A 144,179-nucleotide genomic window follows, 5' to 3' on the forward strand; every position below is an offset into this window, starting at 1 on the left:
TGCAGTAATTCTACTATTGAATCTACTGATAGCAATCTACAGGTAAGATCGAAAACAGTTGATACTGATATTCATCGGTCTCCTTGTATTTTTTAGTCTGGAATAGTTTCGACAGTATTGTTTTATATTTGTTTTGAACTAATGTTAAACATGCTTATTCACGATATCATATTAACTAACTTGACAATCAAATAAAACCAAACAATCTATATAACTCTTTTTTCAATATGCAATAAATTAATGTATGTTAACAACCTTTTGTAAACCAGGTGTATATAGTAAGATGTTTATACTGAACATATTATTTTAGTGATACATATCAGAAAGTGAATGATGAATGTAAGTTCCATTGGGCGCAGCTTCAGTCTGATTTCCTCGAAGAGTATAGCTTAGAGACAATTTTCCCGATACATTTACAGCTTCTAGTGCTACCGTTTTGTCTTGTTCACTTCATTATTTGGTGTGCCAAGTATTGTTGCTTCAAAATAAGAGATCCAAGAATGAATAAAATCCGAAATGGAGACCACCATGATAGTTCAAGTTCTAACAAGAGCGAAAGGAACAAGTTGAAGAAAAATCCAATGTTTGTACGAGGTAAAACGTAAATGAAGTCAAATATTATTATGATCCTATATCGACATGCTGTTAAAATGTGTTTAAAAGGAACAAATAGTGTCTTAATGATAATTTTTAAATCCGACCGTATGAACACATAACGTACATCAATTCTATAAAGACATATGGCAAATGGAAGTAGAATAGAAACAAAATTAAAATGGCAATTGGTGTTCACATAAGACATGTGTGATGACAATGTATGGACCGATTGCAGAACTTAATTAGATTGTTTTTACGTTTTGTTTTGGAATTATTAAAGAGAAATGCATTTGTTTTATTTTAAGTATTTGTTAGATATTCCTATACGTGTTATATAAAGATTACAACAGTTTACCGCTGTTCAATAATTCGATTAAGGCAAAAAAGAAAAGAAAAGAAAAAAAGAATGTTTAGTTTTAATTAGACTGCGTTATAGCCACATGTCTGAAAGTATTGAACATTACAAAAAATAAAAGATTTGTATACGTTGATTCACATGATTGTCCATAAGATGATATTTATTTCTCTAGACTGTTTCTTTTTTTATTAGATTATTTTCTCGATATATAATACATTATGATAAATACAAGGAGTAATAATATTTCTTTAACAACAACAGTTTCCTCTATGTTTTAGTATAGGAAAGGCAAATATGTCATGGTGCATACATATTTAGATCCAACATATAAAGTAAAACCATGTCATTTTTTAATTGCACAACCTTCAATTATGACAACACCATACAGTAAAGTCGACTTTAACAGGTCCTGAAATAAAAAAAAACATGAAACATTCAAATTGAGAAAACTAACGACATAATTTATGAAAAAAATACGAGAAATACCAATGACATACATAAACAAACAGCAAACACTGAACTACTGGCTCCTCAATTTGGACTAACACATAAAGAATGTCGCGAGGATAACATGTTTATGTGTACTCAACCCTAGCAATAAACTAATAGTATATAGCACAACAGAAGTACATACTATAAAAAAAAACACCAGTCGACAAGGGATTATTTCATTAGATCGACACAAAGCAGAATAACATCGAACACAAACAAAGAGCGGGTGCAGAAGTGTACTTATGCATCCATAACAACAACAATAAACACACAGATCTGCGAGTTATCAGAGTTACTGACAGCTATTTCAAATCTAACGCAAATGCCTCTATTTAAGCTAGTGACCAATATTAGAAATCTGACCTACTATAAACTAGTTTACTCTAATCACAAAGTTATACGTTTTTCTCTTTTCAGTTATTTTAGAGGTTGTTATTAGATGAAGATATTGTTAATTGTCAAGTTGTTTTGTTACCAATATGTTTTTGATTAGTTACTCATTGTCATTTACCCAAAAAACTCTTTCGATATGCCAGGAATATGTGTTAACGTCTATGACCTTTGTTAAACATACAGTCAAACCTTAAACTCAAAACCATTTCATACAACAAGTAATGTAAAAACGTTTTTTTTTTTACCCTAGTGTTTCTGTACAACGCAGACTATGATCTGAAACTAAAATCAACAGAAGAAGCGGAGAGAACTGGAGCAGTAAGATCAAAAGGGTAATAAACTTATAATTTTATAAATCTGTTTGTACAGCAAAAGCAATCACTTTTAATACGACCGCAAAAACTGAAAAATTTTTGGTCGTATATTAGTATCACGTTGACGTCGTCGTCGTCCGGCGTCGTCGTTGTCGTTCGACGACATTTAGTTTTCGCACTCTAACTTAAGTAAAAGTTAATAGAAATTTATGAAATTTAAACACAAGGTTTATGATCATAAAAGGAAGGTTGGGATTGATTTTGTGTGTTTTGGTTCCAACATTTTAGGAATTAAGGGACAAAAAGGGCCCAAATAAGCATTTTTATTGGTTTTCGCACAATAACTTTAGTATAAGTTAATAGAAATCAATAGAATTTTAACACAAGGTTTATGACCACAAAAGGAAGGTTTAGATTGATTTTGGGAGTTTTGGTCCCAACGAATTAGGGGCCAAAAGGGTCCAAAATTAACCTTTGTTTGATTTCATCAAAAAATGAATTATTGGGGTTCTTTGATATGCCAAATCTAACCGTGTATTCAGAATCTTGATTTTTGGTCCTGTTTTCAAATTGATCTGCATTAAGGTTCAAAGGATCCAAAATTAAACTTAGCTTGATTTTAATAAAAATTCAATTCTTGGGCTTCTTTGATATGCTGAATTTAAACATGTACTTAGATTTTTGATTATTGGCCCAGTTTTCAAGTTGGTCCAAATTGGGGTTCAAAATTATTATATTAAGTATTGTGCAATAGCAAGAGATTTTCAATTGCACAGTATTCCGCAATAGCAAGAAATTTTGAATTGCACAGTATTGCGCAATAGCAAGAAATCTTCAATTGCACAGTATTGCTCAATAGCAAGAAATATTTAATTGCACAATATTACGCAACAGCAAGAAATGTTCAATTGCACAGTTTTTCGCAATAGCAAGAAATAATTAATTGCACAGTATTGTCCAGTTTTCAAATTGGTCTACATTGTACATTAAGGTCCAAAGGGTTAAAAATTAAGCTTTGTTTGATTTCAACAAAAATTGAAAATATGGGGTTCTACAATATACTGAATCTAACCATGTATTTAGATTTTTAATATTTGGGCCCGGTTATCAAATTGGTCCACATTGCGGTCTAAAGGGTCCAAAATTGAACTTTATTTGATTTCATCACAAATTTAATTCTTGGGGTGCTATGATATGATGAATCTAGCCATGTATTTAGATTTTGGATATTTGACCATAAAAGGTAAATGTCGAATTAACATTTTTTTGAAGTTTAAGTTCTTGGACCACATTCATTCTGTGTCAGAAACCTATATTGTGTCAACTATTTAATCACAAACCAAATTCAGAGCTGTATCAAGCTTAAATGTTGTGTCCATACTTGCCCCAACTGTTCAGGGTTCGAACTCTGTGGTCGTATAAAGCTGCGCCCTGCGGAACATCTGGTTATTACTTTATTTATTTCGCTTAACTGGGCGGAGTTTAACCCGTTCACTCATCATTGACCAGTCCATATATAGATAGGTGTTTTGGGATAACTCATCAATGAAGTGTCAAATTATGGTCATTGATTCAGTTACATATGTAAACACTATGTGTGTATTCGCAAAATAAGTAATTAGACACAGCTGTTTATTATCTTGTTAAGCGGAATTTAAAAACATGTAAATATTGTCACAGTTTTAAAGTTGTGGATATGAAAGAAAACAATGACAACTGCAGTTTCAAAATATGCATATTTCGTTATTTTATGAAGATTCCAAATACTTTTATCTTTTTTTCAGATGTGGATTTTTTAGGGGACGACCCTACCCCTTTTGTTTATGTATTTTGTTTGTTGATTATTCAGGGAATCACAGAAACATGACTTGTGCGGTGCCCTCTTAGGCAATTAATGCCCCTATCTATAAAGATTTCAGGATCTGGCACTAGTTATATTTCAAATGCTTCAAGGAATTTTTTGTTTGGGGAGAGGGCGCTTGGATAAGTTGCAGACAGAATTGATCATAATAAATGAAGGAATAATTGGGTTAAAATATAAAAAACATATATATTCACGTCTGAAATTAATGAATCTCACATTCAGAAAGGTTGGAAACAGAATAAAACAATAACCGATACTTAAAAATATCGTCTACCTTTGCACAAACAAACGGTATAAATCTATAAAAAAAAGTTTTCGGGGGTTCACACTTCGTTAACTTATTTGTTTATCTGTTTGGTGACACTGATAGGTGATAAGAAATCAATTATTATAATTATAAGGGCAATCGTCTTTATCACATTCCTCTTCAAATAACCTGTCCTTATGCAAATTTAATCGTTAGCTCTGCTCGATCAGTTGAAATCACATTGGTAATATGAAAAATATATTTATCTATAACATGTATAACATGTATCATAACACAATGTTGACTGCTGTACCATTGTAATTGACATACTGTTTTGCGACTGTCATACGATTTGTTTAGCAAGCGTTTAAACCAGGTTTAGTAAACTTTTTCATAATTAAGAAAATGCCTGTACCAAGTCAAGACTATGATAGTTGTCCATTTGTTTGATGTGTTTGAGCTTTGGGTTTTGCCATTTGGTTACGGACTTTTTTTTGTGATTTTCTTTTTAATGTAGCATATTTTTTAAAACCTCTTTTACTGTAAGCCTATACCGAAATAAAGGCAGGCTTCTAAGCATCATTATGGTTTTTTTTTGCAATAATTGAAAGATCAGTATTTTCTGTAAGACGTGTGATTGACAATTGTTTTTATATATGTTACGTCTTACGATCTTAGTTAGCAGATTTATTTTTGGACTCAAGAAATATGAAAGAAAGTATGACATTTCAAGAAAAATATTTTTCTAATTTTTACCAGATGTTATTTAGTCAGATATCAGTTTTATTCTATCATTATTTCGTTAAATCGTTACTTTACGCCTTTATCCATTTTGTATGTACGAAAACTCTTAAAACCTGCCAAACCATCGTTTTTGAAATCATGGCATTTATAGTTCGACATGAATATTTATCCTTTCCTGACCACATTATCTTCAGTGTAATTTGGTTTATCAAATTTTGCAGACGAATATCAGCAGTCCCAGTTGGAAACAGTTCATATTGTAAATTAATAAAATCCTTTCAATACACGTCAATGTAATAGTTTATTAAATCTAAATGTGATTTTTTACATTATGTAAATACTAGCATAATCATTTTTACGATAATTATTGTTACCATTATCATTTGGTTTATTAATCAGTCAATTTGTTAATATCGTAATGGCTAGTCGTATGTAGTCGAAGAAATGAACGAGTAACAGCTTTACCTTTGTTTTATTATAATAGGAAAATTGAAATCACAGAAGAAGATAAAATTACGGTATTTAATATTATATGGAATATTACTGATATAAGTGTGTACTTAGTGTAAAATAACAGTGCCGAGCAAAATTTGTTCTTAAACATACAAATAGTTATCAAGGTACCAGGATTATGATTTAATACGCCAGACGCGCGTGTCGTCTACACAAGCATAATTGGTGACATTCATATCAAAATAGTTATAAAGCCAAACAAGGACAAAGTTGAAGAGCATTGAGGATCCAAAATTCCGAAAAAGTTGTGCCAAATACGGCTTAATAGGTAATTTATGACTGGGATAAGAAAATCCCTAGTTTTACGAAAAAAATCAAAGTTTTGTAAACAGGCGGCAAATTATGAAAATAACCACATAATTGATATTCATGTCAACACTACTGGGCTGCAAAGCTAGGCAAAGATTTTTCTTTAAAAACAACATTAAATAAACACACAGTGACATCAATGATTAAATAGAAAATGTTGCACTGAAAAATCCCATAAGACGGAAAACAAGTAATTGTAATTTAAAAACAAATTAAGCCATCAGCATGGTTATTTTTAACAATAATAATTACAATTCATAGTTAAGTATAGCTATATCAAGAAATTATTCTACCTTTTGTGTCTCCAACTTAGAAACTTCAAAATCAAATGGACAGAAAATTTGAAGACCAGCAAACAAGAAATGACGAGGTAACAGTTAGATTTCATTAAATATTCAAACGAAAATACGGTAATGGGTGGCTTAATTTGAAATCTCATATTCAAAAAACTGTTTTAAATTCAATTTTCTTACGTGACATTGTATGTTTAATTTTACGTTTGTTTCATTCAGTTTTGAAAATTGATAACTTTATTTGATTTTTTTTTAACTTTCTGTCGAAGATGTTATAGCTTTTTGCATGATATTCAAATATTTACAGAAATATTACAATATGATGATAACGGTCGTTTATAAGTTGAACTATTTTGACAAATGTCCGTATTTTGTCGAGAACTCTCCGGACTTGTTGATAAGCGTCTAGACTAAATCCAATAGATAAATGGAACATACCAGAATTGGATATTTCTGAAAGTTTTTTTCTAAGATATGCGCAATAAACGATGCGCCTAAACGCCAATAAAACAACGGACACTATGACTGTCGAACAATGTCTAAAGCTTGATTTAAAATTAAATCTAAGAAAAATATGCAAAAAATATGCTCAAAGCTTAACAAATTTCGAAAGTATTTGATTAAACTTAAATTCTTGGGATATGAGAGTCATTCGATTTGTTGATATGCAATTTTTCTCGAAAAAACAAACCGGTGTTCATTCGAAAAATGCACACGATACACTATAACATACTCAATTGCAACCGCACATTTTACCTACCTTGTTAAATATGCGACCATTCCATCGATAGACTGATGAAGCGATTGCCACAATTATAATACCTAAAACACAGGCCGTTATATGGTAATGCCCAGCATTTCAAGTATCATATAATTTGATTTTATGTTCATAAAAATGATATTAAAAATTCTCAACACCAAGTTTCAAAAAAACGAAAAAAGAAAATATTACATTGGAGGTATTTTGAGGCATAAATATAATACAAATGTTATTACGTTTCATGTATAAGATGTTGAAGATGATCAAAGAAATTATGAAGATAAACCACAAAAATTTGAAGGAGACAAGATCTATGGTTTGTAATATTCTAGATCTTGTTTGAGCAAACACGCATACAAAAAGTAACACTACCTAACCATTTGTTTCTTATGTAGCTGGAATATTGTTTCAAAATTCCTTTATAAGATATGTATGTTCATAACGCAGTCGTTTAGAATAAGGACTATGGTCAACAATAATTGATGGCCACAATACCTGAACTTCTTATAATTATCACATGTTTCAATCAACGTTACGTTACAACAAACTAGACGTTTTTCGTTTAAAACATCAAATCAATACAATAACAACAAATGAACAAGAAAACCATGACAAAGCCACTACTTATTCCTTCAATAAAAATCCAAACAAAGTGTAATCAATCAACAAAATAATGTCTAAAACATTTGCTCGAGACGTTCAGTTCAATATTGGAAAATATAGCTGTAAACAAAATACGCCCTTTGTGGAGATATACTTAATTTTTATCAGTGTTTTTGGTTATCTGTAAACTACTGGCTTCCTGATATGACTCCTATATTTATTGCATAGATGTTTTTCAAATTTCATTTTACTTATATATTGATGTCACGTACGTTCAATTTTAACAAATTTCTTATATCACTCTGATATAAGCAATGCCTTTCTGTTCTAAAATGACAACAACAGTTATACTGATATTCACTTGTTAAATTTCGTTGAATATTATGATAATAAAATTACCAAACATTATGAAGTAAATATAAAGTAAAGTTGGTAAACAAACAAAAATAAATATAAAACAAAGTGTGAGTATTGTCATAGACTTTATCGAATTCGGCTTGTCTTTGGTAACAACAGTCTTTTCGTCAAAACAGGTAAAAGTTGCTTTAATGATTTAGAGACTGTGGTAACGTTCGCAAAAAAAAAAAACACTCTCTATATTCAGAAAAATGGAATAAAATGTCTAAATGGTTATCATATTAATAACAATTATGTTCATGGTTATGAGATAATTATCGCAAATGCATTTTTTTCTGTAGAATACGAAGCTGTTCGATAGATTGTAATATGACGAAAAGACACACAACTTATTCTATAAATTGTTTAAAGGTATTTCATTAGAGGTCAACCTATATGTGTAGTATGTATCTTGATTTGTTTTCTTTTTTTGACAATTTTTAAAGTATTTTGAAATCGTCTTTTTAACACCTCAAGGCACTTATTTGTAGTTTTTTATTTATTTATTTATTTATTTATTTATTTATTTATTTATTTATTTATTTATTTATTCATTTCTTTCTTTATTTATTTATCTCTTTGTTTATTTGTTTATTTATTCATTTATTTTTATTTTGATGTGATTGGATACTGGTTGTTTATTTCACGGGTTGTGGCGGTTTATTAATCATTAATTAGTTTTTATTTAATTTTTATATGTCTTATAAAGTGATATCAAATGTCTATTTTTGCAATGTATTTATGAACATGATTTGTTTTGTTCTTATGTTTTAGTTGTGTGTGTATATAGTAAAGTTCGTTAAGTATTTGTTTTGCTACCTAGTAGAGTGTCAATTTCTTTTTTCCCTCCTTTGAACAATTTATAAAGTGTCATTAACACACAAAATAATTTGACTGTTTGATGCTTTATCTGTAGGAACAACTGTCCATGTTCATGTGGTATTTCATTTAGGAATTATTTTAGTGTTTTGATAATGTGTGATTCAGAATGTTTCCTACCTGTATCTTAACAAAGACGTTCTTGGCAAGTCTATAAGTTTAAATACAGTCTAATAATAATATTACAACGTTGAGGTGACAAGTTTTGGGTTTAATCGAACACTTAATATAGTTATAGGGCCAGCTGAAGGACGCCTCCGCGTGCGGGAGTTTCTCGCTACATTGAAGACCCATTGATGGCCTTCAGCTGTTGTCTGCTCTATGGTCGGGTTGTTGTCGCTTTGACAAATTCTCCATTTCCATTCTCAATTTTATTATAGTTTTGTTGTTTAGTTCTTTACTGGAATAATATGTCCTAGTTTGACAATATGAAAAAAAACTATGACTGGAATGTCAGGTTTTTATAAATTATAATAGACCATCCAATCCACACAGCATTATTGAAAATGAAATTTAGTGTAGAATTGTTAAAGTGTATCAAATCAGAATTATGAGAGTTGTTATCAATTCGTTTGATTTTTTGAGCTTTTGAGTTTCAAACTTTCCGTTTTAAGTTCGTTTTTTTGTTATTTTTCTATTTTTATTTAAGTTATAATTGTACATGTATATATTATGTTTATATCAGTAATAAGTGCATTTTTTCTTTACAATAGGATTTTGTTAGATAGTTGAGTACGTGTTGTATCATAGAAATTATTTCATATAATAAGTATGTTAACGTACATTTGTAGATGTTAATTATGTACAATGTACAACATGTATAAAGCTGTGGATTCATTTTAGAGTTTTATTCTTGAAATATTGTGATACCATGTGTCTAAAGCCTCGGTCACACCTTAACGGATAGCTCGAACGGATAACTTTTTTTCAATCCGTTCATGTTCGTTAGACGTCCGTTCTTATCCGTTAGACGTCCGTCCATATCCGTTGCATGTCCGTTTAGCGTTCATTTTATCCGTCGACGTCCGTTCTGTCCGGTGGAATTGTTTTAGCATGTTCAAAACTTTAAACGTCCGTTGAACGTCCGGTAGGCGTCCGTTTTGTACGGTAATCGTCCGTTTCGTTTCCGGTTTGTATCCGTGACGTGTTCGTTATACATCCGTTGGAGGTCTTGACGATAAATTCACCAATGGACTTCTACCGGACGTTTAACGAATAAAACGGATGTTGAACGAATGAGAAACGGACTTCTACCGGACGTTTAACGGATAAAACGGATGATGAACGGATCTGAAACGGATAAATGCCAATTGAAAATTTCGCATCAGGAATGCCAATTATTGGTATGTCAGATTTTTTAAGGTTCTTCAATTCTTATTATTCATAATCGATCTTAGAGTAAGGGTACGTCTTCACAATCAAGCGGCTCTTATTCAGACCAGACACTGCTCTTTGGCGGCATTTTGAAGAACAAACCAAAACCAGTTACACAGGAACATTTTGAATAGTTTTGCAATTTACATGTATTATTATTGTCGCCTTTAATTTTTTGTATATTTTGTTCATCCGTTTTATCCGGTACGTTTCCGTTGGGTGTTTGTTTTATGAGGTACTCGTCCGTTGGCTGTACGTTTGCCATCCGTTCTGTCCGGTACGTTTCCGTTTCTCGTACGTTGCGTATCCGGTGTGCGTCCGTTATGCATTCGATACACGTCCGTCAGTACATCAACGGACTCCCAACGGATAACAAGTTTGTCAACGGACAACTTTTATTTTCATCCGTTAGGCGTCCGTTCGTGCTAAGATGTAAGATGTAAGATGTGACCGATGCTTAACACTTGAACTTTTTTGGTTTGCTATACATTTTTCTTTACTTTTCATAGATCGAATATCTACTAAAGTCTATTTTGGCTTAAGTTTAATAAATTTAATTAATATCGAACAAATTTTTATATGCAATTGAATTAACACTGAAAAAAAGGGTTTATTTGAAACGTGAATGATAACAGTTTATATGCATGAGTTCTAAACGTTCAGAGATCATTGCATTCTAACTATACGATGCAATGATGTTTTACTCATATTCTGAATATGTACAGTGAAACCGGCGGCGGAATACCTATAAATTGATATATCTCATTCTATCCTTGGGTGATCATTCTTGTTAAAAATATTACTTGAAAATAAATTTGAATCAGCAGCGTATCAAATGTGATTCAAAACTGAGGATATCGCATGAACCCCAAAAGGGGAATTACCGTATGAATCGAAGGGCTTAGCGTCTCATGCTATGCATGCATAACTCGACATGCAAATTTACACTCAGTTAAAGTGTCACAATCAGTAAAACCGATATTAGATGACTGTTCTAGTATCGACAGATCTCAAACAGCAAACAAAAACAACATTTCGCTAGTAAGCTAAGACAAAGACATTACATATCGGTCAACCAATTCGTAATGATGATCGTAAAACTTATATAACTGCGTTTTAAGTCTTGTCCTGCCGCAAACAGCATAACATTTATCATATTTTTAAGAAATAATTGATGCAAGCTATACTTTATTGTAGTTTTAACATAGGTAATCATTATATTCGTGATAATTTTTGCCCGAGCGATAGTGAGGGCTAAAATAACACGAACATAATGCCTATCCATATTAAGGTAATTTCTATGTCCGATGTGTATAAGTGTAGAGCGTTTGTGTAGGCTCTTTCATGAACCTCCCTTTTTTGCTTGTAAACAAGCAAACGATTTGCAATGGGATTTTTCAGAGTAAGGAGTTTTGAACAGCCAGCATGAACGATTGACGTATCTAGGTAAGATATGTCAATTTTAAACTGCAAAACATTACAGTCATAATAAATGAATTAGTAACAACATGTGCATCATTTAAGAGTTTTGATGTGTTTTAAGTTAATGAAATATATCAAATGCACTACAATTTGATAAAATTCATTATTCTGCAGTAGTAAATATACGCATGTGAAACACACATTTCATTGAATTAAGAGCATGGGTTTATTCACAAAGCGAAAGAAGCAGGTCTTATTATAATCTAATTTTTAAGTTTTCCATTCTCGTTAATATCAAGAAAAGATCGAAATAGGTAGCTGATAATCTATATTAGGTTTAATCCTCAATGTCTGGCATATATGATATGCAAACAATCACTTGAATATTGTTTTGGCAGACCAGGTATGATCACTTAATCTGAAAATGATGTCTCAAGAAAGGGTTGCATCATGAATACTAATAAACCACCAACGGTCAGTAGCAATCCACCAAATTCGATAAATATTGTGTGAATCAGAAAGTCCAATATTTTAACGATATGCATTAGATAATAACTGTTGTGCCGTTTTGCTCATGCTCGACCTTTCGGCCGATTTTGATACCATCGACCATCAGTTTCTTTTTGATCGTTTGGAATATTCTTTTGGCGTTACCGGAGATGCTTTGCTATGGTTACAATCGTATCTTATAAACAGGACTCAACGTGTTGCTAAAGGATCAGTACAATCTGACGATATCAAACATGATTTTGGTGTACCGCAGGGCTCGGTCTTGGGGCCGAAACTATATTGTATTTTTGCAAAACCAGTAGGCGAAATTTGTAGGCGCCACGGAATGTCATACCATTCGTACGCAGCCGGTACTCAGGTTTATCAAATCAAAAGACCGAAAGGAGACTGGTGCGATCTGTCCAAACGCCTAGAAAAATGTTTGTCTGATATTGGTGATTGGATGAGTGCCAACATGCTGAAACTTAATGAAGACAAGATAGAATTAATAATTTTTGCACCAAAACATCAATTAAAGCATCTTTCAGATTTTCGTCTGACATTTGATGGAACACTGTTAAGCGACGTTGTGTGAAAAATCTGGGAATGTACTTTGATAAAATCATCAGTATGGAACATCAAGCCAGTGCGATCACTAAGGCTTGTTTTTACCAAATATTGGTAGAATTCGAGCTTAAATTTCAGTTGAAGCCTGTAAAACACTAGTGTGCTCCCTAGTTACATCAAGGCTGGACTATGGCAATGCATTGTTGTACGGTACTAACACCAACATTATCAGTAAATTGCAGCGGGTCCAAAACACAGCAGCGCGTTTGATAACACGAAAAAGGAAATTTGACTCAATTACGCCTGTTTTAATATCGTTACACTGACTACCCATACATTACCGTTGCCAATATAAACTTCTTTTATATACTAACAAAGCACAGCATGACAAGGCTCCTAGCTACCTTCAAAATTTAATTACGCCATACAAGCCAAGTAGATCCCTCAGGTCGGAAAATAGTATGCTTCTACATCCTCCAAATGACGTTCGAACAAAAAGCTACGGTGAGAGGCGTTTTGACAAGGCTGCGTCTACACTCTGGAACAATTTGTCATCGTCTTTACGGAGTGTAAATTCTTTAGATGGTTTTAAAAAGCAACTCAAGACTCATTTATTTCGGACTGCTTTTAAGGATTTCTTGTAGATTTTATATACTTTTAATTGACTGCATTAGTTTTAGACAGTTTTGTATATTTTAGGGTACATGCATTTTTCATTTCTTTTATTTCTGTTTTTTCTTCTTTTTTTTTAAGTATCTTATAAATTTTTATATGCTTGTTTGATTCTTTTAAGATAGTGCTTTGTAATCTATGATTTATGTATTTTTGTATTTATATATTTCTAAATGTGAAGCGCTTAGAGTAATTTTTGTTATTATATAATGCGCCCTATAAATACTGTATTTATTATTTATTATTATCATTTTGGATGGATTTGTCATAAGCGGTTCTTCAAATTAATATTATAAGTTTTGCTAAAGATGTTGTCAAGTCATTTCAGAGCAAGGGACAGAAATAGGTTGAAATGAGGTAATTTATAGAAATATGTTCACTTCTTCATTGTATGATAATCAAATTCAAGTCAAACAATCTATCTATATTTAGAAATTAAATCTATTATAGATATGGAAGTAATGTGTGATAAATACTGTGAAACTGCTTATTCGTTGGAAGTGTAAACTTTATATATGTGGATTCTAAAATAAAGAAAGTTAATTTCAAAACTCGATTTTTCTTTATAATACCATTTTTCCTGTATGATATTGAAAGAGTGTCTTGAAGAAATAGTTGTCAATGCCTTTCAATATAAAAAGGCAAAGCATGCTACACTTAGGAACAAGTAGTCAGTATGCAGAAATTTCACTTGTGTATTGAGACACATTTTCAGACTCATTTCGTTTTCAAGAGCTTGCAGCTGCTACTCAGACGTTATTAAACGTCGCCCTTTGCTGAGGCAGAAAGTTGAGGAACCACTGATATGTGAAAAAAAGTCTCGACCTTAAAAAAACCCACAGCATTTGTGTGCACCTGTCCTAAGTCAGGAACCTGATGTTCAGTGGTTTTCGTTGGTTAATGTGGTTCATAAGTGTTTCTGATTCTCCTTTTTGATGTAGATTGTATCGTTAGTTTTCCCGTCTGCATGTACTTTTCTACATTGGTTAGAAGGTATAGGGGGAGGGCTGAAATCTCACAAACATGTTTAATCCCGCCGCATTTTTGCGCCTGTCCTAAGTCAGGAGCCTCTGGCCTTTGCTAGTCTTGTATTATTTTAATTTTAGTTTCTTGTGTACAATTTGGAAATTAGTATGGCGTTCATTATCACTGAACTAGTATATATCTGTTTAGGGGCCAGTTGAAGGACGCCTCCGGGTGCGGGAATTTTTCGCTACATTAAAGACCTGTTGGTGACCTTCTGCTGTTGTTTTTTTCTATGGTCGGGTTGTTGTCTCTTTGGCACATTCCCCATTTCCATTCTCAATTTTATGAATGGTGTCACAATAGACATTTGTGGGGTGCTTCATATCTTGCTGTACGGTAAGATTCAAGGCTCTGTGTTGAAATCCTTAACCATTATTTCCTATATGAAATTGAAAGAGCGTCTTAAAGAAATAATAATCAATGCCTTTCAATATAAAAAAGTATTTCACACCGTAGTGTGAACTGTAATAACATAATGTTGACTGCTGTACCCCAATGTATTAATTAAGTAACCTCTTACGTCTGTTTGGTTTTCTCACACTATCTTGACGATACGAATTGTATATACGAATGCCGTACAATTGATCGATTAAGCTAGCAATAAAACCATGTTTGGTACTTTTGCTATATTACTATTAACCATCATTTACTTATGATATATACCTTAAACAAATAATTCCTACGACAAAAACTCAAAGCCCTCAACACAAGACAGGAACCTATACATTTGTCTTTTAGATTTCACTCCTCTCTTGTAATGTGAATTCAATATACAAAAAAAACTAACATATTGTTCAAATTCTTCAAAACATTAACCAATTTTAGTTCCATCGACAAAATAGTTTTTTCATGTATACATGCTTTTGATGGATTATCGTCCCTGATACCTTTCTGTGGTGAGAACTCTAATATAAAATATAAATATTTGTGTAAAAAAACCCAACAAAATATATAAAGACTGGGAAAATGAATGGAAAAGTGACATATGCAGTAGACAATCATTGCAAACCAACCCATATTACGATGATAAACACTTAAAACCGAGTCAAAATATATCTGCTCAACAGACAATGTAAACAATATGGCGCCAATGTATGCAAAGGTATTTGCTGGCAACCTAACAATTTATACAGATGCAAATGGAACAAACGAAACAAACGGTGTCAAACCGATATTTATTAAAGAAACAAACGTTTTTGGAGCCTCAAACCCAAACAAAGAACTCTGGCTCACCCACTTAAAAATATACAAAAGAATTGCAATGTCAATAGAAAGAGAACATATAAAAGGAATTCAGAGAATAGGCAAAATGTGGAGATAATAAGAAGTAGTTCTCTGAGAAAAAAAAACTATCCCTCTCCTACCATACTACCCAAACAATCCTAACTTCAAAAGTAACCTAAGAAAAATAAGAGTAAAGACCATGCCATTGTCTGCAGCTGATGGTTAGATACAAAGATAATTAGAGATAAGAAACTTAAAAGTTATATTCTTATAAGGAGAAAGATCGAGAGAAGACAATCAAATGACAGACTGCCAAACAGGAGACAGAGTATTCATTTGTGAGAAATTTAAAAAAAAACAACCACCCAAAACAATCAATTCGGGAAATATCTAGCTACAATATAACATTTCGGACAGATAGATATAAACACCCATTTTATTTGTAGTAAATGCCTCAAGAATGGCCATAATACAAGTGACTGTTCCAATGAATGGACGTGTACTGCAGGCTGCAACTAGTCACGTCACACATTAATAGAATGTCTCTCATTTTTTAAAAGAATGAAGCAAAAAAAAAAAAAAAAAGACCAACGAGATTAGGAAAACAAAATAACTGAACATGTCACCACAATACAAGAAACAGAACAAAATGAACACAAAGAAGAAATTAGATATCAAAACAACCAAGAAGATGTCACAACAGATGAACACACAGACCCTTCTTAACAACCAAGTACAATTTTGGAAAATAACATACCAGAAAAAAGCCTTTCACACAGTGTAAACTAAAAAACCAACAATACTGATAAACAAACAAAGGAAACAAAAGCCAGATACAATTGGACATTAACAGATTTACTACTCCATATAGAAGACGAGAAACTATGAAAGGAAGAACCCCACCGTCTCCACCAGACCAAGATAGAGAAAACAAGGCTTCAAAAACTTAATCGAAAAATTAAAACATATCTTAATGAGGGGTTCACACATTGCCGATTATTGCTCCCGTTTGAGATCAGACAGCGATACGACACGAACAGTGAAAAAGTCCGTTTAGTATCCTCAATTATCTGGAATGTCCTATTATTGTCTGAACGCAGTCGTTTAAGTTCGTAACAGATTCCTACTGGTCGGAAAGCACCCCGACAGTTAGGTGCGTCCCGTAACATTCGGGGAAACTCAGCCGATTTTGTGTAGTCGGATTACATTCGTGCCTATGTCGTGACCGATTCTGCTGTATTGGATCGAATTCCTAACAATGTTCTGTGTATTCGGGACGGTGTCCTGTGGGACGTGAATGATCGGGAGGAATTTTTCATTGCTGTTTTTCTGCCGATTGAGTCCAGATTGCATCCAGATCTTGTCGATTGCGAACCGTTTTTGTCGAAACCGTTCCGAAACAGTCCCGTTATTAATTTTGAATTCGTCTATGATACCCACGTCAGAGTCCCGACAATTACAGAATACAATACGACTGAGACCAGACAAAGCCGTTTGCAATGCGATAGAGCGGACCGTGATAGGATTACGTTCCGACAGTACCTGATCATCCCGAGTATGCCGACAGTTTTCGAACGGATAACTTCCGTTAGCGTCGGTTCACTGTCTTGTCACTATCTGATCTCTGTCGGATTACATTCGGTAGAATCGGGACGCAGTCGTGACAGACCTGTTCGAAATTTACCTGGCGAAAGATACAAATCGGATTAGAAGCGGCTTTAGAACGGGATTATCGGGATAAATTCGCTTGGAAACGGTTGAATATCGACGCTTCCTGAACAATATCGGATTGTTGTCGTGATTAATTTTTTTTTTTTACAAATTTTAATTAAAGTTTGAATTTCCATCCACGATTCATAGGATCTTGATCAGACTTTTAATAAATTTTAATCAGGAATGGTCCTGACAAGGACGGCAGTAAAAATCGTTAATGTGTGACCCCCAGCATAACAGAAAAAATGAAGAAAAAAAATAATGTTATTGTATATAATGTATATATTCTTTTTGATTCTCATTTATCATTTATTACAAAAGAGTAATAATACAAATTAATTCTATATGTCATACACTCAGTATCAACATAAAAGCAAATGCTATCTCAAGTATTTAACATTGATGATACAAGCACGTCTGTGTTTTATCAACATATTTACTTTCAATAAACGTATAAACTCTGATACATTTTCAGAAATGAGTTTTCCAACAACTATTTTGTTAAGTAACAAATCAAACACTATTAACAACAGGTACAATGCAATGTTTTTTTATCATGCATGTGTTACAGTTTTTATGATACCATCATTGTACGCGCATGGGTTGCATTCTTGCTCTACTGCTATTTACTCGTATTTCTATATTATATACATCGTATAATAGGCTAAACTCTTATAACATGTATAAGGTCAGAAAACAACATAAAGTTTATATTTAAAGTAAGAAAAACATGTTAAACTACCATACATGACAACCGAGAACTTCAACTAAACTAGTCCCATTAAAAACAAAGCTAATTAAATAAAAAAAATCTTAATTAAAACTCCCAGAAAAATATATTTTTATAAACAACAAGTGTGTATGTGTGAGAAAAAAAAACCCCGCTTATTTGTTTCTTTATTCTTTAAATGTAAAACCGTGTTTAGGACGGAAACAACACTTAAACCCCCTAAGATTAAAATCAAAATTATAAACAACTTTGAAATGTTAATGAAGGGCATTATAAGTAACCCGACAGCTTTAAGATTTATGACCCCTTCTCTGCCCTGTGAATTTCGAAATTTTCAAACTGCAATAGTATTAAAACAGCAAAGATAATAAACAAAAGAGATGGGCCATTTTGTACATATACCAAGGGAAAACTTCGTGCAAAGCATTATTATTTATAGTTTAATTGCATTTATCAGAAAAAAATTATTTGGTGAAAATATAACCAATATTTTTGTAGAAAATCCACAGACTTTAATACAGAGATTTATGATATAAGATTGTAAACATAGATTACTCACTTGTTTTTCTGTGATGTGCTAGCGTGTATTGTTTACAAAAAGTCTAAAACCTTTAAATTCCAAAACACCTCGTGCTGAATCACTAAGGTCGAGCGCAGCCTAGAAAATGTACTTGAATTGGTTCATATTTATATTTGTTTTAACCAATATCTAAATTGATAAACATATTTTAAGAAAATCATTGCTAGCTCTGCATGCAATCATCCTCTATCTATCAAGCATCATATTGTCAAATATGAGAGTACAAGGGGGGGGGGGGGGGGGGGGGAAGGCTGTGGATTTTCTATAAAATTTCCATATGTTTAGCGTTGAAGCAACACAAGGGTACATAATCTTTAAACAACTTTATCATCAGGTTGTCACGTGTTACACTTTTCGAATTTATCAACAAAGAAAGTAATTACAAGCCAGTCAAGCGTACTTTAAATAAAGTAAATAACAAATTCAAGAACAATCAAAACAATACTCAATATGATAAAAGACATCCATATATGTATGCTTAGTATTAAAGGACTAAGTGATAAAGAGAAAAGAAAAAGATTCTATCAGTGGATAAACATTTTTTTTAAATCTTATAACTTTTAAACAAGAAAGTCATTTTGATGAAAATCTAGAACAAAAAGTAATATACTGAAACTAGTAACTATTTCTTTTTGGTGCATGGTACAATCTAAAGTAAAGGTGTAGCCATTATAATTGATAATATGTTAGAATGCAAAGTAATCAGTGAAAACAAAGACAAAGATAGCAGAATACTAATGTTGAACATAGAAATAGAAAATATAATTTATTCGCTCATGAAGATATATGCAACAAACACAGAAACTGAAAAAAGCAAGTTCAATAAAAACCTGTCTTATTGCATAAGTAATTAGGCAATTGGAACTGTAATAATAGGAGGTGATATGAATGATGCACTGTCTAACTTACTAGTGATAAACGCAAAAATATAAATCCAGTAAATAGTTTAAAATCATTAATTAAAACACACAATCTTGTAGATATATCATGTATTTTGTTAGAGCAGTTTCTGCGCAAGGAACACACTCATATATATTAAGTCCGTATAATATGAATATGCACGATCATAACGTATCAACTGAGATATGTAAACACCATACAGAGTGTATGTTGAAATACACTGAATGAAAAAGGATAATTTGAAAGTTGAAATCGTCCTGTTTGTCACAGATTTTAGTGTGAAATCGTCCATCTGTTAAAGTATTAAGGAAAATATGAAGCAGTCCTTTTAGTATCAGTAGTCTTAAATTCAAAGTTTACTGGGATAGATGAGTTTTAAGTATTGGCTGAGATATAGGTTGTTCAGCGATAGAACATTATCAGTATATCTGAACGTACAATTAAAGAATTTCGCAAGTCCTTTTTCTGTTTTGTTTTTTAGAAGGTTCTGAATGTTTTTTTCGTCATACAAAAACAAAAACAAATCGGCAAAATAGGTGTACAGTTAGTTCCCATTGGAATACCGACAAAACGTGCAAAACTTCCGTTAATAAAATTTAAAAATACTAAAAAGCTATGGTTTTAACTTCTTTTGGAAACGTTGATCCTAGATGATTTTTTTTAATGTCTTTTTGGTAATCTAACTGTTTAGGTTCTTGAGCATCCTTGGCTTTCAATTATTCGGCTTTAAGCATGCCTAATCAATATGAATAATGAAAAGCACTTCATAACGTCTATTTTTTTACTTTTCATACCAGAGCACACTGCTAAAATATGTGTGGTTTGGGTAATTGTGTATACATAATTTGTACATAAATGGCTGAAGAATAATGTGTACATTAATGAGGTCAATAATAAGTTTATTCATGAAGTTTTTAAATTAGAAAATTTGCAATGATAAACTCACAACTTATTTCCTTAAAATAATATAAGATATTTGTTGGTATTTTTTGAAATTTGCTTATACAGAAATATCAATTTCGAAAACAGAAAGTGAATATCATCGTTATCTTTAGCTATATTTTAAGAGTGACTTTTAATTTTAAGGGCATTTAAATTGTTAACATAAGGTTGAAAAATACAGATTGTAAAAATTAAGTAATAAGTGACACCGCCTTCTTGTTAAAATAAATTTACCCAAAAGACTAAATGAGTCAATTTCATTTACAATCTCAATTAGATATTATGTAAATCTTTTATAAATATACAATTTGTTTAGGAGTATATTTCGGTCATCTGTTGATAATGATGTCTATCTAAATATAGATTCTGATTTAGATCGATAATTATCTATTCAATTCTTGAGTTGCAAGTATTTTCAATTATTGTTCTCTAGTACTTATATATGACATGTATAAAGGTAGCACCGAAAGTTAAATCATAGTTGACATCGCCTTGTTGTTAAAAGAAAATTATCCAAAGGAATGCATCAGTTGATTAAATTTACAATCGTAAATTAAATTTAAATTTGTTTTTTTAATATACAATTTGTATGTGAGTATTTTTCGGTCATCTGTTTATAATGATGTCAATATAAATATAGATATTGTTTTAGATCGACAGTTATCTGTTTATAAAAAAAAAAAACTCCGAGAAAAATTCAAAACGGAAAGTCCCTAATCAAATGTCAAAATAAAAAGCTCAATTATTGAGTTGCTAGTATTTTCAAATATTGTTCTGTAATACTTATATATAAAGATAGTACTGATGTTAGATACAAAGGTTATGCTTACATTAACATAGACAATTATAGAAGTAAAACAAACAGAAACATTGGTTGGATGAATTGGGTGGTTTAGTGTATTGACATATTTAATGTGACCTCAAATAAAGGCAACCTCAGTATATCGCTGTTCAAAAGTCATATATCGATTGAGAGAAAACTAATCTTGGTTACAAACTTCAGATGAGAAAAACACATTCATTATAAGAGGAAAACAACGAAATAACAGAACACAGAAGTGTAATAAAAACAAACAACAAATCAACATACGTAGAAACGATCTACTGTATATCAACTGCCACATCCTGACCTGGTACGGGACATTTTAAAGAAACAATGGTGGGTTGAATCCTAGTTTTGTGGCTCGCTAAACCTCCTCGCGTTATGACAATGTTAAATATACCGTTAAAATGACAAAATTACATGACGAAAATACTGTAAACATGCATGTAGGAAAAGATACATGTACCTACTCAAAACTAAAATTACTTAGAAAAGTACACAAAAAAAGAGCTTATTAGAATTATGAAGTATGTGTCCGTAACATGGATCAACGCCACAAAAAGTAACGTCACACTGACAGGTAAATTTTTAAAAATTGGATATAAACCAAGATTACGTTTTTCATATGTAGACATCATGTATAATTGTGTTTTTTTAGTGAAAGTGCAACTAAATATGTAGGCCTTTCTTCTAAATCAAACTGTTAAAAATAAATAGATCATGTGCACATGATTTTTTTAACCGAAAATCACACACATAAACTAGGTGATAAATTGTGTTTACTTTGAAATACGAATAGAAATAACAAACGATAAGACACAAAAAATATCCGATCAGAGTTACAAATAAAACTTCGTAAATAAGTACATGAACGCTGGATAAACAATTACCAATACTCGTATTTATAGCAATGCGAATTCACACTTATTCAATCTGTCGGGTACAGGTCAGGTTCAGTACTTAAAAGACCAGACGACGTTAATGATACACATGTCCTTGGTTAGTTTTGACCAATACAAAATACTCTCGCTTTTGGTTTTAAGCTTGAAACAACACAAGACAAAGACGAACTTTATTTCGCGTTTCACTTTTTCTTAACCCCTTTAATGCTATTGAATTTCGTGATGTTCTTATTATCCTCATGTAGTTCCATTAAGACATATTTTACACATTTGATACGATTTAAATTCGCGTTATTTTTCTTCGATCGAAAGTCGCAAATTTAAATATTTTTGTGTCTCTCTCTTAAATTACTAAACATGCTAAATATCTGAAACAAAAGTGTTTATCCCACATTTATATGAATGTCTTTCATAAAAACGTAGTTTAACCGCTTTTGTTCTTTATTATAACTATTACAATTTCGATGACAGCTCCTGTCTTTATACAGGATACATATACTTCAGAACAAAACTTCTTATAACTAACTATACATGTTCGTACTCGAGTCACAAAGATACTCGATTTGATTTCGTTCTAAAGTTCATACCACCATTTTTCCTAAATAATATATCGTGACATTTAACCAGTGGTGTTACCCAGGTGTGAATTTTTTTAAACATTATTTCGATAAACTGCAAAGAATTCAATTACAATCTTTATAATTTGCAGCCATATCAAAACTTTTAATTTTTCTACGCGTTAAAATATTTAAAACTTACATTATCAAGATGTACAATTTCTTGATTGACAACATTTTTGATATATTAGGAGGACGTGTTTTACAGCAAACAATCGGCATTCTCATGGGAACCAATTGTGGTCATCTTCTTAATAACTTGTTCCTTTATTCGTATGAGGCTGAATTTTAATCAGTAAAAAAGTAAATAGTAACCTTCAACTTTACGGTCCGCTTTGTAAATGATGTTCTCTTACTAACTAATATAAAATTTAATGACTATTTTGCACGCATCTATCCCATCGAGCTTGAGATAGAAATTACAACAGATACATATTTTGACATACACCAAGAATTTAACAAAGTGAATAGGTTAAAAATAAAACTGAACGACAACGAATAAGGGGGACGTCGAAAATGCAAAATGTTGTTTTTGGTCATGTCAAATATTATTTTATGATAAACCACATTGATTTCGAAAACAAATACACCGAAGAAAATATCATCTAAGCTGGACATTTCGATGGAAACCATGTTAGCTTGATTTGGAGATTTGATATTTCAATAGTTAATAGTCAGTATTGTAATTGGTACTTAATCTTTACCTCGACTGGCCAACTTGAATGTGTTTTTTTTTACTGTTATGAAATTCATTTAGCACAAATTCTTTCAAACAAACAAAGGGGAAAATATTTTTTTTTAACATGCTTATTTTCGCTTTTAATTTTGTACCATAATTGCCAATTTTGTCTAAATAAATCATATCGACCATTCATTGTTTTCGTTTGAATCATGATATTTGTTTGCCGCCTGTACAGTATTATCAATAAGGTTGAATACCGGTCAAATAAGATTCTAATAGTCTTTTTCAGAGTGAAAAGTGGCCGTTATGAACCTTAATTGAACAGTTTTTTTTTCATTTTCTTGAAAAGTAACTGAATAAATTTGCGTTTACTACAAGAAAGTTAGTTAACATTACTGAATTGGCGCAAAACATATCTGACAAAATTGTTAGTTATCGTTTTCCTTATTTCATGTTACAAACACTATTGTGACTCTACCATATCTTTCGATTGTTTACCTTTATCTTTGTCATAAAGATTTGAATACAGATTTGGTCGAGTGCACCCCGTTTATACTATATGTTAATTTAGTCTAACCCGATGTGATTCATTGCCGGTTTTTTACAACTAATTCGTGGAATTGGTGAATTTGACCTAAAACTATCTTTAATAGCGTCTTAACATACAAATGTGTCAAGGTTTTGAAGTATTCTAAATCAAAACCATTCCAGTATACAAAATCACAAATAAAAGGGATAACTAGGTTGTTATTTGAGGAATATCAAAATATATATGTAAAGGAACATTAATACCATATTAAGTCTTTGTCAATGAATCCATCTGTCTACAATAATGTTTAAATGGATGTCCATACAAATTGATATCATATCTGATTGTGTATTCAACATTCCAGTTTAAACTGATTAGTCTCATTAAATAAGCATGGAGTAAAAGAAAGTGCGTATTATATTTTTACCCATACATTAAGGTTTAAATTATCACATGTTTCCGAGAAAACATTGGATCGATTCATTACTTTAATTGACGATATTAACGAGGAATTGTTTACATGTTACTGAATTGGGTAATAGACAACGTCAATTTCACCATACGTCGGATTGGGATACTTGCTTTTTTAACAGTAAGTGCATATTCAGAACGTTCATAATACATATTATTATATACACAAAGTAAATAACTAATACATTTTGTAAAATACAGCGCTAAATATGATAAAGGACATAATTTTCTATATCAACTTGAGAAAATGCACATTTTAATAACGATTTAGATCAATTGTTATTAGCGTGCTTTAAATCCAAGATGGAGGAAGTTTCCCTAGCCACCTAAAATTGACGTGAATTCCACATGTTCCTAAATTGTGGTTACCAGGCTGATATTAAAACATTATTACTAGTAAATGCTTCCGGTCATTACCACATTGCTTTCGTAACGTTAATGCATGGCATTACTCCGATAATTCAGGAATATAGACATCAATGGTGCGTTTGCAGTAAAAAACAAACATAACAATAAACTTGATAAAGTAGGGTACAACACGAATATTGGGCAACAGGGAAGTATATTATGTAAAATACAAAACACTGATACAATAAATGCATTTTTCATAGTTTTAAAAACATTCATTTTTCATATGAGGTATATAATTAAAAAATGGTAGCATGTCATTTTTTTTATTAAATGTTGATGACTTTTTATCCGTCAATATAAAACAATTTATGTACTGTTGTTTTTCCTTTCTGTGAAGGAATATGATAGAACATTCCATATCTGATGGGTTTTGTTTTCATTTAGGGTGTGTCGTCTGCAAACCACTTACGTTATGAACCTCTACTTGAACTAATTCAATATTTTTAGAATAGGTGTTTAGCGGACTGAAAAGGAAAAAAAAATGTCACATGCTTCCAGTTATTATCACATGTTTTTCATCAACGTTGTTGCATGGCAGTAAAAAAATTAACAAAGTACATGTAGGATACAATCTATTAGGAAGAAAAAAAGTGTATTATGTAAAACTGAAAAAAATATTCAAAAATTGCGTTTTATCAAAGTTTCCAGCATTATTTAGAAACTTTAAGATACTTTACTTTACTTTAAGACCTCTTAACTGTGCTCATTTTGTTTTTTTAATTTGTTTTCTAGTCAAATATATGTTTAATTGTTGTTTCCACCTCTTTTGAGAAAAATGATTTTTTTTTTGATTGGATGCATTAAATTTTGCCGCCCGACGTCTGTTCAGTTTAAAGGATAAATATATCAAACTGCTATTGTTTTGGCATTGTTGAAGTATATGATAAAAAGATCATAGCATGTCATTTTTCATATCAAATATATTATCGGCTCCCGGTCAATACCAGCCCTCGAGCCTTCAGTTCTGAGGCTATTCGATATTACATCTGATATGAAAAATGCCATTCACTCATATAATATCATTTATAGATGAAAATTTCCCCTTTTACAAATAAACCAGAATGTCCAATAATGATGACGTCGCTCTGTTGGTGTGAATCATAAGTTATTATTTATTTTTGGTATGGTCCATAAAAAAGTCATATTTGCGCGGGTGCATTGGCTTATACGGAGTTTTCACTTTGAGTTTGACATTATTTACACTTAACCTATTTTGTTATGAACATAACACAAATAGGACATATTTTTCTATTACAAATGACGAAAACAATTTCAAATGATCCTTTTTTTTTTCTTACGGTTTGAAGGGAAAATATTGAAATACATTTCCGAATAGAATTTTCAATTTTTCTTTATTGTTTAATTTCCATTTTTCGTTACAAAAACACAAAATCGCGTACATTACGAATAAGACTTTATTCCTCATACATGAAGGTACTTAATGCGTGCTCGATAAAAATGAATTGCATTAGTATAATTTAGGTACAAAGACTGGAAATTTAAAGACAAACATTATAAAAATAAAAAGTTATTTCCTGTAACAACAATGTATATAACGGTAAAATTTCTAGTGAGTACAGATGTTTAGAATCATTATACAAGTGTTTCGAACAGACTGTTGCTGTACTTTCCCTAGAATATTTTCTCTATTATCTGTTTTTGACGTCATCTCTTTGAGCCTTGAGCAATAACAGCCAGTTAATAACATTATAACATATCTTAGTTATCTTCAATTTACATATAGAAATTGACAATGATGGTCGGTTGAAAACAAAACTTTACGACAAAAGAGACGATTTCAGCTTCCCAATTATGAACTTTTTATTTCCATGTAGCAACATTCCAGCAGCACCTGTATACTACGCATTACTTCCAATTGATACGATATTCCGGGCTTGTATTCCCTTACATGATTTCCTTGATAGAGGGTTGTCGTTCACAATTGGTGAAGTTGGAGACATCCCTTCGTAAATGTGATGGACTCTCTCACAAGTTGGTTGAGCGTTATGGAATATTCGTTTCAAAGTTGGTATCAGATGTGTTCCTTATGTCGTAACAACAATCCTTTTCCGTTTTCACAAATGTGACCTACCGAAAAAGACTATTAGGTTTGTCATAACAAAAGCAACACGATGGGTGCCACATATGGAGCAGATCTGCGTAACCTTCCGGAGCACCTGAGATAACCTCCAGATTGTGGTGGAGTTCGTGTTGCTTAGTCTTTAGTGTTCTATGTTGGGTCTTGGTTACCGAACTGAACTCATTACCGAACTGAACAAAGAAATAACGGGACGGGTGCCGTATACGGTGCAGGAAATGCTTAACCGTCCGGAGCAACTGATTGTACTCCCGGTTTTTAGTGGAGTTCGTGTTATTTCTTATTTCTTATTTGTAACTGTTGATGTAAATCTCTTTTGGTTTTATGAGTCTTTGTTTACTACCTGGATTTGATTGTTATTGTCTTACTATTATTTTTCTTTTTTCTTTTTTTTTAGCCATATATTTGTCAGTTTATTTTCGATCTATGAGTTTGACTATCCCTCTGGTATATTTAGCCCCTCTCTTATCAATTCAATCATTCAAGTTAAATCTTTACCAACATGACTTAAACAGTCAGCTTAATAAAAAAAAAGGGACAGTCTTGCCTAGCGAACAGAACAAAAACGAACGAACACAACGGAAGTTATATAGTTGTTCTTGTCTGTGTCATTTTGGTTTCTTGTGGACAGTTGTCTCATTGGCAATCATACCACATCTTCTTTTTTTTTATATTATATAGGTATATGTATGTAGTAATAATCAAAGGTAAATACACAATTCTTAAATGTATAAAAGATCCCCAAGGCCTTTCCAATAAAGAGAAAATCTGAGGCAGTTTACACACAACAAATAAACGAAGATGTATTTTTCCTTAATCCTTAATGGATGAAGTTGTCTCATTGGTAATCATAACCATTTTCCTATCTATAGAAGATATAATTATTAGTATTCAATCTGTCGATACCTGTATCTTGGCATTGCAAAAGGTCATTTTTTTTTCTCATACTGTTTATGACGTCTTAACACTAAATCCATTTGATATTGGATGTGGAATGATTGATAACTTAGTGTTAGATACGCAATGTTTTTTTTTCATATAAGTTGTTATTGGCTTTGAACTAGCTGTTAATAACTGCGATTATTTTCAGATCTGTACTTAGTTTCCTTTTGTTGTTGGGATGCACAAGTTCCCGGTCACGTCCTCTCTGTTATTAATATATGTATTTATATTTGTATCAATCTAATCAGTTACGCCTTGTTCCGCTGATTTTCTTAGTACTGTTAAAGCACTATCCCAGGTTAAGGAGATGGTTTGGATGGCTGAAATGTTAAAATCATTTAACAAGTGTCTCTCCCAAGTCAGGAACCCGTAATTGAGTTGTTGTCGTTTGTTGGTCTATTACATGTTTGTTTTACCTTCATGTGTCTGGTACGTGAGTTATGCCGTTTGATTTCTTGTAAAATATATTTCACATTTTTCTTCTTGTTGCTTTTTATAGATGACTGTGCAGTTTTGACTTTATTCATTTTCGAAGGCCGTACACGGACCTTAAGTTGTTTTCTCCTTTGTCATTTTGTCATCTTATGAAGAGTTGGCGCATTGGCAATCAAATCACATCTTCTTTTCCATAATTAGTCTACTTTGACTTAAATCGTGACTAAAATGGCTTAAATTTATGTTATGTTATCTCAGATGGACAGTTTTGACATTAACATACATACCTCTCTTTTATTTCTTTATAAAACCATAAAGTCAAAAAGGATGATTCTGAACAACCTTTGACTACCACGAGTGTCTTAAATCCATTAATTAATGGAAATACATAGAAATTAACGTTCTATAATGTATCTTCTCGGATTAAGCTAATCTGAGAAACATTTGTCAAATATGTTTATTTCTCGTTTGGTTATTTAATTCATATCATGTTCAGATATCTGTTTTTTCCGAGCTTTCACATGTTTTGTTAGAGTTTTAATGATAGTGAATACAGAAAGAGCTTTATAAAATGTTATTTGAATTCAAAATAATTTGTGTTTGCTTTATCATTTTGTTTATCAAAGCAATGTCTTTGACATACATTTAGTTGGAATGCATTTGCTCGAGGCACTCAAGGAGCCACACTTTTATTTTCATACCGGTTTTTTAGATTATTATAAATGGTTGACACAAGTTGTTCTCTCATTTTGTTCAAATGATATTCTATTTACTTTCAACTTTGTATTTTCATTTAAAATTTCTCCGTTTAATACAAATATAAAAATAAACATCAAGGTTATTTCGTTTTGTTTTGCTCTTTTTATTCATGTCCACTCTTGAAAGTTTAAATCTTATCTTTTAAAGGAAAAATACAAAAGTTATGAAAGCCATTCTTATTAAAATTATGTAATTCGTAAATGAATGATTAATATTGACACGACAAGTGATTCAACACTTTATTTGTGAAATTAATTATGAAATATAAAACTTCGTGCACTTATAGCATATATAAATAAACCCAATTCATTGTGAGCAAAAACTTTTCCATTACTTTATTATAAAATGTAATATGAGTTTCTATATAAGAGCTGCATTAGAGAGAAATCGACCATATGCAAATTAATACCAACAATATCATGAATATGTTAACCTATTTGAAAAATCTCTATGCAAAATCTGTAACAATTTGAAAATTGAGCCGTTATACGAACATTTACAGAACAGACAATAAATCAGCTTTTATATTGTATTTAAATGCTATTAAATCAACGTACGTGTTATTATTTGATAAGGTATATTAGACGCAGCTCAAATCAAAATCAATCAATTTAAAGTCATATGATACGAGTTTTTGTAATGCTATTTTTTTTATCAAATAAATGCATAAAGTTTTATGCTGAACTAGGTCATGCATTCACGTTATTTTTTAATTCATTACAATAATTTATAGTCCATTCAGTGATTATTGGTAAAATAACCATTTAAATGTAACAGGAATGTCTATGTATCCTAATCTATAAATTTGATATGGAACGAGTTCCTGTAGTTAAAATGTTTATTAAATTACAAAACATTTGCATAAAAGAGTCATTTGTTCATGTTGTTTTACAATTAGCATGATTCTGTTACGTGTTATCGACAAATAACACATATTTCTTTCAGTAATTGTTGATCGAACGCTAATTTATTAATAAACATTCGAGTTTCTTCTGTAATCAAACGGATCATAATAGTTATCAAAAGTACCAGGATTATAATTTTGTACGCCAGACGCGCGTTTCGTCTACATAAGACTCATCAGTGACGCTCAGATCAAAATAGTTAAAAAGCCAAATAAATACAAAGTTGAAGAGCATTGAGGATCAAAAATTCCTAAAAGTTGTGCCAAATATGGCTAAGGTAATCTACTCCTGGGGTAAGAAAATCCTTAGTTCTTCGAAAAGTTTAAAGTTTTGTAAACAGAAAATTTATAAAAATGACCATATAATTGATATTCATGCCAACACCGAAGTGCTGACTACTGCATGTACTGGGCTGGTGATACCCTCGGGGACGAAACGTCCACCAGCAGTGGCATCGACCCAGTGGTGTAAATAGTTATCAAAAGTACCAGGATTATAATTTTATACGCCAGACGCGCGTTTCGTCTACATAAGACTCATCAGTGGCGCTCAGATCAAAATAGTTAAAAAGCCAAATAAATACAAAGTTGAAGAGCATTGAGGATCAAAAATCCCTAAAAGTTGTGCCAAATATGGCTAAGGTAATCTACTCCTGGGGTAAGAAAATCCTTAGTTTTTCGAAAAATTTAAAGTTTTATAAACAGAAAATTTATAAAAATGACCATATAATTGCTATTCATGTCAACACCGAAGTGCTGACTACTGGGCTGGTGATACCCTCGGGGACGAAACGTCCACCAGCAGTGGCATCGACCCAGTGGTGTAAATAGTTATCAAAAGTACCAGGATTATAATTTTGTACGCCAGACGCGCGTTTCGTCTACATAAGACTCATCAGTGACGCTCAGATCAAATAGTTAAAAAGCCAAATACATACAAAATTGAAGAGCATTGAGGATCAAAAATTCCTAAAAGTTGTGCCAAATATGGCTAAGGTAATCTACTCCTGGGGTAAGAAAATCCTTAGTTTTTCGAAAAATTCAAAGTTTTGTAGAGAGAAAATTTATAAAAATGACCATATAATTGCTATTCATGTCAACACCGAAGTGCTGACTACTGGGCTGGTGATACCCTCGGGGACGAAACGTCCACCAGCAGTGGCATCGGCCCAGTGGTGTAAATAAATATCAAAAGTACCAGGATTATAATTTTATACGCCAGACGCGCCTTTCGTCATAACATTGACGAGAAATAATTCCAAACAGGTTGAACACATGAAAACTAAGTAAACGGATAGCGATTAAATATTATATTTCGGTTTTGCATGTGTTCCTATTTGAAACATGCTTCTTCGCCCTACTTGTCATAATTTAAAGTATTTCTTTTCTATTTGAAAATTGAGCCGTTATACGAACATTTACAGAACAGACCATCAATCAGCGTTTATTTTGTATTTAAATGCTATTAAATCAATGTACGTCTTATTATTGAATAAGGTCTATTAGACGCAGCTAAAATAAAAATAAATCAATTTAAAGTCATATGATACGAGTTTTTCTAATCCTATTTTTTTTAACAAATGAATGCATAAAGTTTTATACTGAACTAGGTCATGCATTCACGGTTTTTTTTTAAATTCATTACAACAATTTATATTTCATACAGTGATTATTGGTAAAATAACCATTTAAATGTAAAAGGAATGTCTATGTATCCTAATCTATAAATTTGATATGGAACGAGTTCCTGTAGTTATAATGTTTATTAAATTACAAAACATTTGCATAAAAAAGTCATTTGTTCATGTTGTTTTACAATTAGCATGATTCTGTTACGTGTTATCGACAAATAACTACGAAAACAGAGAAGGCTCATCTACAACTCAGAATTCAGCATTCAGAATTCGGCATTCAGAATTCAGAATTCGGAATATAGAATTGGGAAATCATTTTTAACAAATGTTTTAACATACATATTGTAATAATTGATATATGTTTTAGTTGTGATATGAAAATTGTATGCCTGTCTTTATGTTAACTACTCCATCTTATATAGATAGTTTATATCTATTTTGTTGTCCATAATATAATCTATAGTGGGGATTGCTTTTCGTCATATCTTTGTGCTTTTGCCTTTTTGGAATCTACCCCTGTAAGTCTCTGGTTCAAAATGTTCCCCTCATCACCGTCCTAACATACACCCCTACGTTGTTTTTCATTTCTAGTTTCATAGTCTATTAACTCCCTCAATATATGTTCATTACACGATAATACAAATACTACCTATCCCCACCCCCGAATGTATCATGTTCGAAAAAAAGAAGAAGCAAACAACCCTTTAACGTCATATTAATCAGTTCTACTTCACTATACGTGCGAACCCAGGTGGATATCTTCACTGTAAAACAAAAAAGATGCGAATCAGATAAAGATATTTTTTACAGTACTGACCTTAAATCAAGCATCACTTTATCGGACTCGTATCTAAAACTATCCATCTGTATTTGGTTGCAGATTTCATACTCCCCAAGTAATTAACCCTTTTCAAAAGTAAACACATTGATGTTGACTCGAGTTCATCCGACAAAATTTCCAGCAATTGTTTATAAGTCTTAGGTAGCTGTGTTAATAACAATTGGATCTACTGAACATATGAAAAGAAGAGATGACAAAACAAAACATGAGGCTTTTGTGTTGCTTACCTTGGTCTATGTGCTGCAGTACATATTAAACAAAGGACACTCAAAAACTATATAGGCAAGAATATAAAGAATAAAACTGCCAAATGTCCTACAAATTACCAATTCAGGGAAGTAATCAAACAGCAGGTTGTCCGATGCGTGTGAAAATTTCAACGGTAGATAGATCTTGATGATTAAGTTTCAGAGATACAAGCTTAACTGTTTTTTATCCCCTTTTCTATTGTTAGCCATGGCGGCCATCTTGGTTGATGGGCGAGGTTTTCAGATACATTTTGCTAAACAACATTCCCTGAGGATGGTTCAGGCTAAGTTTGGTTTAATTTGGCCCTGAAGTTTCTGAGGATAAGAAGTTTGTAAAAGATTGCAAAAGTGTTAAAAAAAATTGCAAAAAAATGACTTCAAATGGCAATAATCCTTATGGGGTCAATTACTTATACTGTATATCTCCAAGGAACTGAGACAAATATCCAGCAAATATCCAACATGAGGCGAATAATGGGGATAAAAACGGACAAATACAAATATTATGGAAAATGGAGTTAGTCATTTTAGAGAAACTTAACCCATAAAGTTATGACAGATGCATTTTCGGTAAAATGAGCTGTCGGTATAATGAGCTGTCGGAGTAATGGGTTGTCGGAATAATTGGATGTCGGAATAATAGTTGTAGGACTAACGCGACGTCACCTTGCCGGCTCCTATCAAGCAAAATATAATGCATAATATAGTTATGTTGTCCGAAGTGCGGACGACGGACAGACGGACAACGGTTAAACAACAATACCGTATTAGGTTGTTTTTTAAACGCACATATACAAATATTTGATCCTTTAAAATCTAATTTCTTCAATTTCTTCAGCTATTTCAATTTCAACTATTGAAATCTATCATCGTTTTTGTGGAATCTAAATTTTACATTTTTGAAGATATTTTTAAGAAATTCTGATACATGTATAAAATACCTATTTGGTATTGATACTCATATGGTCCAGCTGGTAAATGTCCTACCGTTCGTGTATGACCCGGCTTTAATTGATATACAGACCGACTATGACATCATACAACTGTGTAAAGTCGGAAGTAATAAAACAATGCATTGTCAAGAGGCATTGCGACATGTGAAATAATAAAATTTCCCCCAAAGGCTGCAGACCTTAATGTTACAATAACAACTGTGTAAAGTGTTAAGCCAATTATAAAAGGCATTTTCAAAATACAGCGCGACATGTGCGAAATATTTTCCCCCTTTAAACATTTTTATTTAAAGAAGTCCTTACCTCTTGTAACTAAATACCTTAATAAAAATGTCATAAAAAATTGACCAGACCTTAAGACTATATATAATAACAAAGAATTGTGTAAAGTTTAAAGCCAATCAGATATGGCATTTTAAAGATATGTGAAAAATACCTTCCCTTTTTTTAACTATTAAAAAAAATCCCATAGTTCTGGAACGAACATTCATAATTTTACCAAAACGTATACAAATCGTTTAGACCGTGCCCTGATCACTGTACCGGATAACGGATGAGTAACGGATAGCATCTCAATTTGTTACTTTAAACAATTTGTTCGTGTCCGTTCATATCCGTTAAACTCCGTTACCCATCTGGTGTACCCCTTAAGTATATGTTGAAGGCCGGTGGAGTCCGTCCTGTCAGGTGGACAATTTGGTGCATGTTCAAAGCAAAATTATTCATTACTAAACTTGGCCAACTTTTTCTACATGTCTCTTTTTTTATTAAGTTAAATACAGTCAAGTCAAAATTCAAGATACGTGATGTGGAAAATGAAAATTATCATCGCATGTGTTAATGTATGTCAATCAACTGTTACAAATAAACATTTCCCGCGCGTGCCTCCCTACACACTCGTCATTAACTGCAGTATCATAAATTAAAGTACTAGAACAAATAATAATGGTTATATTTAAAAAAAAAGATATTAACTATTTATTATCAATTATGAGTTCCAAAAAAAAGACATCTTTTCTGAGCAATAAATTGAATGCATAATTTGTTTTTATTTTTCCTTTTCTACAGACAATCATTCATGATATGTTCAAAGACTGTAATATCTATAATATGTGTTCTGTATTTTTTGTTTTGTGAGGGTCTCAAGGTAGATTAGTGAATGCTAATTGAGTCACATTCTTTAAATACAGTAATTATTATTATTCAGAGCTAACTTTCAACTGCGACCGATTTAAAATTAAATACAAGATAAAGATAAAGATAAGGAATACACAGGTTATTTACTTGTCAGATTATAGTATTAGAACCATGAGAATTTGCTGGCTTAAGATAAACATACATAATGAGTGTAAAAGTTCTGTAATTGATAGTCTATGATGATCGGTCATTGTTTTCAGTTTGTATAGTGAGTGTCAATTAAAACGCAACAACAAATGGAACATTATTTTGTCTAGAGATTGAAACAATTTATCTCCCATGAAATATATCAGTAGCTATGTAAATAACAGGACTTTATAAAAAAATATGTGTTCAGGGAAGAATATATTATACCATGGAAGTAATATTTAAACATCCATGATTATACTAAACAAACTAGATGGTCTCGTTGTTAACATGCTTGTCTTAGTACAGAATGTCGTAAGTTCGAACCTTTGTCCGCTAGATCAATCAAAAGATTTTGAGATTTGTATCCGATACAACATATCGGACAAACACAAAGCAGAGTTTATTCATTATTTATTCACATGTTCACATCAGGAATATGCATATAGTTTATTTGCTTCTGTACGTTAAGCAGAATTCATTCAATCACTCGTTAAACTATTAGGATCGATCCAAATGAATTAAGAGACATGTGCAATACCCCAGTTTATTATTTTTTTGTTGCTTTTATTATAGTAGATAATGGAGTAACTGTAATAAAAGTTTCAAACTTGTTGTGTTGCGTTTTTGTATGTACTCAGTATTGTGTAAGGTTGCTTTCACTACATAAAAAATCGCGGGAAATTGATAACGCCTTTCTCAGCAAGATATGTACACGTTCTTATCGCGTCAGTGGAAAGGGAATTGCAAATAAATATAGGATATAATATATCGCTGAACTTTTTTCACAATCAAACATCTTTCCATGAAAACGTTTCACGGAACTAGTAAATTCCTTTCAGAAACATGCGTTTATACAAGGGCAAATGACAAAAAAGAGATTGTAGTTAGACTCCTAACTATGTAACATAGTGTTGAGAAAGAGTAAGCTCAAAACTAGAAAAGTGCTAGAATCCGCGTCACCTATTTGTCGCCTTGCTATTTTCCCTTAAATAATCCCTTCCAAATTATAGATATAAACTATATGGAGGTCCGTATCTACATGTCAAAATACGGATAATTGAGAATACTTTTTTACAAAGTTTTGCCAGAGATATTATCGTTCGATCATGAAAAAGTTTTTACTACCTACGTTTTATGTAATTCTATATTTAATTTTAACGCTAATCCGATTTTCGCTTTTTGTTCGAAAGATATTTTCGGGGTTTGATGAACATGCATGTTTTTAGATAGTAAATAAAGACAAGGAATATAAACAGCGTAGTGGTGTATGTTTGGATGGTGGTAAGGGTGGAAGTTAAAACCATAGGATTACAGGGGTCGATTTCAAACCAGTAAACACACAAAGTTGAAATGAAAGCAAACCCTACTATATAGATTATGCCATGGACAAATAAATAGAATTTCTTTATATAAGAAGGAGTAGATGATATAAAGACAGGTATTAGATTTTCATATCACAATGAAAGCAAATAGTAATTATTACAATAATAACTAAGTTTATAACATTATAAAACAAATATTTTCGAATTCTGAATTCCGAACTCTGCATTCTGAATTCTGAATTCCGAATGTTTAATTCTGAATTATAGGTGAGTCTTCTCGGCTTTCGTAAATAACACATATTTCTTTCAGTAATTGTTGATCGAACGCTAATTTATTAATAAACATTCGCGTTTCTTCTGTAATCAAACGGATCATAACATTGACGAGAAATAATTCAAGGCAGGTTGAACACATTAAAACTAAGTAAATGGATACCGATTAAATATTATGTTTAGGATTTGCATTTGTTCCTATTTGAAACATGCTTCTTCGCCCTACTTGTCAGAATTTAAAGTATTTCTTTTCTTATTTGTATTGGCTATAAACTAGACAAAACACAAAGATATATAGTTGATCGCATTAAGATATTTTTTTCCCTTTCGAAACACTATATTATTTTTACTTAGTTATACCGATTTCTTCAATTCAAATAACATATTTATCATGTAACTGTATCTACTAATGTGTCTAACTTCGATTCGACGTAACTACAATCACCTTCGAATAATACATTTAAATGCTTAATTTATGTAGTACCATAAAACCTCACATGAAAAAAACACCAAAACGATTTTCTTGTGTCTTTGTACCTAGCATCAAACTTGATCAATAGTAAGTACTGTTGCAGATCTAGTATCAGAACTAGCCCTTCTGAATTTAAAGTATTTCTGTTTTAAATACAATAGGCTATAAACAAGACCACACAAAAATATGATGAGCTACATGTACTAGCAGTACCATCGATACAAAGGAAAGAGACAGTTTAGAATAATCGGATGACCATATACCGTGTATCCTCAATAATCTATCAGAATCCCCGTTCTTAGCTGCAAAGTAAGCACTTCCGCTTTTAAATCTATACAAAATGCAGATTTATCCAAACCAATATATTCCAGCTAAGTAATAGTTTACGAGCTGTAGTGTACGATAAAGATGTATTGTTTTTATTTACCTTGTAAACACCTTGTGATTTTAAAAAGGACCAATAACGAAACATTAAATACTATGAATCAGATTATAAGCCCGCTAAATTTTAATAAATCTTTAACCACTTAATAGAACAAAGTCATTCCCGGTTTTAGCAATTAAAACCTTGTTTCCTCTTCTATACAATCCCTTTTACTCTAATCAATATCAATTTCACCATATGTATCGTGGAAACTGATGTTAATTTCGTTTTATATAAGCTAATTCAGTTATGAAATGAGTTTAAGTTACAAATAATCCAGATTTTCATAAGTCCAAATTTTTAATTTCGAAAATTTTGATAATGTGGTTCAGAGTGTCAACTGGAATTTTCTCCGGCATCTTCAACTACGGAGTCTTTGTTTATCAGTTCACCGATACAGTAAGGTGTTCGCGTGTCTGTTTTACAATCTATTTCATAAAATGATATATCATGTAAGTATAACATGTATGAATACAATTCTTGTTTTGATAGATTTTTTAAAAACTTTTGTAGAGGGTGGTCGTAGAACATTTTTGAGTAAACCAATTAAAGAACAACAGCCGATCACTACTTACAGTTCAATTTGATTGTTTATATCTATGGTTCTAAACATGATTTGTCTAACTGTGTTTACTACGTCTTCTAGGTTTTATCGGTTTCTTGCGCTACAGAAATTAGTGGCGTAGCTTGTATGATTGCTCAGATGCTCAAGCGTCTACATCATTTTGAAAAAAAAAAAAATATAAAAAAAAATATAATTGCATATGTTCGAAGCAGATACACACAGATGTGTCTGAATGTAACAAGGGTGAGAATATGAGAATAGCGTCTAATCATTTCCAAAGCAGTATACGTGGTCTTTCCTTTAGGATCATTTATTTTATGTAAACAAAATGGATAAATCGCAGACTTTTTTGTATACAGTCTACGTCTTAGCGTGTCGTCGGCAACGACAAGCGAAGGGAATGATGATACGTGGACCTGCAAACATGTTGTGTCTGAATTGAGCCAAGTGGAGCAATGAGATAGCAACGTTACTAGTTTACAATGAAACCACCATAGCCTGATATAATTTCCTGTGACATGAAAGACGACTAGTATTTATAATGGAGTTTGATCATTCCTGGACTTATAAATACCACCTTCCAATTAGATACAAATATTGATTTTATTTCCAATAAAGAACAGAGTTCCAATGCCCGTGCAGTGCACATATTTGATCTGTTCGAAAATACAAGGGAAATAACTAAAAAACTTTGTTCTTATTAATATCTCAAAAGAAATAGAAGCTTAAGAGTAAATGCTTTTTTACAATGTTATGACTGTAAAATATTGCTTACTGCTTTTAATTTCTACAAGTTGAAATCATAGTTCTGTCTGATGTATCCAATATAGAATGACATTTAATTAGATAACCAGATAAATTAGGCATACATTATGTTAAACCGAAAATGTAACCAGTTCTTACATATTCGCTGGAGTCGATATGTAAAATGCCAAAAAATAATTTTATCACAAAAAAAAATCTAAGTTTTTGAATTATTGTATCAGTCACATATACAAAAGAATCCCAGTAAAATCTGTAAGAGATAGAGAAAGTCGATAGTCTTCTGTGAAAATTCATAGATAAATACTGCCTTATGCAGGTAACATTACACTTATTTTTCAAGACAATTTAACTACTTGTAGTATTTTTACAATTAAATTGTATCTTATGTTCAAATAACGCAGGTTTTTCTTAAGTTCCTTCTCCAAAACTTCAATTGAAATCTAATCATTCTATAATTTGAACTGGTGTCCACATGCTCTTTTTGATTATCTACAACAAAACTTTTTTAAAGTCAGTTTTACCTTGTGAAGCCATGTTTTTAGATTTATCTGCAGTTGTCCACCCATCGTTTTAATTTGCAACAAAAGGAATACTCATAGCTCTCCATTATGTAACTAATGCTCTGATCATTTAAGTAGAAAAAATATGACCTGCTGATGATAAGCCGAAATGTAAAACTGTAACAAAGAAAAATGCGACTTTTTTGCAAAATTTCCATAAAAAATAGAATTAGAATGTTTGATGATAACAATTAACATCTATATGATGATAAACACGCTTCAAATCAAATACATACATATATATTGATTATGTGAAAAAGACAATGCTTCATTAAGGCCTTCAAATTAAACTTTTGATTTTTCTACATATTGGTTAAAGAGGGACGAAAGATACCAGAGGGACAGTCAAACTCATAAATCGAAAATAAACTGACAACGCCATGGCTAAAAATAAAGACATGACAAACAGAAAAACAATAGTACAAATGACATAACATAGAAGACTACAGAATAAGTAACACGAACCTCACTAAAAACTAGGGGTGATCTCATGGCTTTCTGCTCCCGAGGTTTGTCCTAAAACGGAGATATTCTACTTCATTGATACAATTGGTAGTAATGGGTTTATTTGTTGTTTTTTCAACAAAGTGCATGCTCAAAAGCTGACTTGTTATTAGTTAAATTATTACCACACGATTATTTCAAAATACAATTCTGTCACGAAATTCTATCGTATTTGAAGTAAAATAGTTGCATGTAAAGCAGTTTTCTAAAAAGAAAAACACATTATTTTAAATTCCCATTAACGTTAATAATGTGCTCTCCAGATTTGATTTCATAATTCATAATTTGTTAGCTTGAGCATGTTTTGGAAATAAATAGATATAACAATTAAAAAACCAATTGTGAAGGTCTTTCCACCAAAAACCATGTTTTTTTAATATGAATGTAGTAAAATTAGGTTTAAAATATCATTTTTATTATCAAATGATAGCTTATTGTACGCTTATTCCAAAAATAAATGGTTTCTATACAATATTGTTTTAAATAAGGGAGATAATTTGTTACTTCCAGTTTGAAAAATGATACTTCAAATACTATTTGAATATTTACTTGACACTGGTTCCAAAAATATCTGGTTCTATATAATTTTATATTTCTTAAGTACAACAAATAGCTACTTCCGGTTAATATAAGGTCACTTCCGTTTTTTTTAAAAGGTTAAATGGTTTTAAACCTTTTATAAAAAGTCTCATGGCTTTATCATGTAAATATATCAGGTAAAAGCAAAGGTCAAAATCTAGAACGTCATATCAAGCTATGACCTTGAGACTAGTTCAAGGTCATAAACCAAGGACCTCAAATCAAAAGACCATGGGTCTTAATCATACTTGGTTAATGAGTTATATCACCATACTAGTATTTTTGAATACAAGAGGGAAGAAAACTCCCTTCTAGTTCAATGTACCCTTGCAATCAAAGTTTACGTGTTACGACATGTCGCAACTAACAATTTAGTAAAGAAAATATGATGATATCTTATGCGTTTTCTGAAAATAAGTGAAAGTTTTTGTAATATGACCTTGACCTTTGACCTTGATGTAGTTTTCATTTGTTTGGACCATGGACCTCAAATCAAAAGATCCTAGGTCTCTATCACTTATGGTTTAACAGATAGAAATGCATATCAATTATACCAAATGCTTAAGGGGAAATAACTATCATATGGAGCGTTCATATTGCTTCGGTCAAAATAGGACAAATAATGCGAAGGATAAAACGAACAATTTTATGAAATAAATTTGTCGCTTTCTTTTACAGTTACGGAGGAGATACAGTCACAAGAAAAACAGTTTTTGGGGAGTTAACTCCTACAAAATAGTTGTTCGGCTTAGAATAGGTAAAAATAAAAAGCGCATACACTGTATGATACATATTGCGAAACCAAAATTTTCCGCGAGAACAAAATTTGGCGGACGAAAATGATAATCAAATCATCAGAACAAATACAATAGGTCTTAATGTCCATATTAAAACAACTGGGGATTACCGATATTCAAATCCAATAACATACAATAACGTAGTCGCAGTCTATATTAAATTTGTTCAGTAGTTGTTGTTTGCCATTACACGTCAGCAACTTACTAAACGGTCTGAAAAGCTACTAAGTATTATTGAATTTACCGCGCGCAATGTGTCTAAACTGCAATGAAATTTAAAAAACGGATAAGTAAAAAACTGGATGGATATCTCAAAACTAAGACCATATACTTATTTGATCAATTCAGCTTTGCTATTGGAACGTACTCTGTGGATCCAATATTTAGACCATTTTTATCATAATTTCATTAATGACATTCTCGTTACTTTCCAGGTCCACTAAATATGATTGAAACATCATGACTTCATTAGCATTGAAAACATAAGGCTTTAATGTTATTAGGATACATTGTTCTAGACTTATACTAATATAATAATAAGTTCGATTGACTGATTTTTAACGACTTTAAAATATTTTGTCTATAAAATATACTCATGGAAAAAAGAATTGCAACACCAAATTGAAATTCAAATTAAAAAAACAAACTTTGTTGAAATAGAACTAGTTAAACATTATTTAAATATCACCTGAGTTTAATCAATAAATATCTACTCGATAAGTTCTTATCTGCACATGTAGCTACTGTACTCGTAAACAATAAAACAGATGCTTTTATCCATATTGTTTTCAACACTTCAAATATCCAAGTTTATAAAGTTATGTGATTGACACCTTGTAATTGGTCAACCACAACTCAAAAAAGATGGCAGATAATCAGCATGAGAGAAGCAGGTATGTCGCTGTGACAATTGCACGTATTGTTGGTCATCACCATTCCACTATAAGTCGTTTTGAGAATAAAAATCAGGCAACAAACGATGTTAAAGACCTTCGTCTGGAATCGTTGCTGCTACCTTAGCAACACATTAGTCGACCTATGGCAGGAATCAGAAGACGTTAAGATGCGGTTATCCGTTTGAATGGAGACTGCGCACAAAGTACTAATTCTTTGGCGTAAAACGATCATCCATGATGTGAACAGTCATCTAAAGACTAATTTTGAAATGTTTGACATTGTAAAGTTCGACTACAGTAAAAGTTGTAAAATGCATTTTTTCTTACAAAAAACACTTCATTTTGTTATAAAATTTTGGTTAGATAAAACGTTTTTTTTATATACATTTTTTGTTCGTTTTAATGCCCATGGGATCATTAACTATGTTTCAATATAATTTTACAAATATTTTATCATATTCCATTCAAAATAAGTTTTAAAAAAAGAAGGTGTTGCAATACTTTGTTCCATGTGTATAGAAACGCATTCAGTCAATTTCAGTCAAGAAATAAATGATTTGGATAAGCCCCAAGTATATATGGCACAGTTATTTTTAATTTTAATCAAGATTCTGTTGTACTTTTGAAACATTAAAATTATTCCTTCGTAAATGTTCACGGGTTCGTTGGCCCTATGGAATATCTCACAAATGATAGCAGATATGCTACTAATGTCGTTACAACAATCCTGTCCCCTTTGCACAAATGTGACCTACCGAGTAGGACGTATAATCGGGTCAGTACTTACATGAGCAACACGCCGAGTGCTAGATGTAGATCATGGCCTGCTCATTCTCCCAGAGCACCTTTGATCACCTTCAGTTTGTGATGGAGTTGATGTTGCACAGTTTTTAGTTTCAGTTATGTAGCGTTTTGTTTGTTTGTCTTATCTTTTTTGACATTGCGTTGTCAGTTTATTTCAAACTTGAATATTTTTCTGGTATATTTCGCTTTCTTTTATAGGCATGGAAGCAGTTTCTTCTTCAAGAGATGGTTTTGAGAAGGATACATCAATTATGTATTCAGGTGAAAGATCGAGAACAGACGGCTTTGACGACATAAGGCCAGCAAATCAAGTCACAACCAACCAACCTAACAACCGTATATCTGTATGTTTACTATACTATTGTATATCGATAAAAGAAGATTTGGTATAAGTGCCAATGAGACAACTCTTCATCTAAATCACAATTTATAAAAGTAAACCAATATAGGGTTGTATTGTACGGACTTCAACAAGGAGCATTGGCTAACACAAAACAACAAGCTATAAAAGTTTGCCATTTTACCACGTTTTGAAAGCAATTCAACCTGTTTTTGTCAATCTAAATTACTAAGCTTTAACAACAAACATATATGACATACAAGACCCGACTACTGTAATACAGGATCCTGACGTTGGATAGCTCACATGGAATGAGGAAGGTTTTACAAATATTTGGAGCTCTTAATCCTTACAGGATCTTGGTCAGCACTACACAATGTAAAAGTAGTTGCAAATTATTTTCGAAAAGTAAGTCAATCGATCGGTACGAAGCACACAAAACAAAATCTACTAAAGTAAAAAGAATAGACTCAAATCTGTGATATAAACTACATCGCAGTTGCCAAAAGCCCATTGAAAGCCAAAAACGAAAATTAAATAAATCATTTTTTTCCGAACAAATTAATTTGACAGGAATTATCAAACCAACCAACAACAAACACTATATTACAGACTTCTGGCTGGGACAGACACATAAAAGCGGTTTGACAATTGAGAGATATGGTTTAATGATTGTTTATTTAGGTTTATATGAAATGAATATATTAATAGACAGAAATTCAGGATGAACCACGAGTCCAGGGTTGTTTATCACATTTTTTGACTTTTGCTGGAGAACCAATTACTGATCGCTATGCTGGAGGTTTGTGACTGTATAATCATGATAATTAATGTTTGTATTCATACATGACAAGATTTATTTTATATACATGATATATTTTTAAAAAATATTTCTTTACGAATTTCTCAACAAATACAGAACTGTTCTATAATTGACGTTCAATACAGCCATGATTAATCAATACACACGCTTCTAAATTCGTCGATTTTTTTCCATACCAATTTCAGGTTATTAAAAAGTAAAATTACAAAAAAACGTAACTCAAAGAAAAATTTAAAACGAAAAATCCTACTGAAATCAATAGCTCAAACACATCAAACGAAAAAAGAAAATCCATTCGATTGCCTTTGTGGTAATTAGAAGGCACTCGAATGGATTTAAGTTGAGCAAAACAAGTTTTTTTTAAAATCATTAGAGATACAGATTCTTCCATATTTACTCGTGGATTATCGTATGTATCCAAACTTGATACCAAAATTATAGATTTTAAAGTCCTCGCAGTGGCTCAGACTTTAAAATTGATAATTTATCTATCTCAATTTTGATATATCCGCTAATCCACTGGTATCAATGTAAGAATCTATATGTATCACACTTCATGCGATGGTTAAATATAAACCAAAATATTGACAATATGAAGATAATTGAAAGGATTGGGAATTTAGGTTTTCAATGTCTTTCCATATTGCGGACTGTAAGATACAAACATAGTTCGTACGCAAGGCTGTATTATAAGAGCTATAGTCAAATAAAATAAAACCACTTTGGAATCCTTTATTGTGTAATCATATACAATGATAATAACATATTAACAACATTCAAAAACTGATTGGTTGTTAGCTTCTTCACGTCCAGTATCATTAACAAGAAATACAGTACTGTTTGCAACTGACAATTTGATCCAAATAAACTATAAAAATGATATGTTATAATGTATGAACACTCTGTAAGAATGAATTGTAGACCTTCAAAAATAAATGGCTGACTGCTGAGGTACATTATTACTGCATATATTCTCTTTTTCGTGATTGGCAACAACATATGCAATTGATATAAACTCATAAAAGTTATTTAACCATTTATTTGAGTTACTGTAACTGCGCAAGTTGTTTTAAACTTACCTCATAAATTGATCGCAGAATTAGGTATGGCGAATGAAGCATACATATTTACTCTGTTTTGGGTATGTCAATACAAGACCAACATTACGTATACTTCTATGCATGCGTATTATGTAGGGATTTTATATTTTACTCACGTACGTATTCTACATTTTTTTGTTCAGTAGATGTAGTGTTGATTGATTGGTATAATAATCTATAGATAGGCAACTTGCATAGCGTAAAGAGACGCATATTCCATGCTGAATAATTGTGTGTTTATTTGACATTTAGTGACAAACAATTTGTTTTAATCCCCCAGCCTCAAACCTCTACCCTCCCTCACTCCAAGACGGTACGGGTACTTCTTTCTCGATTAAACACGAGGAAAGGTCTCCAGATAAAAGAGGGAACAAACTCTGATTCAAGTATAAAGAAATGGAGATCCAATCCTGATATTAGATATCACTTAAACAACATGCTTATACAAGAATTACAAAAAATATCAATTTCGAGAATCCTTGTAAAAAAAATGCATAAAGAAGGATTCAAGGATTCAATTTCAACAAGAGTGGTTTGTAGATTTACATCAATCAGTCATTGTTTTTTGCTTTTTAATTTTATTTTTATATACTCTGTGTAAAGTTAAATGCGGAAATCATCGTTTGTCAGTGGAGACGGGAAGGTGGCAAACTATTCCAAGATTGGAAAGGTCTTGTCATCTCTGCAGCTTCACATATATTAGCGATGAATTTTACTACATTATGTCATGTTTTTGTTTTTAACAAAGATTAAAAACAAACAATCACCACATTATTGTAAAAAAAAATGCTAACATTATTAACTTTAATAATGTATTCTCATTTGAAAATGTTGTTGAACTAGAAAAATATGTAGATTTATATGATACATATCAGTGAAAGTATGTCCCCCTGGTTAGAGGAACTGTAATACTAATATATTGTTATTTTTTTTCACGAATGCGACACAAAAGGTGTACTATGTATGAACTGTTATTTTCTCTGTGGCTATGTATTAGTTTATAAGAATAAAATCATTCATTCAAGGATAATTGGAAATTTCGAATAACTTCTTATATTTGTAGAAAAAATTAAACAACACGCCCGAGTTGTTAAAAAATCATGGGCACCGAAGGAAGATATGCAGTTAGGCACAATAGGCAGGGTAAAGAAATCAGAAAAAGAAGTCCATGTGCAATGGGATAAGCTTGAAGAAAAAGTTAACCTGCTTGATCTACGCTTAGTTGCAGCAACAGGTATTCACCAGTTATATTTGTTAACCTCTAATCTCGAACAATGTATATGAGGGTCTACTTGTGTTATTGGTGTATCAGAAACTGATGACCATTCCGATGAACCCGAGTTAACCACCGTGTCCTCTGCAGTTCTAAATACTCCATTAGTATTTTTTTTTGTGTTGCAATTTACTATAATTGCTTTTCTTCCTTTATTTGCTACCATATTGTCTATTTCATCGTTTGAATTGCTCCCTTGATATTCTATCAACGAAAGCATCACGTTAACTTAAAAAATTCAATTTATTTGTAAGGCCGTTTAAATTACATGTCTGCATTATTTTCATATGAACAAAATAACATGAATAAATATTTTTACATAAATTATGTTAAGCATTTCCAATCGATTATATTTTTTAAGAGAAAAGGTCAAAAGTAGTCTTGATATCACGGACAATCATACGCAGTAGTACAGTAAGCAGTATGCAGGTTGGAAGAAACGTTAACCTACGTTTGTTAGACAATGCACCAATAAGTATGTATTTCTATTTTTAATTTTCATTGTTAGCTCTTCGTTGTTGAGCCTAGTAGATAAGTAGATGATTCGGGTATTTGTAATGTCAAGGTGAAACACGCAATTTAAAATATATGACGGTCTGCATTTTACATCAGATTATACGAATAACAAAAAAGTAGCAATGATCAAAACATACAACGAATTTTAAGACGTTGAATCAAATAATGAGCTTCTGTTTGGTTGAAACATGCAAATCTTAAAAGGCCTTTCAGACATATATCACTTGAAGGGTTGTCATATCCTTGCATTGTAAGCTACAAAATGTATTTAATTTTTATATTCATTGTACTAATGATTACATCTCCCTCTTGCAAAGCTCTGATACTGTGCCTGAATTTGGCTATTCTTTTGTCCTTTTTGGTTTTATAATCTTCTCAAATTTTAATAACTTTCCGATTTCAAGTATTTTAGCTACTGTAATAAACCCAGTACCACGTATTTGGCACATTCAGAAAGAGCAGACAAGACAGTTTTACAAATTTTAAACAATTAGTCCCAGCGCATAGCGCATACTTTGTCGAGAAGTTTTATTTCGGCAATTTTGATAGCAAATCAAAGCATTAAGACTTTGGATCACTGCAAAACCCTGGTCGAAAAGATAATCTATGGTCTAAGGAAACATTGTTTAACACTTTTACAATCTTTGAAGTTTGCAACGAATAGTTGTGGATTCTTTGTTCTCTATAGAACACTGCAATATAACTTTTAAAATTGAGAAAGGAAATGGGGAATGTGTCAAAGCGACAGCAACCCGACCATAGAGTAGACAACAGCCGAAGGCCACCAAAGGGTTTTCAATGTAGCGAGAAACTTCCGCACCCAAAATGCAAATTAAGATATACGTGATTACTATAACTTCACTTTCAATTTAGTAATATATATCACTTATTTAGGTTGTCATTTTAGTCATCTATATTGTAATGAAATTACTGTCACTGGTATTAGTTGTTGCTTTAAATGCAGCACTGTATCATATGTAGCTAAAATTTGTACTCTTTCAAATACAATTGATTAATCAATAGCCGATCATTCTCATATATATCTTATCAACTCTTTGGAGACAACAGCTTTAAAATTATTTTATTTTTTATAAGTCTAAATTTAACTGGCTTTCGTCTTGCATATCAAATTGAAATGGTAATACTTTGGTCCAACTAAACGAATTCCAGACAAGAACGTTTGTATTCTAACTGAATCTAATTTGGCACAACTTTTTGGAATTTTGGATCATCATTGATCTTCAACTGTGTACTTTTTTTGACTTTCTAACAATTTTGATCTGAGCGTCACGGATGTGTCTTATGTAGACGAAACGCGCGTCTGGCGTATTACATTATAAGCCTGGTACATTTGATAACTAATTAAACATCTTAAACGTCACATGCTTATATTTAGAATTTTCGGAAAATTTATCTATTCAAAGAAAAAATAGAACAAGGTTCAAGAGTAGTGAAAAAATCGTGGATACCCAAAGAAGAAATGCCTTTAGGTACAATAACTATGGTGAAGACATTAAGAAGAGAAGTGTATGTCCAATGGGACCAGATTGAAGAAAAAGTTGATCTACATGATATACGTTTAGAGTCTAGTCAACAATCCACGAACAGGTATTAAACATTAGTTTGGTTTATCTATAAATTTTGGCTTTTTTATCTTTGTTATTACGTACAAAAGTGATAAGTTTGGGATTTGCGAAATGATCAACTTACAGCCATAAAAAAAGAAAATAAAGTCTCTGTTTTACATAAGTTTGTCTTATTGGTAACAACAACATAAACTTATATATATGAAATTAAGACCAAGATCTAAGCAATTTGTTACAGACTGTATGTGCTACTGTTCTACTGAAAATAAATTCAATAATGATGCCTAGCTGTAACATATAAGACGAATTCAATAAATTGTACCAATAAATTTGAGTAAGAGTAGCTCTCTCTCTCTCTCTCTCTCTCTCTCTCTCTCTCTCTCTCTCGGACACATAAAAATAGATAGGTTTAACATGTTTGTGTGCGCTCATCCCTCCCCTATCCTCGGACAGAAGTATAACAGAAAAAAATAAGAAAACCTTTAAAAGTAGATTGAAAATTATTAGCGCGTTATATGGATACATAAGGAAATGCATCTACCAAAAAAAAAATACATGAACGTGTACTTGGACATCCTTAAAACATAAAATTACAGATAGAACCGTTCTTAGTTTTGATTTAAATAAATCATTCTGCAAAATCTCAAATGTACTTATTTTCTTTTTCAAATAAATTTTAAAGATAAAAAACACTTATATGTTAACTTATACTTAAATTAAGCATCTAGGTATAATTATTTTTCTTGATAGAGAAAAAGAAGAAGGTTCAAGAGTAGTTAGAATAGCATGGACATCCAATGAAGAAAGTTATGTAGGCACAATAGTAAAGGTTAACAAAACAAAACAAACAGCTCGTGTTCGATGGGACATCCAACCTGAAGAAAAAGTAAAGCTGTGTAAATTACGTTTAGTCGGCAATAATTTAACAGGTATCGACTAACAACATCCTTTAACCTTTATCTGTTTGCAATATGTATATACATGAAATATTGGAAAATGAATTTAGTGTTTTGAAAAAATTACCACACAATTCAATATATTTATAGATATATATGTGTGTGTGTCTCACATCAGGTCATACATTTTATTACATAGCTTAAAATCATCCTGTTTAAATGTATTTGAACAAGGGTTAAATTGAGTTAATCAGATGTTTACTCGGATAGGGCTGTTTTTTTCTTTAAATATCCTGTTCAGTATTCAATATCTTCTATGATAATCAGATTACATAGATATGAGAGGGTGTGGCATGAGTGCCAACAAGACAGCTCTACAACTAAGTCACAGTTTGAAAGTAAACCATTATAGGTGAAAGTATGGTATCCAACACGGAGCCTTTGCTCACACCGAACAGCAAACTATAAAGGGTCTCAAAAATGATTAGTGTACAACGATTCAAACAGGAAAAAACCAATCCATAACTGAAAAATATAAAGGCGTACACCACAAGTATCGGAACTCATTCTTCTGTATCCACACATCCCATGTAAAAAACATTGCTGTATTTATTATGTTATTTTGATTGGCAAACAGTAATCACGTGTCGTTTTAAAATCAGGTTTCATTTCAAAATAAAATGTAAAATCGATGATGACAGGAACTTCCCCAAATTAACTGAAGAGTCAAACAGAAGAAAAACTTCAGAGGAATTTTGTTTGCATGATTCAGGCAAAACATAAAATTACAAGTATTAAATGCTTCGTTTGGTACTTTTATTGGGTTGTAAAAAGTGTTAACTATGTGCATATGTTTAGAATAAAGGGCATCCGCGCTTCTTAAAAAAAACTGTCAACGCTTTTAAACCCAAATAAATTTACAGAAAGAAGCTTTCAATTCTTAACTTACATTTTCTTTACAAGCTTAGTTTATAATATTTCAAGCTCTAATATGACGTTCCTTAAACGTTTGAAGTGCAAACCAGTGGCAAAATATAAATATATTGCATAGCAGCTGATCACGAAGGTCATGATTTTTTTGGGTTGTACCCATTTTGAAAAGATGTGATAAAAAGAATGCGAAACTGAATGTCATCAAAATAAAGAAATATAAATAAACGATGATAAAAAGTAGTTGAATGTCGATGGTCATTGATGCTTTAACCTCTCCAAACTGTCCATGTACATGTATGTTATTTCAAATCGTTTTAGCATGTTACTTGTAAAGTTTTGTCATCTTTTACGTTACATCAATTATGTGCTTCTGTAAGAGAAAATCAAACATTAGCATTTACCTGCAAAGCTTCGATCCAAATAAATGCCGTATTTGTCCTATCAGAATAGAAATAAGTCATGCGGGATTGAATTTATACTGATTTTACCACGGGTCTGGAGTTGATTTCACAAAAAAACCTTACGACTAAGATTGATCGTAAGTATACTGAATTGTCCATGACTTACGTTCAATTTTTGTCGTAAGTTTTTTTGTCGTAATAAAACAAATACCATAAATGGCCAACCCGTGGTCAAATCAGTATTCATTAATGCCCCCATAATTTCTTAAATAACTTAAAAACACCAAATTATTGTACGACTATATAAACTTTTAATTAGCCGTCAAAAGATATGCTAATTATGAAGCATGAACACTGAAATGAATTGAAATTGTATTATATATGATATAATTGTTTACCGTAAAAATTATGGCTGCATATATTGGCAATTTAATATATTGAATTGAATCAATTATGTTGTCAATATAATGTATTTTTGCGACTGTCATACAAGTTATAGTTTATATAGCTACAATGTATAAAACCAGTATTAATCCGCCATGTTCTACATAAGAAAATGCATGTTCCATGTCACGAAAGACAATTGTTTTCAATTCGGTTGATGTATTTAAGCTTTTGATTTTCCGTATATAATTTTCCTCAGTATTTTTGTTGTTATATTTCATTTAGGTACTGTAATGAGAGCAATTAAGATTAGAACTGTGTTGGTTGTCGTTTACAGTTAGACCATAGTGAACACTGTTATGACAGGTGACCTACAATGTTGACATCTTTAAATAATTGCTTTCATTTATAGATAAATTAGAAATAGGTTCTAGAGTTGTTAAGAAAACGCAGACAACTCGTGAGGAAATACCTTTTGGTACAATAGTCAACATTCACCAATCCAAAAAAGAAGTCCAAGTTCATTGGGACAAGCCTCAGGAAAAAGTTAATCCGCTTGACCTACGTTTATATGACAATGCGCCATCAGGTAAAAAATAGTTAAAATAGGTTAATTGGTTTAATTTGTGAACAATATACATTCAATTTTATAACCGGCATGCATTGTGTTCAGAGTTACTGGAACACATATATATATATATATATTAATATTCCGCCTCTCTTTTTGCGCGTTGCAGGGCAGTTTTCATTTATGAAAAAATCTTACAAAACTGTACTAAAAGATGAAACTGATCACTGTAACGACAGCTTAGATACATATGCTTGCAAAGACTTCGATAACATGCAAATGTATGGAAGTACAAATAAAACGGCAAAGTGAGGCAGGTGACAAACAAGTTAAGAGATACCATGGGCAATTAAAACCAATCAGTCAAAGGAAAACAGCAAACAATACGGCTAAAAAAAAAACCACCACAAAATGTAGTCGATAGGTCGACTGTTGTATAACTTAGGATTGTATTCCTATTGCATAGTGTCCTTGATATAGAGTTTCTTCTTAGAAGAAAGTATTGAACCAAGAGTTGCAAGTAGTAAATTTAACGTTTTATCTTACAAACTTTATTTGCAGCTTGTTATTTAATATGTGCAGATACTAATTTGATTTTGGTAATCAGATCTGCCTATCATTTAATATATATATGTTTTAATGTAGTTAACTGTTTGTTCCAGGAGTAAAGCATTCCAACGTTACATGTGATGAATGTTATACGTATCCTCTACGTGGAATACGATGGAAATGTCTTCACTGTGACAGCTACGACCTTTGCACAGTCTGTTATATGTCTGATGAACATAATGTCAGCCACATCTTCAGTCGTATCCTAAGTGAGGATTCGAAAGGGTAATCATCAGTTGTTTTTTTTATTCTATTCTTCACTTTTATATTTTGCAGTGTTTTATTTTTGTGGCATGTATTTAGTATCGACCAAACGTACTTAAGTTATTAACGACTTCTGAACGCATTGAATCTAAGGTCAATAGTTATCAAAGGTACCAGACTGATAATTTGATACACCAATTGCGTTTATAGTTTTTTGCTGGTGCTATGAAGATAACAAAATAAGTCCTGTTTTTCAAGCCATCAAGTGTTTCTAGTTGATCAATTGACAATACTGAAATAGAACTTTTTCCGTCTATCTATTTTTATTAAATTTATCTTGACAATAAGATTAGATAATAAATTGAAAATTACTTTTGATTGCAAGCACATTTAAGCCTTATAAACTAAGAGCGCAGAGTTGACAAACTTAATAGTCAAATAAAAGTTATATATTATTTTTGAGACAAACATACTGTAAAAAGATTATTTTTGTCGAGTAATCTGATGTATGCAACTGCAAAAGTATACGTATGCATTTGCTATACTTTATCAATTTACTCATGAAAGTAACACTACGGGTGTGACATATGCAACAGAATCTGTTGACACTTTCGGTAAAAATAAGATCACTGAAGGTTTGTGTATGACTTGTGCTCTTTAGTTTTAAAATAAGCTTGTAGCGTTTTGTAGACATTTGTTCGTTTTGACGAATTTCGTTAGAAATATGTTTTTCTCTGTGTTCCAGTGAAGAAATGCCAGCAAGGTTTGACGTGAAAATAACAGGCTATGCATTTGCACTAGGCATACAAGAGAATGCAGAGGTTTCGCTTCGGAAAAACAACAGAAAAAGAGGTAGCACAATTACAGATTGATTGTCAGGTTTTGTATTTGAAATCGATTTTTTCACAGGTGTATTTTTTAAGAGAATGTTTAAATTCTATAAAAAAGCAAATTAACAAAAACATACCGACGGAAACAAATTCAAAATAATAAAGCAGTCATGTGTGAAAATTTTACAATAATTTATTTATGCTCATATTCGTATCCTATAAATTTAATGAATTTGATAATGCTAGGTTTCAGTATTTATCGTTTGGATATTAAATTGTTTTACAAAGATACATGTAGTATATATGAACACAGAAGGTTGTAATCATAAATCGAATACGTGCAGTATTTTTGTGCAATCGATTATCATTCGATTACTCTGATGTTTGTATGTATAGATAATAATTGACTACGTAATCAAAAGTTATTATATATTCTTATTCATATTTCGCCTTCGGTCTCAAGTAATAAATTAGCTTAACTTCTCTATGAGGGGTGAAGCTTACATGTAATATCTCTGTTTAAAGAAACAAACTATAACCACCAGACCATAGCTGGCCAGTGACCTTGACCCTAGTATATAAGCACCTGTTCCATAATAACTTGTCTTTATTTTTCTAGAGGGTGTGAAGTGAACACTTCACTTGAATTCTTTTTAGTTATTTTTATTTTTATCTAAGATTTAGGGGAAAGTTACTAAAGTTACATTTAACTTGTCTACGATGTACGACAAGTTCTAATGTTATTTTGTTAATTAGAAATAAGAATTCCTCAATTGTCTACGATGTATGACAAGTGTTGATGGAAATGAATTTAAAAATTTCTTGTCTACGATGTATGACAAGTATCGATGGAAATTAATTAAAATTTTTATTGTCTACGATGTATGACAATTTTATATATTCATTAAGTTTTTGCCTTAGTACGATGTACAGCACATGTGTTACTTAATTCATACTCCTGTTTGTTAAACAGGTAGATATTTAAAAGTATTTCTATTCACCTGAAGGTCGTGAGTACTCTTCAGAATTTACACGTGTTTTACCTGCACAGGTACACATTGTTTTTTACAATGGCTGAATTTGATTATGCAAATGTATTGCTTTTGCAAGATGTTTAGAATTATGTTTACACTTACAAGGGTGACGGCTATGATTTTCATCACCTCTGAGTTGTTTTAGAAATTAAAGATGATAAATTTAATAGGAAAACAAGAGGTATTTTGAATAAATCCTCTTCTTAAACAGTTATAAAACCTAGTAGTTTTATAAAAGATCCTAATGGCATTGTAATTGGAAATAATTGACAAAGCAACAGAACGAGTCAAAAGTAAGTTTTTAAAATCTAGTGCTACTTGTATAGCTTCAAAATCTCCTTGATTTGTGAATTGTTCTCAAGATAGTGCTGTTGAGATTTAAGATAGGCATGTATACATATTGATGCATTGACTCATTATTATTAATGTAGTAAAGAACATGTATGAATCATGAGGTTTGAGACAGTTTCTCTGCCTTCAACTCGAGCAGAGTTTGTAGAGAAACCTGCTGCTTTATTCGAATTTTGCCATTAGAGGCTTACTTTAATGAAGATTTAGTTCTAATTTTGATATGAACTACTGTAATGATACTGTTCATGTACCTTCTTTTGGAGTTTGTGCCATGGCTGATGATAGTCCAGCCGGAACTGAATTTTGATACGTCTTTTGATCCTGCATTAAGGTTTTCAGAAGCCTTTAAGGCTTCTCTTAGTGAGATTAATGGTCCATTATCTCATCCTGTTTGTTGAACAGTTTAATCATGATTTTGCTTGGAAAATCCCCAAATTGTTTAAAAAGGCAGAAAACTGTGTCTAAGTTTTCTTCTGTACTTTCTGTGACTGTTAATAATACTACCATGTCAGTAAATATAAAATCAGGAAAATATCAAGTTCATAGAGGAGTAGTACTATCACCCTGAGAACTGTGAGAATCCTAGTGTGTCTAGGATAAATAACAAGATTGAAATGGCACTGCCTAGACAGGCCCACTATGTGGTTTCAAAGATGCAGGAAACCCAGAGATACTTTATTAAGGGGTTGATCATCACCCCTATTGTTGAGGATTTTATTGTAAAATTCTATTTGTTTGTTTGACCATGGGTTTCTATTTAAACGCATAGGAGATGCTCAGATTTATCTAGATGATAAAACTTATTTGTAATTCTGATGTGATAGTTGATTTATTACGTTTTTAGTTATGATTGCATGAATCAAACTTGGTAGTTTTATAAAGATTCTAAAGCAAATCTAGATTCCTTGGAAGAGGTTCCAGGTCTAGCAATTATTTTACTCCCAGCTGTTATGGGAAAGACAATATCAGTCTTTTAACTGCGGAGGCTCTGTTGGTGAACAGGGCGTATACTAATAGGCAATTCCCTTCATTGAGAAGGAGAGGTTTCTCAAAAGGGAACAGAGAATCTCAAAGAGGTCACATTTCTCAACCAGTTGCTATATACAGTAGATAACTTAAATATTATGATTTGGAAAATGTTACTAATGATCTATTGATATTAGATTTAATAAGAAATGGTTATAAAATTATTTTTAATGATGTACCACATATTTGAATAAAATATACATTTCACCTTTCATAAGGATGAAATAATTTCAGAAGTCCAAAAATTGATAGCTAAGGGAGCTATTTAAGAGGTTGATCGATCATTGGAAAATCCGTTTATTTCCTATATTTTCTTAAATCCTAAGAAAGATAGGTCTTCAAGGCCTGTTATCTATTTGAAAAATTCAAACAAACTTAGCTTGTGGCTAATCAGCATTTGGAGCAGGACCATTTATCTTTTGTTTAGATGTAATTCTTAGGGATGATTATCTATATATATATATATATATATATATATATATAGAGAGAGAGAGAGAGAGAGAGCTAACATCTATAGATCTCACAGATGCATATTTAAGTATCATTTATGATTATATCACAATTTCCTGATTCATGTGGAAAGGACATTGATATGATATTTATGTTCTTTGTTTTGGATTGGCTTCTGCATCAAGAGTTTTTACTAAGGTTTTAAAACCTGTCTATATATTTTTATGAAATAATGTCACTTGAAGTATATACATGCTATAGTTTATACATTGATGATTCTTTTCTGTTGGTAGATGGAGCTTCTTTAAGAACATGCGCTCATTTCATATAGATTTCTTATAATTGTTGGCTATATTTTTCTTTTGGAGAGAAATTTTAGTCACAGAGAGTTATACAATCAAAAAATACAATTTCAGTAGCATTTATTATGCAATAGGAGGTATAACCTCTTTGTCACTTTAAAAACATGCTTACTACAAATATTTCATTATTTGGGCTTGGTGTTCAAGAAAGAACATTTTTATCACAGCTCTTTATATTCCTGGTAAGAAAGTTTTGATGCTTATCATATGTCTAAAAAATTTACAGATTCAACAGGATGGCAATTGAAAGAAGATATATTTGTTTTGTTGTTATCACGTTTCCATTTTCAAATCTGTAGATAATTGATTCGTTGTCTTTTGACCAACAAGCTCCTTTCAGAGATGTTTGTACTTTTCATGGTCAGATTTAAGACCTTATATTTTCCCATCTTTTTCATTGTTGGGGATAATTATAAAGAAAATTATTAGTGATAAAGTTCAGAAGGCTCTTTTGATTATTCCTTTTGGTCTGCTCAGAGTTGGTTTTCTTTGCTAAGACCAATTTTAATTTATTTGACAGTTAAAAGTTCTGCTAAACATAAAAGTTAGTAACAATGTTACATAATGAAGAATGCCTTTCCGTCAGGAAGAGATTTGATTTAACTGTGTATTGTAAAAAATATAAGTGAACCAACACCTGAAGGGTTGATTGTGCGGTAGGGTAAAAACGTGTGTATTATATTCAGAAATCACTTTGATATAAACAGGAGATTTCAGAATCATTTGTAAAATATGTTTACAATTTATCTTGGAGATCATGCATCTATGATCAAGCATTATCAATATTTTTTTAGAAATGTCATTATTTGGTGTGTTCAAAGAGAACTAATTCCTTATCACCATCTAAAAAGGATGTTATTGATTATTGAATTTTTTTGTAAAACACAAGCTTTTCATATTCAGCATGTTTATTATGTGAATTTTACTTGTTTTATGTTGAAACAGACTTGATCCTTTAAGAAGTAGATGTTACTAAATTTGTTTGTTTACTACATGCATATGTGAAAGGTTGATTAAGCCTGAATCTGTAATTGAAGAGTTAGATACTCTTTCACTGTGGAGATGAATTTAGTGCTATCTTTTTAAGTTCTTTATATTCATTAGAGGATTTAACATTGAAGACTGTCTTTTATAATTGTGTCTTTATTTGCCTTGTCTACAACTGCCAAAGTACAATCTTTATCAGCTATAGATTTACATTCTATGTTTTTCATTCAGAGACATGGCACTTTAATTTTTCATATACATGAGTTTTTGAAAAATACTAGATCTGTTAGTTAGTCTACCTAATAAGGTGATCAAGGGTTTTGATAAACCAAAACTTTGTGTTGTTAAGACAATGATTTATCATGTTTTGTGTACAAAATATGTGACAGAATTCATCTAAGTCTTTTCGTAAAGTTAAGATAGTTAGAGAGAGTTCTAATTTTAGCCGAGGTTTTAAGGTTTACTCATTTAGAGGAACCTCTTCTTAAGTGCATTTAGCTTCAGGATGTTCTATTAAAGACATTATGGCAACAGCTTAGTCTGGACATATGGTAAAACTTTTTATAAGTTCTATAAAAGGGAAAGTGAATAATATCAGTACTAAAACAATTTTCTTCAGTTGTAGTTACTGGATGATCTTGTGATTTCTATGCTTTATTAAATGTTGGCATTTATAAAAATTGTTTTTAGTTTGTGTCTACACTTTAAACAAACTAATTTATTACTTGAGACCGAAGGCGAAATATGAATAAGAATGTTCCTTCATCCAAGCATATCTTGGATGTGCAGGATGAAGGTCATTCTTAGAATATGAGCCTGAGGCTCGAAAGTAATTAATTCCCACCCTAGGGATTATCAGTCAGACCCACCCTTTTTCCAATGGGTTTTATAATTGGTCGACACAAATTTGCTTTAAATTATGACAAGTTATTATGGAACAGGTGCTTATATACTAGGCTCAAGGTCACTGGCCAGCTATGGTCTGGTGGTTATAGTTTGTTTCTTTAAACAGATATATTACATGTAAGCTTCGCCCCTCATAGAGAAGTTAAGCTAATTTATTACTTTCGAGCCTCAGGCTCATATTCTAAGAATGACCTTCATCCTGCACATCCAAGATATGCTTGGATGAAGGAACATTTTTATCAGTTACTGTCACATGTGTCAATGTCATGCTTTAATTTAAAGCACAATAATAATTATAAAAATAATGTAAATTTGTTGGTACTAGTTCCTTCTGGAAAACCATTTTAAATTGTGAACATGAAAGTCTTTAAAAAGGTCAAGCTCAAAGATAAGTGCAAACAGAGGAAGTTCAGACAAATTGACAAAATCAAACGTAACCAATTTCATGTAAGGGATAGATCTGAAAACAACTGTAATATACCAACAACAAAAAAGAAGTCGGTGCCTATATGAATATTCATATCATTAATACGGAAATCTAAAAACAACTTTTGTAAGAAATATGAATTGGGAAGTTTGATGGTTTTAAAACAAATAGCGTTTTCAATTAAATGAGCTTTATACAAATATTTTACTTTTTTGACGAACAAAAAATGCAATCATTAATATTTCAGACCTTAAAAGGGATAATTATGCTATTTTAAAAAAAAAGTCAGTTAGATTTGATTGCAAAATTTTATTAATTTACAATCAGATATGCTGTTCTTTGACCTTAATAAAGATTTATTTCGGTAAACTACAATGGATGTACAAAATGAGCCGTTGTGGATTTAACTATTTGATATCATATGGTGATGATTTAATTTTCACTGCACATGTTTACGTAGAAAAAAGACCACCATTTCACTTTTAACTGTTGATATCATCTAAATGATGTTTTGATTGAAGGTGTAGTACTATCAATACGAGATGATACAATTGACGTACAATGGTCAGCCAATCATGAACAAAGTCAGCACAATATCCTGGAACTACAATGCGAGAGCACAGTTGCTCGGCAGTTTTATCCTGATCATCTCCCGATACTTGGAAAAGGTAACCATAATTTACTCTTTAAATCATATACCTATTAAACATTATCATGACTGAACTAAATTGAAAAAAAACAATATTGACCTGACCTTAAAGATAAGCAGTCTGGATCAACATCAGACTATTGATATAACTCGTATATATCGCTATTTTGTGCATTTTTCCTTCGATCTATTTTTGTGATAATTTTTCATATCATGGTACTCGCTTGAGATGGAAAATTATCGCTAAAAACTAAGGACGCACGTGTCTACTAATGATATTGACATGAAATTGACACGTCGTCATAGGTAAATTAGCGATAAACAGATAATCATTCGTCATCTCAACTCGATTGCAGTTCTAGCTTTCGCCGTCCCGGCTCAAGCGAGAAAATCACTTTCGTTGTGATGATCTATAAGAATTAAATGAAAAGTAGAAAATACACACAAAAAAAATAGGTTACATCTCAACATACTTTATTTTGAAAATGTCTTAATAGGTAAGTGTTTGCACCTGTATTATTTTTACATGAATGTTCCGGGTCAAAATTTTGAAAAACCAATACAGAATACTAGATACAGGTATTTTCTATTATATTCATCTTAAAAGATCTGTTGAGAGATACTTGTACAAGTAATTGCGATATGAATAACAGAATAATATACATATATATATATAAATATATAGTTACATATAGGTGTAATACCACCAAATAATGGTACGTCACATCCGGTTGTCTACGAAAATAGGTCGAAAAAAATATTCCCTTGAATTTGACAGTTGTAATTAATCCTACATTTTATTGCAGTAAAAGATTTCTGTGTCATAAACATATGTCTTGGGTATTTCAAAGCACCATTATTTTTTTTATTTGGGATTTCTATAGAATATTTTGTAATCTTGAGGTTACATGGTGACTTAACCTTGTACACAGATAAAAAAAAAGGGGGGAGAAATTTGATTGGTTAACTTCCAGGGATGGTTATTTTCTTATATGCAATGAAATGTTATGTTATTTTTTTTTCTATAGTACTGAACAGGATAAAACTTTACTCATGCCAAGTATTTTTTTATTTGAAACAAAAACAAAATTCTACACATTTTCTTCGAAAAGTGCAAATTTAACAAAGACTAATAGGGGAAAATCAATGGTGGTATTATACCCATATTATATCGTATTTTCAAATTTCTTATCACTGGCATTGCTTCTCCGCATGTAATGGTACACTTGTACATGTTATCACGTTAAAACAAAGATTAACACTGACGTATATAGTTGAGCGCAATAAAAAGCTGATCGCTGATGTCATGCTCGGGAAAAAAGCAGATTAAGTTCTTGTTCAGTATTATTCGACCTAATGTGAATGTCTTAACTAAAAAGAAACTTAGTAAGAGGTTAAAAAGGGAGGTATTGATAATTTGCTTCTAACGATATATGCAAAGAACGAGGGACTATTTGTCCCCGTTGTTTTTTTCTTCTTCATTAACTTGGAGATAGTGTTACACATTGAATGAATGGTTATATCAGAAGGTACAGAACCCGGACGTTAATAATATAGCACCGTAATTTAGCGTAAATGAGCGAAAAAAAGTTAAATGCTTTGTACTAATGTTGATTATTTAAATAGATACCCTGGGCTACCTTGACGTTGACTTCAGCGACAACAACATAACACAAAAGGTAAACAATATATGGACTTTTAAATAGAATCAATCTATATGAACGAATATGTTCTATAATTGTATATATATATTAAAGATAAACAAGTCTAAATTGAAAACAACGTTCAAACCTATGATTGCGTTGGATAAAAACCGCAATTTTTATACGTATGCATGTAAAACAAATTTCGTTATAGAGGGGTAAAAATAGAGCACAAACTTAACTTTCCAAAAGACCAAAACAGTGAAAAAGAATATTTTACAAAACGCATTTGACTAGCAGGTCGAAAAACTAATGTTCTTAAACCCTGCTGACTGCCATTAACGATTGCCAAATAAATTGATAACAAGATCTAACAAATGGATCTTGATATTGATTTAATACAAAACAGAAAACCATTAACTTGCGGCAAAGATGGTATACCACAAATTTAAACATGGGGTGCTTTTAAAAAAAAAAGAAAGATATACACTGAAATTCTACATTTACTCAGTGATGTATACAGGACAGTATTTGATTTGAGCTTATACACAGTATAATAAGATGTTTTGGTTTTAATTCTTTGTTACCCCTTCATTTTTACTGGAGTTACTCGATAAAGGCTTGTTTGTATTAAAGTGAAAGGCATTCAAGTTTTATAACATTTAACAAATGAGTATTAAGGCCACACCAATTTGATTCCTTGTTCGACGGACCCGCCCGCACCTATTTTTTTCAAAACAGAATTTTTTTATTTTTTTTATATTCCCGCTTCCCGCATCCGGAAATGTAATCATGTCCATTTCCCGCACCGTTTTTTTTTGTAAACATTATAAAAAGATATCAACATTTGTTTTTAAAATCACAGTCTAACCTGTATATAACGATTTTAAACATAAAAGCACCCCAGCACACTTTGTAAATATCTGTGAGAATATTTGTTTCAGCATGAAACCTACTTATCCAAAGCGGGAGTGCTCCGTTCAAGGATTTGTATCCCCGATATAAATCTATATCAGCGGAAATACCGGAGTAAAGAACAAAAAATTGGTTACTTTCCCCCTTACTTATATTCCCTATCAAAACATGTCGCTGTTAGAATAAAGTACAAAGAACTTCTGAAGGATTTGCCTTCAACTGCAATTATATTGTATGCTGGCGAAACAAAACTATCCATAGCCTCTGCATGTTTATGCACCTGTCCTGATTGATTGAGGGGCCTGTCGTTCAGCAGTTATCGTTTGGTTATGTTGTTCATTGGTATAATTTTTCCCGTTTGGATGTACATGATATATAAATTAGATCGTTGGTTTTCCTGTTCGAATTGTGTACGCTAATAATTTTGGGTCCTTTATAGCCTGCTGTTTGGTCTGTATCAAAGCCCTGTGTCAAAGGCCGTACTTTGACCTGTGTTTGTTATTTATATCAGGTTGAGAACAACCCTCCCTCAGACAACATGGACAAGGGGTCATTTTACTGATGTAGAAAAGAAAATAGAAATACAAAGGATTTGTATAGTTCTTCTATACAAAACCTTTGAAAACTTAAGTTTTTGTACCCAAAAAGAGGAGAGTTACATCATATTTTAAACAACTTTTTCTAAAAGAGTGGTCTACTTATTTTGAATAATATTAAATATGTTAACTTAAAGTAAATGTGTTAACATGGTTAAAGTCCAGGAATATTACAAAATTCTTGGACATGTTTTGACCATTTAATACCAGATAGATATATAGTTCTTTGAGAAAATATGAGCCCTTTTGTACAAACAAATATATTATAACTTATATTGATCCCTCATAAAACATATAAAAGGGATATTTATAACATTAAGGGGTTCTCCCCGAACTGATTATGACTTGGATGGAGAATTGTCTCATTGTCAGTCACACATACATGTCATACATAGACCAGATTTAATTATTTCTTGATGAACATGGAAAAAATACTTCAGAAATTAAAGAAATGTCAAAGAACAAATGATAAATCAAGCTTTAATATTGTCAAAACCTACTATTTTATGTTTACAAAAAAAAATTATAATCGCTCGCCTCTACTTTTCAAGCTTCGCCTCAAAAATTTGCAAATTAAATATTTTTTTATTTAAATTTTCAAATCGCTCGCTCGCCCCAAATTTTGAAGTCCAAAAATCCGTAGAACAAGAAATTAAATTGGTGTGGCCTAATCTATGATCTATTTTTTTCTCATTTGAATGCATTGTATAATTTTTTAGAAGACACCATAGGCAAAATTAGTGATATCAAGAAAAAAAAGATATGGTCCGTCCGTGACCTTTGATCTTGATTTGACGATTTTTACACCGAAAGAATACTTGACGGTGCCGACTGGACAAAACAAAGCATGTTGTTTAAATGGCATGCTTTAGAGTGGTAAAGGATTAATTCGAATGCTAGGTAGTTGCATTTAAAAATTACTTTTATAAACTTTTATGATTAGTGTCACTCACCTTATTGAAAAATTCCACCAACAATATTCCTATCCTAGTTGTAATATATAAGAATATGAAATTTTGTTTATCATTAGATGTAATTTTAAACGATTAATTAGGATACAAATTAAACTCTACAGATTCAGCTAAACATTCGGTACCGGATCGAAAAGGAACAGAAACGATCATACAAACCTGTGTTGTATCTCATTTTCGCAAATAACCAAGACACAGATCACAAAAAAGACAGATGCTCACTAATTGATGAAGTCGTCGAATATTCAAGTAGGTAATTTTTAATCTCAAACATTATATTTGCAGTATGCCTACATGCATTTTGTGTCTATGACTCTTATTTCTGCTCTCTATAATGCAAGACGCTATACAAGAGTTAATTTTCTTGTATCTAGACCATACTCATTATTTCTCAATATAATTCCGATTTTCTTTAACATTGACGAAAGAGAAATGAATTATAATAAAGTGACATTAAAACTCGTAAGTCGAAAACAAACTTACTATGTCATGTCAAAAACTAATGAAAAATGACAAAAGGGAAAACAAAAATAAGCAAAACACAGCGCAGAAATTCAAAAAATGAGCCACAGCAAAGTTTACCCTATCTAAATGATAAAGCGATGTAACAATTAGTATCACTGTTTACAACTTTAGTAAGTCGTATATGTTTAACATTTTTCATAGACAACACTTTACCTGTTACAATAATATACACCTGGCAAAATGTATTGCAACACTTCCATTGAAAACCAAAGTAAAATAACATGATTGTAAACTGTGTATAATATGGGTTTTACCAAATACTTGTCATCCACTCATGTTTTAAAATTGAATGCATGGTATTAACTTACTTTTCATCAAATATATTCATGCTACATGGATAGGACATAACAGCTACACGGAAATAGTTTATTGGCACTTTTCACAAAAATGCTTATTTTGCAGGACTCATGTTTTTCAAAGATCAGTTCTCAAATCCCTAGTTTAACACACATTTTCTGTATTAGATGAATAGTTCGGTGTAAAAATTACTTTTATAAAATGTCGGTATAGAAGATAAGACAAAACTTGAATAACTTTGTCAATAAAGCTCTAATGATGCGTCTCTCTAGTCCTAAGTTTGCCTGAAATGTAGGTTAATGGGTGCCACATGTGGAGCAATCTGTTTACCCTTCCGGAGCACCTGAGATCACCCCAAGTTTTTGATGTGGTTCGTGTTGCTTAGTCTTTAGTTTTCTATGTTGTGTCTTATGTACTATTATTTGTCTGTTTGTCTTTTTATTTTTAGCCATGGCGTTGTCCGTTTATTTTCTATCTATGAGTTTGACTCTCCCTTTGGTATCTTTCGTCCCTCTTTTTTAATTACACAAATTTAATTTTCAAATTATAAACGGATTAAAAGTATTTGGTAATACCCAAATTATACACATTCTACAATCATGTCATTTTACATTGTTTTCAATGGAAGTGTTGCAATACTGTTTTCCAGGTGTATATGTTAGCAGCTCAAGATTTCTGAGACAGGACTGGGTTGCACAAACGTCTATTAAGTTAATAGACTATTAACTTCTAATAGACTATTTAATATCTAATTGACAATTAGTTAATAGAGTGATTTAATAGCGTTGCAAGAATCACTTTTAAGGATACTATTAACTAATAGACAATTAAGTGACTATTAACATTTTGATAGTCAATTAAGCTCCATATAATTCTGCAATTTTCATCATTTTTTCCCAACGTCATTACGATTTTCTCGATTTTCATCATTTTTCACGACGTCATCATGATTTTCACGATTTTTATTAATTTTTCATGACGTCAACACGATTTCAGCGATTTCATCATTATTCAACGGGGTTGTGTTCAACATCGAAGCAGCTAAATAATGCTATGTAGTGCTACGTCTCGAAAACACGAGGGGAATAGGGGAATAAAAAAGTATTAGTCTTAAATTCCTTTATTTACATTGATTTTAAGAGAATAATCCCATCTGTTAAACCTATTCCTCCTGATAGTCCTAAAAATAATAATACAAGTAACATATCATAAAGTACTTACAATATTTAAATTTTGCTTGATGTCCAGTGGCAAATATTACTGACATGCATGTACAGGCCGAGAACAATTAGTTGACAGTAAAAAAAATATTAGATAGACCCTGTAATAGTTGCCATCCGGCATGATAAAAGGTCAATGACACTTGAATTGCCACTAGACAATGAAATCACATGCTAGTATTGAATATGAACCGCCGCGAATTTTCCTTGTAGCATTTGCCTTGCAGTAGACTCAGGCAATTTATCACGGTTGGTTGGTAGATATGTATTAGTGAAAGTGGTCGGATATATTCACCCCTAAAAATAAAGAATGAATGAGACGCGGTGTAGCAAACATTTTGTCAAACTAAATAAACTTTGTGAAGCTTTATCGAATAACTAACATGACGATACACAGCTATGAATCTCTCCCAAAGCAGAGAAATTAGAAAGTTAAGGCTCCAGTTAGGCTTTACCGCTTAGACGATTGTATGCGAGATGCTTAGTTTAGTGTACAGAATTATTTTGAGATGAAGTTTAGTTTAGTTATTCTATATATACAACAATATTTATACACTACTTAATTGAAGAGTGAATTATTTAAAGTTAAAACGCGGTACGTTGAACTATAAAGACAGTGGTAAACCAAATAGAACTTTGTAAAGTTTGCCGCGTTCTATGTGAGGAATCTGTTAGAATAAGTTTACAACAGCAAAAAATGCTGTTAAATCGGAAAAGTGAAAACTGGCACCTTCTGTTGTGAGTGTCAAAGAGGTGGTATTGGTTGCTAGAGTAATTTTTGTGTCGCATGTTTGCATGTGTTGTTTAACACTATATAACAAGTTATGGGGGAATCTGCATTCAAAATGATTTTTTTTCATCTGCTTGACCAGAAATATTTTTATCCATCAAAATGGGGATCAGAATATTTTTTTTAGGAAAAAAACATAACCCCCTTGAAGTTAAATGGTCGTTTCCTGATTACGTGAACATTTTTTATTATGAAGAGAGACTGCTCTGCTGATGACATTTCTTTTTTTAGTAGAATGTGTTCCCATATTTTTATACCAAAACTTGCAAAGTTTTCAGTTTCTTTATATGCATATTGTCACGGTACTTCTTTGATAGTTATACCCGATAGGTATCATGCTAAAATCTGTTTCTGTGATATTAGAACGAATAGTTCAAATACCATGTCAACAATTATTCTACCAAGGGGTGTCTGGATTGGGGTAGAGGGTCTTTCATATCTGTTTTCTTTAAAATGTTTGCCATTTTCTCTATATTTATACTTTTGCCCATTATTTTAGAACCCCGTTTTTCTCTAATCGTTAACCCCCTCCCCCCTCATTATTCTCTATTCTGTAAATCCACATCCACACCCTCATTAAGCTCTACTCATGAAGTATATTTTCTATTACGGCAGTTATTAACCTTTGTCGGACTATTGGAGTGTTAGGCCAGTGGGGTGTCGGAATATCTTGGCGATCCCCAAAAGTCCAATAATTTTTTATGTTATTATGAACAATATCCCATGTCAATATCAGATATTTGTTTGAAGTTTATACCCAAGATATACAAAAGTGTCGAATAGTTTCGTTTCATCTATATTACAGTTTTCAGTTGCAAAAAAAAATGTTAGATATGTATTATTGGTTATAAATATTATGGACAATATACACTATGCCATCTTTATTTAAAAAAAACTAAATTAATTCACTGTCTAATATATCAAAATTATCACATAGTTTCTCTTTATGTCCTACGAATAACAATATATGGTATTGTGCACTTATCTGTTATTCGTGTTTTTTTTATCTGCAGTAATCATTCAAATGTTAACTTGGCATGCCATACTTGATAGAAATGCGGACGTGAAAGAAAGCACTCTTTATCAAAATGCCAAAGGAGATTACATTTACGAATAACAATATATGGTATTGTGCACTTATCTGTTATTCGTGTTTTTTTATCTGCAGTAATCATTCAAATGTTAACTTGGCATGCCATACTTGATAGAAATGCGGACGTGAAAGAAAGCACTCTTTATCAAAATGCCAAAGGAGATTACATTTACACATTCTTCGTTTATACATCTTATTTCAGGGAAAATGTGTATTAATTTTCAAAGTTGAAATCAACATCGATCTGCTGGATGTGGAATTTTACGGAGAAAAACTACGGCTGTCATTTAAAACTGCCATATTTGTTATTGCATAGCAAAGACTGGTTAAATCATAGACAATAATTACTATTTACCCAAGATTGTTATCGTACGATGCAGTCCGGTGTATCCGCGCATTTTGTGAATTTTGGCTCCACTTTGAATAACTTATAAAAACTAATAAATGGAAATCTTCTAAATGTATGATTTTACCCGAAAATTATGTTCCACGTGTGTCCGAAATTTGGCCAGGAAACCAGGGTCCCCTGTTATGAAAGGTCTTCAAATGTCCAATGATTTCGTCCATGCCTTCTAAAAATTGTTAATTTTGGAGGAAGAGGATTTTATACGATCTTTTACTAAGAAATACAGTTCAGCTTGAACAAAGCAGACTTCCAAGGATAAGGGCATCAGTTCAATGATATTTGCCGTATTTAAAATAAAACCATGTTTCCCTAATAGATTCATGCGGAACCGTGTGTTTTTAAACTCGGCATTCCGGGATTGATCATTCGGGATCTGGGAATTCTTTTTTCGTATTTCGGGATATCGGGATTTAAATTTCTTTGAATTCGGGACCTCACTGAGGATTTCATATTTTTAAGCCGGGGATTTCGGGATCAGGACCCCTCCGACTCCCCTCCTCCTCCTATTCATAATGAATATGGTTTATCATAAAATAACAATTTTATCTTCATTTATGCTCCAGAACTTCTCAATTTTTATCTTTTCTTTCTCTTATTATCTTAATAATAACAAAAAAAAAATATTTTTATGACGAAATCATACAATGTGGGATATCACCGGCTACAGGGGCGAAGGTCTCGGTTTGACAAATCATAGAGTTGAGAAGACTCTCACGGTATTTTTTTTGGCTGATTTCGAGGTACAGGTAATCCAAGCACTTGCACTGCATCCATTTTAAATGTACAATTAAGGACTTAATAGCGCTCCTTCGTTCAATTAAATTTAATAGTGAGTTAATAGACTATTAACGCTAATTGAATTTTGTGCAACGCAAGTAATAGACTGTTAAATTTAAGTGTACTTTTAATAGACTATTAACTTTAATAGACGTTTGTCCAACCCAGTCCTGATTAGTATCTAATTAAGAAAAATAAGTTTACTATTGAAAATTATTAAAAAAAAAAAACTACTTTAGTTCAGGCTTGAAAAAACAGATATCGTTTTTAATATGATTTTAGTTTTTAATCATTTCAAAATTGTGTCTTGCTTATGCATAGCTCAAATTCGTTTTTGAGCTTTAATCAGATTTTTTCATTGGTTATTACAGCCCTATTATAATTCAACTTTCAAATATTTTTATCTCAATAAACACTGAATTATAACATGTTATATGTAATGCTGAAGTGCGCACGTAATGCAGTTAAATTGGACACATTGACGGTATAAAAAATAAAACTAATTGTAAAAAACTCAAATAGTTTCAAGAAAAAAATATTGAGCATACACATGATACATTTTTTTTTAACCTACGCCATCTTCTCACTTAATCCATTGCTCAGAATGTTGATTTTGTTACAAATACATTATCGACTGAACTTGAACTTGTATTCTAACTTTTAATGTAGACTTCTCAACTGCAAAATACTCCAAGAATATAACTCTATAAGACTTATAAAGTGTGAACCTATTCTGAAATGACAAAAGTACTAGAAAAAGATCAGATAGATAAAACATTCGTTATAAATATAGGAAGATTTTGAATGAGCACTAAAGAGACTACTCTCTATCCAAGTAACAATTTATAAAAGTAAACTATTATAAGTCAAGGTATGGGTTTCAACACGAAGCATTGGCTCACACCGAATGTCACTTTTGAAATGATATCGATAGTGAAACTAGATATTTGATGTATTGAACTTGAACTATATACTACTGTCACTCTTACATCACATTAAACAGAAGATTCGAAATTCCGACCCATTTACAGAATTTACAAAACGTCGACCCATTTACAGATGTTAAAGAAATTCCAACACATTTACATATGCTACAAAATTCCGTCACATTTACAGATAATACAAAATACCACAACATTAACAGATGTTACAAAATTCCGTCACATTAACAGATGTTACAAAATACCACAACATTAACAGATGTTACAAAATTCCATCACATTTACAGATGTTACAAAATTCCGTCATATTTACAGATGTTACAAAATTCCGTCACATTTACAGATGCTACTAAATTCCGTCACATTTACAGATGTTACAAAATTGCGTCGTATTTACAGATAATACAAGATTCTGTCACCCTTACAGATGTAACAAAATCCCGCCACATTTCCAGATGTTACAAGATATTATCACATTTTAAAATCCTATAGAATTCCGTCAAATTTATAAATGCTTCGAAATTCCGGTACATTTACAGATGTTACAAAGTTCTGTCACATTTACCGATGTTACAAAATTTCGTCACATTTACAGATGTTACAAAATTGCGTCTAATTTGCAGATGCTACAAATTCCGTCACATTTATAGATGGTACAAGATTTTGTCACATTCACAGATGTAACGAAATTCCATCACATTTACAGATGCCCTCGGGGAAATAAATCTTCACCAGCAGTGGCATCTACCCATTTGTTGTAAATAAACTCATCATAGATAATGCCGTCACATTTATAGTTGTTACAAGATTCTGTCACATTTGCAGATGTTACAAAATTCCGTCACTTTTAAATATGTTACAAATTTCGTCACATTCCCAGATCCTACAAAATTTTGCCACATTTAAATATTTTGCAAGATTCCGTTACATTAACAGATGTTGCAAATTAAACATGCGTATACACAAAATAATGTTCATGCACATTATCACGATTCACGAAAGTATCAATTATGAACATTTAAATTTATATAACAAATTAAAATGAACAGTAGCCGTATTTAAATCTTTCTGTTCTCGTTCAATATTATCAAAGAATACAACAGCGTCAAAGTCGGCCCCTGTTCAGTATTTGTTTTCGAATCACCTTAGATTTTTCGTTGGGATATTGTTTCCCTTTTTGCAAGTTGTTGTCTGATTTATGATTTTTTATGTTCCACTGTGACCTTATTTTTTTTTGCTCAAACGAATTTTATTTTTAAACATGCACATACATTTATATACAATTACTGACTTTACAAATAATTCTGAACCGATTGTTTTGAAGAAAGAACCAAATTGCCATGCCATGTCATCGGACAAAAGGTACTTTTTCTGAATGGTTCTTCACGTGTTGTATGTATACACCATACTACTAGTGACCGTACAATCAAGGTAACTGAACATTATGTTCGAAATAGCAAACTAATTGTTTTGACATACAGGCGTTCTTAAAATCATTCGGACGTCACAATGTTACTTTGCATTCATAATTTATATTTTGAAAGAAACATAATCCATTGCATTCAATCTCTTAAACCATTTGCAATAAAACTAATACTTGTCATACAGGTTGCCAAAGATAAGCTTGTCTCATACAATGGTTAAAATATCAAATATGCTATAGCTATCTCAAAACATGTTTTCATATGCAATTGATATTACATACTTCATAACTTACGTTGATGCAAATGGTGAACCTTCTTAATCTGGTTGTGTAATTTTATTGAGGCTTATTCTGCACAATCGTTATGAAACATTAGTTTAACATGTTTTTCGTCTTCGTGTTTTCTTTTCACACAAAAGTTCTCGATGATGACGGTTATTCCAATCGCATGTTATGTGCATGTCAATTGGTATCGAATATTTGTTTTCTTTATCTAATTAAAATTTTAAAAAGCTTGTATTGTATTGTATTGTACTCCGCATTTCATTTTTTATTTACATATTTTTCAAATTTATTGTTTGGCCTGTTATCAAAGTTGTTTGTGTTATAATTTGTTGATATCCTAACATGATCTAATTTTTAATCAAAAATAGGAATTGGTGACAAAAGGTTTTCAAATTTTCGAAAGAGGGGAGACAAAAACCGAAGAAAGTGAAATCAAATACTTCATTAGAATGGCAGAATGTACGTATTCAAACAGTTCCAATTTACAGCAAAATTGATAATTTGAGCTTTCTAATGGAGCTCGACTCCAATGTTAATTGCTAAGGATTGTAAGAAGTCAAGGTCGATGATTTCTTATTGCAATCACTTTGCAAATAAAAATTTAACGCCCCAAAATTGCCAATATTGTTGAAAGGGGAGTAAGGAACCGATGAAGCAACAAAGTAACTACTTTGACTGTTGAAAGATTTATATCTTGAAGCTTATGGTCAATATATTTCCAGGACATTGACAAGCTACAGTAAATTTGATTTATATTAATTTTGTTTGTTTTGCATTTCTGAGTCAGATTTCGTTTAAATGTCCTGTCTTACAATTGTCCCCAAGAATACGATTCAATTTACCCGAAAAGATAATAATAATCACCAATCGTCGTCTTTATAATTATTCTTATTCTGAAATGTATTTAGTTTAGATAATTATGTTATACAACCATGATGCCCGCACATAAGCCATACAAACTTTCACTTAAACATCAGGCACGTCGGAGACTTAATTATGCGTGCAAACATAATGCAACAGTTTGATAAATAAACATTCTTCATATGATTTGCATTATAATTACAAACCCTTTTCCATTGCAGATGTGTTAGATGAGAAGGTTCTACCAGTAATTATTTCCATTCATAATGGAGGATTGAATGAAGATGTATTAGTCAGTGCTAGTAGTTTATTACTACCGATTATTCGATTAAAGGTACAGAATTATGTTAACAATATGATAGGTGTAAACGGCATGTTTTAAAGTAATCCACGGCTTTCCTGACTTCATTTACATTGTATTTAAGTTTGTCATCGGTACAAAGACATCATTCGCTGATATAAATCAACATGCAGACATCTTATAATTTACGGTGTTTTATATGTACATCATTTTTTTTATGGAAATATTCCATACAACTCATACACATGCCGTCATTCACCGCAAAAGCTAACATCACCTTTAAACAGACGTATTACGAAAGGATATAGATACGATATTGTTGTCAGATAATAAAAAATGGCATATTTTGAAATAATCAGGATTTACTCATAGAATCTTTGAATCGATAATACACACATTTATTCTTAAATCAATTGTTGGCGTGTAACTTCCTTCTCACATCTTGTATGATGGTATGATACTATACACCTACTTAACGCATGTACATTGTAACGGTAGGGATTTTACTTAATTTTATACGATGGAGATATAATCTTTCAATTAGTTTATTTGAGGTATGGAACTGTCCGTAATTGCTAGTAGTCATTTTGTTATAAAACTATATATAGCATTGTCCTTTTCTTTAGTTATAAGTTTATTCTATTACCTATTAGTATTTTATAATATAACTCGACTCCGTTAAACTGATTCTTACTGTGCGTTGATGTTTGTTTATTTTTCATTAACTAGATATACCGATGGCGGTTTGAGATCCAATAAAACATGTTAATAAATCCAGTTGCATTTTCGCACCTAACCCTTGTCCTAAGTCAGGAGCCTCTGGCCTTTGTTAGTCTAATAAAAAAAAAAAAATTATGTCCATATACATATATTTCGGAGTTTTAGCGTGACGTCTATTTTTTACTGAACTAGTATATATTTTTGTTTTGAAGCCATCCAAAAAACTCCTCCTTGTGGGGATTTTTCTTGACAGTAAAAGAAAAGTGGGTAGCTTTGAGCTTTGTTGGCTCTTTGGTCTGGTTGTTGTCTCCTGGACACTTCCAGAGTGTCTATTCTTTATTTCATGACAAAATTGTTAAGTAATGGCCTTGAATTGTAACGTTAACTAATAATAAAAAAAAGAATTTTTTTGTAAGTAAGAAACAAAAAAATTGTTTTTTACCAAAACTTATTTGTTTATGACACATTTTTGGGGATAATGACTTGGTGTCTTTGTATATATTTGTTTAATGTAGAAAAGCAGTCCAGACGTTACTGTTTTTACACTCGAAAATGAATCCATTGAAAAAGCAACTGAGCATATGACAAATTTAAAGACTCCATGGACTGTCAGAAAATCAGAAACTCTTATTACAATTAAGAACACTGAAACAACAGAAGAAATTTCATCTATCAATGAAGTGCAAAGCAATTTAGAATTCGAAGCTCTAATATGTCATGTGGTTATTGGAGGTATGTCTGTTTCAAATTACGCCTCATTTAGTAAACTTTAAAAATGTACGTTTCATGTCACTTGTACTTCATTTTCTTATGAAACACGAATCTATTTTTTAGTTTTATATATTATACGTATTTAAGTACGCTTTTAAAATGAGAGCATACCCCAATTAATTTATGAGTTTATTTATCTAGACTAGAGTGTTACATTTTGGAAATTTATTTTAGTTGTACTAATTCATTTTTTCTCTGACGATTCTCAACTCATGCCTGTTTAAAATAAAGCATAATTTAGAACATGTGTGTCATGTCACTGGTACTTACGTTTCCTTATGATGAAACAAACCTACTATGTAGTTTTAAATCATTGTTTTTGTCCGCAATGCGTTCAATTACCGGACATCTGTTTTGGTAAATGAAGGCATCGTTCTTCTCAAATTTTGATAAAAGTTATACAATAAATTGATGTAAGCAATATTTCGGACAAAATCTAATTTGAGATAATCGATTCTTTAATAAAGATTCATGAAATTTGGAAATATTACACTTATGAAAAATGGCTCCGTTAGCTCTCACATGTACAATTCTGTTTAATAAAGCTCATAGTTTTTTTTTGTTGTAGTTATGCCCTTTATGCTTAGCTTAAAATATTCAGTATACAATAACACACAACAAAATTCCATGTGCACGCTTAAGGTAGATAGGGTGTCTTCCTCCATTTTTGATTTTTAAATACCAGAAAACAAGGTCTAATTGTTTTATAAAATTTGCAAATTTTGATATTAGTAGGTAATTCATGAGTCAGATTTTTCATTATGATATAGAATATGCCATGTTTTCTCATATTTATGGTTGTATTTTACCAAAAAACAAACACTTTCGTTTGATATATTTTTTTCCAACTTTGCCAAATAAGGGGAAACAACTCAAATACAAGGGCAAATAATTCAGATAGTGTTACTTTTACAATAGAATGTGTTAGGAATTTATCCATTTTATTATGTAGCAAGAAAACGAGTCCGGTGACCACATTTTTTCTTCTTATTATCTGAAAGAATAATATTTAAGCTATCTTTTTATATTTTATCTCAAAATTCTATGGTGTAGTTTTCGTTTTATGACCGAGAATTGGGTTTTACATGCATAATCTATACAAAATTTGACAATTTTGCGCAACCTGTAGTGTGAAAATAAGTCCGGTGACCCATTCTTTTTATTAATGTTCTTAAACAAGCAGGATATAAGCTACATTTTTGCAAATTATTAAGAAATTTTATGGATTAGAATTTAGACACCCCATCTACCTTACTATATTTATTTGTTTAAGTAATTGCCAAAAGATAAATACAATATGTACAACGCGGGGGATCTGGGTTCTTTTTTTTTCTCTTTGAGTACAATTGTAAAACAAGAGCATATCGTTTAGACTATTAGTTAAAAAAAACTTGACTATTTTTTTCTCTTTTACTCTGAAACGTCTCTTTTGAAAAGACACATATCAACATCTTTTCACTCCCACTACTAGAAATATGTATGTAGCAAATGAAATAAAACATAAATCTTGACGAAATCTTCTCAAAGTTAATTTATAGTAATTAATTCTCGGTTCAAAAAGACTTCGTAAAGTGAGTAAATAGTCAGATTGATCTTAAATTTTTCCTGTGGATTATTGGGTATAGCATGGAAACATGAAATGAAGTTGAAACAAAAGGAATCAAAATTCTTTAAACTGTGATAATCTGAAAATACTATCTTTATATTAAAGATATATTTTAATTAAATGAAAGACAAAATAAGTGTCCATTCGTCGGAAATAATAGGCCTCTTCTTCATTATTTCCGAGCAATATACAGTTCTTTAGCCTTTCTGTATAACTTTTATTTCAATTTTCTTATATTGACAAATGTTTTCTTGAAAGAAATTTTAATCGACAGACAGCTTATCTGACATATGTGTTTTCTTAGTTTCTTGGTATCTATTCGCTGATATACTTTATGTTTATTAATTGAGGGAGTTAAAATCAATAATGAAATGACAACATACATAACAACTTTCTTGATCTGTATTATTTTTAAATCTCAATAAAGAATTTCAATTCTGAAAAGCACCAATCGTTCCTGCCCACCATTAATAAATCCTTTCAATCATTTGTTTGAAGGTTTTTGTCCATTACTCTATTCAACAGTAATGTATAATCCAATAAGATCAAATTTGTTTTATGTTTATAAAATAATGATAAGAAAATAATGCATAATGAAGATGTCAGTATATTGGTCTTACACGATTGACAATTTTTTCCATAAATTGTAGCTTTAAAAAAGAATCAACGTTTTCCTTGTTTTGGGTCTTTTAAAAAAAAACAAAATCTGACTTAAAAACATATAAATTATATATAAAATTTGTATATACATAATGTTGCTTTTATTGTTCTCCCGATACTGCTGTTAATACAAGGCCCAACAAGCAAATTCTTTTAGAAAAAGGAAAAAAAAGAACTTATTTTGAAAAATTCATAAATCCATAGATATTTAAAAAAATGTTGAACTCAAGGTTACACTAAGAATAAAAAAATGCATTGCGATTCTCTGAATAAACAAGCATTTGTTATGAATTTTCTTCTCCATTTTAATACCATCTATATCGTTCGATAAAAAAAACAACAACGTAACATTCGTAAGTACCCTATATATTGTGAAATAATATTTTTTTTATTGCAGTTTTAATTGCAAACACATATAAACTATGGGTAAGTTTAGACTATCATGCTAATATAATATTTTTTGTAATTCACTTTCTTCAAAGAAACATATATTGCATTGAACTAAAGACAGCGCAACATGAAAAAAAAACTATCGGGGTGATCTTGAGTGCTTTGATATCCAGAAAAAAAGAGAATGTTTCATCAAAGTAGAAAGTCATAGACAGAAAACGAGAACTGGCAAATAACGGATCTAGGAAAAAGTTGGAACATAAATGTGATTAAAGTTGCTTGTTGAACATTAAGTCTATTCTGAATTTTTAAACCAGTAGCAAATAAAATTTTCAAAAAACAAAATAACTTCAAATCTGAACTTTTAAAACTATCTTGATTAACAATAACACGTACCGAGGGCTCTATACAGTTAACAACTACTTGATATTGATTGAGTAATTATTGGTGACTACGCTATTTGAAGCACTACTGGTTATTTCGTGGTGGTTAGTTTTTTTCTTTTAGCAGAGAAAGCACGAAAAAACAACTGGCCTTCGAGAGGAGTGCTTACTTAAAACACTTCGTCTTGATAATTTTGCTGAATTAAATGTGTATATAATGACTTTAAAACAAGCGTTAAAAAGTCTGTTAAAGATGGAGAGTACAAATAGAATATGACTTAAAAGCAAAAAAATTTCCATGACCGTGTTTCTTGAGATATATTCGATTTAAATTTGGCGGTAAATACATGTAGTTCTCTCTAAACGATTTATATAGTAAAAGTTGACACTTTGTTTCTTTCAAAAATAGAAAAAATAATAAGGATTTTATAAATTTTTCATTAATGCCTATTTGAACTACACACAAACACATTACGAAAGGATTTAGAGTCATTTTTTTGTGCATTACTTCGAACAATAAAACAGGAAATTCTGAATGTCTGACAAAAATCAAAAGAAAAGATAATCTATTAGTAAAGTAAAACCAACAATTTCAGGAGACAGACAAAGAGATTTATATAAATGCATTATCGATGTACCTTTTAAAGATCGAAAAATGGCGAATTCCAGAAGACGCTTTCAAGATGGCATTTGATCATCGCTCTATTGCTTACATTTATGAACAGGTAATTTACAGCTTTTACATTAATGCTAGCAAGACAAATCTTTGTTTGGCTTGCTTGCTTTGTGTGTTATCAATGTTTGCTCAAGCATGGCAATTAAGATAGGCGGGGCTTCAGCTTGTATACATCATACTTAAATTTTATTGGACGTTACGTTTGAGGTTTAGGACACTTAATTTTAAAACATCACATGACAAATATTCTCACATGTTTCCTCACCTGTAAAAATACAATAATTGGTCAATGAAAGAAAAATATAAACTTAATATTGGTTTTTTTTTTATAACATATCAATCTATTAGTTCAGTTGTTTCCGTGTCTGCCCTTTCATTTATGTAACTCAAGAAAAAATTCCAATAAATGGGTAACAATTGTATCGAAAAGAGAAAATCGAGTGCACCTTTTTTTATGTTAGGGTGTGTTTGCGATGAATATTTTGTGTTGAAAACGTACAAAGGAAGAATATTTGATACATCATCTCGCTTCAGATTCTATCATTTTTATATAGCAAAGCTACAGGTTGACTTTATAACATAAAAAAATCACAATACTAAAAGATGAAATGTAGGGGTCAAGTGAAATACCTATCCAATGAATCACAAAATCAGAGTAGGTGTGTTCGAATAGCTATTTTACTAAAAGTATTTGACGACAATCTTTAAGTTGGATGATGAAAATGCATATGTTCGAAAAAAATTTGGTTTCCATTTCTACGATTGTGAAAATGAACTGCCGTAATGGGGAGATAATTTTGACGAAGTAGAATCCTGACTGCATTGTATATTTACAGGTAAGGAAACATGTGAGAATATTTGTCATGTGATGTTTTAAAATTTAGTGTCCTTAACCTCAAACATAACGTCCAATAAAATTTAAGTATGATGTATACAAGCTGAAACCCCGCCTATCTTAATTGCCATGCTTGAGCAAACATTGATACAAACAAAGCAAGCAAGCCAAACAAAGATTTGTCTTGCTAGCATTAATGTAAAAGCTGTAATACAAAAAATATATTAAATGAAATGCTTATCGTCATTAAGATAACGCCAGATAAATGATACATCGTCAAGTGAATTTTTACAACTGCCATTATTAACTTCTGTTTTTTTTTAAGTAATTAGTTCATTATCTAATTAAGAAGTTTAATACTGGTATCGAATTCAACATGTTTTCGTTTAACAATATAATGAAATGTGGTATAATTGCTAACGAGACGACTATCAATCTTAGTTACAATGATGTAGATGTAATGATAATGGGCAATCATTTAAAGCCTTCTTCTCTAATGAGAAAGGTAAATATGCTAGATATACTTACTGGAGGTGTGATGATATGATTGAAGCTGTTAATTTTCTTCTTGATAATATTTATGAACGTTTCCTCAACAAAGTTTATCGACAGGTTGTAGGTATCCCCATGGGCACTAATTGTGCCCCTTTAATAGCAGACTTGACTTGTATTTGTACTGTTACGAATCATAGTTCATGACTAAACTCAGTAAAAACCCGTCGAAATTGCATTTAATTGATAAATTCAACAACACTTACCGTTATCTTGATGATATTTTTTCGTTAAATAATCAAGAATTTTCTCAATATACTGCTGAAATTTACCCCAAGGAACTTACTGTAAATAAATCAAATTTATTCGATAATAACTGTCCTTTCCTGGATTTAGATATTTCGGTTTTAAACGGAAAAACTCCACACTAAAATTTACGACAAAAGAGACAATTTTTCGTTCCCTATTGTTAATTTTCCATTTTTATATGGTCATGTTCCTTTGGCACCATCTTACGGTGTTTATATTACACAACTTATTCGCTATGCCCGTGTCTGTTGTGACGTTTTTGATTTTAACGAACGCAACCTATGTATTACTGGTAAACTATTAAACCAGGGATATCGTTACCATAAATTACTTAAAACATAGATACTTTTCCATAGATATAAAGATTTGGTTTTGAAGTTTGGTTGTACCATGTAAACTTGTCGCTCCTTTAAATAAACTTATTCTAAAAGGTTACCTATTTAACACTGTAATAAGATAATTGAATATTGTTTTTATTGGTATAAATATTGATTTTGTTATCAGTAAATTAAAAGCTAACTAAATATTACTAGTATGTTATATGCATATACATATTCATGGATCTACAATCTGTCGATACCTGTAACTTGGCATTGCACAAGGTCATGTTTTTCTCTGGCTGTTTATGACGTCTTTACACTAAATCCTTTTTTTTTTAACGTGGATAATAAATTTTATTGCACACGATTGCTGTTAACAATACTTTAACTTTACACTAAATCCATTGGATGTTGGATGTGTACGGAATGATAGTTTAGTCTTAGATGCATGATTTTTTTATTAGTTGTTAGTGGCTTTGAACTAGCTGTCAGATAACTGCGAGTACTCTCAGATCTGTTCATTGTGTCTTTTTGTGTCGGGATGTATAAGTATCGGGCCACGTCCACTTGTATTTTTGTCCATCTGATGAGTTAAGCCTTTTTCAACTGATTTGTATAGTTCGTTCTTATGGTGTACTGTTATACCACTGTCCCATGTTAGGGGAGGGCTAACATGTTTAACCCCGCCACATTATTTATGTATGGGCTTGTCCCAAGTCAGGAGCCTGTAATTCAGTGGTTGTCGTTTGTTTAAGTGTTACATATTTGTTTTTCGTTCAATTTTTTTACATAAATAAAGCCGTTAGTTTTCACGTTCGAATTGTTTTACATTGTCTTATCGGGGCCTTTTATAGCTGACCATGCGGAATGGGCGTTGCTCCTTGTTGAAGGCCGTACGGTGACCTATAGTTGTTAAGGTCTGTGTCATGTTGGTCTTTTGTGGATAGTTGTCTCATTGGCAATCATACCACATCTTCTTTTTATAAATGTAAAATCTTCGGCAATGAGATAATCCCGTATCGGATAGTCGGTTTTAAGTTATCCCGACATTGAAAAATATGAAACGAGTCAATTGAGAGACCAAACTGTCGACTCATAGATGCGTTATCTTTTGATTAGTTGTTAGTGGTTTTGAACCAGCGGTCAGCAACTGTAAATACTATCTGATCTGTACTTAATGTCTTTTTGTTGTTCAGATATACAAGTACCCTGCCACGTCCACTCTGTGTAGTATATGTATTTGTATCCATCAAATGAGTTAAGCCTTTTTAAACTGATTTTTATAGTTCGTTCTAATGTTGCACTGTTACACCACTGTCCCAGGATAAGGGAGGGTCGTGATCCTCTCCACATGTTAACCCCAACCTCATTCTGTATATTAGAGCCAATCCCAAGTCAGGAGCTTGTAATTCAGCGGTTGTCGTTTGTGTATTTGTTACATATTCGTTTTTCGTTAATATTTTGCACATAACTTGGTTTTCTCTTTTGAAATGTTTTACGTTGTCACTTCAAGGGTCTTTTATAGCTGACTATGCGGTATGGACTATGCTCATTGTTGAAGGCCGTACTGTGAACTATAGTTGATAAGTTTTGTGTCATGTGTTTTTTGTCAAGAGTTGTCTGATTGGCAATACTTCATTTCTTTTTGTATGTCTAATTCACTTGAAATTTATAAAAAAAAAGAATATCGAAAAATTAATATGACAGACCCAAACCAATAATAACCACAGAACTACCTGATTTGATACAATCACATTTAGCATGCTTACACATCACATGCATCTGGGTTTGTTTTCGTGTTTATGAACGTCGTGTACCAACCTGATCAGTTCAAGCAACCAGTTCATGAAACTTTGACCTTATAATGAATTATAATGTGAATCTTTTTCAAGAACTTCAACATGTTTTGTTATGCAATCCTGTTGGAAGAGAATATTATATATATCGTATAGATGATATAAGGATAGAGAAGATCGTTACCCCGAGAAATCATTGTCAAAAGAATCAAGCTTCACTTCACCCTCTCTGCTATGTGATACTTATAATCCTGAATATTCTGTTATCACAGTCTACTAAGTTTCAAAAAAAACTATGACGACATAACATAACAGTCATTCGTATTTAATAAAGTGCACAACTGAGCAAGAATCTACATGAAGGGTAAAATAGTATTTTTCATGAAAAATTGGATATAATATCCCTCGTATTAACAAATCAAAATCAATATGAAGTATAGCGAATTAAAATGATGACCCAAATGACTGATGGACACTTCAGTAATAGTGGTTCTTTTTTTAATATAAAGCAACGTTAAGATTATGATTCGTCTGTTTGTCTTTTTCATGTTTAGCCATGGCGTTGTCAGATTATTTTTAATCTATGAGTTTGACTGTCTTTTTGGTTTCTTGCGGCCCTCTTTTTAGACACGACTTCATTTTAGAAGTGTCACTTTAAAATATCGAGCTTAACTGAGAATCTTATATACATTTAACAAATAACCACTTACAGGATTTGACAACTGCATTTGCCAGTGGATTACGGACTGATTTGGCAGCTTTGTCCAGAATAACTGATTTACCAACAGATTGGAAGGAAAAAGGTAAATATATTGTATTTAATTTTTAAATAGCAATGGAATTCTTAGTAACAATGTAATAGTAATAGTTGTTATTTTGTTTTTGCTTGTGTCATAAATATAGAATGACATATGTAATGATAAATTTTGAGCCATCGAGACAAGGCATACTGAAACTAATGGTCGCATACATGTTATCGTAAATAAATTATATCCCATCCATATTTTCAAGAATGTATATCATGTGTATATACTCTACTTCAAACTTATTCCAAGCAGACAAATGATTTGTAGTGCTTTGATTATCAGAGTATTTTTCTGAATGACCACTCTTTTGCAATCTTTTACACATTAACCATTTTGATATTGTTCAGTAAACATAAATAAATATATATTTGAGGCTATAAGATCATTAAACGTGTTTACCTAGTAAAAGTAAACATCCTATTACTTTTTCTCTAACTCGTATGTTTTGCCTATACTGTTTGTCATAACAAAATATATTTCATCAACTACAATCTTGTAAATCCAAATATTTTTAATAGATATCAAGCGGGCGGTCTCGAATTCCGATGCCATTGGACTCATATTTTTAGCATTATTACGGAAACAGTTATATTCTGGGGCAATCCAACTTGTAGACACAGGATTTGTAAGTTAGTTTTAATGTTAAGCTTTCAAAAAAAACAATGACTAAAAAGGTTGCATAAAGTTAACAGTTATCGGTATTCTGTGTAATATGCAATTTGCACATGTGTTTATTTTTGTGATATGCGATTCTGATTATTGTCTTCTTTGCCTTTATCAAAATGAATGCGAGCAAACATCAAGTTTGCCGTTACAAATGAACTGATTCACCTATGGAACGCTGACGAATATGATTATCAATTTGCCGCTGCACATCAAGCATCCATCCATAACCATTTATATTAAAGTTGTGAAATATATGCACGAAAACATAATAAAAAGCTGAAAGCAAATGAAATACAACGAGTTGAAGTTCATTCCATATCTCCTTACACAATTTCGGATGAAAGAGATGGGCACTCGTTAGTCGAGGGGTGTGAATAGCCTAACTACTGTATCACTAGTCTGTCGACACTTATGTGTGTGAGTTCGAGTACCGCATGTGGCAGGTAAACTCGACACCTATCTTAATTGACGAGAATTGTCAGTTTTCCAAACTAAGGTCGGGTGGTCTCTTTTGGAACTTCTGCTTTCTCCACCAATATAAACTCACCGCAACAAAATAGCATGAACGTGTTGAAAGTGGCGTTAAATATTAATCAATCAACAAATAAATTAAATCAATAATCCATACAGGTATAGTTATGGCCTCTAAATCTATATCTTTATTTTCATAAAGTCAATGTATGACATCAGTAAAGAGATAACAATAACTACTTTACAATACAGTATATACAAAACGAGAGAGAGAGGTTTCAAAAGTCTTAAGTGAGGAGGACATATTTTTTTTAAATGAACAAAGCTTCCTCGGGACTGGTTTTCGAGTACTCGACACAATATATTAAAAAATTTAAGATATATTTCTAATTCTCTTTCCGGATCTTCTGGTATAGTTCTGGTAAGTCATGTAATATTTTAACTCACTAAGAATTATTTTTAGTCTATCAAAAGTAAAGAAAATAGAAAAGGAGATAAGTTTTCTCCTTGTCGAATACCATTGTCACGAGCAAGCAAAGTAATCCGAATTATAATTACTAGAAGATGCCAGCGAAATCGTGAAACAATTGGGCAAGTGTTGAAACAAAGAGTGTGGACACAGTAATAAGGTGGACACAGTAAGGATTTGGACACGGTTAATGCATTTAATTTTTTTTCTTTATAGAGAAAAAAACGAGGAACATAATGCAAAAGACGGGCATCTACACATTCATCTCTGTTGGAAAATAAAAATATCAAATACCCTAAATTGAAAAAAGTGTGGCAAAGTGTGATTTTCAGTGTTTTTCCGCTTTTAACTAACGTAAAATCCTTTGACAATGTTGTGATCGATGTTGATTGTTTTAGATCAAATGATCAATATTCCAGATCGAAAAGGTAGTATGTTGAATACTGTATGTTGGAAACGAATTATTTGATGTATCTTATTTAAATTAAGATAATGAAACGTAGTAACCTTATACTTAAAGTCGAATATTTGAATGTTGAATTTCGTAAAAGAATGTATTATTGAAATAAGAGCGGAATGTTAAAATCATATATGTATTTGTTCAAATCGATTTTATTGAACATGAAACATAGAGCGCAAACATCGACTAGAAAGATTTTCTAAAATAATGTTTGTAAAGCTATTTTACATGTCTTACTTGAAGATTCAGTTTGTTGAAGCTTGCACTCTATGTTTCATGCTCCAAAATATGGTCGAATTCCGGTCCCTTTTTGTAAAATGTTGCCAAAATCGCTATTTAGGATGTTAAAATCATAGCTATAAAATAAATCTTTGCCACAAATAGTTCTAATCAGCTTTCTCACATGTCTTTAACGATTTTTGCTTGTCACGTTTTGAAATGTTTGTCAGATTTTCGAAATCCTCTGGTTTTATCCATTTGAATGCCTGAAAATTTTTTCCCATGAACCCTAAGTTTTCTTTTTATTAATTTTTTTACTTGTATAATTATAAGCCATTTGTTAAAGTCTTATAAAATGTTATTTCTTTTTTAATAGTTTTTGAGAACTTTAACTGGTCAATGATAAAGCTATGAAAAATCAAGAAAGAACATTTTCCCGCTAAAATTCCAATGACTAATATCTCGAAAACAAGCACATTGACCCCTATATTTTTTTGTTGCTTTTTTGACTCCTCAATTAATGCCCTATCAATATATACTAGTTTTATGGAAAGTTATTTATTTTGAAACTGAGCAACAAACTTCCTTGAGTAAACGAAACACATTTTTTTATCTTGTAACATTGAACTATATAATCAGGGCCACAAACTGAACTTACCCTTTTCACATCCTGCGACATTAACCATTAATTATTGAAATGACTCATTTTGAAGAATCTGAAACAACAATACATTTTTCGAATTTCAAAGAAATGTGATTTTTTTTTAATACTCAAAATCTGTCATAATCTGTCAAATTATGATTTATATCTTTCATTTTTGTTCGGTTAGCATGAACCAATATTTCCATAGAACCTTAAAGAACCTATGATGTGCTGTTTAGTGATAAATTTTAGTAAAGATTGAAGATATTTTGCAAAAAGCCTTTGTATCACTTTGAGACGGGTTTTTCGTTGAAATATACGCATTTGTAGGTTTACTTTCGTTCAATTTCTATCTTTGAATCCCAAAGTGTTTGTTTGAGGGTAGCAGAAACATGTGTTTGATAAATCTTTTGAATAATAGTAACGAATAAAATCATAATTTTATATTATAAGGGTAGATACAAGTCAACGATCATTCTTAACCTGGGCGCTTAACGAGTAACGCTACATATCAAAAATAAATAAAGTAAATAATAAACAGCTAAAAAGTTAACAGAACAACACCAATTATAAAAAGAAGCATAAAATTAAATTATCTATAAATATTTCGGATTATAGGTATCTTTCATCATTATGTTTATGATGTAAAATGAATATATTCTGATTACCTATAACCGTTTTGAAAATTCTGAAATTAAAACCGAACACAGCATCGCTTGTACAATTCTAAATTTAAAAAATGACATAGATAAGGTATTAACAACAACAACAAATATATATACATATACATATAAATAGAAGCATTTCTCCCGAAAAGTAAAAGTAAAATCACAAAAGTACTGAACTCCGGGGAAATTCAAAACAGAACGTCCTTAATCAAATGACAAAATGAAAAAATGAAACGCATCAAACGAAAGGACAAAAACTTGGTACAGGCATTTCTTGGGTTGAAAATGGTGGTAAACACACTGTTCCTGTGCTTCTATCAAAAGGTAAGAAATGCAATTCTCTCGCAAAATATAATATCGAATTTCCTAATCTTGTGTAATAATCTACATGAATAAATGTTAGTAACAAGTCAGGAATATAATGGTTGTTATCCATTCGTTTGACTGTTTGAGGCTTTAATTTTGCCAATTTATTTGGGACTTTCAGTTTTGAATTTGTCATGACGTTTGGTATTTTTGTTTTTTCACTTTGTTATGTTGCAGGTTTCAATTCGTCATATTCTAGTTGGATGCAAAATTCTACAAAACGCTAGTGATGATAAGAAGAATGAGCAAACAAAGAGGGAGACGTCACAAAGAATGAAACTGTAAGGGAAATACCAAAGCAAATACTATAAAATGTATATTGAATATTAGTAAAATGTCACGCCGACTGTCAAATTACAAATTGATTTAAATGCAAGCTATTGAGCTATTCAATAATTTGTTGATGATGATGATGATGATGATGATGATGATGATGATGATGATGATGAGGTTGTAGAATTAAATCCTTATTATCTTTAAAAAATTATATAAATTTCCATTTAAAAGAAAATTGTTCTAAATATTTATTGTTGAAAAATAATAATATTTTCCGTGATAGAAATTTCATTACAAATAGAAAAAACATCAACATAGCACCCCCATTTCAATAAACTTAGTTGATACAATAAATAACTTACAAAGTGTCTTGTATTTTTTATTCACCGTTATTGGATGGTACCAATTCATTAATTTGCGTCTTACTTCTTGCAGTTACAGTATATTTTAATTTTTAATGGATAATAATTTATAAGGTTTATATCTAGATTACTTAGTGAGTTTTATTTCACGTTCTAAATGTACCGAAGGGCGAATTAAAAGCTGAACGCATTAGAAAGGAATATACCAATTTAATGTGGTCGGTAAAACAGGATACTACATTTTACAAATCAATATAAAAAAAAAATTTGTACGGTATAATAAGTCAGATAATGCATATTTTAAGTTATTTCTCGTCGTAGAACACATCGGGGCATAATTTGGAAACATTACCTAACCAGGTTAAGGACTGTTCAAAGTCAAGAGCCTCTGGCCTATGTCTTTTGTTTGTTTTTATAATTTTAGTTCATTCATATTTTTTGGGGTAAAGTATAACGTTCATTTTTACTGAACAAGTACACATTTTTTTAGGGGCTAGCTGAGGCCCATATCAAAGTGCACATAGTCTTTTTTCTCTTCGGCATATTCCCCAATTTTAGCAAGATCGATGACTACACCTTTACCTGAATATAAAGTATAATATAAATTACCTTTGCCTCAATACGAAAAAAAAATCATATCTTTACTTCACAAACAAGATTGGACAATGATCAACACTGAACACTATATTTAAATTTATAGATTATAGATTTGTCGTCATTAATATGTTCTATGCATACACCGTTAAGTAAATGGGTATATCTTATAGATATTTCACAGAGCGAGCAACACTGATTACAGGATTTATTTACGATGCTTCTTCAAGCAACGTTTTAGTTGAAAATGAGCTCGGTGAATCAGTAAATCATGCTGGTCGTCTGTTGGTGAACCATGGGTACTTAGAAGATGCAATTAAGACAGAAAACAAGGCATTTCTTGACAATAAAACCGTCACAGATATTCTGAATACAATGTGGTACGGAGAGAACAAATCTTTATTTCTTCAGGTATTTAATAAGCGTACATATTTTTAAATCGGGGAACGAGCTGAGATGGTGCTCATTCTAAATATATTGGACACATTTCAGGTCCGGACGCTCATAAAATTTGTTATTGCAATGCACATTATTTTAATAAAATCTTTTTATCAATGTTTATAAAGCACATTTCGATTTTTTTAAAGAATTAATGGATCCAAAATTGCAACACTGTGATCACGGTGATTTAGCAAAAGCATGTATCTATATTGTAATTAGGATTAACAACTCAGAGACTATACTAAAATGAATGTTAATCCTAGTTAGAAAATAGATACATGAAGTGTTGCAATTTTAAACTCGGCCTCTATCAAAATGTATAATGATTGAAAAAATATTTATTTCAACAACACGAAATTGCAACGTTTGGGATTTATTGTACATGTACGAGTAATCATTTCCTTTCTATGTAGATATGGTTATATGACTGTATATATAGAAAGACAAAAAAAAATAATTTTCATACAAAAAAGTCTCCTCATTCCAATTTAAATAAATGTCTAATTATTGTTGATATTTCCATTTCACATTACGGAAATATTTAGAAATTAAGTGTCAGTCTTTGTAAGCATTATGCAATTTCTTGGAATATCAAAACATTACCGGATCAACCCTCATACCTTACCATCCTATTTAAAAGTTACTCTCATCTTTATTGAGAAATGGTACATCTTCTGTTTCTGTATGAGAAATATCTAGATAACGTTTGGATATAATGATTACGGAATTAACTCTACTTAAATGTGAGGTTTTAGTGCATTTAAATGAAATCATATCTATAAATATCAGAACACGTAAAAGAAATAAATTATATTTCATGAAACATTATTGTTTTGAACATAAACTTATGTAAACTTGAACGGGTTCTTGTTTGTTACATGTAGGTGTTCACCACTGTATTGTAATGTTAACTTGAACGGATTCTTGTTCGTTATGTGTTCACCACTGTCTGAATCATCGGCAGATGGGCACTTAACAACAGTAATATCCTCATTTCTATTATTGAAAGGAAAATTCATGTACCCGCAAAACATTGTGTTTTTGTACTAGCCGACAAAGCAGCAAACACTATGGTAGTGTTATGACGTATATACTACATGGAAGACGTTAAGAATAAAATTATTCATTCAGTTAAATTGGAGGCATTGTGCTTCATAGAGAGTCAAATAGTAAATATTCATTGCACTAGCAAATCTCAGCGGAAGGCCTCCTTCGAAAACTTTAAAGTCCTTTCTACGTATTGTCTTCCTATATTAAACAAAAATCCGTTCAAATTTCGTTTCATCTCTGCTTCTAGTAAGTGTTGTACGATCAACATTTCTGTGCTCTTAACCAGTGATGTTAAAGAATTGTTGTCAATTTTTGTAATAAAGCATTTTATAAATATTGGAAATAACCATTTTTAAGTAGCAAACACGCAATGGATGTTTGAGATAAAATTCGTGTCTTTGATTGTCCGTTCAATTTCGACTTACAGTTATGATTTTCGACTCTGGTAACTTAACTTCCACACAAACTAATAAACAGTTTTCTTTTTTAAGATAAATAATCCTTTGAAAAATTTCTGCAGCTCACATAAAACCCTAATAATCCAAAATGTTCTATTTCTTATTGCTAAAATGTTCCCAAAAGAAAATAAATGTAAAAAAATATAATACTTATAGCATGTTCCGTCCTTTTCTATATCTGAATTGTTAAGTGTCACATGAGAACCTGTATTCCAAAACTGACGATTGTCAATTTTTCAATTTGGGACAGCCATAATCTTTTTGTCCCCTCTAACGATGAGCACATTTCTCACAGGTTTATGTAGTTGCCTTATATTTTTCAATGCATGTTATATGAGTATAACAGGTATATAATTAAATATGGGATTATATTTCATTAAAATATCTGAAACCTCATACAGAAAAAATAAAACCTGTAATGATCATTTGACAAACATTTAACTTGTGACACCAGAAAAGAAGGTAACTATCGACAATAAAAACTTAAAATAGTTTGACTTTTTTACCGTTAAAGTTTTAAAACACTGGTTACAAACGGAGCGCTAAAAGTACGCCACTTGTATGTTAGAAACACCCCTAGCATACGTCCACTTAAAAGTCGAACGATCCTGAGGCGTATACAACGTGCCCTAAGCGTGTTTCAAACCTATATGTAGAGTTTTCCAACGCGTTTTGTAACGTATATATTACGTGCGTGAAGCAAACAGGTACAAACTTGACAAATGCTAGAGACGGATGAGAATTTTTATGCTGCAGTAAGTGATGAACAAACGTAACCTTGGCATTTCGACGTACTTCACACTTATGCAACGCTCGTCTAACGATTGATAAGCGTACCACTTGTGCGCACCTAACGTATACGGACTAAGTCAATTTTCTCTGTACGTCTTGTGCACGTCGGACTATACGTCAATATATGAGGCCGGCATAAGCGTATAGCGTATTTCCTAGGTTTTAAGCATAATGCTTTATTTACTTATTGCCGCTAACATATCGATTGATTAATTATGACAAATCTGATTTCTGACTACAACGGAACCATCATGAACTTACAGTGTGAATAAATCCCTCTATAAATGAATTGGAGCTATATTAAATCTTCCCTGTTGTACTCAATTGTACAATTAAGCTTTTCCATCAGCAAGTGAAATGGTTTATCTCAATATGATGGGGACACATAACCTCAAAATGTTCGCTTATGATTCAACATCATTACGTTTTTGATTGCTGAAACAATGTCTGAACTTTGTTTGGATTAATAGAATGTGCTTTTTTCAGTTTTCGGTGGTGATCTACAATGTTTAAATATTTTGATGTGTGTATAGTTATGCGAATGTTAATACATTCAGCACCTTTTTTATGTATAGATATGCTATTCCCTACGTCTTTGCATTTGGATAGATCGGGATGTAGAAGGACACATCCATCAATGCCTTAAGTATTATGTGTTGTTTTTGGTAAACGGTCAGAAATAAGGATTACAAATTACCAGTGTAATTAAAATTTTCAAAATTGAATTGACACGGACAAGGTGTTTGTACCAAAATATTTTCCAGTACGATAACTATAATCTTATTCGTAAATGATATTTTTTTCCGTCATCGTTGAACAAATCTTTAGGATAAGAAATTCATATAAGCAATAAAGACCAACCTATCATATACGTTTTCAAAACATTTATTTCTGTATTTCTGCAAGTACTGCCTTGTCCGTCGGATGTCCTACAATTCAATAATGCCCTGCATTTAAAACATCATACAAAAGGACTAGATTAACCTAACAAAGTTTAATCAGAGCCTTAAAATACATTTAGTTACAATGCTAGTGTTTAACTTAGTTGAGTAAAATAAATCTTCAAATTTTCTCACAAAATAAAATACCAAAAGATTTTGTTTGTAATCTTATAAACATGCACTGTAGTGAATTACCTTTCAATAGGTTGGATTGTTCATCATATTAGCCATTCTACACTTACTTGTGATGCCAGTATTGATGATCAACATAACAGCTCCTCCTCTTAAATGGTAAGTACTAAATACATGACTGTTACCAACATATAACAATAAAAGTTTTGAACTGGAAATATTTATAAAGATGACTATTTTAGTGTCCCGGTTTGTCTATGTGTATTGGTCCTTTTTTGCTTTTATCAGTTTTCAATGTTTTATTAGGTTGTGGATAATATAAAAAAAAAAATACTGTGAAAATCATTTTAGTGAAATTAATTTCCGAAATTCGAATATACGTTCGATATAAAGTGAATACCATAAGTCTCGGTTTTACTTTATTTCTAGTTTAAATGGTCACTAACAATGTGCCTTATGTAGTCGAAACGCGCGTCTGGCGTATACAATGATAATCATTGTACATTTGATATTGAAAAAGGGACGAAAGATACCAAAGGGACAGTCAAACTCCTAAATCGAAAGTAAACTGACAGCGCCATGGCTAAAAATGAAAAAGACAAACAGACAAACAATAGTACACAAGACACACCATAGAAAACTAAAGAATAAACAACACGAACCCCACCAAATCTAGGGGTCATTTTAGGTGCTCTGGAAGGATAAGCAGATCCTGCTCCACATGTGGCACCCGTCGTGTTGCTTATATGATACCAAATCCGGTAAACAGTCTAATTGGGTAGATCACATTCATGAAAGCAAAGAGGATTGTAGTTACAACGTAAGGAACATATCCGATATCATTTATGAAAAGGTTATTCCATAACGGTCAACCAACTCGTGATGGCGTCCGTAAAATTTACGAAGGGATGATTTCAATTTCACCATCTGGAACTCTTGGTTTAAAAGCTTCCTTGTGAGCAACAACCCTCTATCAAGAAAATCCTGATAGGAAATGCAAACACGGGACTATCGTATCAATTTGGAGAAATATATCCCGTATGCAGGTGCTGCGGGAATGTTGCTACTTAAAAATGAAAAGTTCACAATTGGAAAGCTGAAATCATCTCTTTTGTCGTAAAGTTTTGTTTTCAACCGACCCTCGTTGTCAATTTCTAGATGTAAGTCAAGATATGAGGCCGACTTAACTGTAGTATCCTTTATCTCTAGTTCGATGGGTTAGATGTGTTCCACATTGTCACCAAATTTTGAATTATTTAGTGAAAGAACATCATCTATATAGCGGTAAGTAGAGTTAAGGGATATCGCTAACTTCTTATCTTTCTTCCTAAGAAGTTCCTGCATGAAGTCAGCCTCATAATAATAAAGAAAAAAGTCGGCAAGTAGATGAGCCCAATTTGTTCCCATTGGAATGCCGACAGTCTGTTGAAAAACACGTCCTCCGAACGTAACAAATATGTTGTCAATCAAGAAATCAAGCATCTTGATAATATCAGTTTCAGAGAATTTTTAAGTTATATGCCAATCACAATACATGTTTACTCCATATACTACATACATGCTATCAAATGCAATTGTATTTTTTAAATATTGCAGTTAGTAATAATAAAATTGAGAATGTTAATGGGAAATGTGTCAATGAGACAACAACCCGACCCAAAGCAGATAACAGCTGGAGGCAGTAAAACATATTTGAGTTCCACTGTACAGTGTTTATAAGTTTAATATGATATAAAAAAAGGAGAAGTGGTATGATTGCCAATGAGAGAACCGTCCACAAGAGACCAAAATGACACACAAATTAACAACTATAGATCACCGTACGGCCTTAAATGAGATAAGCCCATATCGCATAGTCAGCTATAAAAGGCCCCTAAATGACAATATGAAACAATTCAAACGAGAAAAATAACGACCTTAGTTATATATAAAAAAAATATACGAAAAACAACTATGTATTACATAAACATACAAATGTACGACAACCACAACATTACAGGCTCATGACTTGGGACAGGCACATACATTCATAATGTGGCGGGGTTAAACATGTTACGTGGCGGTACCCAAATTGCACCTATTTTGACAGTTTTTTTCATCCACATTTTTTTATGATAAAGACAAAAATGTCCATTCTGTGTTTATTTTGTAGCCGTATCCTTCTTTATTATAAAGGTTCACCAATTTGATTTTTATTCCATATGGAATCATAGAAAAAGTGGTCTAAACTGACCTCCAAACAATCAATGATTCTGAAATGAGGAGTACCCAAATTGCATCCATGCTTACATTCACATCGTCAAAAGTCTAATAACAGAGCTTTTGTTTAATTTCTTCAAATATTTTGAACAATTGGATATTAGTCCATGCTTTCTCTTAATTATTTCTTAAATAAATACTTGTTACATATTGTATTTGCTCATTTTAAAAAGATGACGTTTCGATGACGTCGCATGGCGACGTTCCAGTACATTTTGCTTTTTCAGTAAATATTTCATCTGTTGATAAATACTGTGAACGTTTAGTGCATATCTAAATAGTTTTACCTATGTTGAAAGATGTGCTTAGTATCAAATCATAAAAATACAAATTGTTTAGTCTCTAGGAAATCTTGTAAGATTTTCGCTGCTAGTTTTGCTAAATAAGTGCAATTTGGGTACTCGGTGCAATTTGAGTACCGTTACGTTAAGTGGGATCCCAAACCTCCCCCGAATATGGGACAGTGGTATAACGGTTAAACATAAGAACGAACTATAAAAATCAGTTAAAAAAGGCTTAACTCATCAGATGGACAAAGATTCAAGTGGATGTGGCCGGGTACTTGTACATCCCGACTACAAAAGACACTAGGAATAGACCTGAGAGTACTCGCAGTTATCTGACAGCTAGTGCAAAGCCACTAATAACTAATAAAAAAAATCATGCATCTAAGACAAAATGATCAATCCTTACTCATCCAATATGCTTGTTTTCTTCTATGATACTTTTTAAAGCTGATAAGTTCAAAAGGTGGATGATTTTAAAAGATATAGATCATATAAAGCAGTTTGTTTATTGTAGGTTATACCAGAAATACAATCTTCCATTTATGAAAGCCTTCATTCAGATGGTAAGACACATTGATTTCCATTAAATATAGACATGCTTCAATATTTTATAATCGTCTACTGACTAAAAGGTGTGTGTAAATTGTATTTACACCAAAATACCGAATTTTTTAAAGCAAAATGCTGTAAACTCAGAGAGAGAAATATTGTTTCAGCTTAAGATCATTAGATATATATTAAACTTGTATATAAGACTTCTCACAGTAGTATTTATATTCTTTGTCATCTCATTTTTTCAATGTTGAAAAATAAACAATCACAAAAGTTACTCAATATAAATATTTTCTTAAAATTGGAAAATAATGATAAATACACTGATACCAGCTTACATTGATTAGTTTTGCAGAGGTTGGCATCATTTTCTGTTTTTTCAATACGAACATTATAAAATAAAATTTATTCATTTATTCATGAAAGATCAACAGTATACGTACATCTATTTTAAATTATTGGGCATATCATTTTTAGTTTTCGTCAAATATCTATTTGTTAATGTTTTAGCTTGGATACTTGACTTTTCTGGTGGTTTATGCATTCATGTTGCTGTTCAGCTCTAAAACCTTTACACCACTTTGGTACTCAGATATCACAATAGCTGCATGGATGATCAGTTTAGTACTCAATGAAACTAAGCAGGTATCAAACAATAGTTGTATTGTTTTTGCAATCTTTTTTTTATACAGGGGGAGAAGTATGTTTGTATTTGATTTTTTCTATCCAATGTGCCGTCTTTTCTAACGAAAAAGTCGCATTTGGCTCTCTGTGACTATTGGAAGGGTCAAAATGGCGTGGTTTACATTAAGTATACAACATATGTGTGGTGTCTTATGATTCACCATTGAATCTGAGAAGTTACAGATCTGTCTTTTATCCAGGTGATTCATCCTTATAGAAATAAGCAAAGAAGACCTGTTGGTGACCTTCTGCTGTTGTCTGCTCTATGGTCGGGTTGTTGTCTTTTTGGCACATTCCCCATTTCCATTCTCAATTTTATAGATTGCTTGTTTCATATTGAGTCTGAATTATACCTGAAAAAAAGCCATTACGAGAGAGACAAATGTTACAAATGGTTCAATTCAAATATCTGAGATATGCATTTTCGTTACAGCTGAGTTGTGTAACTATAATGTTTGTTTGTTAATAGTGTTATTTATGTTAGAAACAATGCTTGGAATTTCCTTTTATTTTTTATCATTTTTTTCAAATACTGCAATTAGACCTGTTTTCTACGCAAAAAGGGTATTCCGCTGCTTATTGACCATAATATCCAAATTGCTCCTCCTTCTCCCTTATCTGATCAAATCGACTTATAAATATGCTTTGTTAGTATCATAATTAAAACCACATCTATCTTTATAGATTTGCAGTTCATAAAAAAACATAATAAACAGGCTACGAAATCCTGATCATATGCAATGCAACAGATAAACGTTTAAAAATTTATCAACAACTGTTTTCAATTGTTCCAAAATCTTTAAACCAATTGGAAGATACAACTTCAGTTTAAAAACGAAATGATACTAACGGAGCAAGACCGTGGTGCGTGGACAGGGTGTGCATCTCCTGAAACGCAAGAGTTTACCACCATATAAATCTATATAAAGACAAAATGTCATACTTAAGAATATGCAACAATCGGTAGATTTACATATCAGGTGACTATTTAGGTAAATAAAAACCGCGAAGACATGTCTCTAATGAGTGAGATACCTACACATTCTTTTGGATCAGTTTTATGTGAGGAGCATATACCTGGCAATCATAAATCCGTTACAATTAGGTATGAACATTTGTTAACGTGATATAGATGATAACAGTTTTTTTTAAAATAACAATATGACCTGCATATAGCTTTAATAGACAGAAGTTGTAAACATTAACCACTTGAATAGAAACACTACCAAAACTCCGACATCAGTGTCTGAGCTAATTATGAGTGTCGCCTAACAAACCATTCAAGCTGCCCTTTATCTTTGTGTCTGCTTTCTTTTTATTACACGAATTGAGATCCTAATGGTCATAATAAGAATGTGTCATACCATCTTCGACTTGTCTTTAAAATAGTTGTATCGAGCAAAGAAGTAAGTCCAGTAAGACCTCTTTTTGGCCCCAAAATATAGCAGTTTTACAAAATTGTTAAATTGTAAATTTTTAGTTATTTATTGGAACGAAGAATGCTTCTGCTACATAAATATGGGCTGCTTTTGATAATACCATGCACATATATCGGGTACTAGCATCATTTAGTCATGCTAAATTACTGAAATCTTCACAATTTTAGCTTTTTAGTTAAATTTTAGACAGTTTCTGATGATAATACACAACATATATAAAGGTCGAAGATGAACACGGATGTGGTCACTATCATTTTTGACAAAACCCATCTGAAAAGTGACATATTTGGCATATTTGATAGATTTTTCATATTTAAGCTTGAATCGGAGCATTTTTAATGAGTAAATTAGTTGAAATCTTTCCCATCAACTGATTGAATCAACTGAAATAGACATGTTTAAAAAGTGTCCAAAATCTTTCGTGAGATGAACCTAAAATTTGTGGCCAAAATCGGCCCTTGCCGGACCTACTCCTTTCATCGGCAAGGAAATTCATCGACTTAGTAATCTTTTCGTCCACTCTGAAGAAGCTGGTACCCACAACTTTGCGCCTGGTTCCAAAAAACATTTTTTGTTTGCAATCTTTTCGGGCGAGGTCAATCTTGCAATTTTTTTTACCGGAATTTTTCTTTAGTTGGTAACTGATAAACATAAACCTGTGCTTCTTGATAGAATACACCTTTGCATGATTTTTGTGGTAAATTACCTTAGATAAAAAAAATTGATAGACAAAAAATACTATGTTTGGTTTTTTTTCTATTTGTGTATAAGCATCAAGACATTTTTATTATACATATTCTGCGTGTGCATATAATTTCTACTGTTGCTCAAATACACATCACCTAAACATGCTAAAATGAATAGAAGATTAAATTGTTAGAAACAATGTTTGGTTGTTAATTAAAGTTAACAAGGAGTTGCTGAACTATCCCTTTAGACTGACACTAAAAATCTGGAAAAATAGACTCTGCAAAGTAGTAAAAACTTGGTTAAATCATATGCTAAAATGTCCACTTGTTTCAATTAAAACATATGTTTACTAATTGCACGTATTTGTGACGTCATACTGTTACATGTAGGGAATTTCGTAAAAACAGAATTCTGTAAATTCTATGACGTGCTCTGAAAAGTTAACAGTGGCACCACCCTTCGTCTACAAATATTTTGTAGAAATATTATATACTAATTTGCTTTGTTTTCGACAAAATTTCAATGACCAATTAGTGACGCCACATACTAAATGAAAAACGTGGGAAATTGTGACAGTTATTATTTTAAGAAGATATTTATAAAAACAGATGACAGCAGATATATTTTACATTTTTTAAGTATCCTGCATATAGAAATGTAGCACTACATACCCTTTATATTAACTTAAATAATTGAAGTTTAAAAATCACCTCTACAGGGCTGTTTATTGAGGTTCCTGGCTTTGCTCTCTTTTCCTTCACGGAAATTGGTGAAACTATTTTTAAAATTTGCAACCTAAATATTGACAGTTCGAGCATAAGTTTTTTATGTTTACTTTATTATATTCATTTAAACATAGATTTATGATTTTATTTTATTTTAACATTTTTTCTTGAAAGGTATTTGTTTCAGCTAGAAGAAAAAGATTTAAAAGATATATATGTAATGTATGGAATCTTCTAGATTGGGCAGTGATGGCAGTGTACGCAAGAGGAATTAGTTTAATATTTGAAGATCCAGACTCGTCTAATTTATTATTGGTCTTAACATTTATTCTTCTCAGCATTCGTATATTGAACATGTTCAGTATATCTGAATATCTTGGACCGAAACTTGTTATAATAAGAAAAATGGTAAGAATTTCTCAACATATTGACGGTGGAAGCAATTTTGCAATATGCAAAAAAAAAACCAATAGCAAGTCTTACAGCATGACGCCAAACCAAAATCAAAAGAAAGAAATGATTAAGAATTAATTTATGACAGCCTTTGTTTCCTTTAACTGTGTGATTGACATTTATATTTGATAATTGTACCCCTTGCGGAAGCGATTATTTCGACAACCGTGAAAGTCATTAACAAACCATACTGTTTTGGTTGTTTAGTTTTACCCTCTATAGTATTATATTAATAGTATTACCTTATTTAATAATAAATACCAAAATCTCACATTTGTCAGCTCAGCTTAAAATGTTCTTCCTACCTGATTTCACTACATTCGGAGGCGTACAAGAAGCTTTGTGTTTACTTTTGACGCCAAAAGCAGACATATGACGGCTCAATAATTAGTAACCAAAGACGTTAAATGAAATATTACACCAACATGATAAACTGAAAGTCGCTGATTTATTTATTTCAAATTATAATAAAGATATCCGTATTGCATTTAATGCTTGGCTCACATAAAACTAAGGTTTCACTGGCACACATAGTGTTTACTTGGTCTTATAAATAATGTGGGCATTACGTGGAATAGCCATGTTTGTGAAACGTAGATATATGCTGTGATTATATTGGTTGACGATATGTTTATGTACATAAATGAATACGAAACTATCAAACAACCATATTAGCTTCATCAGGCGCGTGTATCTATCTACATTTGTAGGTCAAAGTGAATGCAAGAAATGTTTGTAGCTTATTATACATTGCGATTGATAGATTTAAAACAAATATTTGTGTTTGTTAAATACTATGAAGTTCACGTTTATTCTTTTGGTTTTTGATAAAACTGTTTTAAATCTCTCTTATCAAGTCCATAAAGTTCAAGGGTACGATAAGTGTATATTCAAAAACTTCCTTAGTGTTTTCTAATTGTTGTGTCGCAATTGTTATTGACCTATATTAATTTAAAGTCAGTCTTGTTCTTAAGAGATATTTCGTGATAAGTCAGGTTTTTTCCTTTGGATTAAAATGACCGGTGAATATTAAGCCTGACGATGAATTTAGTTTCTGCGTCACCAGCATGTTGTAACTTTCAAGTTTATACTGTAAATACTATTTTCCGTTTTTCAATTTTATGTAACATAGATGTTGTATCGGTGCTTTGTTACTGTACTGGTAAAATAGTTTCCCGCGTTGGATATTTTACAGCACTTACAATAGAAACAATTCTAAAAAAGGATAGATATATATATTGAAATTAAAATCTTAATCGTAATATAAATTATCACAGATCACTATGCTGGTGAATTTTTTTTTCAATATTGATGTTTGGAACAAAAAGACAGAGAAAAAAATATGTATGTGTAATCGCAATAATTTATCACATAAATTTTGTGAAATAAATAATGTTATGAATACTAATATTATGAAGAAATAAAATCTTACCAAATAGTGCTTCCCTGGACTATTAACTAAGCTAACACGAGGGGAACTTAGTTAAAAGCTGTTACATTGTTACAGCATATATGCAATAAATATTCTGTTACGTTAAGAAGAAAAAAAGAAGAAAAACTGTCCTATTCTTGACTCGGTACAGACATTTTCTTATGTAGGAAACGGTAAATTAAACCTGGTCTTACAGCTTGCTAAACCTCTCACTTGTATGACAGTCGCTTACAATTTCATTATAATAACAACGATGTGCTAACAGAGCAAACAGAAATAATAGGTAAATATGTCAAACATAGGGGTACAGCAGTCAACAGTGTGTTATATTCTTAATCACTAACTATACAAAAATGTAACATAGGAACACAAAACGGCATATAAATAAAGCATATTAGAAAAAAATGAAATACAAGAATAATAAAATTTATCATAACACAATAACAAAATGACGTGAGGTATGAGTACATAGCTACGCTATCAAGATATATACATGTAGAAAAAGCACATAAGCAAACAATAAAGACAAATATACAATCCATGGAACAATAACAAAATCACGGGATGTACAAGTTCAAAGACATGTCAAACGGATATCAGCTAAAACAGACTAACCAGTAAAAGTAATAGTCATCAAGGCAAATAAAAGAATATAATAATACGTTATCAAGATGATAAATAACGACAGTGATCGGAACCTATACTTCAAGACCTTCGTGTATTATTTGTGAAGTTGATACGGAATATTTATCAATCAGGTCTTGGTACTTTTCGATGAACTTTTGTGTTTAAAAAGACGAGACGTTCTTTGACATACCCCTGATTCACCGACTTTCTACTCAGACACTGGTGACATTAAAAAGTCTGATAAGCAGCAGCAAGCTCTTGAAAAATTTAAAAATCAATATCGTCTTGTTTGTCTTAATTTTAGTTTCGAGATAACTGCGAATGCCAAAGGGAGTCATTCGATATTAATTCATCAATGACCTGTATGGAAACTGTCCTCAACTGTCTTATTCAAAAACAAGTTTGTTGGTCAATAATCAATACTTGTTGTTGTTTATGATAGTGATTGTAAGGTTGCTGAGATCAGCTTGGGTGTGCTCAGATTATCATAAATGACGGCTTACGTGGAGGTGCTGCTTGCAGGTTTATTCATTTCGATGACCATTCATGCGTTTGTTGAATGGCTGTTCTGAATTGACAACAAACTATACGGACCAAGTGGGTACCCTTTTAGACTTGCTTATTAAATATTTTATTTGATAGTGTAATGTATCATATGTATATGATCCATCGTAACTTAATAGTAATCATTTGCTATTATTCAGACATTATATATATATATATTATTTATATATATATTAAGATTTCAACAGATTTGTGTTTTCACTGATAACAGATTTCATTTTTAAGTGCAAGTCAAAGTCAGTGGAAACAATATACATAAAAAACAAACCAAATAATAATACAATACAAACTACAGTATTACTGGATATTATACCAAATTGTTTCAATACTAATGTAAATATAATTCGATTATATTGGTAACCTTTCTCTTTTCAGTTTAAGGACACGTTTGTCTTTTTGATTATTCTGACAGTTATCATGATGAGCTACAATGTGTCATATCATTCCTTGAATTACCCATATTCTTGGTTTTATTGGGACGAGATACCAAACATCATGCAACATGGTTATTGGATACTCTTTGGAGAAAATGATCTAGATGGTAATGCATATGGTTCATATTTAATTGTTTATCTTATCTTTCAAGTTTGTGTTTTAGGAGTATTTTGCCATTTAATCGATTTCCATCATTGAGAATTCATTGGCAACCGTCGAACCCATTTTTGACAACTTTTTCAAAAAAACGATATACAGTTTCACTAAGTTGTCTTTATATTATATATATCTATAATTATGATTGTGAATACCTAATCTAAATATTTAAATGAGAATACCTCATTTTGTGTATCGCTCCTCTTCCTTCTGCAATCAATTAATTAGTATGCCTCTGTGTCCTTAAAGTACCATGCATAGATACATTTGTCACCTTTCGTATGATTATTCCGTTTGGGTTATTTTGGGAGAAAAGCGAAACTAAATGCGTCTGAATATTGTTCAATTTATCAAAGATCATGTTTTCATCTTTTAGTTCAATTTCGTTTCGACAAGCTTGCAAATTCAAGTACTCTTAAATCAGTACAATTATACCACTGTCCAAGGTTAGGGGAGGGTTGGGATCCCGCTAACATGTTTAACCCCGCCAAAATATGTATGTATGTGCCTTCCCCAGTCAGGAGCCTGGTTTTCGTTTGTTTATGTGTTACATATTTGTTTTTCGTTCATGTTTTTTTTTTCAAATAAATAAGGCCGTTAGTTTTCTCGTTTGAATTGTTTTACATTGTCATTTCGGGGCCTTTCATAGCTGGCTTTGCGGTTACCGTATGGGATTTGCTCATTGTTGAAGGCCGTACTGTGACTCATTAGTTGTTAATGTCTTTGTCATTTTGGTGTCTTGTGGACAGTTGTCTCATTGGCAATCATACCACATCTTATTTTTATATGTGTAGTTATTTTTGAATATTTGTAAAGTGTTTTTGCTGTCCTATTTGCCAATTTTGGTAGTCAGTACTTTTATCAGTATTTTACCGATATAAAATGATGGTTAAATAAGAACTTCGAAGGGAGTGAAACCGAGTGACAATTGGTAAAATTACAGATTAAACAACTAATTTGGTATTTAAATATATCGGACTGGTCAAATCTTATGTGATTGTGATCGTAAATATATTAAATAGTATCGCGTTCAGCTTTCTTTTACACAAATCTGTTGATTAGAAGTAGTAAGCATGGCAAATGAATATCCCTGCTCCTGAAGTGACGTAGTGTATGAAAATGCACTTGCTTATCGTACTAATTCAAATAAGTAAGCACAATAGGAAAGAGGTCGAAATAAAGTTTATGGTCAGAAATGTTAACTTGATATGAGTTCAAGTTTTAAGTTTGTACTGTTTATATGTTCAAATCAATTATGGTATGTTTTTAAATGTATATTAAACTTCGTATCGAATTGTTTCCCTATTTTGGCAGATAGAAAACATTCATAGAGGGATTTTTTTTACCTCAGTATGTTTTGAGAAACGCATATATTTTTACAAAATGCTGAGAGAACACCGTTTGAAAATAAATTTAATTTGAATTTCATCACTACAACATTTTCAAAGAAACCGGACATATTTGATTGTTCTGCCTGATATAACAAGAATCAGTGATAATAATTTCAACTATCTAATTTATTTATTTTAGATAAAAATTGTACTTTTGGTCAAGAAGTTTACACTAATCATTTTAGTGGTGAAGAAGAAAGATGTCCTACGGAATTGGGACAAAACTTTTCACCATATCTGAAAGCCCTCTATGCATTGATTGCAGTAATTTTGCTTTTGAATCTGCTGATAGCAATCTACAGGTGAGATTGAAAACAGTTGATACTGATATATACGGTCTCTAGAAATTATGTTCGTTAGAAGAGAATAACTTCGATGGTTTTGTTTTATATTTGTTTTATAAACCAAATTTTCTCAGCGGTTAAATGCTTTACTATGTAACTCACTGAACCAATGTTACACGTACTTATAAATGTTATTATATTAATTAAATCGGCAGTCATATCAAATTAAATTATCTAAGTAACTCTTTTTCAATATGCAATAAATTCATGTTAACATCTTGTCGTAAATCATTTTTATACACTATGATATTGATATTGAACGAACAATTTCAGTGATACATATAAAAAAGTGAATGATGAATGTAAGTTCCATTGGTCGCAGATTCAGACTGATTGCCTTGAAGAGTATAGCATAGAGACAATTTTCCCGATACATTTACAACTTCTGGCATTACCTTTTTGTCTTATTCACTTCATTATTTGGTGTGCCAAATATTGTTTCTTCAAAATAAGAGATCGGAGAATAAACAAAATCCAAAATGGAGATCACCATGATAGTTCAAGGGACAAGTTGAAGAAAAATCCAATGTTTGTACGAGGTAAAAGCGTAAATGAGTATTATTAAGATCATATATTTTATACTGTAAACATTTGTTGAAAGGAAACATATATTGGCTTAGTATTACTCAATTTATTTCACTTGACTGGGCTGAGTTTAACCGGTTCGCTCATAATAAACCAGTCCTTCTATAGATAGGTGTTTTAAATAAACTCATCAATGAAGTGTCCAGTCATTCTTTTGTAAATTCCTTTGATGACATTGATAGGTGATTAGAAATCAGTTATAATTATAACGGCAATCATCTTTATCACACACATCTTCAAATAGACTGTCCTTATGCAAAATAAAACCTAAGCTCCACCCGATCAGTTGAAATAACATTGGTACATGTAATAATAATGTTCATACTCGACCTCATGGACACAGAACTTACACCAATTATATGAAGAACTATGGCATATGCAATTTTAATAAAAAAAAATTAAAACAGCAATCACTTAAGATAACACTATATGGACCGTTTTGAGAACTAGATCAGATTAACTAAATCGCTGTTCAATAGTCATTATTCGATTAAAAAAATAAGCATTTACAGTTTAGTTCAACTGCGTTATAGTCAAATTTCTGAAATTATAGAAAACTCCAAATGTAAAGATTTGCATCCATTGATTCAAAAGTCTATAAAATTATATTTATTTCTGTAGACTGCTTCTCTTTTTATTATGTTATTTTGTAAATATCTAATACATTATGATAAATACCAGGAGTAAGCGAGTTTGGTTTAAAAATGATTGACCTTCTGATAAACAAGATTATTCCAACCATAAGGTCGTGCGATTTTCTCAATTCAGTAAGATTATAAATTGTTGTATCTTGCATAGTTATTAGCAGTTGGGTTTTATTATGTGGATAATTGGTGTCTGTGACAGATTAATACAATTTATGTGTCATTTACTAACAACTATTTTAGACTCGATACTTTTGCTTTATTCGTTAATACGTTAAGTCTTTATGTAACCATTTGTTCATTTTGTTTAGTTATCTCGATAACGTTTGCCGGAAAGTAAACTAGCACTTATACTGAACTTCAAGGAAAATTCAAGAAGAAAAAACGCTAATCAAATGGCGAAATCAAAATCTGAAACACATCAAATGATTGGATAACAACTGTTATATTGTTATATTCCTGACTTGGTACATGAATTTTATTATGTAGAAAGTAGTGGACTAAATCTGGTTTTAAAGGTAGCTAAACCTCTCATGTGTATGACAGCCGCATTAATTCGTAAAAATGTCAACAATAAGAGTACCGCAGTCAACATTGGGTTATGATCTTAGTCACTTTTAAAACTGACAAATATGTTACAAAGAAGCACAAAATTGCATAAAGACCAAATATATTAGCAAAATTTAAAGACAAAAATACTCCAATTTACCATAGTACAATAACGCAAAGCCGGGAGGTATAAGTACAGAGTCACGTCATATGTGTATGAAAGAAACCGAAAAATCAATATAGACAAAGTACACTAGCAAATATGAAAGACAAGAATACAAAAATGTTTTAAAGTGGCACAATAACGAGATGTAAAAATACAGAGCCACGTCATATGTATCAAGGGAACACCAAAAGTATTATATACAAATCACAATAGCAAAAATGAGATAAAAGTATACAAGAATTATCAAAAAACAATAACACAATGACAGGATGTACAAGTACCGAGCCACATCAGATGTTTATCAATAAAATAAGACTGAACAGTAAAAGTCATATTCACAAAGACAAATAAAAGAATAGTATAACATGTTATTAAGATGATAAGTAACGTCAGTACCAAGAATATATACTTCATGACCATCGTGTATTTTTGGTGAAGCTGATACGTAACATTCATCTACAAGGTCTTGGTACCTTCTGATGAACTTTTTTTTTTAAATTACGAGACGTTCTTTGACATGGCCCTGGTTCATACACTTTCTTCTAAGATACTGGTGACGTTTTACAAAATCTGAGTAGAAGAATAAGTTGGGAAATGTATATCACATTTACAGGTGAAGTTGGTATATTGTTACTGAGGTGGGGGGAATTGATAATTTCAAAATCATTATCGTCTCATTTGTCATATTAACCGTGTATGTCTCCTGAAATAACCTTTAAAAATTTCATGAATATGTGTGTTAATTGTATACACCATTGTTTATTATACAGTTAAACCTTAAACTTAAATCAAAACAATGTCATACAACAAGTAAAATATATACGTTCCATTTCTTTTACCCTAGTATTTTTGTACAACACAGACTACGATCTGAAACTTAAATCAACAGAAGAAGCGGAGAGAATTGCAGCTGCTAGGACAAAAGGGTAATACACTTCTAGATTTATGATATCTCTCTGTTAAGTAAAAATTAGCACTGTTGCTACCTCATCCGTTCAATGCAGCATCTTAGATGAAGATGTGCTTCACTGTTTGTCATTCCTTAAGTACCCAGGACAGTGATGTTTGGCAAAGTGATATCAATTATACATACATTCTAGATTATCAAACCTTCTTTAAATATTGTTTAATGGCTACTAAACAAATAATATCTTTCTTTTTTTTCGAATAGTGTTTACCCATTTCTAAAAATAAACGTAGCGTTTTAATGAATATGATGAAAACTTGTTGAAACTGCCTATATTGAAAACTAAAATTAAATCATCGCGGATTAGAGTAATGACGTGCATTAACTCTCTAATATAGAGTATGAAACGAAATAATAAATTTGTCACCAAAAACTTTTCTTATTAACAAATTAACTTGCTGGAGGGGGAACAATTGACGCAGACAATGTAAGCAAAGATATGTGTTCCTTTTTACCTCAGAGTTTTATTTTGTAAAATTATGGGCTTTGGTGCAAGGATTCTCTGCTTTCATTTCAAGTTTCAAAGCTTAAGACGCTCATATTTTCTGGCACTGTAAACTCAACTTAAAAAAATTGTATGATACAATTACTAAGTACTTTGTTAAAATCAGGAGAAAGACCTTCAGATATTGTGAAAATAATTAAAGCCTTGACGTCACTTGGTTACTTTGACGTCGATAAAGTGACCTCAGAGTTAAGTTTGTAATTTTTCCCTAAATTTGGTTTGAACAACATTGAAGTATTATTTTGAACGACCGTTGTACTATATATGTTTGTCTATGCACATTTAGAAGTATGCCTGAATTTCTCAAAAAATCTACAAAAATATCACAATTTTGTTACTCTGAATGTGCTAGATAAGATTATGTTTAACTGGGATTTGAATTGATTTTTTTAACTAGCATCATTCGTCCTTCGAAACTTGACAAAATTTTAAAGCTTGACTAAAGCTAAATTTTGAGGCTGACCGGTCTAAAAAGGGCATTAGGGGCATATTTTGGATACTTGGTAAAAAGATCAACAACAGGACATGAAATCTCTTAAAGTATTATGATTTTTTAAATTTTTTAAATATTTCTATAAAGGTTTACATGTGTACTACAATGATTTATGATTTTTGAGCTGGGGTCTCTTACACCGTTACCATGTCAACGGAATAAAAATGGGTTATTTTCATATATTTTTCTCAAAAATCTGTGTATTTAATCATGAAAACGTACTTATCTTTTGACACTATCTTATGATATTTGGCATGAAAGTGTATTACAATAAGACAGTATATCTCATAAAATGAAAACTGCCAATTGACCTTCACCTTTGACCTCAAGATCAAAATGTTTGATTTTTTTTCATCTTTTTTTTACTGGAGGACACATTTTTCTCTTCCTTGAAGAAGTTTTTTAAAACTTGACACACAATGTCAGCACCTAAATATGATGTGTTGTGTACCATGGATAATGACCTTGTTTGAAGGTCAAATAAAAGGCCAAGGTCAAATAAGTAATTATATATGTCAGCCTGACAAAAAACATTCTGTCTTGCAATATGAAAGAAAAGTGTACTGATTGCTTATGAGACAACTATCCACCACAGTTAAAATGGAGTGGTAGTAAGCAATTTATAGGCCACAGAACGGGCAAGACCTTTGCAGTACAGCTAAGGGTTTTTCCCTGGGGTCATGTCCTGCTCCCTTATGTAATGACGTTGATATTTAGATTTATCTTTTTAAAAAGTTCGGAACTCCATCCGTAACCCATATTTAATCTTAATTGCCATTCTAGTTCATCATGGGGGTCTTGCCCTGCCACCTCATACAATTGATGGTTAAAAAGCTCTTGAAAAAAATTGATATTCCTACCTTAAATCATATATATATTATATACATGACTAGAACAATTAAGTGATATATATATATATTATGTTCCTCATGTCCTAACCCCTCTATTCAAAAATTGATAAATTTATTGGAAACCGTTCACATTTCCACTCAAGCACCATATATTTTTATATGCAATTGTAGTCTTTTTTTTTTTACAAGAGTGACTTCTACAGAAGAGACATTAGTTTTGATTTACCTAAAACAGTTCTAACGAGTTGTAGTTAAACAAATTTTTAAATCGTAGATTTCTGGCTTAATGCCGAAACTTGAAACACTGCAAATTCAGAACTTAATGTGTGTAATAATATTATAATTGCATATTCATCATGTTCATGGTGACCGTCAAAACTGTGAGATTAATCAAAGCAAATTTAAATTATACTTTAACAGTATATTGTACAAAAATGAAAATGCAAATTTGGTTATGTAACAGCCTGGGCAATATAGATCTAACTAAATGGTGTCGGGTTTCCCAGTCTGTTGCAGATCCTGTAGCGACCTATGGGTGTAAAATTTTGGCTGGTTAATTATAACTTCTGAGAAGAAATGTTGTATATAGTTATCAAAGGTACCAGGATTATAATTTAGTATGCCAGACGCGCGTTTCGTCTACATAAGACTCATCAGTGACGCTCATATCAAAATATTTACAAAGCCAAACAAGTACAAAGTTGAAGAGCATTGAGGATCCAAAATTCCAAAAAGTTGTGCCAAATACGGCTAAGGTAATCTATGCCTGGAATAAGAAAATCCTTAGTTTTTAAAAAATTTCAAAGTTTGGTAAACAGGAAATTTATAAAAATTACCACATTATTGATATTCATGTCAACACCGAAGTGTTGACTACTGGGCTGTATCCTTGACATACATCCAATATATATTCTTGTTGTCCCCCTCACCATCACATTGCGGCCGGGGATATATATATATATATATGCTGTTTGTTCGTCTGTCCGTGCATCGGTTCGTAATGTAAAGTATCTAGTATAATTAATCGTTATCTGATTTTGATAAAATGTATGCCATTGCTTTCTAAAGATGAACAGTCAAGGCTGAAGATGAGCCCAGTTCAAACATTTCGAAGGTGGGGGGTTTTTTAAGATCGGTTGTGTTATTCATATTGAAATTATTATACGACCGCAAAAATTTAAAAAAAAACTGGTCGTATATTGGTATCAAGTCGTCGTCGTCGTCAGCGCCGTCCGAAGACAAATGGTTTCCAAATAATAACGTTTGTATAAGTAAATAGAAATCAATATTATTTTATCACAATGTTTATAACCACAAAAGGAAGGTTGGGATTGATTTGGGGGGATATGGTCCCAAAGGTTTAGGAATAATGTGCCCAAAGGTGCCAAAAACAAGCATTTATCTAGTTTCAGGACAATGACTTGTGTATTAGTATTTAAATCGCTCTGACATTGTACCACAATGTTTAATATCATAAGTAGAAGGTTGGGATTTATTTAAAGGGTTATGGGGCAAACAGTCTAGGAATTAAGGACCAAAACGGGCCAAAAACAAGCATTTTTTTAGTTTCCGGACAAAAACTTTTGTGGATCTCTCTGACATTGTACCACAAGGTTTCATTTACCAAAGGGAAGGCTGGATTCGAGTTTTGGGTTAATTTCCCCGAACATGTAGGAATAAGGGGCCAAAAAAGGGCCAAAAAGAAGCATTTTTCCAGTTTACAGACAATAACTTGTGTTTAAGTGTATGGATCTTTCTGGAAAGTACTACAAGATTCCGTACTACAAGGAAGAGGCTGGGATTGTGTTTTGGGGTTATTGTTCCAAGGGGGTTTCAAAAAGGTAAAGGGGGGGGTCGTTTTTTTCAATTTATTTAAGGGATTCATATTTGTTTTCAATTGCACGGTATTGCGAAAAGAATTGGCAAATCTTTGACCATATTTATTTTGTGTCAGAAACCTATATTATGTCAAAAATTTGATTTCAATCCAAATTCTGACAATATCAATTTTGATTATTGTAACCGAATTTGCCCCAACTGCTCAATGTTCGACATCTGCTGCCGTATCAGGCTGCGCTCAGCGAAGCATTTTGTTTGAGCAAGGTGGAAAACACTGAAAAAGACCTCGTTATGAAGGCTGTGTCAGTGTAAAAGTGTAATTTTGACATCAAAAATATATGAAGTATTTTCTAAAGTTTGCTTCAGACATTATCTCTTAACCATAAAAAAGCTTAACATCAACAAGCTCTGTCCAAATTTCATAAAATCTCAGTTTTGACAAAGTTATTGGTGTAAAAAAATGAACTAAATGTTGACACCGCTGCCACCAGCGAAAGAATATAGGATCGCTATGTCTCACTTTTCATGCGGAAACCCGGTTGAAATAGATCAAAACAATCGAAGCTCTTTGTTAGTCAAGGCGATAAATGCTTACTGTAATGTTTAGTGACCAAAATTTAAAAAATTAATAGAAAAAAATAAAATGACAATTTTCATCTCATTTACGAAGTGTTTTATTATAAAAACACCATTTGCATAAATTTTCAATTTATCTAGTACATAGTTAAGCAGAAGAGTTAGATATCAAGTCCACGACTTGGGTATCTTTCAAGTTGGATGTAGAAAATGCATAACCTCCGATTTAAAAAAAACCACATCAATCTATTAGTTCAGTAATTTTCGTGTATTTTTTTAAGGTATTACACCTTGTTAATTTATTACTCTTTTCTTTTTAAAGTATTCTTTGAAACTCTATGGATATACATAGTGTTATTCTATAAAGGTTTGTTATAAATTAACAACTGCAAATTTTTACATTTTTCAACAGAATGGTACAAGAAATCCCGATTGTTTTAGTCTAAACATTCTCTTATTACACCTTGGTAGGCTTTGTTTTATATTTATCTTTATGAAAAGAAAGGAAATATTGAAACACTTATAATACACTAAATATGAAGAAAAAATCTAATTTGTTTTAATTAGATATTTGAAAATGCATTTTTCTCAGAATTACCTCTCTTCCTACCATAGATAATCAATATTTATGGCATTGTTTATTGTTATTGCATTGCCTTCATTGTTAGGTATAATAATGTTTAGAAAAAAGAAAACAATATATTCACAACATTGTCTACAGATTGAATATTAATTTCATTGATTTCAGAGAAAGACAAATTTGAATATTATTCAAGGAGAATTTTAGAAAGTACCAAAACAAGAGCCAACCAATCGTACATGCTTAAATGCGTTATTAACTATGTCTCTTAATATAAACAGATAGATATATATTTTCATGTTTAATGTACCGATAATTGGTAAGTCTGAAAAAAGTTATTTTAAGTTTTTTTTAAATCATTTTTACTGGATTATCTCCCTTTGTACCATGTAAATTCAATATATATGGCACCATACATTATAATTGAACTATGGTCATTGTTACTTTGAATTAACTTGTCAATTATTAAACTGCTTTTGAAAAAGAAAGTTACACTTACATTTCCAAAATTATCCACAAAATTCTAGTTTAAATTCATTGATTTATAGAGAGAAAATGTAAATTAAGGCACTTCTCTAGAGGAATTCAACAATGTACTTGAAAGAGACCCAAGCATGTTTATAAGCTGAAATGCATAACTAAGTATTCCTATAATAAAAGAAATATTTTTTACTTGATAGTCTCCCTTGTAATAATCTACAAACTGTTTCTTGAAAAATGTATGTACTGATGAGTTTCTAAAGCTTTAACACTTGATTATTCAATAAATCATCATTTTCTATCTCGTCATTTTCCGAAATTATAAGTTTTAGGGTGTTGAAATTGATCAATTTCATAGAAAAATACTGGCTCAAACATGGGAAAAGTGGTTCCCAGTACATTACAGCATCTCCAAGCTGAAAGACATTGGAACCAGATGAAATATTTTTTTTATGGACTTCTTTCATAATGTTGTTTAAGCACACAGAGTTTCAATCGAATCTGATGGACCCCCCTTTTAGTACGGTGACCAGACCCAATATTTTTAAAATTTAATCGTCAAACATACTATATGGCTATATCATATATCATTGGATTCGGAAAAATGAGTACTTTTGGAATATCGATGTCGTCAAAAAGAAATGTGGTAACAGTTTTGCATAAATTAAGGTCAAAGATCAACATACTGTTTTCCTTTTTTCTTTCTGTATCTTAACAATTGAAAGATATCAGCAGCATTTTGTGTTAAATTTCAAATCAATTGAAAATGAATTATCTCGAAAATGTAAAAACAAAAAGGAACATATTACTTAGTAATCGGTCAATTCTGAAAATTGACGTTTTTCAACACTTGTTCTATTATACAAGATCAATACAAATTCCATTAAAGTTACAGTAGTTACCTTGCAGGGTGACATTCAACCTCAGCAATAAAAGATAAATGTTGTTTTCAAGTAAAGCCTTCTATCCTGAATGTTTATTTTGAAAAAGCTCATGCATGTAATTCATTAATTGCAACCAAAAACCACTAATTAGCTCGAAGAACATTAAAAAATCCAATCAAAATGATCAGAAAACAGATGTCATCCAGGAGTATCTTCTGATTCATCTGTCGAGGAATTTCTACATAATTCTTACCCTTGAAAGGAGCAAAGATCCCTCAATGTAAGGTTTTGTTGTGAAAAAACACTTTTCACATGAAGATTTTCCCTAACATGAACACAAAAGATCCTGCAATAATTCTGCTGACATATGCCCTTTAAAATAAACGGGGTGTAATGAAATAATTTTCGCCAACCGTATTCTAAAGGTGACGAAATAGGGGGTTTAGCAATGTTTTATGCGGTCAAAATTTCCGCTTCACAGAGAGGTAACCTGACTAAACATACTTTTTTACTTGTGGCAAGCTTGACGCGAATTTTATTAATATCGTGATGGAATGATTTAAAGAGATCATTCCTCAGATCATACATCTTCGAAACAAAATTCTTACGCGAACAAGGGCTTCATCTTCGTCAGTACTCCCAAAACTCTGTTACTACAATAGTCGTGTGTGTCCTTTCAAGTTTTTTGTAAAAACAATTCAAACGAGAAAACTAACGGCCTCATTTATATAAAAAAAATGAACGAAAAACAAATATGTAACACATAAACAAACGACAACCATTGAATTACAGGCACCTGACTTGGGACAGGCACATACATAAATAATGTGGCGGGGTTAAACATATTAGCGGGATCCCAACCCTTCCCCCTAATATAACCTGGGACAGTGGTATAATAGTAAAATATAAGAACGAACTATAAAAATCAGTTGAAAAAGGTTAAACTCATCAGATGGACAACAATACAATTGGACGTAGGCGGGTACTTGTACATCCAAACAACAAAAAGACACTAGGAACAGATCTGAGAGTACTCGCAGTTATCTGACAGCTAGTTCAAAGCCACCAACAACTAATAAATCATTCATGTAAGACTAAACTAGCAATCCGTACACATCCAACTGCGCCTACAACTCGCATGCATGTGTCATTTGTTTGCAGTAGTGAACACACAGAACAATCACACCCGTATCAGAGGTCCTTAGGATTATTCTGTCGCTCTTTCCCTTTTCTGTTAACTTCATGTCAAAGTATAAGGCATTAATTATCATACGAGTATTGGCCCTTGGTGAGTGCTAAGCAATTTACAACAGTCATTAACATTATTGTCTGAAATAACTTCGACAATTTCGGATTTACAAACGTTCCAGCTGAGTAAAGCTCACTATAAGGTGGAATCATAGGGGATTTGTCATAGTTTTAAAAAAGAAAAACTACCAAAGAAATTAGGGAGAGCCTGTTGGTTTTCTTTAACAGAAAGAAACTTCTTCCAGTCAGTATCCTTCTCCCTTCAATAATCTCATACACTTTGGTTGAAGGTGTACTCTTTGTGCGGCTTTCCTTTTCAACAGACAACTTTATTGAGCTTTTCATGTCGTAGCGGTAAAAATATGTCTGCTACTTTGTGCGCTAGCGAAAAGCATTGGGTCATATTTTTATAATAGTCACCTGCAAGGTCACCATTTTTTTGGCTTTTTGTTATATCAATACATTTAAGCAATGCCATACCACCTCTCAGACTGGTGTAAGTTGTGAGTGATGGGCCAAAGGAAGAGAGGGAAAGTGCACACGAGGCATCAGAATTGAATTGGTTCACCAATCAGGTTCAACAAACGACCCATACTCTACAACACATTGCTGGCAGATTCCATCATTTAGTCTTTCAACAGAACTTAAGAAGCAACGTTTACTCTTTACAGTAAAGGAGGTGACTGATTCAGTACTTATTCTCTGTCATACGATACAGTTTTCAAAATTAAAAGCCATGTGTTGCCTTTTTTAACTACTAGAACCTAATCGTAAAGGACTTCCTAGTTCAAACATTTTCCAAATTCAGACTTGATTCTTAGTTTTTGAAATGTATAAAAAGAAAAAACCCATATCAAATAAACATACGAAAATATGAAATCTTTTAAAAAGACATAAAAAAACACGATAACCAACACGAAATGGGACCATAAACTATCCAAAAAAAATCGAATTGATCAAATGTTAGCAATGAAAAATCGTTGTGATACAAAATATCATTTATAGATTAAAATAATAGTATCGGTCCGGTTCATTTTTTTTTTTACAAATAGAATTTCAAGTGGAAAACCTGTATCTTCAATTTGTAGTGTATATTATGTTTCAATGCACAAGTTGAAATAATGCTTATGAGATAAATGATTTTGAAAGTGTTGTTCAATAAAGGTTTGAAATATCATATAAATGTTGTTTATTTTACATTTTGCGTAAAAATAAATGATAAAAATGAATTGAAACGTACTCTATTAAATGCAAAATATTCGTAGTATTCAATTTTTACAAACTTTGTTTTAAATTGTTTAAATAATGTGTTTCAACAATGTATATAATAACAAAAAGCATATCCCGAATATTCTTTTAGAATGTAGGCCAAAAATCTTTTGAAAGTATTTTTTTTTTTTAAGGTAAGGGAACGAACTTCAAAGCCCATTTTACAAAAATTGCACCGTACGATTTGTTGACGACAAGTCAAAATGTGAAGTGTAACCTTTGAACTACCAATACTGTGATTTACAGCCGTATAGCCCGAATGACGATTAAACTCCTTAAATAAGTGACTTTTCCTTACTTGGTCACCGTACTATTTTGGACCGTTTCGCATGGTTTCATGGGAACATGGGTGTTAAAATATTTATTTCTCTAAATCTAAAGGTGATTAAATTTTTAATGATTTTTTTTTCTTTTACGACTTAAATATCTATTATCAATAGCATAGTTTGTTATTTCAATCTTTTAATTTTTGTTTGTAATCAGTCATTTTTTTTTTATCTTTGTGGCTGTTCTAACTTGTTGGTTCATTGGATAACTAATATATTTTATATTTTTCTAATAATAGGAAAATTGAGATTACAGAAGAAGATAAAATGACAGTGAGCATTTAACGTCAAAGGAAGCATAGTTGAGATACGTGGGTAGTTAATGCACATGGTGTTGTAACTTAGCATTATTACACAAAAAATGTTCTTAACATATCATCGGTTATGAGATAGACAATTTTGCGTTGACCAATCCCTTATAAAAGAATCTGAGTACTGTAGATTTAAAGAAAAAACTAAAGCCATCAGTTAAACAAATTGATGACTGCATATATATTACTATGTATAGGACATGAATGTATAACTATTACTCTAAACTGGTTGCGTGCAATCAAAACTGAATAGTTTAAATAATGTGCTAGTATAGCTGACTATGCGGTATTGGTTTTGCTTATTGCTGGAGGCCGTACGGTGACCTATAGTTGTTAATTTCTCATTGGCAATTATACCACATCTTTTTTTATATAAAAATAAAAAGGGTTCGAATGAAAAAAGTCAAACTGGTCTTCGATATTGCTTGAGGGTATACGATACAGGTTGAATCCCGTAATGAAATTTTGATGAAAAATATTCTATAGACTATTGTTACCTGATTTAATCAAATATGTAATAAAAAGATACCCTGATGTGCTACTGTTTGAGTAAATTAAGGTCAAAATTTCAGATATTTGCTCAAAATTCAGATTTGTTGATGAATTTTTCCCTTCGAATGAAATACATAACACAAGCTGTTTTGGGTTAAATTATTTGTAAATTCTGTTTTATATTAATGTCCTATAAATTTGTGCATTCTGTTTGATATAAATGTCCTATAAATTTGTGCATTTTATTTTTAAAAATAATTCATATTTATCAAATGTTAAAAAAAAACGTCATTTTTGTTGTATACTTAACAAATTTAAAAAAAATGCATTATTGACTTTTTCATGAAAATTGGTACTTCATACGTTATCATTCCAAATTTCATTTGAGAATAGAGGGGTCCATGAACTCGTTGTCAAGATAAATCAGTTTAAATGATAACAAACAGTCGAAAACTGCATCTTTTCCCGACATGTCACAGTTTGACGTCGCGAAAATAACAATTTCTATGTTGTCTATTACATACTAATATTTGTCTGTTTTTCTTTTTCTTTGTTAGACATGGTGTTGTCAGTTTATTTTGGATCTATTAGTTCGACTGTCCCTCTAGTATCTTTCGCATCTCTATTGAAGGTTATGATAATCCTATGGTTCTTACAATATCACATCCACTATAATGTATGGTTGTTATCTTATTTTGTCCTTTATTCTGTTTGGTTTATTCAACATATTTATTAAATATATATCACTCCAATATAACCTTTTACTTAAAAAGCAAATGAGCCATTATTGTTCATGTTGTTCTTTATAAAGATTATTTCTGACCTAAAGATCATTTTAAAAAATATATGTACATGTATGCTATGCAATTTCTATAATCAATAGAACATATCCTGTGACGTTTTCAACATTACATACAAATTTATAGTGTCAACTCTCAGCCAATATAATCCCCCAAGCAGAGCGATTGGGATTATATTGGTGTTTGGTGTTGATAATAATTTATAACACAATGTTGACTGCTGTACCCCCATTTTTGACAAATGGACCTATAATATGAATGACTGTTGGTGTTGTTCACACATTGTTATTATTTATGCGACTGCCATACAAGTTAGAAGTTTAGATACTAGGTATAAAACCATGTGTTATCCATATGTTTTTTTTTCTATTCATGGAATTTTGCAGGTTTTTTCCTCATTCGTTTGAAGCTTTTAGGCTTTTGATTTTTCCATTTTATAAGGAAATCTTCCAACATATGTGCAATCGAAATCGGTGTTTTTGTTAACTTATATTTTTTGCTATAGCATATATACACGTCAGTATCTAACTTAAGAAGATGAGTTTCACGTTGAATGACGTGATGTTACACAGGTTAGGGATTTGATAAAGCTTTCAAGGCTTGCTTCATTGTAATAATGTGACGGAATTCAGATAAGGGGTGTTATCAATACTGTGCATCCATCACTGATATCAATATTATCAAGGATAGGTGATTCTGCATGATTGCCATTGTCAGTATTGCCTATACAATTTACCTGTATTTACTACTAAGTTTAAAACAAATTAAGTTATTGCCACTTGATGTTTAACAAGTATCAATCATTCAATTGATTATGTGAAACAAAAACTCATTTAAAATGATGTAGATCAAAATCAATAGCTTTGTTGAGATAGAACCATACAGGCAATAATAATATGTCGAGATCACATATATCATGAAACCATACTGATGCGATACATGTAGCATTTTTAACGATACATCAAAATATTGCAATTAGGTTTGTTTCCTGAGTGATAATTAGTCGATAGTAAAGGGCTCATGTCAATATAAATTTGTATGCAAATCTATTTATGTGAGTAAGCGACATCAAAGTTGTTAACGTACTATGATAAGACAGGTGATGTCTACTTTTATATTTTCTTCATGTTGATTGGTTAGTTTTTTACTCATATACATGTACCTTAACAGTTAGTGTTGTCCGACTTTTTGTATCTTTTCAGAAAGTGTAAGTATGCTTGAAATGTTGTAAATTGCTTGCATTTTCTAAATGAATATATAGTATAATGCACAATGTAGACTGAAGGTCAAATATTGGAGCATTAACATACCCAAACAACAATATAACAATGTATATCATGAAACATTTAACTTCCTTTTAGTCATTCAAAGTATAACGCAGTTAAGGAGATAGACAAGGCAAGCTTTCTAAATGGGTTTTTAAAGAAATTGATTTATTAATTATTTATTTGCAAGGAACAATCTATACTAATAATGTTGTAGATCAGAATGTTTTAGCCGGTTTGTTTTCGAGCTTACAATTATCTGATATATTGTTTTTAATAATTAGTTGGTTTATATAATGTAATTGATAACTTCATATAGTGATTGCTATAATGTTTCTGGTTCCTTACTGTCTACGTTTTGTAAGCAGGCAGACATTGTTTTGTAAATTTATCTTGAATGTATGACAACTCGACCCATGACCAACTCGTACCGCTCAAAAACTGACTTATTATGATAACTTTGGATCCCTTTAGCAAACTTGAATAACTGAAAAACTCGAAGAAACGTGCCTAATAATTAGATTATTTCCTCCTCTCTAAGTAAACTTTATTCATGGAGTACCCATGTCAGAACTCATAGCACTGAATCAATTTTGTGAGTCATCTGTGAGTTCTAGAGTGTCTTTGCTTCATTATGTCCTCCGTTCTTTAAGCACCCGTACCACATAGAGACACAACTTGACTCGCATATTTCGTCTAAAAAAAGGAATCCTACAAACAGCACAACAATGACGCACCACCGAGAGATGTTTTTTCTCATCAGTGTTTTAGGTTGACTTATTCTTCTCTGAGTTTTTTCTCCTTTCTACATGCATCTAAGAAACACCGAGACAGAAGCTAGATATTATACATTCAAAATCCGATGGATCAAGAAGAATTGACAATCTGATAAAAACTATCAACATAACGCATCAGTGCATAAAATTTTGTGAAACACACACCCAAGCTGTGTATCACCATAAACCTTTCAATTAGTCTGCAAGCCACGTTTGCGCTGTTGCTTTCTAATGTGGATATATTTGAAAACACGATATCTTCTTGAAAGGAATTAATTCAATAAGGGTTTCTAAATGTACAAGTGGCAGAGTTGAAGTCATCTATTCGAAGTTTTCGGACGAAATCACGAGTTGGTTGACCATTATGACCTATCTGTCTAACAGATGACCACGACTGAATAACACTTTATCGTTCTTTTGTCCTGTTGTCCTCCGTTGCAAGATTATGATTCCATCGAAGAAGACTATTCACTGGCATTGTATTTGCATTAGCAACAGGACGGGTACCATGTATATGACAGCTCACCCTTCTGCAGTAACAAATTTTACTCTTTGTTGATTGTAAGTTTCGTGTAGTACTTGTCTTCGTTTGTCGTTGTTTTTCGTGCCTTTGTCAGATACCGTCCACAAAAACTACATAGATAACATAATCTTCACAAATATGAATCCCAGCTTTTTAAACCTTTCAAAGTCAATCACCCTCAACATTTAACTATATTAAAAAGTCAAAAAAACTTTTTTTTTTAAATTAAAATCTTATTTTAGAACCATTGTTGAAACTTATACTACACAGTAGCATATCGAAGAACCCGTTTTTGTTCAGTGGTACCACCTGAACTAGGTGTTCACTTTAAGTTATACTATAAATAGTGTAATAGTGCTGTTACACCACATTTTAATACTTTTAATATCTCATTATCTCTCACTTAGAAACTTCAGAATCAGATAAACGTTATGAGCAAGGAGCTTAAGGACCAGCATACACGAAGTGACGAGGTAACAATAAGAATACATTAAACTTGTAAAAAAAATGAAAAATTGTGATTTATTTTGTATAAAAGAAAAATTATGTATGGCTTCATGCCCAATCTTAATATCAATTGATAAGAATGTTTGTATAATTCATTGTTTGTCATTCCCTTTAGTTATGGTTTCTTAATTCCTAAGGTAATTAATTTAAGCGCATACATTATTTGTAGCATTGTATAATAATCATTTGAGTTCTTTGCCATCGCACCGGACGTTAATCAACCAACAATCAATCAATCAATCTCTGCAATTGAAAAAGAGAAACAACAGTTCATGAATTTCATACGTCTGAATTATTTTTATAAGGATACCTTCATCAATACATCGAATTCGAATATTTGATATGAAAATGAACTGAAACAGTTAAAGAGATAATATCCATTAAAAAACATATTATATGTATATATATATAGAGAGAGAGTATATAAGAATCTACCAACCAGTAAACTAAATAGTTTATATATATATCCTATATCTTCTAGCTAAGCTGAAAAAGAACATATTGGGGAACCCTTATTTTTAAGTTGTATCATCTAGGGTAGTTGTTAAAATTAATGAATACAATACATATTTAAGAATTGCCATAATAAGAAAAATATAATACTGTTTATGTCTCATACGTAGAAATTTCAAAATCAAATGGACATAATGAACAGAGAATTTAAAAACCAGCATAAAAGAAATGACAAGGTATGAGATTTAATTCAATATATATTCAAAAGTTTTTCTGTTAGTAAAGGAGAAATGGTAATTGATGACTTGATTAAGAATTTTATAATCACATGACTTTTTATCAGTTCTACTGCTTGCTTCTTCGTTTGTTTTATTCGGTTTTCAAACAATCATTCATTCTTTATTTAAAATTTAAAAATTTAAGTAAATCTTCGTAAGCTGGTATTGCTTAATCCTTGTACAGCCACCAAGCAATCACTGAAGCAGACGTGAAGATTTTCTTTCAGACAATACAGACACAATTTATTGGTTGATGTCGTTCCTTAATGAACCAGGGGTATGTCAAAGAACATCTCGTCCTTTTTCTTAAAAAAGTTCATTTGAAGGTACCAAGACCTTGTTGATAAATATTTCGTATCAACTTCACAAATAATACATGATGGTCTTGATGTATAGATTTTGCGTACTGATGCTGTTTATCATCTTAACAAATACAATCCCCTTCCCTTTCATGAATGTGAACTACCGAAGTAGAATTTTTACCGGATTTGTTATCACATAAGCAAACCGACGGGTGCCACATGTGGAGCAGGATCTGCCTACCATTCCGGAGCACCTGAGATCACCCCTAGTTTTTGGTGGGGTTCGTGTTGTTTATTCTTTAGTTTTCTATGTTGTGTCATATGTACTATCGTTTGTCTGTTTCATTTTTAGCCATGACGTTGTCAGTTTATTTTCGATTTATGAGTTTAACCGTCACTCTTCTTTAACAACGTGTTATATTGATCTTTCATTTGTCTTTAATGCATTTTAATTTTATGTATATTATTTTTTTAACTTCTCTGTAACCTTTGTACTTGCATGGTTTTATGAGAATACACTATCTATCCTTGTTTTATTATTAATATTACTTTTACTGTTGGATTGTTTTATGTGATATCCATTTAACGTGGCTTGGTACTTAAACATCCCGTCAATGCGTTTGTTTTATCTTTCATTTTTTGCTGGTGTGTTTTGTATAAGCGACTTTTTGTGTTTCTTTAGTTCTTATAACGTTACTCTGTACTTTAAAAGATCCCGTCAGTATGATATTGTTCTATTATATGTCATTCTGATGTATTCTATTATGAATTTGAAAATACGTTGAACTACAAACTTCAAAATTATTCAATCGCGTAGTGGAATGAACTAATTGTTGGTTCTTATTAATTCTATGTAACTTTTGCGCTATTTTGAATCTCTGTCTATTTCTGAAATTAATTCTTACATATTTTTGATTTTTTAACCCTGTATGCTAACATTGCCCATATGAAATTTTAAAATTGTTTGTATATACATTGAACGACAAATATATGTGACGTATACAATTTTCTGACGTCAGGCACGTGAATCAATGAATGTGTTTGTAGATAAATGTTTTTGTGTTCTGTTAAATCGATTAAATTAATGCGATATATTTTTTTGAGTACTATCTTGCTTTTTCAATAAGGGCCTAGAATCAGAAAAAAGACATAACTGGACATTTTAAGTATCGTGTTAAATATGAGACAGTCCAATTGATGAACGGATAACTGTGTGGCCGCACTCAGAACACCTTTAATACACAATATAGTGCTTTGAGTTTAACAAGGTATATATTTTCTCACCTAGAACATAAATTTAGACCACTCATCGTTAATGCAGTCAATTAGTAATGGCTATCATTTCAAGCACAAATAACATTACATATGTTCAAATGTGAAAAAATAACACCAAAAAATTAACACCAAATTTTTAAAAAAAGAAAGCGAAAAAGATATTTTACAGGTCGGTTTTTTTTTCTTGCATATGTTTTATATGTATCATGATGTATATTTCATTTAAAAGATGTTGAAAACAATCAAAGAAAATATGAAGATAAACCACGAAAATAAGAAAGAGATAACTTCCATGGTACGTACTTTTCTTGTTTAGAGCAAACACTCATACAAATAGTAACAAAACCTAACGGTGTGTTTGTTTATATAGCATGTGTAGCCCGACTATTGTTTCAATTTCCGTTCTAAAACATAGTACAGTTTTCATTTGCTGTGTTCTCATTTCTAACTATTTTTGTTTTCCCTAAAACGAACATTTGTCTTGTTTGGTAACCTATGTTTTTTTATGTGTATACTTAAACTATAACTGATGGCCTTTACACCACAGATCTAAGACCCATTATATGTTAAAATCAATGCAGCGTTAGAAACCACCAGAAGTCTTTCAATAAAATGTCAAATTAATATTGTTCTAAAAGGCAAATTGAAAAGAGAGTCATGGCAAGGTCAGTTATTACTCCTTTAATACATATTCAAACAAAAGTATGACCAATCAGACAAATACCACATTAAATTTTGCTTTCGACATTCAGTTTGGTATGGTTAATATAGACATGATAGATGTAAACAACCTTCGTCCTTTTCATAGGTCATTCAGGTTTTTCTAAACTACTGGCTCTAAGATATGACTTCTGTATTTAACATAAGAAGAAAAAAATGAAAATATACAAAAATAAGTCGTCAATCTAGCGGTCATGACAAATCACAGAGGGACAAAAGAAATCAAACGTTTACGATAACACTCGACTTTGAGCGTCATATGTAGTTTTAAATGATCAAGGAATACGAAAGCTTAATAAACATGATGAAAATGCCAAGAACTCTCAAGTATTTTACATTGCTAAAGTTGTACATGTTTTACATGTGAACCTTTTTACAATGACCTCCTATAAGCTAAAAGTAAACGTGGCGCAGTTTATGACTTTCTGTAAGATTCATCATTAAACATTTAATACGTGTTTTAAACAGAACTTTTTTCAACTTTCAAAGTTCTTTATTTTTAGAAAAACAACAAAAAACAATTGACATTTAGCTTAATTTTGAAACAAAAATGTCGACTACAAGGAAGATGGTACTTTTTTTCATGCTTCATTTTACTTATATATATGAGTCAAGTACGTTCAATATCGACCATTTTCTGATATCAAACTATCATAAGCATTGTCGTTTATGTTCTAAAGTGACAAAATAAGTTATACTGATATTCATTTAGGGAAAAAACTAAACATTTCTTTGCAATGATGTGCGAGTTATACTAGTTTAGGCTACAAAACAAACTATGTTCGGAACAAGGCATATAGGTCTGTTATGAATGTTTTTCAAATGTAGCACAATAACATGATTTATAGCTTTGGTTACCTCAAATAAGAAGTTGGAATGTATTGAAAAAAAAATTAGAATTGACAATTATAATTTTCAAAACACTCAATACATTTAGGAATGTTCTGTTCGACTAATGTGCAAACCAAATATGGTACTCAATCGAATTACGCTTGTCAATACTCAATAGCAAACATGTTGATCTAATGTTACAAATATAAGCAAATTACAAATATGTTTGGAATTGAATTAAATGAAATTCAACAATTTATTACTACAGATAAAGGATCAGTTCAAGCACAACACGGAACAAGAAAATCAGTCTACATTTACTCAATTGTAAAAGTAAGATAATGCTATCATAGTATACAAATTTAGACTGTCAGTTCGCTATACTATTACCTAAGTTTAGTTGATGAATTGTTGTAATTATTTGAAATTGTCGTAAAAAAATCCCTTAATGTGACTAACCGATTTAGACTAAATACAAGATGTGTACTATCATGCACAACAGGACAGGTGTCAAATTCATAGCAGAATATGTTTACCGTTTCGGAGCATACAAGATGACACCAGTATTTTGTGGGTTTTGTGTTGCTCAGTCTTTTGTTTTCTAAGGTGAGATGAGTATACTGCAGTCTGTCTGTCTGTTTCTTTGTTATTTTCTTTTTTTTCGTCATGGTGTACATTTGAGACTTATGATGAAATTGGAGATGGTTAATATAAGGGACAGCAACCCGACCAATTATCAGACAACAGCCGAACACCAACAATGGGTGTTCAACGCAGCGAGAAAATCTCCCACCCGCAGATGGTCCTAAGCAGCTCCTGACCTTTGACAGGCGCAAAAGTGCGGCGGGGTTTGATGAGATCGCAATAAGCATTATTTAAAGTCAGTTCGGCAGGATAAAACGCTTAGCTTTAGTGTACATACTGAAGTCGTCCTTATTGCGAGGAAATATATCATATAAAAAGCTAAAAGTGATATTTAATTTTTTGAATCAGATGGTGTTTCGATTGGACTTTGCTTGTGAGTTTGAATGTCCCTTTCGTATCTTTCGCCTCTCTTTTAAAATTGTTTATGAAAATGGAAAAAAACACAAATCATAGAATAAAAAAAAATCATCATACTATTAGTGGTATTAAAAAAAACAATCCGGAGTCTAATGAGGTTTTATGCAAATGATGAATTTACCAACCAATACAAAACAACGAACACAAGTTGGTCAAATTTATTTAGAGTAACAGAATCAATCGACACAAACTTTCATAAACTGAGATGAAATTAAATGTCAAGGAAGGATCAGTACTGGTGAAATGCGTCATGGTACACCAAATAAATCAATTTCTGCGGCATATTCGGTGATATGATTTCATATTGTGACTAACTGATTATGTTTAACTGTATACTTAAATCAGCGGTATGTGTTTAAAATTGCGCTTCCGTTTTGTGTTTGTTGTTTTTAAAATTTAGTTTTTCTGTCGTCGTTTGTGTAGCTGTCAATAAATGGGCAGCTGTTTATAACTATTGGTAATTCATTGGTTGCCTCTTTATCTCTTACAATGATTTAGATGCAACCAATAAAATATCATATTAATTTTTAAATGCATACACTATACATTCGCAGGTGTTGTTATAAATTAACAGAAACTTTGAAATCTCAGTAACATATGATACAGAAATAAGATCTCTAAATAAGATTCCGTTGAATATTTATTTTGCAGACCCAATAATATAAAAGTAATATATAGTAAAGATAAATTTTTATAATATATATTTATATTTGGTTGAATTCTAAGGGTAAATATAAAACAAACTGTGATTGTCCATGGTTTCCCCTTTATCAAGTATCGTTATAGAATTTATAATTTTTAGCTTTGTCTTCAGGAACAACAGTTTTTTCGTCAAAACAGGCAACTGTTGCTAACTGAGATGTTGCGCACGATGTTGGTACTACTTAGCGAACACGAGGTTATTCATAATTAAACGTTTTCGACGATTTCAAAGAACGTTTCAAGCGTTCAAGCTTATAATTAATTAATTTTCTGTGATTTTCGTTACCGATTTCTGTTTGTCTCGCAATGCATAGTTTAACAAATAAAAGTAAAAGTCGTCGTACAAATATTTTGTTTAATGAATATTCATTTGTGAGAGTCGTTAGTCTTTCAAGGCCATAATTGATAATTTTACTTTTGGCAGCAGTTGGCATTAACGAATCGGCATTAATTTTTTAATTAATACAGATTTTTTTAAATATAAATTAGATTTCGAATTTATTCTCCCCCTTTTTATTGCATGTTTATAAATACTCCTTCTATTGCATTTCTTTCCGTCTAAATATACTTTCTATATTTTATCATTTTCCGATGCTTTCTTTATCGCAAATTGCATGTTTTTATCATTTCCGTATTTTGTGGCATTATGCATATCCTTTGTTTTGCTATAATTGCCAGCAAAAGTTTTTCTCAATTTTATTTTATTAACAAAAAAAAATATGTATTTTGCTTGTGATGATTTAAAACTTGCAGATAAACAACGTTCCTTGAATAAAACAAATGTCATGAATGAGCTGAAAAAACCCGAAGATCCCGATATTTTTTTATATCAATCTCAGTTTGTCAACATTTGAATTTAAACTTAAATATTTCCTTAATCATACATTGGTTATAATATAACTTATATTTTTATTTTCATTCCAATTAAAACTAGAAACAAATAATTATGATATTAAAATTAAAATCCCGAGCATGACATCAATAACGTTTTGCGAACGTTGGTAAAACATGGCTATACTTTTAGAAAAGATCTAAAAATATTGTTGCCTATCGAAAAAATGTAACGCACTATATTTTTAATAGCAAAAGACAAAAACTTTTACCGCCTAGTTCTATATTATTTTCCATGATCTTACTATGCTTTTTTAATACACAGCCGGTCAAAACCTGAATTGTAAAGAAAATACACCGTTTTTTCTTTGGGACAAGATGGCTTTACTTTTTTTAAGTCATTGCAATAGAAACTGAACGCATGATTTCTGGCAAAAAATATATCATGATCCAGGAGAAAAGTAAAAAACTTTCAAAATATCATAAATATTTTTCCTCTCAGTTTTTCCAATTCACGATATAAATGCGAAAATCCGATATATGTTTACATTGCAATCCATTCATTACATTCACCTCTCAGCCATTACAGCTGAACAGACGTGCTTGGCCAGCTCTCCTTTACCAGCTATCTTCGATGAAGGTTTACTTTTAGATGGACCAACGACTTGCTACTTTAGATGACAGAAACCAATCCAACGCTGTACAGTAAAGTTTGTTGTTGTGCGTTTCTTCCCGCGTCAACATGCGCTCCAAAACCTGTCGTAGATGGGGGAGTGTTATGCCGATTGACGTCCGAAGGCTGTATCCGCATTTCACTGTCTCACGACTTTGGTCTTGATCATTCTTCCTGTCATCTTTAATACTACGTCCGGGACTCATCTACCAGTACTCCATCATCGAGATTAGCAATCTGGTCATGTAAGCAGCCGTTGTGAATAAAAGAAACATAAAATAGTCATCAAAAGAAAAAAAACGCACCAAAACCAAGACGGCGGCCTACATATGGCGTCCTCATCTGTTCCTGACCCACCGCATAAAATATATTAAAGCTCACCAAACACCTTCAGGCACCGAGCCGGACGTGAGAGGGCTGAAAAGTCAGCCAAGGTCGTCAAACACTTCCATCATCATTGCTTACCTTGCATATGCTTGAACATTTTACAGGCCGTTTTCAAAAATAACATTTTCCGGTTTATGGTTTCAGTAATATTGGTTTTGCTTTAACACGCGAATAACAATAAGAATAGTAATACTCTTGTGAAGTTTTATGATGATCAGAAAAAAAACGTAGGAAAGAAATGGAACTCTGAACTTTTACACACAAAATGAAACATTTAAAATTACGTTTTTGCGTAAAAATGAGATAATTCAGTGTTATAATCTTGATATTTCAAATTTCGATTCCTTTTTTCTTAATTTTCAAGTCTAATGTAATAAATTCAGCCAGAAATACCTATATTCTTATCGAACTGACAAGTCTACGTATTTATTTTCATAAAAATCTATAGCAAAATGGAATTCGTACCAATATCGTGTGTCTGATTAAAGAATGTGGTTCAGAGTACCGTTTGAAAAAAAAACTACTTATATTTTCAGAAAATGGAGTAAAATGTCTGCTGGTTACATTATAAATAACAATAGTAATTACGGTAATGAGATAAAATCGCTAATGCAATTCTTTTGTAGAATATGAAGCTGTTCAATAGATGATAACAAAGAAGACAAAAAAACATGATTTGTACCATAAATTGTATCAAATTATTCTTTTAGTGGTCAACCTATAAATAAAGTATGGATCTAGATTTTATTTTATTTTTTTATCATTTTTTTTTTAAATATTTTTAGTTTATTTGACGGGTTGTGGTGGTTAAAGTAGTTTTTTATTTATTCATTTTTTTCTAAATTTAGTTATGTCTTATAAAGTATATGATATGAAGTATATAATTTTGCAATGTATTGATAAATATGATTTGTTTCGTTTCGTTTTTGTGTTTCAGCTTTGTTTGTATTATGTAAATTTCGCTACAGTATATATTTTGATACCAAGAAATGTGTCTTTTTTTCTTTTTTTTTCCTAATTTTAACAACTTGGATTTAAATTGTATTAACACACACGACATTTCTAATGTTTGGTACTTTGTTGGATAAAACAACAGACTATGTGTTAAGGCAGGTTAGACAATATGAACAGTGTGGTTTTTGATGTAGGACAGTATTTAGGGGTTTTATAATGTATGTAACAGAGTGTGGCCTATCTGAATCGCAACAAAGACGTGTGTGGCGTCAAGGTGATCCAATCGAGTTTAAAAATAATTCCATAACATTGAGGTGAGAAATTTTATATTTCAACAAACATTATTTATCATTATAATTTTGTTTTAAGCAATCAACATACCGTCATTGGATCAATATGTTGTCTAATGCTAAGTTCGTTTCTCTGTGTGTTACATTTAAGTGTTGGTGTCGTTGTTCTCTTATATTTAATGCGTTTCCCTCAGTTTAAGTTTGTAACCCGGATTTTTTTTTATCGATTAATGAGTTTCGAACAGCGGTATACTACTGTTGCCTTTATTCATACTTCAACAATATGAAGAAAAAAAAACATAAATGACAATAACAAATCCGATCGACAAAATACATTTATCATACTAACATTATTGAAAATTAAATAAATTGCAGCATTGTTTTACTGTAACAAGTCAGAAATACAAATGTAGGACAGTAGTTTTCTATTTGTTTGATGTGTTTGAGCTTTTGATTTTGATTATAGATATTCCGTTCTGAGATCGGTAATTATGTTATTTCACTTTTCAATTAAAGTATTTATTATATATAATGATATTAATAATAACAATCGTAAATACGTACTTTTTTTAATATGATTTGTTTGATAGATGAGTATATGTTATCTAACCAATTGTTTCAAGTAATAAGTATATCAACTTGTGTGTCTATTATTTACAAATGTATCAAGCGAGGAAAATGTTTAGTGTTTTCTTAAAATATTGTGATACCATATGCCTGAAACTTCAGAACATTTGTTTGCTTTACATTATTTCACAATTCAAATGTCAATTTCTAATAACCTCTTTTAGTTTGTATGTTAATTAAAGGCAACAGTAGTATACCGCTGTTCAAAACTCATAAATCCAGGGACAAAAAACAAAATCGGGGTAACAAACTAAAACCGAGGGAAACGCATTAAATATAAGAGGAGAACAACGACATAACACCGAAACGTAACACACACAGAAACGGACCAAGCATCAGACAAAACACCACGAGAATAACAAATATAACATGAAAACCAAATACATGAATTTGGGATAGACAAGTACCGTGCCACGTCTGATCTCAATATCTCAAAAATAAGAGAAAACACAAACGACTCAACGTTAAAATGCATCACACACAGAAACGAACAATAATATAACAATGGCCATCTTCCTGACTTGGTACAGGACACTTTTAAAGGGGAATAAAAGTGGTGGGTTGAACCTGGTTTTGTGGCATGCCAAACCTCGCACTTTAATGGCAAAGTTAAATATAACATTGAAATGACAACATACTATTACAGGACTACATTTAATTTACAAATAAATAGGAACACATATTAGACAAAGAAAAACATGATTAATAGAAAACAAAAAGCATCAGGTTTAAAATTCAATACGCCAAAAACGCGCCTTGTCCACACAGGACTTACAAGTGACGCCCAGATATAAAAGATTGAAAGTGAAAAAAGTACAAAGTTGTACAGCACTGGAGATAAAAAGTTGAAAAGGTTTCGCCAAATACGGCATTGTTTTTATGCCCGGGATAAGAACATTCTTATTATATAGAACAATTCATGCTATTGCAAACAGTAAATTTTATCAAATGAATGTGAAAGAGATATACATAAAGAAACTGAAGTATTAACTAATTACAGAAAACTAAACCCGAATACATAACGCCCAGATATAAAAGATCGAAAGTGAAAAAGGTACAAAGTTGTACAGCACTGAAGATCAAAAGTTGAAAAGGTTTTGCCAAATACGGCATTGTTTTTATGCCCGGGATAAGAACATCCTTATTATATAGAACAATTCATGCTATTGCAAACAGTAAATTTTAACAAATGAATATGAAAGAGATATACATAATGAAACTGAAGTATTAAATGTATTAAAAAAATGTACATGGACAATTGAATTTTCCCTGAGAAATTAGAGTTTATTTGAAACATGTAGCGTGGCTATACATGACTATGTCAAAGGTTTAATGATGACCGATACAACTTTACCAATAAAACTTGTCAATATAAAGATCAAATTGAATTAAATAAATTGTAGTCGTGGGATTCAGATCATAGCCATTTATGTGTTTATGATATTTTTTCTCCCCGTAAAATCTTCAACAAAGTCAGATGCGAAATTTATTCGATGTTTATCTGCCCTCATACCAGACAGGACTTGTAGTCTCAGAGAAGTTTTACCGTTGTGATCAGAAGGAAATATTTTCCAATACCACATAAGAACGTAAATATTTCTATTGATGCACGAGTTCTAAACGTTCAGATATCATTTGAACCGCTCTTCACGAGGCACTGAATTAAAAAAAATATATAGGAAGATGTGGTATGAGTGCCAATGAGACAACTCTCCATCCAAATAACAATTTATAAAAGTAAATCATTATAGGTCAATGTATGGCCTTCAACACGGAGCCTTGGCTCACACCGAACAACAAGCTATAAAGGGCCCCAAAATTACTAAGAGAAACATGTAAAAATTTCATGAACAAACGACAACTACTGACATCAGATTCCTGACTTAGGACAGGTGCAAACATTTTCAGCGGGATTAAACTTTTTAATGGTACAAAACCTTCTCCTTTTTCCTGAAACAATAGTTCAACATCCCAACATAGAAAAACACACGATAAAATATCAATTAGAAGGTTTAACTCAATAAAAAAAACGTAAACTAAAACACTATGACCGTATTCAGTTGCAGATTTACACACATTAACAGCCAAACTGACGTCCTACTTTGCTTCTGCCTTGTTCTGGCTTTTCTGTCGGTCAGCGGAAAACCAAGGAATTTTTATACACTTTCAACCTTTTGGATGACCATACTTGGTATAAATATCACTAAACAAATGATAATATGGTTATAAGCAACTTTGCAACACTAGATGATTACAATGTTTAAATCTGGTCAATCGATTAAGAAGTCAAATGAATGCAGTAAACAAAAAAAAAAACTAAAAAACTGTGTCAATCAAAAGGCAAGCGTCTCGTGTTATGTATGCATAACTCGGCATGAGAATCAACACACAGTTAAAATGTCAAAATCACGATCGGTAAAAGTACAAATAAGCTGACTATGCTAGTATCGAAAATTATTCAACTGCAAAAACAGTCCGCTAGTAAGATTCGTGAGGATGACCATAACATTAAACTTATATAAAATGCGATTTCAGTCGTTCTTCTTCATAATCAATATACATTTTCATAATATGTTAATTAATATATAAATTTGTAGTCGTCTAACTAATTTAATATCCATGAAAAGATCAAGATGTGAAACAGACCTTAAAGATTCGGTTGTATCCCTAATCTATAGGATATATTAGGTAAAATCACTCATTAAAATGTGGTATTTATTTGACAGGACATGATCCTAAAATCTGAAAACTAATTTGAAACTCTTTGCAAGATACATTTTGTACATTTTTGTTGTAATTTGATAAGCTGAGATGTAGTAAGACGGTCACCTAAAGCAAACGAACAATCTTCTTTGAATGAATCCAGTATGCAACTATTTTGATCTTGATATATATAGTAATCCATATCTGAAATCTCTGGTGTAAGCCATAGGAACCACCCTTTTATCTTTCCAAATCATAAGGCAACATACAAAAGAGAACATTCGATCCCAAGTTATACTAAGGTTTTGGCAATCATGTTGGCCTCTAGTAAAAATCTGGCTATGAAACTTTCGAAGTATACCCTAATCGTGATCTAATAAATGTCTTCATGTCTTATTTATAAAACACAGAAAAGGCTATTTTAATAACATTGTTTGAAATGTTCATAAATACATCACTTATTTTTAATACTACACATTTATGAACTAAATTCAAGACGAGATACTGATAGTAAAACATAACAATATATATATGTGCATGTATAGCCATAAGAACGAATCGTTCTACAGTTGCAAATTGATTTAATTTAAATTGTTTGATTATGATCACGATGGTGTGTAATACTAAGGCTTTTCTACCTCAGGAATATATTGCATTTGCTGTATTTGGCAAAACGTTTAGGAATTTTGATCCTCAATGCTCTTCAACTTCGTACTTTATTTGGCCTTTTTAACTTTTTTTTGATTCGAGCGTCACCGCTCTTTTATAGACGAAACGCGCGTCTGGCGTAAATATAAAATGTAATCCTGGTATCTCTGATAAGATTATTTATTGTATTTGCTTCATCGGTCTACAATCTCTATCATTGTGTCTCTTGGCTTCTTTGGTATTTAAACATTTTATTTAAGAGAAATCTTACACCAAATAAGGGTTATGAAAACTACTATATTACTCAGTATCACGGTTTTTGTTATGCAGTGAATTATAATATGACCCTCAGTTAGTTTAAAAAAAAACAAAGATATAATACACTATGCAATGTTATTTCAAAACTGATTTTTGAATGCAAAGTCATGTTTGACAAAAACTTATCTTTTAAATACTAAAAAGCAATTACGGGTTTGTTTTTGATATAAAAAAGAAGATGTGGTAATGAGCCGTGCGTATGTACCATTTACAAGCCACTATACATTATACATCGTTTTACATCCCTAGGTTCAGCCGTTGATCAAAAACATCGTACGTCAAAATATATGTTGTATATAGATTAGAAAGCGAATATATATAATGTTGTTTACATCGTAGATGATTTTTTGCTGTCAATGTCATAACAGCTTTAAGTTATTCATTTTATTATTCATTTTAGAAATGTTTAAACCTGTCCCAGGTAAGGGGGAGTTGGGATCCCGCCAACATGTTTAACCCCGCCACATTCTTCATATATGTGCCTGTTCCAAGTCAGGAGCCTGTTATTCAGTGGTTGTCGTTTGTTAATGTGTAACAACTTTTTCGTTTATTTTTTGTACATAAATAAAGCCGTTAGTTTTCTAGTTTGAATTGTTTCACATTTGTCAAAACGGGACCTTTTATAGCTGACCATGCGGTATTGGCTTTGCTCATTGTTGAAGGCCGTACGTTGACCTATAGTTGTTAATTTCAGTGTCATTTGGTCTTTTGTGGAGAGTTGTCTCATTGGCAAAGATACCACATCTTCTATTTTATATTTAAATGGTAGCTTTCGATTTGTTTTTCATAATTGATTTATAAAACTTGGAATTATAGATACAAACTTTATTAATGCATTTTGTAAGTAAAAATCAGTTAGAGGTTTTGTATTATATATTTGATATAACCATCTAAAAAATGCTTTTATCATGCTTATTGAATAAAAGTAGCATGGTCAACCAGAGTATGATTTAACAAAAATTTGTTCTCAAATCAAAAGGCAACATTGAATCAACATTTAAAGTCCTTTTGAGGATTTACGGAATAAAAGGTTTTAATTTTCATTTGAATATCATAAAGTATTTGTAAATGTTAGCATTCAAATACATGTAATATATCAAATAAAAAAAGACATTTCATTCACCTCAATATGATGGTAAATAAAAATAAGATTGAGAATTGAAATGGGGTGTGTGTCAAAGAGACAATAACTTGACCAATGAGCAGAAAACAGCCCAAAGCCATGAATGGGTTTTCAACACAGCAAGAAAATCTCCCACCCTGAGGTTGGCTTCAGCAATCCCCTTAACAAAAATATTTACTAGTTCAGTGACAATGGACGTCACAATAAACTCCAAAACATATAAATAAACTAAAATAATAAATAAAAAACTAACAAACTAACAAAGGCCAGAGTCTTCTTACTAATGGTAGACGGGAAAATGCGACGGGGTTAAAAATGTTTTATGATATCTCAACCCTTCCCCAATACCTCTAGCCAATGTAGAATAAACAAACACACGGGAATACGCACAGTCCGATGTCAGAATCGGAAACAGAAGAAACTTCGCAATATGACAATGATACATACAGTTATAAAGAACTACTAGTAGTTACTGACATGCCAGCTCCAGACCTCAATTAAACTAATTGAAAGATTATGTTGTCATCATACGAAATTCAAGCAAAATCCCTCCCGTTAGGGATTTAGTATCATAACACCATACAATATATGCGAAAAACATGATCCATATCATGCCAACAACTGGTTTAAGAATAAAAGTGTTCATTTCCGATGCAAAGACCCTAATAGTGATTCAATAATAATTCCAAAATATGCCATCTTTAATGACCTGACAACAGCATCGTAACTATATTCCTTCTGAATAAATCTGTTTATCGGGTTGGTTAGCTTTTGAGGTGAATGACGACATGTTTGTGCTGTGTGTAGAATATTCCTTTTAAGATTGGATGTGAAATACCTGAACGCATAAGATGTCTACATGTTGATTTATAATTACAATTGATATTCTTGCACCGATGATAACATTAAGTAAATATTTTGACTAGTTTGTGATTTAAAGAACCCTGGTGCAATAATTTTCCAGTAATAGAGATATTTTTTTCGTTAAAATTAAATACGTTGTTACATACATAATCGAAAAGAACAATTTGTGATATATAAACACTTACAGCTGATTTATCACTAAGGAAATTAATAATGAAGATAAATGATCAAGCTGAATCTAAATGACCAAACTAAATACATTAGCGGGAGATTTGAACTGTTGAGTGTTTCATCTAAAAAAAAGTATTGTTGCCATTAATACTTTCGTTGATTGTATAAACTATCGTGACTATCTGATATATACCATGGGAATGGCAGCCCACCATCTTCCCCACTGCAGCCCACCGTCACTTGGTGGCAAAGTACCAGAGGGGGAGTTGCGGGAGCTAGACCCTGAGATACAGGGGATCTCTTGACCGTTAGTTGAGGTAGGTTGGGGTTCAGAAGGGGGGTCTGAGGGCGCCAATGGGAAAGAGGCAGAGGTGAAAAAAGGAAATAAACCCACAAAGAACAGGAGAGACCGCCGGAGGAAAGCAGCCAAGAGGAAGACCAAGGATGTGTCCCTACCTCCCCTACTAATAGCCTCATCTCAGGGTGTCCGGGTAGAGGCCCAAGGTCAGGATGGAATGTGTTGGAGCCAGTCTGGTTTCCCCGCCCGCTGTGAGGTGGCAACACCTCACTTTGAAGGGCAGGGTGGATCGGTTGTTTGAACTGTCCTGTCCTGTCCTGTTTCCTGCTGTGAAGCTCGTGGGCCTGGCCTGGAAGGGCACATTCTTGCGGTTATGTGGCAGAGGTGTTCCTCGACTTGGGTGTTTCTGACTCAGGGTAAGCAAGAGTGCGCTTAACTTCCCTGAGCACACTCTTTTGGGCCCTAGAGGCTGCCGTGGTGGGGAACCCTATCCACTGTGTCATCAGTCAGCTGGATACTGTAGGGCTGACTCCAGAGGACCTTAGTGCTGAGTGGGAAGCCATGGACGCAGTGTGCAAAATGGCACAGTGGGAGGTCCCCTGGACCTTCACGCTGTCGTCAATCAACTCCCTTGTAGTGCTCATGCACAAGTGGAGTTGGTGGCTTTCAGGAAAATCAGCGCCAGGTCTTTCTTGGGAAGGTTAACCTCAGCTCCAGTGAGCCTTCCTAGGCGAGCTCCTCAAGTGAGCAGGGGAGTCCTACAAGTTTTCTGTAGGTTAGGGGCCCCAGTTTGCACACGTGGGTCTCCAAAGCCTAAGGCGCAGGTTTGATTGTTCATGCTCGAGACGCACCCTCCAAGGCCCGTTCCCTCCTGCATGTCCCTCTCAACTTGGCCCATCCCCCTTTATGTCCCTTTCGTATCCCAGTCCGAGCCGGTCACTTCCGATTCTAGGGTTTCAAGGATCAACCCTGTATGTGGGGCATGGTGATCAAAGCATCTGTGAAATTCATCAGGGAGTCAGAGAGTGGCGCCCCAATTGTTCAGGGAACTTCCAGAGGCTTTTGATAGCTACATGCACCTGGATCGGTCCCTAAGTAAGATGGGGGAAATCTTCCCAGGCATCCTTGAGGGATTTTCTTCGAGTGCGGGTGACCCCTGCTCCCGTGGACCCAGTCAAGCTGGCTGTAGGGGTTGCAGTCTTCTGTGATCCCAAAGACTTTACCCCGTGTTCCATTTAAGCTAGAACCGGGATGAATCAGGGCAGCCGAGATCCACCCTAAGAGTACTGGAAAATTTGAGGATGCCACTTAGCATCAGTTTCATCAAGTATGTCTGCCCTTGGAGAACATCAGTTTCATCAAGTGTTACTGCCCTTGGAGAGGGGGGTGAAATTCACGGTATACGATAAATTGCATGCTTGTCAGATTTCTACTTTGATATTGACCATCCAGTCGTGTCGTTTTGACTAGCATTTGGTCTTGCACGTCAGGAGCGACCGACTGGACAGGGTTCACGCCCGGACTAATCAAGAAGTGATGAAGGTCATCAGGGACATGGCAATAAACCCGAGCAAGTTGACCCACATTCAATGTTTCCCCGGGGATAGATCAGGTGAGGGAGTGGCAACGCTCCTTCTGCAACGCCTAGTTTGGGTTTGGAATGGGCGTCCGTTCCTTCAGCTCCAAACAGAAGGACACGGTGAGGATTGTGCCTCCGATTAGGATCCTCTTAACGAGTGATTCACCTTACTTCCCCCGGCTAATGCACGGAATGGCCACCTTCATCACCTGTATGAGGTGACTAAGGCAGTGTGAGACGTGAGGGCAGACTCTCCGAGGGAGATTAATCGGCTGGCCCACCTCAATGGTGGTCGTATGTACGGAGTTAACCCGTAGGCAGGCATCCCTTTGTAAATAGATGACGTGAGGGCCCATAAGCCATCTATAGATATAGTAAGATGTGGTGTGAATGAATTTAGAGCCCGTTGGATTCCAATTATTTAATTTAGAGCCCGTTGGCTTCCAATAATAAAAGTTAGAGCCCGTTGGCTTTCAATTATTAAAGTTAGAGCCCGTTGGCTTCCAATTATTAAAGTAGAGTCCATTTGGCTACTAGTTGTCAAATTAAGAGCTCGTTGGCAAAAAATAATTAATTTCAAATTTGAATTTAGTTGCATAAATATAATCCTGTGGAATGTGTTTACTAGGGAACATATATTTATTCTAGTGAGCTTCCTCCAGGCATGCTTGGAGGATGCTCCGAGCATTTTAGAGAAGCTAATATCGTTAATACACCATTACATTCCCATTAATGTCAATCAAATATAAAAGTAATAGTTAAGAGCTTGTATGAGCTTTTTGTGAGCCTTTTGTACCCCTGTAATAATAAAGTTTTACTATGTTGCCCTAGAAAATTAGTTAATTGACCCAACAATAGATAAATCAAAACTTTAGGTTAAACAGTTTAGGGACATTTCATCAACAGGAGAATGAAAAGCTCTCATATAACTAAAACATATTTATATAAAGCCAATCAAAATAACACAACAGTGGTTGTAAAAAATGGATTACATCAAACCAGAAGCAAGTCTTAACATTACTTGAAAATAAATTAAATATTAATGTTTGTGTCCAATCTATAAAAGATATTGTTGAAAAACTATATTGGAAAAAAGAAATAGATTCACAAACTTATAATTTTTTGAAGAATGATAACTAATCAAAAGATAGACACATGTACCTTCTTCCGAAAATTCATCAAATCAATCTAGAAATAATTAATGAGGCATTTCGAACTGGTCAAATAGTTAGCAACATAAACATTTCTTACTGACCAATCATCCATAAGTGTAACTCTACCACGAGACGCACTGAAAGATTACTGGATCTAATTCTAAAACCATTATTGAAGAGTCATCACTCTAACTTTCAAGATACAAAAGACTTTATTTATAGAATAGAGTCGCACAAGGTACATTAAGAATGCATTCTAATTGTCTATTATCATAATTATGTAACAGTTAGCAATGAATTTTCATCAGTTGACAATCAAGAATATACTTTAAAAATTTCAAACAAACAGAATAAACGGCATTTGTAAAGTTAAGAAACATTGAACCTGAATTAAATGGACAATTATACAAACAAATAAACGAGCGCCTATTGGTGGTATATATTTTTAATAGAACAGACAGATGTAAATCTGCATGTCGGAGAATATATACCACCAAAAGGCAATCCAATAATTTGTTTGTATAACTGTCAATTAAATTCAAGTTCATTGTTTCTCAACTTTACAAATGCCGTTCTGTTTGTTTGAAATTTTTAAAGCAGAATCTTTATTATCAACTGATGAAAATGCATTGATAACTGTTTCTTTTTCGTTATCAATCTTCGTATTTGTGTTCATTGACGTTACATCACAGCAAAAAAAAAATGCATTCTTTCTTGTCCTTGTGCGACTCTATTTAATAAATGTCTTTCGTATTTTGATTGCAAAAGTGATGACTCTTTAATAATGGTTATAGAATTAGATCCAGTAATCTTTCAATGCGTCTCGTGGTAGAGTTACACTTATGGATGATTGGTCAGTAAGAAATGTTTATTTTGCTACCTATTTAACCAGTTCGAAATGCTTCATTAATTATTTGTAGATTGATTTGATGAATTTTCGGAAGAAGGTACATGTGTCCATGTTTTGACTCGTTATCATTCTTCAAAAAATTATAAGTTTGTGAATCTATTTCTTTTTTCCTATATAGTTTTCAAAAATATTTTTTATAGATTTGTCAACAACGTTAATATTTATTTTCATGTAATTATAACTATTAAGGTGACTTGTTACTGTTTGGATGTAATCGATTTTATTTAAAACCATGGTTGTGTTATCTTTATCAACTTTATATAAATAAGTTTTAGTTATATTAGAGCTTTTCGATCTCATGTTGATGAAATGTCCCTAAACTGTTTAACCTCAAGTTTTATAATAATAATAATACTTTATTTCCGTAAGCAAATACAGCTTATTGGATTTACACAATATAAATATCCAATAGATAATATACAGCATAATATAACATTTATACACAAATTATACAAATTAATGAAAGAATTAAGCGGAGTATGACATATAGACATATTAAACTAAAAATAAACATCTGAATAACTAACCATTACGTGCTTTTTCTGCCAAAAAAAAATATTTTCCAAGGTTGTTTAGCTCTTTGACATTTCTTACAGATAACAGTTGTACTAATTTTAATCTGCTTACCCTTCCGGAGCACCTGAGATCACCCCTAGTTTTTGGTGGGGTTCGTGTTGTTTATTCTTTAGTTTTCTATGTTGTGTCGTGTGTACTATTGTTTTTCTGTTTGTCTTTTTTATTTTTAGCCATGGCGTTGTCAGTTTGTTTTAGATTTATGAGTTTGACTGTCCATTTGGTATCTTTCGTCCCTCCTTTAAAAGTAGATGGTCTCTCATAGTAATAACTCTTTATATATTTACATCTGATGTCGTTATATTTATCACATTCTAAAATAAAATGATATTCATCTGCAATAGCATTTTTATTACACATACTACACAAACGTTCATTTCTGGCTATACTATAGTATCTACCTGTTTCTATACATAGTGCATGAGCATTTATTCTATATCTAGTAATATAAGATCTGTATAAACTGTTTAATGGACGACTAAGGTAAAATTGCATAGTGTGACCATCGTGTAAATACTGATACAAAGTAAATTTCGGCGAATTTTCAAAATATGATAAACTTTCAGATATATAATTATCTATTACTCTCTGTTTTAAATTCACTCAAAAATAATTGACTGTTTCTAACTCTCTGTGAAAACCAAACATCACTAAAACCATATTTACATAATATATCTCGTACTTTACAAGACCAATTTAGCTTGTCATTTGGCTTCACACAACTAGATTCGTACATATCATTATATACATGTTTTAAAATACAGTTCTCTGTGTCTAACAATCTCAACCAGTAGGTTACCATTTTCACATATCTATTTACATACAAGGGCACTCTGCCTAACTCAAAATATACCATGTTATTAACAGTTCCTTTTCTAACTTTTAAAATTCTTTTCATATAATACAAATGCAATTTTTCTATATCTTCGGCTTTATGAAAGCCCCAGACTTCACTGGCATAATTCATTATACTTGTAACATAAGTATCAAATAAAGATAGTAAAGTTTCTATATTAAAAAATTCATCATATGTTTTGCTAAGTAGGCTGAAAGTAGCTTTTCTACCCTGTTCAGTTAATGTCTTTTGTGTTACAGAAAATATACCGTTATAATTAAACAATAAACCCAGGTAAACAAATTCATTACATACTTCTACTATTTTACCATTTAAATACCATTTTTCGTTATCTTTTATTTTACCTCTATTACGAAAAATAACAATTTTTGTCTTACTTAGATTTATATGTAACCCATACTGTGTTGAACACTCATTCACAGTATCTATCATTTTTTGTAACTCAATAACACTTTCACTAAAAAGAACTGTATCGTCTGTGTACATAAACAAATATAAATTTAACATTCTGACTTCATATGGTTCAATACCCTGTTTGATTAATTCTATTTTTATATCATTTACATAGAGCGAATATAAAAAAAGGGGATAATGACTCCCCTTGCATCAATCCTGCGTTACAACTAAAACATTCTGAAAACTGACCATCTAACTTAACACATGTTTTCAATTTAGAATACATAGATTTAATTAAACACAATAGATTACCAGTTATTCCACACTTTAGCATTTTTTGCCATAAAATAAGATGTGAAACGCTATCAAAAGCTTTAACATAATCAACAAAGCAACAATATAACCGTTTTCCTTTGCGTAAAGATTTAGCTATAACAGAATGAAGAGCAAAGATTGCGTCCCTTGTACCATATCCTGGAATGAAACCGAATTGCGCATCTGTCAAAATACTGTTTTCTTTACACCATTTCATCAATCTAGTATGTATCACCGATGTGAATAATTTTCCAACGTGAGAAACCAGTGATATTCCTCTATAGTTACCCGTATCATTCATCGAGCCCTTCTTGAATAGTGGTACTAATACGCTAGTAACGCATACTTCTGGGAACCATCCTGTACATAATATAACATTAAAAAGCTTGCATAGTAACGGCAGAAGGACAGTTTTACATTCTTTAATGAATTCATTTAAAATATTGTCATATCCTGGTGCTTTTTCACGTTTTAGTTTCTTTACACATATGTCTATTTCTTGTTCTGTAAAGGGGCGATCTAATTTAATCTATTTTTGTATCCATTAACTAATTTTCTAGGGCAACATAGTAAAACTTTATTATTACAGGCGTACAAAAGGCTCACAACAAGCTCATACAAGCTCTTAACTATAAACTCTTCTATTTGATTGACATTAATGGGAGTGTAATGGTGTATTAACGATATTAGCTTCTCGAAAATGCTCTGGGACATCCTCCAAGCATGCCTGGAGGAAGCTCACTAGAATAAATATATGTTCCCTAAGGGGTCCCACTGTTGTGAGATTTCGGATGTCCGCTTGTTGTTTAATTTCCAGGGGGGTTGTAATACTGGAAGGGTCCGCTTGGTCGTTAATTTAAGGGTCCCCTTTTTATATTGTACCTTTTGAGTCACCCTTGTGCAATCGTCATCAGAATTCACCCCCTTTTCCCCTGGGCGTACTCGTCTTTTATAAAGTCGGGGGAAGTGTAGTACCTCGGGGTCATCGGTGGTGCTCAACTGGCGGAGGAGACATATCCGAAAGACGAAGGAGCCTCGTTCCGGATCTGTCATTCAGAAAGCTACAGCCATTTAATACTTGATTAACCTAACGTCGTCTAGAAGAAACCGCCTGGATAATCTCACAGACAAGCCACAGTAAGTTCAAAAGAATCTTATAGTCATTGTAATAATTAGTTCCCTTAATTAAAATTTTCCCTAAATTTTCGGAAAAGGGTACATGCATGTAGAATAGGGCGTTAAGAAGAAGGACGAAAAGATACCAGAGGCGCATTGTGTAGTACTTGCATGGAACATGTGATATTTTGTGAAACTTTAGTGTCCAATACAATACAAGATAGGTCCTCCGATTGACTGTTCAAGGAATTTTCATTGAAGCCATGAAGGAATAATTATTCGACAATGTCATCCTTATCAAACGATAGGTAGGTGGCATTTCCTGCGTGCTTATTTGTTTCTATATCTTTTAGAAGACACTCGTAGTGTTTACATGCAGACACACTATTATTTGAAGCTCTATCCACAGGAACATTAACATACATTTCGTTAACGATGATGAATATTTCACAGCTTTTTTTTTATCTCTGTTAATGGATTTGGGTCTATCATTCAAATTCTTCAAACTTGAAATATTGTTATTAACTAGATACAGGAAGATGTGATATAAGAATCAATGAAACAACTGTGTTTGCCTATAAAGAAGAGTTTTCACTTTAGATTACGTTTAATGATTGTAATTGCATTCATTGATTAATTTCTCATTTTAGAATATTAGTGACAACATTGACTACGAATATATACTATCGTCCTTGCCACAAACCTTTGATTTTCCCCCCGAGTTAGGTGGTACATAACAACACAGGGAGATACCTCTGTAAATCAGCTAAATGTTTGAATTACGTTCTATTGATAAGGGTAAATCAAGCTTTTGAAATAATTGTTTGTCAAACTGCTATAGATCCAATGGATTTTTCTCCAGAAAGTGTGTGGTTTCGCTGACCAAGAAGCACTTCCTTCGGTGTCGACATTAATGTCCATTACATTAAGTGGGGAGTCTTCGAACCGTGTTTTGTGCAACATTGATATATCCGTTCTATTTTGTTTTTAAAAGAAAAAGAAAAATCCTCTTTAATAATTTTATTACATCAAGTACTACAATCGCATAAATCCGCTCTACGGACAGACTCTCTACAAAACAGAATACTATAAATCAACATAATTCACATAAAAATGACTAATATCTTATAATTCAAAATTGAGATTACATGATTTACATTTGTATAGATTAGAAAATATTTGTCAAGAAGTGAATCTGTTAGCTACTGCTCACTAATGGTACAACCAACCGCTTAAAGAATACGTCTAACAGGAAGCTTTTAAGTGATTTATCTGAAAACAAACACACATTTCAACTTACTACAGAAGGTGTTCGATGATGATTCTGAAAACACATCAAATGTCACAACTGATTTATATTAACTTTGAAACAAATTCAAAGATCATTTGAATGTATTTCCTACGAAATTTTGATAAAAATTGTCAACTTGGCTATCATGTGTCAGATGATACAAATGTTTTCTAAACAGGAAGTAGTTGAGTAATGAATCTGAAAATGCATCAAATGCTTACTTGAGTGAGAGGGAGTGGTCGGAGGGGTCCTTACTCTGAAATCCCTGGCTTAAAATTATGCTTACAAGTGGCATTTGCCATAAAGTTAATTTTTTCCTGACACTTCAGAAATTTGCTCTAAACCAGGCTTTTTGGCAATTACCTCTTGTACGTATACGAGAATGAAAACTTTATTT

General features: G+C 31.9%; 3 protein-coding genes and 5 long non-coding RNA genes across 8 annotated transcripts in view; all 8 read left to right on the top strand.

The window, feature by feature from the left end:
• LOC143075763 (uncharacterized) overlaps positions 1–10,708 on the top strand; it is a 10,809-nt gene extending 101 nt beyond the window's left edge. The window contains exons 1-7 of the mRNA XM_076251325.1: positions 1–42; positions 311–594; positions 2,091–2,172; positions 5,494–5,527; positions 6,145–6,201; positions 7,135–7,200; positions 8,186–10,708. The exon at positions 1–42 is cut by the window's left edge and continues 101 nt beyond it. Coding sequence (XP_076107440.1) covers positions 1–42; positions 311–594; positions 2,091–2,172; positions 5,494–5,527; positions 6,145–6,201; positions 7,135–7,200; positions 8,186–8,212 — 592 coding nt within the window. The 3' untranslated portion in view covers positions 8,213–10,708. The remainder of the gene's footprint in view (positions 43–310; positions 595–2,090; positions 2,173–5,493; positions 5,528–6,144; positions 6,202–7,134; positions 7,201–8,185) is intronic.
• A 35,570-nt stretch (positions 10,709–46,278) lies between these two features.
• LOC143074478 (uncharacterized) lies at positions 46,279–46,948 on the top strand. Its single transcript, XR_012977881.1, has 2 exons — positions 46,279–46,434; positions 46,835–46,948. It is a non-coding gene; the product is annotated as an uncharacterized LOC143074478 (long non-coding RNA).
• Positions 46,949–48,419: 1,471 nt separating this feature from the next.
• Positions 48,420–51,789, top strand: LOC143077065 (uncharacterized). The gene is made up of 3 exons (XM_076252949.1): positions 48,420–48,597; positions 49,326–49,504; positions 51,602–51,789. The coding sequence occupies exons 1-3, from the start codon at positions 48,470–48,472 to the stop codon at positions 51,787–51,789; spliced, it is 495 nt and encodes a 164-aa protein (XP_076109064.1). The 5' UTR covers positions 48,420–48,469.
• A 7,692-nt stretch (positions 51,790–59,481) lies between these two features.
• LOC143074479 (uncharacterized) lies at positions 59,482–63,933 on the top strand. The gene is made up of 3 exons (XR_012977882.1): positions 59,482–59,611; positions 61,219–61,271; positions 63,822–63,933. It is a non-coding gene; the product is annotated as an uncharacterized LOC143074479 (long non-coding RNA).
• Positions 63,934–71,840: 7,907 nt separating this feature from the next.
• Positions 71,841–74,082, top strand: LOC143074481 (uncharacterized). Its single transcript, XR_012977883.1, has 3 exons — positions 71,841–71,933; positions 72,557–72,669; positions 73,872–74,082. It is a non-coding gene; the product is annotated as an uncharacterized LOC143074481 (long non-coding RNA).
• Positions 74,083–77,768: 3,686 nt separating this feature from the next.
• LOC143077066 (uncharacterized) lies at positions 77,769–88,032 on the top strand. Its single transcript, XM_076252951.1, has 5 exons — positions 77,769–77,891; positions 82,307–82,397; positions 82,919–83,025; positions 86,540–86,643; positions 87,768–88,032. Exons 1-5 carry the CDS (start codon positions 77,799–77,801, stop codon positions 88,030–88,032), a joined length of 660 nt encoding a protein of 219 aa, XP_076109066.1. The 5' UTR covers positions 77,769–77,798.
• Positions 88,033–91,472: 3,440 nt separating this feature from the next.
• On the top strand, positions 91,473–101,643 carry LOC143075764 (uncharacterized). The gene is made up of 5 exons (XR_012978408.1): positions 91,473–91,567; positions 94,469–94,517; positions 95,017–95,151; positions 98,219–98,452; positions 101,496–101,643. It is a non-coding gene; the product is annotated as an uncharacterized LOC143075764 (long non-coding RNA).
• A 1,667-nt stretch (positions 101,644–103,310) lies between these two features.
• On the top strand, positions 103,311–106,320 carry LOC143075765 (uncharacterized). Its single transcript, XR_012978409.1, has 3 exons — positions 103,311–103,404; positions 103,720–103,985; positions 106,235–106,320. It is a non-coding gene; the product is annotated as an uncharacterized LOC143075765 (long non-coding RNA).
• Positions 106,321–144,179: the final 37,859 nt, after the last annotated feature.

Source organism: Mytilus galloprovincialis, chromosome 5 (assembly GCF_965363235.1).
Source record: "Mytilus galloprovincialis chromosome 5, xbMytGall1.hap1.1, whole genome shotgun sequence".
Taxonomy (NCBI): Eukaryota; Metazoa; Mollusca; class Bivalvia; order Mytilida; family Mytilidae; genus Mytilus; species Mytilus galloprovincialis.

Bases quoted from the DNA above. Each gene is read 5' to 3' on its own strand.
- LOC143077065 (XM_076252949.1), top strand. From the start codon at position 48,470: ATGCCTTTAGGTACAATAACTATGGTGAAGACATTAAGAAGAGAAGTG. The intron at 48,598-49,325 runs GTATTAAACATT...TTTTCTTGATAG, and splicing joins AGTCAACAATCCACGAACAG to AGAAAAAGAAGAAGGTTCAA. The intron at 49,505-51,601 runs GTATCGACTAAC...TTTCATTTATAG, and splicing joins AGTCGGCAATAATTTAACAG to ATAAATTAGAAATAGGTTCT.
- LOC143077066 (XM_076252951.1), top strand. From the start codon at position 77,799: ATGTACCTTTTAAAGATCGAAAAATGGCGAATTCCAGAAGACGCTTTC. The intron at 82,398-82,918 runs GTAAATATATTG...TATTTTTAATAG, and splicing joins AACAGATTGGAAGGAAAAAG to ATATCAAGCGGGCGGTCTCG. The intron at 86,644-87,767 runs GTAAGGGAAATA...TATATCTTATAG, and splicing joins ACGTCACAAAGAATGAAACT to ATATTTCACAGAGCGAGCAA.